General features: G+C 38.8%; 12 protein-coding genes, 4 non-coding genes and 1 pseudogene across 16 annotated transcripts; 8 read left to right on the top strand and 9 right to left on the bottom strand.

Annotated features, from left to right (window-relative positions):
• The first annotated feature begins 5,808 nt into the window (after window positions 1–5,808).
• On the top strand, window positions 5,809–14,077 carry LOC116286340 (uncharacterized). The gene is made up of 3 exons (XM_031692814.2): window positions 5,809–6,657; window positions 7,490–7,917; window positions 8,396–14,077. The coding sequence occupies exons 1-3, from the start codon at window positions 6,056–6,058 to the stop codon at window positions 11,887–11,889; spliced, it is 4,524 nt and encodes a 1,507-aa protein (XP_031548674.1). The 5' UTR covers window positions 5,809–6,055; the 3' UTR covers window positions 11,890–14,077.
• A 9,460-nt stretch (window positions 14,078–23,537) lies between these two features.
• LOC116306614 (protein downstream neighbor of son homolog) lies at window positions 23,538–26,503 on the bottom strand. The gene is made up of 3 exons (XM_089036050.1): window positions 25,511–26,503; window positions 24,452–24,885; window positions 23,538–23,953 (listed from the first exon to the last, which is right to left on the bottom strand). The coding sequence occupies exons 1-3, from the start codon at window positions 26,454–26,456 to the stop codon at window positions 23,654–23,656; spliced, it is 1,680 nt and encodes a 559-aa protein (XP_088892176.1). The 5' UTR covers window positions 26,457–26,503; the 3' UTR covers window positions 23,538–23,653.
• A 735-nt stretch (window positions 26,504–27,238) lies between these two features.
• LOC116306621 (uncharacterized) lies at window positions 27,239–35,461 on the bottom strand. The gene is made up of 9 exons (XM_089035300.1): window positions 35,330–35,461; window positions 35,155–35,214; window positions 33,366–33,475; window positions 32,555–32,660; window positions 32,034–32,106; window positions 31,298–31,409; window positions 30,100–30,244; window positions 29,245–29,328; window positions 27,239–28,814 (listed from the first exon to the last, which is right to left on the bottom strand). Exons 1-9 carry the CDS (start codon window positions 35,378–35,380, stop codon window positions 28,647–28,649), a joined length of 909 nt encoding a protein of 302 aa, XP_088891426.1. The 5' UTR covers window positions 35,381–35,461; the 3' UTR covers window positions 27,239–28,646.
• Window positions 35,462–36,057: 596 nt separating this feature from the next.
• LOC116306616 (uncharacterized) lies at window positions 36,058–44,577 on the top strand. Its single transcript, XM_031716698.2, has 3 exons — window positions 36,058–37,014; window positions 38,184–38,608; window positions 39,149–44,577. Exons 1-3 carry the CDS (start codon window positions 36,113–36,115, stop codon window positions 42,778–42,780), a joined length of 4,959 nt encoding a protein of 1,652 aa, XP_031572558.2. The 5' UTR covers window positions 36,058–36,112; the 3' UTR covers window positions 42,781–44,577.
• Window positions 44,566–49,008, bottom strand: LOC116306622 (putative ATP-dependent RNA helicase DHX37). The gene is made up of 2 exons (XM_031716705.2): window positions 45,872–49,008; window positions 44,566–45,397 (listed from the first exon to the last, which is right to left on the bottom strand). Exons 1-2 carry the CDS (start codon window positions 48,861–48,863, stop codon window positions 44,916–44,918), a joined length of 3,474 nt encoding a protein of 1,157 aa, XP_031572565.2. The 5' UTR covers window positions 48,864–49,008; the 3' UTR covers window positions 44,566–44,915.
• Window positions 49,009–49,255: 247 nt separating this feature from the next.
• On the top strand, window positions 49,256–68,900 carry LOC116306619 (116 kDa U5 small nuclear ribonucleoprotein component). The gene is made up of 34 exons (XM_031716702.2): window positions 49,256–49,401; window positions 50,443–50,511; window positions 51,020–51,070; window positions 51,346–51,382; window positions 52,013–52,091; window positions 52,213–52,288; window positions 52,378–52,443; window positions 52,654–52,689; window positions 53,386–53,476; window positions 53,970–54,052; window positions 54,512–54,586; window positions 55,235–55,326; window positions 55,531–55,655; window positions 56,016–56,082; window positions 56,652–56,742; window positions 56,874–56,922; window positions 59,896–59,982; window positions 61,024–61,082; window positions 61,382–61,450; window positions 61,825–61,912; window positions 61,998–62,074; window positions 62,561–62,589; window positions 62,869–62,980; window positions 63,555–63,695; window positions 64,037–64,130; window positions 64,482–64,572; window positions 64,928–65,014; window positions 65,319–65,445; window positions 65,622–65,709; window positions 66,141–66,259; window positions 66,716–66,810; window positions 67,425–67,578; window positions 67,682–67,789; window positions 67,920–68,900. The coding sequence occupies exons 1-34, from the start codon at window positions 49,291–49,293 to the stop codon at window positions 68,013–68,015; spliced, it is 2,919 nt and encodes a 972-aa protein (XP_031572562.1). The 5' UTR covers window positions 49,256–49,290; the 3' UTR covers window positions 68,016–68,900.
• On the bottom strand, window positions 57,215–58,912 carry LOC148908678 (uncharacterized). Its single transcript, XM_089036015.1, has one exon. The coding sequence runs from the start codon at window positions 58,665–58,667 to the stop codon at window positions 57,888–57,890; it is 780 nt and encodes a 259-aa protein (XP_088892141.1). The 5' UTR covers window positions 58,668–58,912; the 3' UTR covers window positions 57,215–57,887.
• A 614-nt stretch (window positions 68,901–69,514) lies between the features above and the next one.
• On the top strand, window positions 69,515–82,744 carry LOC116306618 (uncharacterized). Its single transcript, XM_089035937.1, has 15 exons — window positions 69,515–69,735; window positions 70,679–70,873; window positions 71,080–71,202; window positions 71,732–72,098; window positions 72,677–72,907; window positions 73,119–73,681; window positions 74,220–74,358; window positions 76,279–76,400; window positions 77,763–77,951; window positions 78,634–78,756; window positions 79,236–79,447; window positions 80,375–80,644; window positions 81,152–81,267; window positions 81,590–81,984; window positions 82,157–82,744. The coding sequence occupies exons 1-15, from the start codon at window positions 69,624–69,626 to the stop codon at window positions 82,303–82,305; spliced, it is 3,306 nt and encodes a 1,101-aa protein (XP_088892063.1). The 5' UTR covers window positions 69,515–69,623; the 3' UTR covers window positions 82,306–82,744.
• A 415-nt stretch (window positions 82,745–83,159) lies between these two features.
• On the top strand, window positions 83,160–83,231 carry Trnah-gug (transfer RNA histidin (anticodon GUG)). The gene has a single exon. It is a non-coding gene; the product is annotated as a tRNA-His (tRNA).
• Window positions 83,232–84,551: 1,320 nt separating this feature from the next.
• Window positions 84,552–90,680, bottom strand: LOC148908679 (uncharacterized). Its single transcript, XM_089035938.1, has one exon. The coding sequence runs from the start codon at window positions 90,678–90,680 to the stop codon at window positions 84,552–84,554; it is 6,129 nt and encodes a 2,042-aa protein (XP_088892064.1).
• A 6,927-nt stretch (window positions 90,681–97,607) lies between these two features.
• Window positions 97,608–97,678, bottom strand: Trnaw-cca (transfer RNA tryptophan (anticodon CCA)). The gene has a single exon. It is a non-coding gene; the product is annotated as a tRNA-Trp (tRNA).
• Window positions 97,679–97,790: 112 nt separating this feature from the next.
• Trnad-guc (transfer RNA aspartic acid (anticodon GUC)) lies at window positions 97,791–97,862 on the bottom strand. Its single transcript has one exon. It is a non-coding gene; the product is annotated as a tRNA-Asp (tRNA).
• A 36-nt stretch (window positions 97,863–97,898) lies between these two features.
• Window positions 97,899–97,986, bottom strand: Trnay-gua (transfer RNA tyrosine (anticodon GUA)). Its single transcript is given in 2 exon segments — window positions 97,899–97,934; window positions 97,950–97,986. It is a non-coding gene; the product is annotated as a tRNA-Tyr (tRNA).
• A 587-nt stretch (window positions 97,987–98,573) lies between these two features.
• On the bottom strand, window positions 98,574–99,107 carry LOC148908680 (uncharacterized). Its single transcript, XM_089035939.1, has one exon. It carries the CDS (start codon window positions 99,105–99,107, stop codon window positions 98,574–98,576), a length of 534 nt encoding a protein of 177 aa, XP_088892065.1.
• A 2,725-nt stretch (window positions 99,108–101,832) lies between these two features.
• LOC148908681 (uncharacterized) lies at window positions 101,833–102,366 on the top strand. The gene has a single exon (XM_089035941.1). It carries the CDS (start codon window positions 101,833–101,835, stop codon window positions 102,364–102,366), a length of 534 nt encoding a protein of 177 aa, XP_088892067.1.
• Window positions 102,367–104,855: 2,489 nt separating this feature from the next.
• On the top strand, window positions 104,856–106,608 carry LOC148908682 (uncharacterized). The gene is made up of 2 exons (XM_089036101.1): window positions 104,856–105,845; window positions 106,014–106,608. Exons 1-2 carry the CDS (start codon window positions 105,085–105,087, stop codon window positions 106,258–106,260), a joined length of 1,008 nt encoding a protein of 335 aa, XP_088892227.1. The 5' UTR covers window positions 104,856–105,084; the 3' UTR covers window positions 106,261–106,608.
• A 10,032-nt stretch (window positions 106,609–116,640) lies between these two features.
• Window positions 116,641–118,741, top strand: LOC148908683 (uncharacterized; annotated as a pseudogene).
• Window positions 118,742–119,905: the final 1,164 nt, after the last annotated feature.

Genomic DNA, 119,905 nt, shown 5'->3' on the forward strand with positions numbered 1-119,905 from the left:
TTTCTGTCTCGTGTCTTTGTAAGTGGTGTTATGGACGGTTTATCGTCATGGTTTAGCCATAAAACGCTACTTATAGGTCACGTGACCTGTGACGTCACACTGCCAGGGGGGTTGGTTACCATCAGCGTTGGCATACAGAGAATTTGGTAGTGCAATAACGTCAAACAAAGGTTTATTTCAAAAACTGGCGATAATGTTATCTTAGCAAGTCACGTGATATGTGACGTCATACACCCAAAATCGTTGGGGTGACTGACAGGGCACGTGACTACATCCTTGCCAAGTTTCGTAATCACAGGTTGTATTGCCGCGGAGACCTGGGACAGGCGGGGCCACCAGAGGTGTGGGGCCACCAGACGTTGGTGGAACGTGCCAAGCTTACTTGCGATATTAGACCATAAAGGCCGTCTCGGTCAACAACTCAAAGATTTGCCGTCTAAAAAACAACCAGTGATATACAAACCCGAATAAAGACAAGCTGAATGATATTTCTAAGGAAATTCGTAGAAAAAGTTGGTTTATTTGAGTGAGCAAATGAGTGTTTTATGAGTGAAATACTGACATAACTTCTTCTATCGGAATCATTTACCGCGGACAAGTTCGGGCAATTTCACGTTGTCGGGAGGAGGCAAGCTAGGTAAATTAACTAATGTGACATGCATAACGCAACACTGTTTATTTGCGTTCCACGGTCTTCCACGGCTTGATTGATATCAAACTCGGTCAAACCAGAATCTAAACTCGGAGCTTTGACGTCCAGAATGTTATATAAGTAAAGGAATTTGTAGAAAAGTTTGTCTTATTTCGGCAAGTATAAATAAACTTTTTCTGAGTGAAATACACTCACTAAGTGCTGAGTCAATATTGTCTTGTTTTGATTTGATTCCATAGTCAGATTTTAAAAAATTTTTCTCTAAAGTTAGGTATTACGAAGTATTTTCAAAATATGAAATAAAAAAGGGGGTGGCCGACTTCGTTTATACATACGCGGAGATTACAGACGTTAATTTTTATGAGATTTTGCTTATCAAAACACTGGAATGACGTCATAACAAGGCAACCCAGTATACGCTCTTAGAGCGTCTTGTTTACATAATTCGAAAACGTTTTCGGAAAGCAATTTTAAAGCATTGACCATGATTGACCAGCTCATACAGAACACTGAAATTTACGCGAATGTGATAAAAGGGGACAATAGCGATGAGAAATAAAATAAACATAGGCAAAAGAGAATCGCCGTCCCGTACAGTTCTCGATGCGGATTAAAGTTTGAAAGCTTTAATGATTCAATGAAAATGAAATTTTGACATCTCGTTGCCCATATATTGCAGTCAATGTTGACTAGATTTTTAAAAAATTCATCGAGTAGATTTGAATTTATGAGCATGTTAATTAACATAACACAATAGTCCAAAAATATGGCTCAAAGCCAATTTAAGTCGACCTAATATTTTGAAATATCAAGTGGTACGAGCATGTTAAGGTAGTTCCGGACCCTTGCTACTGCGCATCCATTTCGCGCATCTCTTGTTTTACCCTTTATTTGCGCTGTTTTGAAAATTGATTAAAATAATGTCAGAAGTTGAATCCTTTTCTATAACTTAACAAAGCATTTCGCTAATTCATGCAACTTTTGAGACAAAAATTTTAGATTTCCATTGCCTGAGTTGATCACTCTTTTGATTCAAAATAACAAATTCATAACTTTATAAAATGGAGCAACAAAAAATGAATTTGACATGTTATTCTCAAAATCAATTCGAAATTCGTCTTAGATTCTCTGGAGATTACAAAGACGATTTGACATGTTTCAGACGGAGGTAAATGTACTAGAACCCAGTCTCGCGCGGACAGGGTTTGTGTTTTTTTGACCAAAAACTTGGATTTAGTCGCTCGTAGCTCGTCTTATTTGTACGGTGACCCCCATTTTTTTCTTTTCATTCGAAGCTAGATATCATATTCTTTGGATTTAGTGCGGAAAAGAAAAAATTCATAGTTAAAATTGTCATTAGTTTTCAACATTTTTACAAATACACACGCATATATCCAAGGGAGCACGGCAGAATTTTGATTAATTGTCGTCCGCCATCTTGTTTTTTCCCGCCATTTTGCTCTTTGCTTTGTCTTTGCGCTGACCATTTATTACGTAGGCGCAGGCGAGCCTCGAAGGGGCGAGTTGATGAATTTACGAGCGAGCCCCGAAGAGGCGAGAAGTGGCGGGGAGTGCAACCCTTGGAGGTTTTGCACCTCTAAACCAATGAAAAAGAAGATTTGGGAGGTGTGTCTTCTCATGATGCTCGTAGCACTCTCCATGGAAACCAAAATGTTGAGCTGAACATATTTGACGTCCATGGAAAAGGTTTTTGATACAATGACATTTCAAGGAATTTTTCACATATAAAGACTTTCTGTTGACCATGACGTGCATGTAGGTGCATTCATGTATTTCTGGCAATTTATATCATTATTCAGATCTCATTAACTAGAATGTGATACACAGAAACCAATATCTGAAGTTATCAAACTCATTAATAATTCATGAGGGAAACACAACAGAAACCACAACCGTGAAGAGTGTTGTAAAACTGATACAAAACTGTGTTCATTTGCATAAACGTTAAGTTGGATTTTCTTGGCCAAATTCGCTTTAATTTTGAAAATTTTAGTGAAACACAAAGGAACTAACCTAGACGTTTGATAAGTCATATACAGTATGAGTGTCCGTATTGTATCATATATACAATCACTCGGCTACGCCTCGTGGTTGTATATCTAGATCTGATACAACACGGCCACTCATACTGTATATATTACTTAAATTTTCTTTATCTGCGTCCGAGTAAAGCCAATGTTTACACAATAAACAGGTATTGATATTGTTAAGGAATGTACCGGTATTCGAAACTTTTTTAACTAACTGCTTAAGGGCTTACATTAAACGAAAACGAAAACGAAAACGAAACGAAACGAAACGAAACGACACTATAAATGCGAAACGAGGATTTCTCATTTTACGGATCTTTAAAATGAGAAACCGTCATTTCGCATTTTACAGATGTGTAAAATGTGAAACGACAGACTGTAACCTGAGGCTTTGCGATCCCATGTTTAACTGTAAGCTTACTCACGAAATTGGATGAAAACTTTGTAGCTCCATGTCTTAGAAAATTAGAGATTACTTTGAATCTCAGTGGGAAGAACAGTGCAAACTTTCCATGTACCAAAAGCCATAAATTTATAAACTATATTGAAATACTTCAACTCCTGTTGTTGTGGCGCCATTTTGAATGCACAGGGACCCCAATCGAATCGTGGTTTAATGTAAGCCCCGCTTAAGTCCGTTTTTAAACTTCATACCAGCTGATTTTTTAAAGTTGTAGTAAAGAAAAAGTAGAGGATACTGAAGCTTACCAGAAATCCTTCATATTCTTTCTTTCACAACCAGGAACTGTTTTCTGAAGCAAGCAACCGGAAGTCGCTCGGTTTATAAACAGTTGTTGCTCAAGTTTGCATTCTTCAACAAATTCATGGAATATGCTCTCAACAGTGACGACATTGTCAGGTATAAAAAGAAATCTCTCTTGAATTTCTGTAGATACGAAATAATTTTTAGTATAAAACATTTTTCGATCAAAAGAACACATCCAAATTTTATCCAAATTTTATCGACCGTTAACTTTTTGACATTCAAACTGAATAAATTTAAATACTTACACTTTGTTGGCTTACCATAAACCACGAAACGAAACGAAACGAAACGAAACGAAACGAAACGACACAATAAAATGCGAAACGAGGATTTCGCATTTTACAGATCTGTAAAATGCGAAACGACAGACTGAAACGACAAACTTAACGATTGTGTTACCTGAGGCTTTGCGATCCCATGTTTAACTGTCCCATGTTTTACTTTGAATGTCTGTGGGAAGAACAATGTAAACTTTCGTTTACAGTTTAACTCAGTTCAACTCGTGTTGTTGTGGCGACATTTTGAATGCACAGGGACCCCAATCGAATCATAATATATGACACCAGAGAAAAAAATTTAGCGCCAAAGGTTTTACTTTTGAACTTATTTCAATGAGGCAAGAGAAGTATGGCGTTTAAAATTCTTTGAAGCGTTTTCCTTATGTTTTGCCGTCGAGTTATAACAGTCTGGTGCGTCTGGTGCTGAATAACAGCTGTACTAGAAAAATGTCATTAGCAAGAATATCACTTTGAGTATCAATTTTGACTTAACCACATGTTTATGTTAGTTATGCATAGTTTGTGCTGCATGCTTTTCTGAGAAAAAAAACTAGAAATAAATTGAATCCTTTTCTCGCTTTTCTCTTTGTGGGCCTCCTTTGTGGTGTCATATATTATGATTCGATTGGGGTCCCTGTGCATTCAAAATGGCGCCACAACAACACGAGTTGAACTGAGTTAAACTGTAAACGAAAGTTTACATTGTTCTTCCCACAGACATTCAAAGTAAAACATGGGACAGTTAAACATGGGATCGCAAAGCCTCAGGTAACACAATCGTTAAGTTTATATCCAGTTTCACTTTCATCTATTTATATATTTTAAACTGAATATACATTTCGCATTTTACAGTCTGTCGTTTCGCATTTTACAGATTTGTAAAATGCGAAATCCTCGTTTCGCATTTTATTGTGTCGTTTCGTTTCGTTTCGTGGTTTATGGTAAGCCCACTTTGTTATGGTAGTCAAGACCAGCCGAGCGAGTATCCTTTCTTCGAGCTTGTTGAATATTCATGTTCGGTGATTTTCAAGTTTATCGGTCATTCTAGCTCATTTATTTACGCCATTCCTCAAAGTTCCTAGCAACGGTGCTGTTCCTAGCAATTTACTACGAGCTTCTAGCGATCATATTCCAACGGTTGCACTCCCCGCCACTTCTCCCCCCTTCGGGGCTCGCTCGTAAATTCATCGACTCGCCTGCGTAATAAATCTCTCCTTTTTGAAGCCTTATATCTCGATAACCAATACGGCGACCCCCGTCTCTTTTTTCATTAATTGAATACTCTAACAATGAACTTCAAATGACAGAATTTTTTTAAAAAATCATAGAAGAATTTTGAAGATCCGGTACTACCTAAATTAACATAACACAGTAGTCCAAAAATACGGCTCATAGCCAATTTAATTAACCTAGTATTTAAGAAATATCAAGTGGTACGATTTCTATACAATTTCTACCCAATACTCCAAAGTGATTTACCAACTTCTTTAGATAAGATTAGGAACTCAAAACTGAGAAAATAAACTACTTTTCCACAAAGTTACTAACATGTTTTGTTTTTCAAATTTTTTATACTTCAAAACTTCAATATGAAATGCTCATACAGATTTTTTTCAAATTTTCTGTACCTTGAGCAAATTACTTATCCTCCAATATCTCAAAAGCAATTTAAAAACCCTAGGTTAAAAAATGGAGAAAATAGGCAATGAAGTAAACGCACTAACGCTTAACAGCAATCTTATATTAATTCCGTAATTCAGTAAAAACATGCTCATTCGAAAATTTCATCATTCCTTTGAAACCTCTAAAAATATTTTTATTATTGGATTGTTTGCGTCCGCGTATTTGCGATTTGAAGTTGCATGGTATCGAGCGGATAAAACCGAGTGGAGCCACCTTAAACACCATGTAAAAAAGTTTCAAACGTTAGTCCTTCGTCGGATTAAAAACATGTAAAAAAGAAAGTTGTTTTGAGTTGGAAAATACGAGAAGAATTAATTATAACAGCGGGATGTGCGTCACACGACGTTTACGTTACAGTGCCATGGACATTTCCATAATATTAGAATTTTAGACGTATCTCAGTATTATTTACATTGAATAGTCTAGCCTATCGTGTGTATATGTAACGTAACATAAAATATGATGGTCCATCAGCAATGTACTACTAGACACAGGAATCATGGGAAGGGGGATAATCCCTCATTGCCTGGTAATTATTCCACAAAACTGTATCAAGCGTCGAAAATCAGTCATTAGCATCGTTTTCTTAGAAACGGCTGAAGAAGAAATGTAGTTCTTGGGCGAAATGACAACGTTTTCTGGCGGACGATATGATGTCCTGAGAGATCAGTCTGATAACGAAAGCCCCGAAGAAGAGGAGGATTTACATGAAGTCCCAAAGTCAAACGAAAAAAAAAAGAAGAAGAAAAAGAAAAAGAAGAAGCAAGGAGATGAATCCGGCAACGGAGCTTTGAAACCTGATCGAACAGAAGCGGAAAAAGTGGTTGTATCTGCGACACAACATTTAACGAAGAACAACAACAAGAAGAAAAGTGCCAACCAAGGCATTCTCTCATCTGAATTTAATTTCACGCTTCCAAAAGGCACCAATAAAAAAGGAAAGGAAACACATAACGACGAAGAAGGAGAAGAAGAAGCTAGCACAGGTATTCTTTCATCTGAATCAACTGCATCGCTTCCAAAACCCATTGGTGAAGAAGGAATAGAAACAAACGATAACAAAGAAGGCGGAGAAGGAGCTACTAGCACAAGCATTCATTCATTTGAATCAAATGCATCGCTTCCAAAACCCATCGATGAAGAAGAAATGGAAACAAACGATAACAGAGAAGGCGAAGGAGGAGCTACTAGCACAAGCATTCATTCACCTGAATCTACAAAAGAAAGGTAGCTGCTTTATAAATATGTTTAGAGATTAGTTATCTAAATAATCAAGGCTTCTATAATTTGTCAACTATTGGTGAGAGCTTCTCGTATCAACTAATTGAGGTGATCATGATTTTCTAAATTTTGAAATTATTTTTTCGAATTTTGAAACTATTTATGAATTTTGGACTTATTTTCCTAGTATAAAATTTGAAATTATTTTCTGAATTCGGAAATTATTTCTGTTAATAAATTTGAAAATTATTTATGTAATGTTTAATAAACGAGCAGGAGTGTTTTATCGGGTATGAAACACGAGGCGTAGCCGAGTGGTTTTATACCCGATAAAACACGATCTGCGAGTTTATTAAACGGCTTAAAAAACTCCTGATGTATGTTCTCATACTGTACCGAATTCTTTACGAAATGAACCAAGTTTGATAGAGAAAATCCAAGTTAAAGTTTATGCAAATGAAGATGAATCTATATCAGATATAAAACCTCCTTCATGGTCATGATTTCTATTGTGTTTCCTTCATGAATTATTAATGAGTTTTTTAAGGTGTTATTTATATACGGAGTTGCAGTCTAATGCTAATTTGTATATTTGATGTCATATTATTTTACCAGTAAGTTTGTTTGAGATACCTGTATATTCGAGGTTAAAGAAAGTTAATATATGTAAGGGAAGATCAGTGACAAACTTGTTTTAAATTCTATCGATTAAGTTGATTTTATTATGAAAATGCATGTGTTCATTGTCAGAAACCCACAATAAATTTTTTAAACATATTCGTAAAGTTTTAATTTCCATTGTTTATTTTTAATTTTAAATTTTTCTAATGTTCGATAGGCAAAATCGTTTTCAAGTCATGTGGCTCGTGAATGGCGTTGGCTTGACTGCACTAAGGAAACTTTTTATGGATATTCACCCCACTTGGTCAAACAATTCTGCAGATGCAAAATCTCTTGATAAGGGACGCATGATACTCAGTGAAGAGCATGAATTGGTTGCTTTCAATAATGGTGACATCAACAAATGGGATGTTTCACTCATTACAAAGGTACTCCTATATTCAAAGAAATGCAAAGAGGTAATCTCCAAGAGACTGGGATTTAAACGTGCTATTTGCTGCATTAAACGTTATAAGGACAAGCTGGTTAGCCATGCATGTGATGAGAAAATGTCTGATGCTGATTACCAAGTCCATTGGCCTGCAATATCTGGACATCTAGAAACTATTGGAGCAAGCAAGGAAGAAATTGATACAATTCTCAAAGGTACGTGCGTTTGTATTTTATTGGCACATTTTGGTGTTCTCTTAGCTTTTGATCATTTGGCTATAACAAGTAAGTCTACCGGGCAAGTAGAAAACTTGACCGCATAGTGGTGCGATAGACTATTTTCGAAATGCGCTAGCGATTTCGCAAACATCGCAGGCATGAAAACGAGGCATTTTCCGGCAGAGTTAATAAAAAACACCAAGAGAGCATAAAAATAAGAGAGGGAAACTTCTTATTGTGGCGCGCGTCATGTAAATTCCCGGTTGGGCAATTTTTAGTAACCGGTTGCAGTTTAAATTATTTAGCCTTACTCTACTCCTGTGCGCTCTTTCTGTTTGTTATTTTGACCTCGTTTTTAGTGACCTAGAAATCATCAGGTTGTCTTGGTTGTCATGATGGCCTGAGTTCTAATTTTTTCCTAATTGAATAAGTATTAACTGAGTGTATCCTGTTCAATTCTCAAAAAACGCTTTAGAAAATGGCAAGGTTTACCATGACCAGCTGAGTTCCCGACATGACTATCCTAATTGGGATGAATGGATGAAGTTCCGTAATAATGTACGCAATTTTGACCATTCCCAGAACAACTATATTCTTGTGACTGACGCAATATCACCAGAATTGACGGAGTGCTACTCCGTTTTTCGAAGTGTCCCATGGAAAATGGTCCTGGATTTTGACCCATCTTCCGAAGAGGCGGGAATGTACCAAGACTTCACTTCAAAGGATGGAACAAGCAGCCTCATTAACATGATCACACCCGGAGAAATACGTCGTCTACCTTTCTCCAGTCTTTCTCGGCACATTGATGCGAAAAAAACTCAATGGATGTTTGTCAATGGAAGAAAGAGTGACGGATCTGATGGTGGGCCTCAACACTTTGAGGACTGGGAAGATGTTTCACTCAAAGAAATAACAAAGTTTTTTGGATGCTTTTCTGAACCAGACAAATTCGATAAGAATATGCCAGTAATTTGCCTTGTTTTGCCTTTTAAAAAAGAATCAGTTCCTTTCATTGAAGTAACGCTGAGAAGACTGGTGGAAAATTTCAATGAATTTAACTTGCAATTTGTTGGAATCAAGCAAGACCAGTGTGGTGCCCTTTCAGATAGATTGCTGAAGAAGATAAACTTGCAAGCTACAGATCTTGGACCACAACTTTTGCGTCTAGCAATGGAAGACCTATTCCATATTTCATCAGAACAAAGTTACTGCATGCCAACTTCTCAAGCAAATGTGCCCGCAAAGCTAACACAAAAGGAATATCTCTATCTCAAAGAGTATTTAGATGTGCTGTACGAAGGCTGCGAAGATCCTGCAGACCTGATCGATGACGATGATGATTTCGTTGAAGAACGTAAAAAGTCATTTATGTCCGGGAATTGTATCTCTTTCGTAAGCCTCTCTTACAACCATGATGCAAAAAGAGAAATCAGCAACGTCATTCGCACCCATATCCAACGTATCCTAGATCAGGGTCCTAGTACACACCCATCTATTGTTGAAATTTCTCACTCTCCGGGCTCAGGGGGATCAACAATAGCGAGGCGTGTGATGTGGGATTTACACAAGTCTTATCCATGTGTATTTGCAAAGCTTGAGGACCATAAAAATGATCTCGAAGATGATAGTACATTTTTAGATCATCTTGCAGACCGCATAATTTTTGTGCAAGATAAGTGCTACACAACGCCTGTGGTCCTCCTAGATGGAAAGCATACGAGTATTGAAGCTCTAAGCAGTAGGTTGGCTCGTAACCTAAATAGCAAAGGTAGGAAAGCTGTATTGCTGAGATGTAATCATACTTCAGGAGAGGGCAAAAGTCAAAGTATCCCTGAATCTTCAGAGGTCCATGCTAGGTTTTGCGTTAATGTAAAGCTTGAAAAATCAAAGGCGGACCTCAAAGAATTTAAAGACAAATATAAAGATTATATCGAAGATTTTAAGAAGATCAAATCAGTGTCAGGCCTGTCTAGAGTATTTCATTTTCCTCTTTTAGCTATGTTGGGGGAATTTAGACCCAAGCTACAGCAGATAGTTTATGAAAGTTTCGATGAGATGGAACCTCTGGAAAAGGAAATAGTGCTTGTTGTCGCCTTCCTACAGAAGTATGCTGCACGAGCAACACCAGCTCCACTCTTATACGCTGCATTTAAGAACTCTTTCCAGCAGAGTAGTAAGCAAGCTATTACATACGAGGACATTAGCAAAATCATCACAGAGCCGTTATCGAATTTAATGGTGCCTGCAGACCCTACTAAATTCCTTTATCAAGGACGATACAAAAGGCTCAACTATTTTCAAGAAAGATATACCCTTCAGCATCCTGATGTTGCTGAATTAGTCCTCAAGAAAGCAAAGATGACTTTAAAGCAGGACACAATGGCTATAACCCGTGATTTCCTGGGTTTTCCTATTTATGATGACATCCGCTTTATCCCTCTAATGAAGGATTTGTTTGTGCTTAACGGGAGTCTACGAGGGGGCGGATTCTCTTCATTGTTCAAGGAGCTAAATGCGATGAATTCCAAAGAGGCTGGAGAACTGTTCTGTGAAGCTGCAGATAAGACCAAGGATGTTGCTGTCGTTACAGGTGCAGCTCGGTTTTTTGCTAACCTGCAGTCGCCAAGTTTCGAAAAAGCTAAAGAATTGACCGATAAGGCGTTTGAATGTAGGAATGCAAAAGACAAACGCAATAAAATATATGACGTAAAGGGAGTAGTTCTGTCAAAAGAAATACGGTTCCTGTCAAACAACGAGCAAATAAACTCTTTACAAGAATTGCAAGGTTTGGCAGAGAAAGCTATAAGTTCATTTAGGAAAGCAAAATCCAATTTCCCTTCCTTTCCTAATCCTCTTATTGGAGAGGTTAAGACGTGGTTGACTTGCATAGATTGGATAACGAAAACCCGCTTCAATGGGGATTCCAATAAGACCTTGGAGTTCATCACGTCACGTGAAGCGCCTTCGTTTTTCCAAACTTGCATAAACCACTCCTTTAATCTTCTAGATACTGTCGATGAAATAGTTCAGTCAGCTAACAACTTGCCAGATCCAGACAAGACACAGAGGGAGGCAAACAGATTAAGACTGGGACTAATAAAAACAATCAGAAAATCAAATGAAGGACGATCGGCAGAGGAAACGGAAGTCGTTGAAGTATGTAAGGCTCTGTGTTCCGCTGAGTTTCCGGCTTCATCAGAACTTGAGCTAAAACGTCTTCAAGTACAATACCTCTTAAGCTCTGTGAAGCAGATGGAAAGCTTAAGCACAGAGGCTCTCCAGTACCTAATGGAACTACTAACAGAATTGGTCGAGGTCGAGAAAGACGCAGTTTTTGCTAAACACCTAATGAAAGTTTGCATTCTTATTGATGGTTTTTCTTTGGATAGAGGTCTCGAAGCTTGCGAAATCTGGAGCAGAATATCCAATTATGATCCTTTTCCTTATTTTTACGAAATGATGATCTGTTTCCTCGAGATACTGGATGGACGTACATTCGAGTATAGATCGAAATATCATGAGTCTCTGGATAACTGTAAAGCCAAATCCCAACACAACTATAAGAAAATGATGTCCACGCATTTTTTGGGTAAGGAAGGGGAAGGAATGTCTCGTCTCATGACCAAAGCTGCTTTCTTCAGTGGCGAAACAGAATATAAGTCTTCTATCAGTGAAGTAGCTGAAACCTATTGGAAAACGAAAAGCCGCAAAAAGCTTTTGGAGTGTTGTGGTCGAATAAAAAGTCGTACGTCCTCTAGTGGAAAGGATGACCATCTTATCATTGAGCTTCTTCAAGGCAACGTCGAGCTTCACGTTGCCAGAAAGGCTAGCATTGGAGCACCGGATCGCGATTTTGTCCCTGGAAGTAAGGTTTACTTCGTTGTTAGCTTTAACCTTTTGGGACCAGTTGCCAACGGCATAACTTTCAAGCCATCAAATGAGCGAAGTGACACAGAAGAGAAGTAAAATCCTAACCACTATATGTACAAGGCATTGAAACTGAACCCTGCTGTCAGTGTACCATATGCAAACAATAATAGATAATTATTATCTATATCATATTGAAACAGTCCAGCATGTTTCGTAAAACCACTTTGTCAAGGTTCAGGAAAATTGAATTTCAAGAACTGAAGTCTCGTACAATAACGAACATATAGACAGTAGAGAAAGGCACAGACTCCATCGGAACAAAAAAATTAAACTTGAATGTGTACTGATGCCAAAGATTTTATTATCAAGCATGCTTAGTGAGATGCAGTTAGACAATCTGACCAGGATGAAGCAACCAGTTGAAAAACGGCGAGGTCCACGCCATAAGTAAAAATGGATTAGGCTTCATTTGATAGTAGGTAGCTAGCTAGATATAGTCATTTAATAATATTACCACAACAAAGGTCTTGGACCTTTCATAATGGCAAACGAGGTGCATTGATGTCGCGCTTCACCGTATAGAAAAAAGTGATCGAAGTTTTCTCAATTCGCTTTTGCCTTCAAATTTGAAATTTTTTTTTTTTATAAATTCAACAAATTTCCTCTATTTCTGATTTACTTAGCCAGATTGTACGTTTTTATTCAAAAGGACAATGGGAAGAATGATATAAAACGCCATTTTTTAGCCATATATTCATAGAAATAACCAGACCAAATAGGGGAAAAAAACTTTATTCTCGACTTTCACATCCCCATAATGCCTTGCGTTTTTGGGGGGTAACCAATCAAAAAACTGTCCCAAATTGAAAGGTTTCTTAATTGAAATTATACTATACCTGCTTTTATCTGTACAATACTGATTATCAGTTTATTCCAAGTTATTTTTGAGTGTACAGATCATGTGAGTTTTGGTCTTACAGAAAATGTATTGACTTACGAAAAAATGCTTAAAATTTACCTTAAACATCTTCAAGCTTCTACCTTTTTCTGTTTTTTACTTCTTCATTTTATCTTTGGATACCAAACAAGGTATTTTCAACATTGTCTGATCAGCCTTCAGCAAAATAAGTAGGTTTTTACCTTCTGGTTACCCCCCAAAGACGCAAAGGATTATGGGAATGTGAAAGTCAAGAATATAGATGTCCAGAATTGAATGGATGTAAATTTTAATGGGATATTTTAGGGTTGTAGCACGCGCATATTCATCGTCGCGACGAAGTTGTTAATCAAGGCGTCGTGCTTCTCCTAACACTTACTCTCGAGTTCTACCAGCCCCCGCGTGCTTTATAACTGCACACAGCACGCGCTCACGTTTTCTACTTCTTCAGTAGCACGTGCAGATTCATTGTAGCAACGAAGGTGCTTTTGGTAGACGTTAATCAAGGCGTTTCAATGACATTCCATAGGCATGTCCCGTGCCGTGGAAACTTGCTTTCCGGCAATGTCTAATGCGAACGCTTTTAATTGATTGACGACCATTATAAGCTTATTTTGCAATATTGCTTATTTTGTTGTAACAGCAAACTGTAGGATTTCGCGCATGCCCATAAAAACAACTGTAGATTTCTAGGTTCAGATGTTGTAGTAGATTTCCCGAGTCAGACAATGAATTTTGTCACAATATTGCATGTAACCGAGGTAATCATAAATCAGGGAATATCTAATTTAGAATTGCACAGCGAATAAAATGTAATAGCGCAGCGCACTGATTCTAAGAATAGCTTAAAGATTCGGACAAACATTGCATTCTGTTTAACCGCTACGAGGATTATACGAACCGATTTTATTATTTTTACTTAAAGTTACAATAATAACCCATGTAAACTAAGATCAACTGCGATCGGCTGTGAAAATTATCTGCTGAAAGTAAACTTTTAAGTTTGTTTGTCCGAATTTCGCCTTTGTCTTCGTTTTTATGACGTCACGTTTGCGCTGCGCTATCAAAGCCCGGACATGCTGAGTTGCGCATACCGTTGCTGGCAACACTTGTACGGGAATTTTACAAACTTACAATTTTACAGCAAATCAATAAACCAATTAAAAAACCTCAATCGTTAGCTGTATGATAGTGTCAACTAATTGAACAGCAAAAAAATTATGGGGTTATGCATGTCTAATTAGCAATTAGACCTACAGCCTGAATGGTCTACAAGTCAATAGTCGAGAGGTCTGATTGTTTTAGTATATTACTAATCAGTTAAATAAAATGAATACAATTTTGAAATTAGATTGTGATAATTTATTGTGTTGGCTTTCAAAACTGGCACTTTTTGCTACCAGTCATCTATGACTAATAGACCACTAGTAGCTAAGCCAAACATAGTGAGGGGATTGTGATAGATCATTAGCAAGTTTATACTAAACTAAATTATCTCATACAAATAACCAATAAAATGGCAAAGTTATAGATTTGAAGATATGGCCATGTAGAAAATAATATTTCACAAGCTAAGATACACAGGCATATGTATTTGTATATATGTAACCGGCGGCAAGGCGCTCAGCTATGAATCAGATTGCAAGTGGTTTTGACAAAAGAATTTATTGAAAAATTCACACAACTTTACAATACATGAAAAAAAAAACGGGAACGAGATTACAGGATATCTCTAATGAAAACAAGAAAAATATTTACAATGAGATAAAATAAATTTGTAGCTTATCTAAATAGCTAAAAAGTTATGAATAAAATACAGTTTTGCTGGATATAAATAGAAACGGAAATACGTAAATTACGTCACAGGTAATTTGAATATTGCATACTGATTAGCAGTGTTTACAATACGCGAGTGAAAATTACTAGGTTGCAAAGTTTAATGTACAAGTCGGTAAACCGTTTAAAATGAACTAAACCAATGGAAAAAGCAATAGGAAAAATTGACTAGAGGTTAACTATGGCTTTAGGTAAGTATTTTAACCTTTGTTTATGACAAACTAAGAATTACACGGTTTACTGAACACGCGGTCGCGACAATGACCTTGAGTGTAGAGTTTAAGTAGCGAACAAATTAAAGGTTGGAAAGAAAAGGTCTTTTATCCCGCAGTTAAGGCTATTTATCGTAGTAAAAAGGTTAAACAAGCGAGTAAGGCGGTAGCGATCCTATAGTAAACGTTTTAAAGAGTTTAAAAGACAAGATACACTCAGCGTGATTACTAAATTACTACTGCGTGAATAACCTTGTACTAAATTACGCGCTAATGCGACTAGAATTACTACAACATGAAACGAATGCTTAACAAATATGTAGAAAATCTAAGCTATAAAATATAACGACTAGTTAACGATATGAACATAGATTTGTCCTAAATCTATCCTAGGTATAAGTGTAAAAGGCTTCAAAGATTCATACCTTTACATCGTAGAGAATTCCTTGTCTTGATATGTGCAACGTCTTCAAGAACTTTTACTACACTGATTTAAGCTTAGTTTGGGCCTATTTTTATGGAAAAACCTGCATTCTTAAGACCTTACACATCCTATACAATGTTGCACGCCCTAGGCGCAAACAGGATGTCCCAAACACGAACTTACGTAAACAAGCGCCAAACCTAGGCATGACTCACTGTAATGTAATTACGTACGGAAATTATTTCTTGCTTACGCATTTTCCACGCAAACAGTTAACTAAAGAATTACATTCCTATGTGTACACGAGGCATTCCTAATTAAAAATATAGATTTATGACTAAATAATTACTGTCCGAAATAGTGTCTTTTGACTCTGTCACACTTGCCCCTCCTTTTTGTTTGCTTCGTCCTCGAGCAAATTCAGGAACAATGATGCGCAGGTGGACTCGTCAGTGCTGAAGTGCGGATCTTGGAAGATTATAGAGGTTGCTGTGTTGGCCTGCCGTTGTCCTTGTGGAACGTCGGAGTACAGGTGCAGCCAGTTCTTCCTCAGACGCATCGTCACTATCATCATCATCATCAGGTTCAGCTGGTTCTGTCATTGGTTGAAAGGCGATTGTCATTCCTCCAATGTCATCTTCTTCATCTGATGATTCTGGCGATGCAGTACATGTTTGTCTAGACCTGTCAGCTTGCCTGTGTCGTCCTCGTATCTCCAGCATTGGTCTTGGACACACTTGCATTTCTCCTTGACTAACAACTTTATCTCCTCCATGTCCATCAGCTCTTTCAACGACATATGTATTGTTGTCTCTTCGTTCGACGATTTTGTACACTTGGTTGTCCCATTTATCTTGAATCTTGTTTCTTCCTCTGACTTTACGGTTGCGAAGGAGTACTCGCTCTCCAACTTGTAGTGGTTCGGCCAGTGCTCTGCTCTTCTGGTCATGGATCTTCTTTCTGATGGTAGCAGCTTCCTTCAAGTTTTGTGTCACAGTGGTATAAGCTTCTCGTAGACGAGTCTGGTGCTTGGTAATCCATTGCTGGTTGTCTACTGTCACTTGTCTGTCATCATCAGGAAGTAGAATGTCCAAAGATAGCTTTGCATCTCTACCAAACATCAGGTAGAAGGGTGAGTATCTAGTCGTTGCATGAGGCGTAGCATTATAGGCGTAACATAACTCTTTCAGGTGTTCAGGCCACCTTCTTTTCTTTTCTGCTGGTAGAGTTCTTAGAAGCTCATGTAGTGTACGGTTGAATCTTTCGCACTGCCCATTTCCTTGAGGATGATAGGGGGTTGTCCTTGACTTCTTAATTCCATACACTGCACACAACTCCTTGACTAGTTCTGCCTCAAATGACTTGCCTTGGTCAGAGTGTATTCTTTGGGGGATTCCATACACAAGGAACCATTCTTTAATCAGGGTCTTGACTACGGTTGTAGCTTTCTGATCACGGGTAGGTACAGCAATTGTAAACTTTGTGAACACATCTGTTAACACGAGGACATTTTCTCTTCCATCTGTTGCAGGCTCAAGCAAGGTAAAATCCATCGCTAGCACTTCCAATGGCCTAGTAGCTAGTAGGCTGCCCATCGGCGTCTTGACTGGAAGGTAGGATCCTTTGGCAATGACACATCTTTCACAATTTGAGATCCATTGCTTCACATCTCCTTGCATACCGGGCCACCAACATCTTTTTCTCAAGAGCTGTTCTGTCCTGTCTTGTCCTTGATGTCCACATTGATCGTGCGCACCCTTCAGTACTTGTGATTTCATTGATGTGGGGAGTAGCAGTAACCGCAGCTCTCTTCCTTGTCCGACTCCTGTACGGCGGTAGAGAACTCCATGGCTTTCCTCGATCCTGTTCCAGTGACTAAGCAACTTCCTTGTATCCCTTGTCTCTTGTTGGCTTTGCCTTTTACTTGGCCGACGTCCAAGGTTTCGGTAGTGGAGGAGACGACTGATACATGGGTCCTCCTGCTGTAGTCGTTGGATCTCTGTGAGAGGTATGGTTGGGAATGAGGTTGCTTGCTCCTCCAGTGCACTTGTCTCTGTGTTGCTTATGAACGCTGCTGATACCATCAAGTGTTGACGTACTTCTTCTGGTAGGTCTGTAGTATTGGTAGAGTAGGCTAGTGTACTTCTTACTTCAACTGTGGTTGGTTCCTCATCTCGGTTGATGCGACTTAGAGCATCTGCATTCTGGTTGTGACGTCCAGGGCGGTACTTGATCGTGAAGTTGAAGTTTGCTAATTCTGCAGCCCACCTCTGCTCCACAGCTTTCAGCTTACTCTTTGACTGTAGGTATGTCAGCGGGTTGTTGTCTGTGTAGACGACAAACTTCGATCCCAGCAGGTACTCCCTGAACTTCTCACATACAGCCCACTTCAAGGCTAGTAGTTCCAGCTTCCTCGATGAGTAGTTCTCCATGTTTCGCTCTCCACCTCTCAGGCCTCGGCTGGCATAAGCGATCACTTTGACTCTTCCGTCCTGTTCTTGGGACAGCACGGCTCCCAATCCTTCGTTGGACGCATCCGTCTCTAGGATGAAGGGCTTGGTGTAGTCCGGGTAGGCCAGCACTGGTGCTGAGGTTAGTAGATTCTTTAACTTGTTGAAGCTCTTTTGGCACTCTTCTGTCCACAGTACGCCAATCTGCTTCCGGGTGGTCTTGTTACTTCCTCCGCTCCCGAGCTCAGCAACTAACTTGTGCAGCGGGCCTGCCATTTGAGCGAACTTGGGGACAAATCTTCTGTAGTATGACGCGAAACCAAGGAATGATCGCAGATCGCGCACTGTCTGGGGGACTGGCCACTCGTTAACTGTCTTTGTCTTTTCAGGGTCTGTCTCGACACCGTCAGCAGAGACCACGTGCCCCAGGTAGGACACCCGATCTCTGAAGAGTTGACACTTGGCTGGTTCAACCTTTAATCCATGATGCTTCAGCTTACTGAATACCGTTTCCAACCGCTCAAGATGTTCTTCAATGGTGGATGAGAAGACTATGATGTCGTCCAGATAGACCATCAGGGTGCGAAGTATGTCCTCTCGGAAGACTCCTTGCATCAACCTTTGGAAGGTCGCTGGGGCATTCTGTAGTCCAAACGGCATCCGAGTGTACTGAAACAAACCCATGGGCGTTGTGAACGCAGTCTTGTGCTGATCATCAGGATGGACTTCAACTTGATTGTAGGCTGATGCCAGATCTATGGTGGAAAAGTACTTTGCGCCACGCAGTGCCTCCAGTGATTCCTCTATCCTTGGTAGGGGGTACTGATCACGCTTGGTTTTCTGGTTCAGCTTCCGGTAGTCGACGCACATCCTCAAGGCTCCAGACTTCTTTCGTACAAGCACTATTGGGGAGGCATAGTTACTCTCACTTGAACATATCACTCCTTTTTCTAGCAAGTCTTGTAGATGCTGTTGCACCTCCTGGTATTGGTTTGGAGGAATCCTTCTGTAACGCTCTGTGACAGGCACATCATCGTCTGTGTAGATGCGATGATATGTTGTCTTTGTACAGCCAAGGTCCTCCTTACATGAAGCAAACACCTCTTCATTTCTTTCGAACATCTGGAGAGCTTTCTCCCTCTGAAGTTCCGTCCCGGGGAAATGTTCCAGGGTAATCCCGTGAGGGGGTGTCTGTATCCTTTGCCAACGTACTTTGCCCACAGCTTCCCGTTGGGGTGGCATCTGAGGGTCAGCACTAAGGTTACAGCACACTGTCACCATGTTATTCTCGTGTAGGAACTCCAACTGCTCTCCTCTCTTGACCATCTCTCCCTCTCGCACAATTCCAATCCGCGTCCTCGGCTTTAGCCATATGTCCTTTGCCGTCTGGTTGGCAACTCTGACATAGTAACACGTCTTGGTAGTATCCACGAGAGTACTGGCCACGGTGAGGTTTCCTTCTACTGGTACACCAAGGGGTTCGATCACAGCATCAGTGCCCCATGATGGGCCTGTGACCAAGATATCAGATTCTGTGAAAGCAGGGACCCAGACTTTGTCTGAGCCGGCTACTTTCACGAACCCAGTTTTACGTTTACTCTTCTTCTCTTCATCTTGCAGGATCTGTTGGTATTGGGGCACCTGCCCAAGAACGTTGGTTCCCAGTAGGCCAGGTACCCTCCTCTGCATTACTGTAGTGGCTGCTGTGTCCTTCGTGATGAAGATGCCGCACCCAGGGACCACCACTCCTCCGATCTCTACTGTAGCGACGATATATCCAATGTAAGGGATGTCCAAACCGTTAGCTCCTCGCAGCTGCAGTAATCTTGTTTCAGGGTGTAGGTCTCCTAGGGTTGGCTGTAGCTTTTCCCTGTAGAACGACTCGGTGATGAGGGTAACCATGGAGCCCGTATCCACTAAGCTTTTCACAGGTACTCCGCCAATCCTCGCCACCACTGTGGGACTTGTCCCGACAACCTTTTCGTTCTGAAAAAGAGAGTTAGAGCCACTACAGTTCCTCTCCACGGCGTGGCTCACTGCCGTGGAGAGCTGGAGTTTGACTCCTTCTGTGGTGCTGCTGGTGCCTTGTCTTTCAGGGGCTTTGGGCAGTTCGGCCGAAGATGTCCAAGCTCGTGGCAGTTGTAACATCTCCTCGGACCACGTGGGGGACTTCGTGGTGGTGATGGGCTTGCTAACTTCATGGTAAGTTGGGTTAGCAGCTTCTGCTGCTCATCCAGCAATTTTTGTTGCTGCATGAGCCTCTCCACCAGGGCCTTCTGTCCTGCTGTAAGCTCTTGGATGGCATTTACTTGGTTGCTCTCCACCAACACCTCCTTGGCCGCTGCATGGCGATGTGCTCCTCTATCTGTGTCTTCCGAGCTACAATAGGCCTCTTGCCTCACCTCGTTGAAGGTCTTCTCGGGATGTTCTCTGATATAGCGCTTGAGATCCCTGCGCAACAGGTTGTCACGCAAGTTCTCAACGAATGTGTCTCTGAGGTTCTGGTCCTTGTTTTCCAGGGCTCCTACGTGTACTCTGGTTATGTGCTCCGCCATTGACATCAGGGCATGGGCAAAGTCCTGGATGGGCTCCCTGTCACCTTGTTTTCTGGCGAAAAACCTCTGGAGAAGCTGGGTCTTGGTGAGCTTCTCTCCGAAGACGTCTCTCAGAATCCTGAAGAAACCCTCCGGGTCTGTCCAGTCATCCACAGGCCTTAGTCGAACTTCATCTCGAGCCGCACCTTCTAAGCTATGGTACAGGAAATCCACCGCCTCTTGACCAGTTAACTTCTGGGCAGCCACAGACCTCTGTGCATCCGCTATCCAGTCTTCAAGCACCTTGTCGTCTCTGCCACCAGCATACTTTCTCAGCTTCTTCTCCCTTGGCACTGTCACTTTCACCACTGGTGCAGGAACAGGTTGGGCAGGGGGTCCTCCTTCAGCCTGCATGCCATCCAGCTGTGCCTTGAGTGCAGCCAATTGCTCTGTGAGTGCAGCCACAGCTTCTTCTGCCATGATTTCAATCTCGTTCCCGTTGGTAAATAATCAGTAACTACTAATGTCAACTTTCTTGCAATCCCACTTCTGACACCAAAAATGTAACCGGCGGCAAGGCGCTCAGCTATGAATCAGATTGCAAGTGGTTTTGACAAAAGAATTTATTGAAAAATTCACACAACTTTACAATACATGAAAAAAAAAAACGGGAACGAGATTACAGGATATCTCTAATGAAAACAAGAAAAATATTTACAATGAGATAAAATAAATTTGTAGCTTATCTAAATAGCTAAAAAGTTATGAATAAAATACAGTTTTGCTGGATATAAATAGAAACGGAAATACGTAAATTACGTCACAGGTAATTTGAATATTGCATACTGATTAGCAGTGTTTACAATACGCGAGTGAAAATTACTAGGTTGCAAAGTTTAATGTACAAGTCGGTAAACCGTTTAAAATGAACTAAACCAATGGAAAAAGCAATAGGAAAAATTGACTAGAGGTTAACTATGGCTTTAGGTAAGTATTTTAACCTTTGTTTATGACAAACTAAGAATTACACGGTTTACTGAACACGCGGTCGCGACAATGACCTTGAGTGTAGAGTTTAAGTAGCGAACAAATTAAAGGTTGGAAAGAAAAGGTCTTTTATCCCGCAGTTAAGGCTATTTATCGTAGTAAAAAGGTTAAACAAGCGAGTAAGGCGGTAGCGATCCTATAGTAAACGTTTTAAAGAGTTTAAAAGACAAGATACACTCAGCGTGATTACTAAATTACTACTGCGTGAATAACCTTGTACTAAATTACGCGCTAATGCGACTAGAATTACTACAACATGAAACGAATGCTTAACAAATATGTAGAAAATCTAAGCTATAAAATATAACGACTAGTTAACGATATGAACATAGATTTGTCCTAAATCTATCCTAGGTATAAGTGTAAAAGGCTTCAAAGATTCATACCTTTACATCGTAGAGAATTCCTTGTCTTGATATGTGCAACGTCTTCAAGAACTTTTACTACACTGATTTAAGCTTAGTTTGGGCCTATTTTTATGGAAAAACCTGCATTCTTAAGACCTTACACATCCTATACAATGTTGCACGCCCTAGGCGCAAACAGGATGTCCCAAACACGAACTTACGTAAACAAGCGCCAAACCTAGGCATGACTCACTGTAATGTAATTACGTACGGAAATTATTTCTTGCTTACGCATTTTCCACGCAAACAGTTAACTAAAGAATTACATTCCTATGTGTACACGAGGCATTCCTAATTAAAAATATAGATTTATGACTAAATAATTACTGTCCGAAATAGTGTCTTTTGACTCTGTCACATATATCATGTATACAACTCATTAATGATTTATGAAGAAAACATGATAGAAATCATAATTTTGAAGAGTTTTGTATATCTGATATAAATCCTGTTCATTTGCATAAACTTTAACTTGGATTTTCTCAGCAAAACCTAACTAAATCTTTAAAATTTCAATGCAAAAAATATACAACTACTTGCAAAAACGTTGTCATATGAAAATAGAACATTAGTGATTTAGTGGGATAGGAATTATATTAAAAAACAAAAGAAGATCACTGAACCTGAACTTTTTCTTTTGTCTTTTAATATAATTCCTTTCTCACTAAATCACTAATGTTCTAATATCGTATGACAACGTTCTTGCAAGTAGGCGTATATGTAATTGCATTTGGCTAATTCATTCTCCAAGATGAGTAGATTCAAGGAACCTAAAAGTAGAAACCAAGAGGCCTCATGCCCTGATGCAGCAGTACCAGCAAAAACCAGCTACGCTACAAAGTAGGCTACAAAACAGTTTGGCAGATAAGAATGGCAGAGTTCACGTAAAAAATATCATTGCTCCTAAAGAAGAATCAAATTTGAAATTCCAGGGTAAAGAGTTCTTTCAAGATCTAGGTAAAAGTCTAGAGGAAATGATTGCGGAATCCTTAAACTTTTGGTTAGTTATAGTTCCATTTATTTTGTGTTAAATTTGTTTTTTTTTTAATGTGTTTTTTTTTCCAGGAAAAATTGGATCTGATAAAAACTCTAATGAATAAAAGATTAGTGTTTTATGAGATTTAAAACTATTAATGTTTAATTCATCAATAGTTTTAAATCCCTTCAAAACCTCATGAATAATTCATAAGCCTTTGGTCCAATTGGAGCCACCATACACATCACATGCATGGACCTTTATAGTCCTCTTCATTAGTATTCTTTATATAAAGAATACTAAGGACGACTTTATCAGAGATAAAGGTATATCCAAATTTAGATGAAGACTTAGAGCCTCATCAAGGTCTGTCTCACATACAATCACCGATGACCCACAAAATCTAAGTGACTAGCAATCCTGTCTTGAGACTAGCATGCTGTCTTTAAAATGTGGGAGCCTTTATTGGGAATGACTGCACATGATAGTGACATATAAACCTCAACTGCACATGACAGGTACATACAAACTGCTATTGCGATGTATAAAAGTCCATGCTTGTGATGTGTATAATGGTTCCAGTTGAACCAAAATCTTATCTAAAATTGTTCATGAGTTTTTGAAGCAATTTAAAAAACTCGTAGATCGTGTTTTATCAGGTCTAAAACCAATCGGCTACGCCTCGTTGTTTTATACCTGATAAAACACTCCTACTCGTTTTTTAAACACTACATAAAAATACTAATCTTTGATTCATAGAGTTTTTTGACAGTCTTGATCTCCCCTCCATCTCTCTCTTCTTGGTTTATTATTGCTACATAAAAACAATGTCACATGTTCTTATCCATTGCCATGATTGGCTTGCTACACTAATGAATATTTATGCATTTTCTTATGACTAATAATGATGTCTACAGAGGAATATTTAAGTCTGTATTGCTTAATTACCTTCAATCAATGCAGGCTAAGAATATAATGGAAAGTACTTTTTAAAATATTCACCAGATTAAGAAAGTATTAATTTTGATCAAATTTAGTTAAATTATTTTCCAGGTATATAAACCATCTTTGCACAACAGCTCTTTTAGACAGTTCTTTTGTAATTCCTTTTGAGAGTGTGATAAGTGCTCAGCTTGTGATTGTGACAGTCCATATTTGCTGTGAGCCACAACAGGAAGACACTCCTCATTACTAACCGATGGTATGTTGAAGGCAACAGTAGGTTGGTACTGCACCATGGTAGCAGTAAACTCTCCTTTTTGTGTAGTATTTAATAACTTACAGATGTTGTGTAAACATCCTGGTAATATAGGACCAGTTACTTCAAGGCTGAATAGCTAAAACAAAAAAATACATTCAACAATGTAAGGATTTCGGATGAAACGTGTAGATTTGATAAAACATGACGCTACAGCTATAACTATTGATATGATTATTAAAGTGAAAAAACGTCATGTATCGAATCTATGCATTTTATGTGAAATTTTTACATTCAATATCATGTCAAAATGCGAAAGCCTCAAAGATGCTATACAGTGCTGCGAAAAAGGATGAAGGATCATTACTTCTCAACTTTCAACACACAGGTAAACCATACATAGAAAACTATAGCTGAGTGTCAGGAATATTTTAGATGGAACTACATATGTATAATGCCTCATTGTCTTTAAACACAAGATAACCCACAATGAAAAACCCAATGATGTTCCAAAATAAGCCTTTTGCAATAACGTCACATGATCCACCCCATTTTGAAATGAGAAGTTGTGTCAAAATGGACATCAGAAATGGAAAGAGCACCTCAATATTACTAAGAGCTTTCATGTTATACTAACCTGTTTCATTTCTTTTGTTCTCTGGTGCCTCACAATTCCTTGATGAACTTTATGAGATCTTAGGGTAGCACCTTCAAAGGCAACAGGTGAGATAAGTGTTGGAGGGACACCAGCAAGCTGACCATTCTTAGGGGTAATACTTCTCCAGTTTAAGATAAAATTATACAAAGCTTGTGTGTCACTGCCTTGAACAACAACAGTAGAGTTTGGATGTTGATCAGTGTTTCTGGTTTTTGCCATTTGGATATTGTTCTTGTGTGATTCTAAAGTGGCAAACTGTTCTTTGTTTAGACCCATGCTCTGTAGCCAGTCTTCTTCATCCTCCCACTCCTGTGCATCAACTTTTTCATCATGGTCATTATCTTCAGCTTCTGAATCAGAGTCAGACATGTTGGACTCTTCATTCTGACCATGAGGCAGAGTGTATTCAATCCCTGGAAATAAAGTACAATAAGTACATGCCACATATATTTCTACATTGTACCCTTTTCCAGAAAACTATTGTAAGAAAAAGTCTAATACAACGTATCACCAAACTGGGTTTTCACACCTGAAAAACATACCTCAGTCATGTCTCCAAATGTCTATGGCTTTGCCAACAAACATAAAGACTAAAAGCTTGAGTTGTTGGCAGGGTTGTAGACATTTGGAGGCATGACTGAAGCATGTTTTTCTGGCATGAAAACGTTATAGTTTGGTGATCTCCATAATAGTTCAATGGTTCATATTACTTTGAAAAGCCACAACGCCAAGGTATGACAAATTTAGTTCAGAATAGACCAATGTTTTGACATTACAAAGCTAAAAATAACAATAATTGTATTAATATTGTTGTATTAGACTTTTTCATTTGATTGATAATGCCCAGCTTGTACATTGCTTTTTTACTTGGGCAATAACCTGTTATGCCAGTTCTCTTGACCATTCACATTGAATGGTGACATGTTTAGCAGTCTAATGTAGCCAGTCAGCATGCCACTATGCTTCCCCCCCTTGATTGTCATTACAAGAAAACTAAAACTCTAGCCATTATAAATACGTTTTCCTGCACAAACATACCTTCTTTAGTCAGTGCATCCCTAAATCCTTTAGTAGTGGGAGAAACCAAAACCTTAATTTCTGGATTATTAGCAACTTCAGCAGCTATGAACAACATTGAACAGTGATTTGCAGAAAGATAAAAATAAGGGCATCGACCACAGCGGAGAAGATTAAAGACGGAATGAAAGCTGGAAACCCAGTCTTGGTGAAGGGAACCTGAGAGCTCAGGGTCAAGAAAAATATTAGAAAAATTCCCTTTTTCTTGGAATTTTTTCGGGTTATTTCTTGGATATGATTGAAGCCAAGGCAAGAAAGGATGTATCCAGCTCTTACAGTCTTTGTGAAGCAGAGTACGATAAAAATCTGCACTTGAATCTTCGGTACTTTTTACATTTTCTTCAAGGATGTTTTCTGACTCACAACGTACAAAACCAGAGATTCCTTCCGCTAGTTCAAAACTTTTTAGCGAATTTGACCAACTAAAAGACGTCGAAGAAGTAAACCTAACTTTAGTTTTTAAGCTCCAGTCAATAGGAAACCTTTTTTGGCCTTGTTTTGAGGTTTTTCCTTCGTCTTTCTCTACTTCTCTGTCTGTTGTTTTCTCTTCTTTAGGTTCAAAAGTATCCTCGTTGTTTCGTAATTCAACATCTGAAATATCAAAATACTTATTCTCCTTCTCTTTAGGCTCTTCTCTTTGACCATCTAAGGCCCTAAAAAGCTGGTTCTCTTGTTCTTTCTGATCACAGTTCGTTTCTAAAGTTCTTTTTTTCCGAGGTGAACATCCAAACGGGTTCTTTCTCTTCGAAGCGAGTCGGCCATTTTGTTGAACATTTGGACTCAATGGCTTTAAAACGTTAAGATTCTTCACTGTTGAAAGACCAACAGAACCGTTTTTCTTCTTTATCTTAAGTTTTATCTTTCCTGGAGGTCTTTTCCATGTTTTTGAAGCAGGAGAAGTTGACATTTTGGAAAGTTTTTTTAGAGAAACAAAAAACTAAAAATTTATTGAAAATAAAAATCCCGCCAAAATGGACTATCCCCAGTCTTACTTACCGATAAAACACAGGAAGCCCGCAATCTTCAAAAGCCTGACAGCCACGATTTTAAGAGGAAGAAAAGGGGACCGGGTTGAAAGGGCTCCAAAAATGCCCTTTGTCTGAAGTCTAGGACAAACCATGATTTAACTAGAAAATTTTCATTCTACACACCTCTCACCAATGTGACCCAGGTTTGAATCCCGCCGGGCTTGGTGTTGTAAGAGTACAGTTGATTCTTTGTTCTCTTCTGTGCTTCATTTTTTCCCCCAGGTTCCCAGTTTTCCTCCCTTCAAAAAAAAATCAACTTCTAAATTCCAATTGGAATTTTATTGGAGCCACTCTGAGGAATCCACTGTTAAATCCCTTTTATCAATTCCCTTTATTTTACTGAGTGCAAAGAACATAATGAATGGCTTCACAAAGGGAATTCCATGGAACCTAGCTCCCAGTGGATAGTCTATTGCCTGATTCCCATGCCATGACTTTTGTCAAGATCAGTGCCTAGCAATGAAAAAAGTGATATGAATCTAAAAGAATGAAAATCCCTTGTTGGGAGAATTATAATCAATTTTCCATTGATTCCCTGATTTTACCATATATACTCTTTAATAATATGTAATACAATAACGACCATTTATCAATATGCTATGTTCTGAAAGTAACAAATTTTTATTTTAATTTGTTTAATTAGTTCAGACTTTTTATGATATTGATCTTTAGAGAATGACCTTTACATTTAAAATATACATTTTTTTTGAAAATGACTTTTAATGCCTCACATTTTGGAGGTCTACCTACTAATGGTCATGCAATTTAGAGACAGGTTGCATTAGCCTTGTACACTAACCTTAGGATTGTCATGCAATGTATATTTCTCTGGAGAAAATTGTTGCAAGACAACATGAAGACCTTAGGAATGTCTGGTTAGGAGGCTTCTGTTGCCTGTTTGTTGTGGTTCACTTAAGGCCCATAATACATGTTGAAACTTTCAGTTGAAACGTGTGTGCAACAGCATCGGGGTACAAGATTCATAGGGATGTTAGAGGGTGCAATTTAGACTTGGTGAAACTTTTGTCAGGAGAACGTTTCTCAAAAAGTAGAACTGCTTCCTACTCATGCAACCAAAATTTGTATCACCAACATTGAAGTTTCAGGAAGAGATTGCGCCGTATAACACCCTTGTGAAACTTGTATTGCAATGCAGTTGCACATGAGCTTCAACTAAAACTTTCAACGTGTAACAGGGCCTTTATGTTTTGCATGGATCTTGCATTTATCAACCTGCTAGCCTCTCTGTTTTTGCATCAAACTGTAACACTATGATTTGGCAATGGTAACATTATAACAATCTATATATCATCATCAACATATATTTATATCATATTATATATATAGCTAAATAATATTTATATCTGTTTTATAAATTCTTACACCAACTTGAATATAGTTTTTCTTATAAATAGCTGTTATTACAGTTGAGCCTGGAATGCGATATTCTTTTGTTATAAGAATCATACAAGTGAAGCTATCAGTCCAACGCAATGCTTGTTGTGTCATTTGCATGCATCCATAATGTCTGCTATTTTTAAATAACTATTGCTTTCTGTAACTCAACATTAGAAAAAATCTAGTATGCTGTTTTAGAAATGTGAATAATAATAGAAACATTATTACTGCCACTTTCTGTTTGTTCTCTTATTATGCCAGAGATGGTGGAGCCCTTTTTAAAGTGTGTGTGTCTGGGGGAAGTAGGGGGGCAAGGGGGAGGAGGAAGTAATCTCTGTGTGTAATTTCTCTAAGGGGTGAGGTCAAAACAATCGTCCAAAATAGGGACCCGATTTTATGAATTAAGGTGGTGGGTACTGGTACATACCCCCATCCCTAGCATACATGCAGACAGACAGTCCATCCATTTCTGTGATTTGGCTTTTAGTTTTGGAGATATTTGGGGACAAAATCTAAGATTTTACTTCCCGAGGTGGTGGGTACCGGGTAACACCATCCCTCCCCCTTAAATCGGGTACCATGAGATGACAATTGTTTTGCCCTCATCCCTAAGTGAAAAGGTTTCATTTTCATATAAAACCCCTCCTCCTCTTCCCCACAGCTTCAGTAAATTAAATAACTCTGTCGGTATCTTTAAGATCAAACACAATGGGAGAAAGTTTTGCTTTTTTGATGGGTTGTTGGTTGGTTGGTGTTTTGTCTTTGGGTCCAGTACTTTGTTCTTTTATAGTCTCATCTAGGGAGTCATCAATTCTTTTTCGCTTTCTTTCATTTAGAACCTGCAAAGAATTTATCATAGAAACCAATTAATAAAAATTTAAATTTAATGAAATTTATGATAAACTCAAAAAATCCCATCAATCCATCCCTTCGTCTGTATTCTCATCTGTCCATCTATCCTTAATCCATCAGTTCGTTCATCCATCCATCCTCCCATTTGCCTATCCATCCACCCATCTGTCTATCCATTCATCCACCTGTTCATCCATCTGGCCCTCCCTTCTCAGTCTATTCCTCCATCCATCTGTCTATCCACCCACCTATCTGTCCACCATCCACCCATGCTCTATCCATTCATCTGCCTGTTCATCTATCTGACCATCTCTCCATCCTCAGTCCATCAGTCCATTTCTCCATGCATACACACACACAAAAGCATGCCCATGAAATCAAAAAAATCAAATCCAAATAAACTTCAACAAGACTTACTTCTTTAATATTCTGCAAGACCAGTTCTTTAATCTTTACTGGCGACAATGGTCCCTCTACACTTCCTTCTCTTCTCACATACACCTGGAGATTGATTTAAGCATATAATTTTACAAATAAAATTATCAGAAGTTAAAACAAAATTGTACAAGAAATTAAAACACACTTTGTACAAAAGATTAATAAAATAAATAAATATATATATATATAAATAAAATCAACCAATCGATTTTGTTTATAGAGGATAACACTGGACAGTAATGCAAATGAAAAATTTGTGGTCCTCTTTTAAGGTTACTGGAGACCTTCAGGGATGTCTCATTTAAGACTCTCTCTACGCAACACTTTAAATAAAACCCCATAAAACTTTATATTGTTTTAAAGGTCATATAATAAAGATTCAGAAAATAATATTATTTTAAAGAGAATTTTTAATTTGAAACAATGCCGGAGCCTTAATGTGTGTTGGTATGGCCAAGGCTTGAACCATGCACTTCTGCACACAACAGACAGACACTCTTACCAACTAAGCTAACCTGCAGGTGATGGTATAATGTATTAATATTTTGATCAGAAACTGTTTGTCATTTAATATCTACATACAGTTTTTCCAAAAAATATATTTTACACATACAATTATTCTATTGATCACTTTATTATGATGATGAGTGGATACTGATCAAATTAATATTGCTAAATTTTGTATGTCATTTTCTTTTGACCTATATTGGTGGCTTTGTAATTGGGTCCTAGACCTGCAAAGCTTTCCATCCATCTCAAAGTGGTAAAGTTGGATAAATAAATAATTTTACTTGACAAAGCATAAACATATTACTATCACACACATAATTTAACCTTATGATGGCCATCTTCATACAGTTCTCCTGGATCTCCTTGTCTGACTGCAACTTCTATGATATATGTGTCAGCTACAAAACGTCTGCGTTTCATTGACCAATCATGATAGGTCTCGGGAAAGCAGACTGGAACAAAGTTCACACTGAAACATTTCAAAAAAAACATTATGAAAATTAATGAAGTGTCCATTTATAGTAAATGTTTTACTGGCCCTAACTAAAGAAATTGAAAGTCTGTTAATTGAAATCACCATCACCATCATTGTAATCATCATCATGATCATAATAAACCATATCCTAATAAACCATCATTATCATCATCAACACCATCATCATCATCATCTTATCATCATCATCATCTTATCAGTTTCATATTAACACAAAACACAGATTATTACTATCATCATCAAGATGAACATCATCAGCATCATTTATCATTTAATTAGTATCATCATCATCACCACCACCATCATCATCATTAGCACCATTATCATCACATTATCACCCTCATTACCATGATCACCATCGACCCATCATTATCATTATCACCATCAGCAGCATGATCACCATCATCATTAGCAAGACCATCATCATCACATTATCACCTTCAACACCATGATTATCATCATATTATTAATACCACAACCACCACCACCACCATCATCATCCTCTCATTGTCAACATCATCATCATCACCATCAACATTATCATCATCATTAACACCATATCACATTATCATCATCATACCATGATCACACCATTGACCCATCATTATCAATATCATTATTATCCCCATCAGCAGCATGAACACCATCATCATCAACAAGACCATCATCATCATATCATCATATACCACCACCATCAACATCATCGTCTCATTGTCAACATCATTGTCTCATTGTCACCAACATCATCATCATCAACACCATCATCATCATGCATCATCATCATCATCATAAATACCTTTAACACCAATATCATCATCATCACCATCATTATCATCATTATTAATACCACCACCATCAACATCATCGTCTCATTGTCGACATCATCATCATCTACACCATCATCATCATCATGCATCATCATCCTCATCATGTATCATCATCAATGCCATTAACACCAATATCATCATCATATACATGAATACCAAGTATAAGATTGCCATGGATCTAAAATGCTCTAGCTGCAGTTACCTGTATTTCCTGTGATCAACAGGTGGCCTGAAATTATCAAACTCTCTTTTTATTGCAGTAAGAATCAATCTCTTGTACGAGTGAGAACAATAACTGACACCTTGAACCACACCTTAAGCATAAATAAAGAAAATATACTCCAAGTGAGAAAAAATTACTTGTTAAAATTATTAATCTTCCTTTTTTACTGTATGCAAAACTTGCACAGTAGGCAATGTTCAAGAAAAAAGTAATTAACATTTCATTAACATCTTTCATATGGTAAAAGTAAAACAATCAATTAATTTACTTGCAAATTAACTGAGCAAAAACAACTGAACTGGATTCTCGGGGGGAGGGGGTACTCCCATATATGGACTATACGGGGATGATCCGCTGAGCAGGGTATGGTTTTTCGAGCTTTTTGTCATAAACAGGGTAATGCAATTTCACTCAAGTTCCAAGTTCTTCCTGAGTTTCCTGTCATATTCAGGGTTTCTACATTTGTATTGACCAAAACTGGTTAAAAACGATACGTGAGCTGACATGATAATTGAAACAGGAACTCAGTGCTATTATTTATATCTTTTTTCATTAACAGGGTCCACAAATTTGAGTTTTTTTGTCATAAACAGGGTACCCCTTTCAGAATCCCAGCGGAACACCCCTACCCAAATCCTGGCGGAGTACCCCCAGGCCTCTATCTATTATCTGAATAAAATGTAATGTAAATATGTTTCATAATTATCATGCATACCATTATCCAAAATGCCAGCAAGTAGAACACCACCACTGGAGTTTAAAAATGCACTGCCATATTTTCTTACATGCTAGAGAAAATAAAAATATTCAGCATAAGATTATGAATCATGTATTTTAATATTAATTAAACAACTATATAGTCTGCAATAGACCTTTTTGAAATAGACCTTTGTTGTTTGTTGTGCACATTTCATGCATATGTGATGCTACTTTTGGGAGTTGATTCTTTCAGTGTAAATATAAATTTAACATATTCGCCATAAAAGAACAATTCTTGAAGGAAACTCATGTGATCTGAAATGGGCAATTTGCATATGACAAGGTCTATAAGAATTAGGTTCCAAATATACATGACACCCAAATAAATACTAGATAACGGATTTATTTATTGGGGTTATACGTAAATAGAGAGTTGCTTGTTGTTTTTTTCAACTTGTGCCATAAGGGTTTTTCTCTGGATTTCCTGGTTTAGCAACTCACTTCAATTATGTACATTATGAAAGAGTGAAGACATACCTCTGGCAGGACTTGAGTGGGGTATCTACCACCAGCAGCCTTAAATTCAAAATTTTTGCATTCAGTGATACCTAAAACAGAATTCAGCTCATAAAAAGTTTGACTCCTGAAAGAAAAATTTTACTAAACATTAGTAAACTTGTATGGTACTTTGTGTCCTACTGAATTATCACCAGCAGAATTATCAGAGAATTTAGAAATATTAAAGTATAGGCCTTGGATTCTTTTAATTTAGGGTAAAAGTTATTTACTATTTACTTCTTGTCCACCACCTTAGATTGGGATAACATCAGACACTGAGGATGTAACTTGTCACTTCAAGCAAAGAACAGCTTAGACTGTGGGCAGTCTTACTTTTCCTCTCCCTACTCCTGACTACTTGGCTCTAATCACCATGCAATTGCATCCACAGGAATTATGAAAACTTGTCTTATCTCAGTCTGGAGGGAAAAGTGGGACTGCTTGCCATCTTATAAAAACCAAACAATTCTAATGCACTTCCCACTTCACTCTCCCAGGGATATTGATTTAATAACCAAATTTTCACCTGGCCGAATTGACTGGTCAAATCAAACACCAAACCGTGACATTTTGATGGTCAATAACCTGTCTGTTTGAAGAAGGCATTCTAACGCACATCTATGTAGCCTGAGTAGTGGCCCTGTATTAGAGGGATTGTAGCAAGGGGAGTTGGGGATTAAGGGCGGTTCAAACAGACTAGCATTCTTGACACCTATTGTAGTTTAAATTTCAAAATTGTCTGGGCTTGCATATACAGCCAACTCCTGATGGGATACCTTGATGTAATTACCTTAATTCAGAAGCCACAGCACTGGGGCTAAATGCCTCCTGCGGAGTCATTACATATCTGACAGTCCTCCGATTTGCTGGAGTCTGCTGCTCTCGACTACTCTTTTTGAACTTAAAAAAAGATTTTAAATCAAGGTTGGATCCAGGATTCTGGGTGAGTGGGAATGGGCTTTATTTTACAGAGTACATAAAATAATTATTTTATAAACATCAATAAACATTTTATGAAAATTAGGCATTATTAGCCATTTTGAGTTTGAGGAAAAAACTGGATCGAGTTGGCATTGCAGTGTATTGTGGGGCTGTTTTATGGGAAAAATTTCCAAGATGGACATTTAGCTCATTCAGTTTTATTAGTAGAGTGTGTATATATAGCTATTCATATTAGGTGAAGAGTCATATTTGTTGAAACTCTCATATTAAACCATTATTATTATTATTATTATCATTATCATTATCATTATCTGTTAAAAAAATATGCCAGTTATCAATCCCCACTGGTCAAGCAGCGTGCATAGCGGCGCTTTGGGCGTGTGGGTGAAGAAAGTGAAGGGGATTGCTACTGGTCCACCCATTCACCAATTAGTATATGTAATAGGACTCCATGCTGTCCAATTAAGAAATAATTGGACGAGAAAAATTCCGAGGACTGCCAAAATTGGATGAGGCCGTAGGCCGAGTCCAATTTGGCAGTCAGAGGAATTTTTCGAGTCTAATCATTTCTTAATTGGACAGCATGAAATCCCATTACCTATTAATTATATAGCTGCCTAATTAATCCCATATCAACAAGACCTGTCCAAATAAGAAAATAATTGGACAGTTACCTATATGGGATTAATGAGAAGCTGTATAATTAGGTGTGTTATAGGGATGTTTCCAGAAATTTGCAACAGAGTGTCTGAAATGAAAGAGGTGATGATATAGTGACATCATAAGGGATGATCCTGATCTGACTTATTGAATTTGTTCTTAGATTTATTTTTAGATTTGATCTTAGACAATTTAATCTTGAGGCAGACTAAAGATCAAGATGTATGTAGTAATGAAATCTAAGCCAGCTTGGGAGGCGTCTGGTGCACCTAGTGTAGGGACACCCCCAATCTCGTACCCAGAGCCTGTGTTTCTTCTGGCCTGTGGCGAAGAATGAGGGCTCTGGCATAATCCATTTTTTGGCGCATGCGCAATTTTCCGGAAGTGAAATAAAATTAATAAAAATCATGCTTTCAAACAAAGTTCTGTGTTTACTTCCAAACAAAATAAAAATTAGAGATCGGGAACATTAAAAAATAATTTTGGCAAGTCTTTGAACACAACATGTGCTCTTATACCACAGGTCCAAGAAATCCTGGTCTCAAAAAATGGATTATGCCAGAGCCCTCTGGGTACAAGATTGGGACACCCCCCTGGATCCCACCCCTGAGTTATAATTTTCTCTTCTTGTACTTTATCCCTCCTCTGGCATGACACCCCTTGATTACTGTCCTTAATATTCTCTTGGTATTATTGGTCAGCATTGATGGTTTGCATGTGCTCCCAAGAGAGTCAAAAGACAAAAACATGGCAGCCATCTCGGTGCGGTTCAATTGAATCTAATGGGAAATCTTTTGTTAAATACCATACCACCAACATGCACGTTTCGCAGATGAATTCCTAAAAACTGTTTATGTCTTCTGTTTTCTAGCTACCACAACCTCTACTTGAGTAGAGAGAGGTACAAACAAATGACCACAATACACTGCACATAGTCACAGATTGAAATAAAAATTGAACAATAAATACTAATCTACCTTGTCCCTTATCCAGGAGAGCAGTCGATTGGTCCTCGTTGCCTTCTTTGCTGGTGGTTGCTGTAAACGAACAGGATCAGTTCACGTGTGAGGAAGAACGAAAAGAAAAGAAGAAGGACGATCAGTAAAAAAAATTACTTGGCTATCATTAAAGATTGGCTCCCTAATGACTTACCTCTGATGTTTCCCCTTCATCGAAATGCTTTCTTTTTCTAAAGAAATTCATTTTAGGAGTGAAAAGCCAGCGATCAAATACCGTGATTCAAGGCCTAGTAGGGACTGAACGACAAGATGACGGATGATCGAAATGCCCGCTAACAAAATACTCGTATTTGATTGGTGGAGCCATACAAAACATAGGGAACCCAAAACAAAATCAGGACCAAAATCTGGGTTACGAGGTGTAGATTATAAACTCATTCATTAATCTGTCAGTCATTCTGCACAGTCAGTCAGACACCAAGCGATTTAGTAAGTTTAATTAAAGATAGTAAAATAATCCGTTTTATTTCGTGCTTTCTTTTTTCGTTCTTTCTTCCATTCATTTCCTTCCTTCCTTCCTTCCTTCCTTCCTTCCTTTCTTTCTTTCTTTCTTTCTTTCTTTCTTTCTTTCTTTCTTTCTTTCTTTCTTTCTTTCTTTCTTTCTTTCTTTCTTTCTTTCTTTCTTTCTTTCTTTCATTTCCTTTCGTGCGCTTAAATCCTTCATTTGTTCGTCAGTAAATTTCTAAACAAGCCAGTTAATCGATGCAGCTTATTATTTATTGAAGAAAAAACGGATAAAATTAAAACAAAATCTTCGTCGTAGTACATAAGTTTTGCCTTTATATTTAATTAAACTTAGAGTACAAGGCCGGACTTGGTTGTCTTTGGGTTTCCTGTGTTGAATCTAGATGATATCTCATTTCCAAGAAATGGCAGTCTTCAAGCGAAATAAGAGAAGCGTTTGACTCGCTTTAAAATGGATAACTCCGAATTGCAGGCCACTGCAAAGGAGTCCAAAAGTAACGAAAGTCCAATTAGAAACACGAAGAAAAAGAAGAAGAAGAAGAAAAAGGGATTTCGAAATAAAGACACGGATGATTCTTCCATCCCTGCTGAAGAACAGCCAGCAGATGGAGGAAGTGATACTTGTGTCACCGAGTCTTTATTCAAGGCATCGACTTCTACGTTGGAAGAAGTGGAGGCTTTAAAGGTAACCAAAGTATCAGATGAGACAGAAAAAAGTTCTAGATCTGAAGATGTAGAACGGAAAATAAACCAGCAAGCGGAGACGGGTTTCAAGGATTCCGAAAATAGTCAGACCGACAAGCAAAAGACCGGAGGCGAAGATGACAGGTCAAGTCTTTCGACATTTCTAGATCAGCCAGAAGAAAAACCAAATGCAAACGGCTTAAGAAAGAAGAAGAAAAAGAAGAAATCAAAAGGAAAGAAAGGAGTTTTGGTATCTCATGTCTTATCGGAACCTCAAGATGATCCAGGCAAAGACAAAGACCTCGAAGAGGATAATGATGGCGAAGACTCGAAAGGCGGAAGTCCGAGCGAAGAGGAAGCTGCTGAAGATCAGCCAGAAGAAAAACCACCAAGTCCAAACAGCTCAAGAAAGAAAAAGAAAAAAAAAAAATCAAAAGAAAAGAAAGGATTTCTGGTATCTCATGTCTTATCAGAACCTCAAGACGACTCAGACAAAGACAAAGACCACGAAGAGAATAATGGCGAAGACTCAAAAGGAAGTCCGAGCGAAGAGGAAGCTTCTGAAGAGGAGAAATTTAAAGCGTTCATTCACGACAAAGAAAAGGAACCAAATGACCTTCAAAAGTTTACTAAAGAAGCTTTTCTACTTTCAACACCTGAAAAGGAAAGGTACGTAAAGTTTCCCTAAATCTTAAAACAGATTTGTAGTTGGTTTATATGGGTTTATAAGTTTGCCGGGGGCTCAGATAGTCATCTCGATAAACCGGAAGAAACAAGAAATACTGCTTCCAGTTTCCACGCAGTTTTCACGCAGTTTCCACGCAGCACGATATGATCACTTCATTTGATAGTGCACTATACCCGCAGAGTACGTACCCTTCGTGCTTTTGTAAAGTGGGAAAGTGATTTTGAACGGGCATGGAAGGGGAGGGGAGGGACGGGGTAAGGGATAAAATGCTACTTTTTCAAAGCCCACACACCATAGAAATTTATACCTGCTTCCCTAGTGCGTGTTGCTGATACTAAACCACAGGGAGCCCAAAAGTGCTAGATAAAAAAATATGAAAAGACCAGGAGTGTCTTGAAAAAATATATATATATTACACTGTGTTATATATATATATATTACACTGTGTTTTTGCTTTATTTTACTTTTCAACAGTCCCTTCCACGTTTTTGTTTTGTTTTGTTTTTGTCAAGTTTTGATATGAGCAAGTTAGCAAAAATCGATCAACACCATTGGACAGTAGAGGAGTACCTCAAATTTAGCATATTTGCCAAGTTAGAGGGTGATAGGCTGGAAATGGCGAAAATATAGGTCCGTAAAGTTGCGACATTTGCAGACGTTTGTACGGGTGGGGGTAAAGTTTGTGCCCCCACCACACAAACGTCTGCAAAATTTCGTGACTTTGCATAGCTATATCTTCGCCTGTTTCCAATACAACACTATCAAATTTGTTGGTGAATTTATTAATTTATAGGTGGTTTTTCCCGCATTATCAATGTTTTTTTGCTAACTCGTCCATGTAAAAAAGTTGGTTAATTGTATTATTTAGCACACTTTTATAACCTCGACCCTTTTTTTCAATCAATGGTATTTTGTCGAATTTATTTCATTTTCGTCTAGGACTTTCATCTTAAAATTGAGCTCCCTGTGGCCTATGTAGAAAGCAGAAGTAAAACAAACGGCTCTGGTTTACTAGGATGTTACTTTCTTCATACCAAAGACTCTTACAGCGAAATCGTGTAGTACATCTACATTTATTTAAGTCCATCAAAAGGGGTACCCATCACAGACAGACTGTAACTAAAACCCTTACTTTTTTGTAATCGTTTAGAAACAATTTTCTTCAAATTGTCACTCTTATTTATGGCGTGGGTCTCCAAGCTCTTCGAACGATTTTCATGGATGTTCATCCCACGTGGTCAAACAAGCCTGCTGATGCAAAATCTCTTGTTAAGGGGTCCATGAAACTTAAAGGACATGAATTGGCTTCCTTCAATAAAGGTGACATCGACAAATGGGATGTTTCACTCATCACAACCGTACTCCTGTATTCCAAGAAATGCAAAGATGAAATCTCCAAGAGACCAGGGTTTGAAGATGCTATTCGCAGCATTAAAGACCACAAAAATCGTTTGATAAGCCATATTAGCTCGGAAAAAATGCCAGATGCAGAGTTCCAAACTTACTGGCCAGTAATTTCCAACGACATTGTAACTATCGGAGGCAAGTCGGAAGATATTGAAGACATAAGTAAAGGTAAACATTCGGCAGTTTAAAGTCAAATTACTTATTAGTAGATGATTCTATATAAGTACGTTTTATAAGTGTCATTCGACATTTATAGGCTTTTGAATTTTCAAATTGTACGGAAAAAAAATCTTAGAAGTCAGTAGAGCTTGCGCCCCATTTCGGTTAAGTAGGTGTTGAACTTGGTGCTAGGTAGTGCTAATGTGTTGCTGGCTTTCCCAAAAGGAAACGCCCAAGTGTTAGCTCTCCACTTGCGTCACCCTACCTTTATAAAATTCCATAAGTTATTCCTGTCGTTCTATAGATCAGTCTTCTCTTTTATAGTTGACAATACTGGTAGGCGTTTACTGTATATTTGTTTTCCTAGTTCTTAGTTCATTACTCTCAACTTGTCGTGAAATTATTTGTTTTTCTGAAAAGTATTTGCAGCAATATTGGTGTCAACTACCTTTTTAAAAGTGACCAGGTTAAAATGTTATCATATTAATTGATAGAAATTTAATGTTCATTTTATTCTATTAATTTTTGCTCGTTATTCGTTTGGTATAGGCGATGTTTTGGAAACTGGCAAGTTTTATCGTGATCTATTTCTAGAAGAGATTAGTAGCCGAGATGCTCTTCATAGCAAGATGTCAGACATGGACAAAAAACTAGACATTCTGATTGCAGACAAATACCTCGGTTCATCCAAGGCTGACTCTTCTCCGAGTCTTAAAGATTTGAGTGGCCCTAAATGGGATGAATGGCTCAGGTTTTGTGATAGAGTGTCTAATTTTGATTACCATCAAAACAATTACATTCTGATCACTGATGCCATGTCTCGTGAAAACGTACAGCATTTTTCTCCCCTTCGAAGTGTGCCATGGAAAGTTGTCCTGGATTTTGACCCATGTTCCGAGGAAAAGGGCTTATACCATGATTTTATCAACAAAGAAGGAAAGATCAGCCTTATCAACATGATAACCCCTGATGAAATACGCCGCCAACATACCACCAACCTTGTCAGGCACCTGGACACACATAAGACGCAATGGGTATTTGTAAATGGCCGAGAGAAAGATAGCGTTGGAGGTCCTCAGGAGTTGCAAGAGTGGAAAAATTCGTCTGTGAAACAAATAACTAGGTTTTTCAGTTGCTGTTCAGATCCTGATAAACTTGACAGGCACAAACCTATTATTTGTCTTATTTTGCTATGTCGAGAGGAAACTGTTCCATTTTTAACTGTAACCCTTGACAGACTGAAAGAAAGTTTTGACGATTTTAGCATCAATTTTGTTGGTGTTAAACAAGCACGCTGTTACGACCTCGGGACGGATATTAGCATCACAGAACTTAGCCCAGACCTTTTAAATTTAGGATTGGAAAACTTCTTTCAAGCGTCTTCTGTAAAGGAATACCGGTTGCCAACATCTCAAGCAGGGTTACCAGTCAAATTGACACAAAATCAGTACCTCTTTCTACAAGAATACTTAGATGTCTTGTATGACGGATGTGAAGACCTCCCAAACTTGAGAGGAGAGCCGGATGGAGAAGAAATCTTGCAGAAGTTAATCAATGAACATAGAGAGTCTTTCATGTCTGGCAACTGGATTTCATTCATAAGTCTTTTCGACAACCATGACGCTCGGCGAGAGATAGGGAATGCAGTTCGAACTCATATTCAGCGGCTTTTAGACCTAGGACCGACTCATTCAACTATTGTAGAATTATGCCACTCACCAGGAACAGGTGGCTCTACGATTGCTCGTCGGGTTCTATGGGATCTGCATAAGTTCTTTCCCTGTGCCATTGCCAATATGGAAGGTCTCAACAGTGACTTTGACGATGATTTAGTTTGGATTAATGGACTTGCAGATCGTATCAATGATTTGCACGATTTATGTCGCACGATTCCCTTGGTACTCCTGGATGGAAAACATGCAAGAATGGAAGCCATAAGTAATAAGCTTGTAAGAATATTAAACAACCGGGGACTGAGAGTAGTACTTCTGAGATGTTTACACCGATCAAAAGGAAGCGACATTGAATCCACGTCCGAAGCTTCAAACGTCCATGCCAGATTTTCTGTTAACGTGAAGCTAGAGGAGTCAAGGGCTGATCTCAACGAGTTTGAGGCAAAGTACAAAGACTTCATCGAGGACTTCACGAAGAACAAGACCACATCAAGTCTTTGTAGAGTGTTTCATTTTCCACTTATTGCAATGCTTCAAGGATTAGAAGGGTTTGGTAAAAAGCTAGAGCATATAGTTTACGACACCTTTGACGAAATGACCAGCTTCGAGAAGGAAATTGCAGTTTTGGTTGCTTTCATTCAGAAGTACGCAGCTCAGGCAACGCCAGCTTCGCTTTTATATAAAGCATTTAAACCGCATTTTGGTCATGAATGTGATACCAACAAAGGAACAACATATGACGATATTAACCAGCCCATTACAGAACAGTTGCTCAACTTGATGGTACCTACAAAGCCAGCATCGGTTCGTCGTGGAGGAAGCCGCTCTAATGTTAGCTCTTTCCATGAGAGCTATACACTTCAACATCCCCTTGTCGCAGACTTGGTGCTCAAGAAAGTCTATATGGACCAAAAGCGTAATATTATTGCTTTAACGCGCGAGTTTCTTGAATTCCCAATATTCCAAGATGAGCGTTTCTTTTCTCTCATTAATGATATATTCATTAGAAATCGAAGTTCAGCAGCGAACGCAAGGTTTTCAATTTTGTTTGAAGAGCTTAAGTCAGTGAGCTCTAGTATTGCTGCACAGATCTTTTGCGAGGTCGCAGAGAAAGCCAAAGATGCCACTCTTTACGGACACGCGGCTCGATTTCATACGAAGAAAAACCCGCAATCATTTTCAACCGCTAAAGAATTGATTGCCAAGGCATTTCAGTGCAAAAATGCAAAACACAAAATCAGGTCTATCTATGACATGAAGGGAGGAATTCTTCAAAATGAGTTGAAGTTCTTGGCGAACACCCACAAAATTGACTCATTGCCCTCTTTACAGAAATTGGCTGATGAAGCTTTGCAGTCGTACAAGAAAGCAAGAAACTTTCCGCCGAGTTTTCCTAATCCTTTATTAGGGGAAGTAAAGGTATGGATTGCGTGCATCGAATGGATTACAAAGTACCAGTGTAATGGCGACTCTGATGAGACAATAAAGTTTCTCAACTCAGCTAATGCACCTCCGTTTTTTAGTACATGTGTTAGCGATTCATTCTATCTTTTGGATATCGTTGATGGTATAGTCCAGTCGGCAGTTACCCTACCAGATCCAGAAGAAACACAGAGGCAAGCAAATACCCTAAGGGTTTCTTTGATGCGCACATTTAATAAAGGAAGACGAGCACCTGTTGGCAGAAAAGATAAGGATGATGTTATTCAGGCGTGCATTGCACTATGTTCTACAGAAAATTTCCCAAAGTCCTCCCATACAGAGCTAAAGCGCTTACAGGCACACTATATCATCAGCTGCGTGGACGGCCAAATCGAGAACATTAAAAAGGAACATTTAGAGTTCTTAGTAAAGCTGTTGGAAAGTTTGGTGCTAGTGGAAAATGAAGGCAGTTCAATGGCATACCATCTGATGAAGGTTTGTTTGCTGATCACAGAACCCAGGCATTATTCTTTGGAAAAAGGTCTACGAGTAGCAGAAAAATGGATTCAGGAATCAAGCTACAACCCTCTTCCCTACTTTTACCAAATGATGATTTACTTCCTTAAAATACTAGATGGGAATCATCTTTTGTACAGGGACAGCTATCACAAAGCTATCAACAAATGCCAAGAGAATTCACAGCATCACTGCAGAGGTGCGATGTCTACTCACTTCTTGAAAAGAAAGGGAAAGGGGATGAATCGTTTAATGACCAAGAGTGCCTTATTAAGTGGAGAAGCCGAATATCCTCGAAATGTCAAAGATTTCTGGACGATCCACAGCCGCAAGAAACTTCTGGAGTGTAGAGGAAGAATCAGAATTCGACAAAAGTCTGGTCGAAGAAAGCAAGTTTACATTGAGCTCGCCCAAGGCAACATCGAACTATATGTTGGCAAAAATGCTGACATTGGACAGGTTGAACGAGATTTTTCCCAAGGAAGCATAGTTTACTTTGTCGTTAGTTTTAACTTACAAGGTCCAGTTGCAAATGGCATTACTTTTACGCCTTCAACTGAAGGTGATTAGGTCAAGAACTTTTAACGCCAACCCGTTAAACTGGATCACAAGTGTGGATTCTAATTCAGACTTGGTAAGAGTAAAAAACTTCGCAAATAGAGTTTTAGGAACTGTTCGAACTCATCTATTGATAGTGTCACTGATGCAAAGGATTTCTGGAAAATACTTTAAAAAGTTGTGGACCTGGTCTCTAGATCTAGAATACACTTCAATAGGATATCCATACACAAGACATTAAACACTTTGCAATAGTGGTGAAATGCCAAACTAAAGAACTCTGTATAGTGTTAGAATTTAAATCATATGGCTTCCGTGCTTTCTCAGTCTGTGCACCAAGACTATGGAACGCTATACCTATTCATATTAGACAGTCAGTGACAATCACTATCTTTAAGAAACAACTAAAGACTTTTTTATATAAAGAAGCTTTCTGCTGATTCCTTTGAATCTTCGCACAAATTTTTATATCATTAAATTATTGCTATATCGTTGATTAACAGTAATTTATGAGCCCTTCCTGGATTCGCTTGGATAACTGCGGCATGGAGGTTTCTGAGTCGAGTAAACTCGATTCGCGTTGTCCAGGCTAGTTAGGGAAGGGTCTATGTATCTATTATCTGATATTATAACTAGACAATATATTTTTAGTCTTGATTCTTTATGATAGTATTATGTCTATAAGCTAAAAGAAAAATTGAATAAATAATTAAGTTTAGATTAAGATACGGTTGTACGCCATAGTTACTCATGTTGGATAGTCAGAGATAATTGCTATCTCTAATATAAGAAATAAGGGCATCTAATATTTAATGACGTTTTTTCTTCCGATTTTTAGATTTTATGACTGAGTCTTAACATTACTAGGTTATCTTTTTTATTATTATTAGTAATAGTACTAGTCTAAATGTAAAGCGCTTTTGAGCTATGAGTAAAAAGACTAGAAATCAACTTTTTTACTGCTTGCATAGCAAAATAAAGTAAAGCGAGACGTTTCGTGGCGTTTCCTCATGTTAAGCATCACTCTGCTCAGTGAATTGATCGTGTCGAAAGCTTGATCAATCTATCTTTGATCGACTAGTTGGATTTGACTAAAACAATTAGTCCTCTCGCCCTCCTGCATGGCCTATGAGTCAATAGCCCATCATTTACCTGGCCTGCTATTGACTCAAAGCCCATTCGGGCTGGAGGCGCCTAGTTAGAGCTGAGACTGGTAAAAGGATGCTAGCTGATGCTGAAAGTTTTGTTACAATGTTTTGTACTAAGCCCAAAATGCATTATGGGCGATGTTAGTGCGATCAGCGAAAGCTCACATCAATATGGAATTTCCACAAACCTTTTCTGCACGTTTTTCAGGCTTATTTTTTTGTTTTGACATTATTTACATATGAGTTGTTTTACAAATGCTTATATAAACTCTCCACTTGGTTAACTACTTTCTCAGAATGTTCTCTCTATGTTGTCACGTTTTTCATTTTTAAGTTATTTAGGCCCCATCCCTACTTGTTTCTCTCAAAAGCTATTCTTCTCTTTTTTTTCCGTGCTTCCATATTCTAGTTTTTTTAACAAGTAGTTTTGAATAATGTCTTATATTTTTACCTAAGAGAGAAACGATAAGTTACGCAATAACACAAGCCTACAACCATATAAGGTCAACAGATCTGCTATCGTACCAGCTTCGCGACTCGGGCAATTTCAGAACTTTAAAAACACTCGTGAAATTAACCCTTCATTTTACTCAGCCCCATACGATTACCTATACTAAATATTGTATATTCATAGTGTTACTAATAAAACTTATGCAAGCAACATCTTCGTTTTTATTGCAATATCTTCTCTTTTCAAGTACAGTACTTGTTGGTTGGTGGAAACAAAGAAATGACGCGGCGCAATATAACATCGGACATGTCTGCCGACTTCCAAATTTAAGTAAAACGTAGTGTCCACACAAGGAAGTAGTTCGAGCGCTATATCAAAGGACTATATTCACGATTGCCTGGATAAGTGTTTCCAGGCTTCACCTAACCCGTTCCAGTGTAAAAATGCAAGGTAAAATGAAGTGCGCACAGCGTCTAGGGAGGTTCATCGTCGGCTACCATGGTAGAACAGTCATTGCGCTCTAACGCTGAATACTTTACATGACTACACTAAAAAGTGCTCCACAAGCTTTCAAGTTCTTTGTGCTTGATCTTCGGTATCCATTGCTTGTAAGCATTAAGTAAAAACTTCCCATCAGCCTTTAAAGCTTCCCGAAGTCTTTCTTTACTATCAACATTACCACTCGCTAGCTCACTCAGAAGGACTTCTGTCCGAGGTTGTAGCTTGGCCCAAGATTTAACCATTGACGAAGGACTGCCAATGAGAACGGGGACATACTTCTGAAGAGAGGTAAGAACTTTGCCTTCCAATAAAAATCTCCCAAACCATTTGAATTTCTCGAGACCTGATGGATATTCTAATTCTTGAGCGGGTATCTGCCATGCCCTGGGACCAAAGGTACAAGCCATGTGACACATGACCGTTCCTGACTCGTCATCATAACGAGGCGGAGGGTCATCTTGTGGTTTAGCGAATGTGCATTGGTTTGGAACAAGTACTGGTAGCCATCCTGGTTCGATAGCGGTGACCCCTGCGAGCCAATACAGATTTGAATAAAATTTTGTTATCTATACCATCCTGGGATATCAAAAATATCCCATATATTTTTTGAAGGCAATCCCGACTCTAATACGGGCTGGTAGAGCAGGGGCGGATCCAAGAATTTGTTTGGGGGGGGGGGGGGGGGTGTCTCAAATGTTTCTTTTGCTACAAAAAAGTATAAGAGTAATAACGGCGTTAGTGGGTATCCGCTGGAATGCAGGACACCCAGGGCACCCCCCACCCCCCGGATCTGCCACGGTAGAGTAAAGGGTAGTAGTATTTGGCGGTGATTGCAAGTAATAGACTGGAGCTTCCGAACTTCAAATTTTCAGTAGTTTCAATATTTTATTGAATGAATGGTCGTAAAAACTGGCACGCTATGTCTTACGCCATCATCAACCTTATTTTGAAATAGTTGTATACATCATTCTCTTTTGATACGCAAAACTATAAAACTACCTACCTTTCATAAACATCTTGGTAGTCTCCATAATCTCCTGATAAACGACGTACGCCGGTAGAACACTGAACAACGCAGACTTTGGATGAATAAAAACTGGTTCTTCCAGAGTCGTACAGACATACGCGTTCTTAAGTTTGGGATCATTCAACTCCTCTGAAGGGATCCTCCGTGCAACGCGATCTCCAAGACCGGCAAGACAAATCTGACGCAAAGCAATACACTGCTCAACACTCGGTGGCTTCATCTGTGGATCCAGTTTCACCTGCGAATCCGGCTTAACCAGGTTGACTACATTTGTCAACTGGGAACGCAACTTGCGTATTTCTATCATTCCTTTATGGCGAAGTCCATTCTCGTAGCAGAACTTCTCTGTGCTACCAGCGTATTCACTTGCCCCGACTGCACGTAGAAGTACCATCAAATCCCCTAGCTTCTGCGCTTCACCATACCCTGCCCAACTGCGCCTGAGCTGCGTTATTTTAGCAACCTTCTTCCTGAGTTCCTCTTTATCGCCCGTGAACCCTGCACTTTTTATGTCGTCAATAAAAATGTCATTAACAGTTAGTGCAGAAACGATAGCAATGACATACTCCAGGCAGTCTTTCTGGTTTCCAAGACAAAGCATCTTTCCATAACGAGGCGAGACTGGGAAGTTGGACATGGAGCGTCCTAGTGGAGTGATCACAGCGTTAATGTTACCCTTGACGGTTTTCTTGTTTTCTAGTGCTCCAAGATCCAGCAGGAGCGTCTCGGCGGCTTGTAAAGCTGTTGCACTAGGAGGGGTAGGGAAGGGAAAGTTGACCACCTTATTAATATTAATGCTTTTCATTTGAAGCATCAAGTCATCAACAGGCCTGCGAGAAATCTCAGCTTCAGCGAATTCCTCAAACTCATTCGTGAATACTGCGGAAGAATAAAGCCTGTAGCAGTGACCAGGCTCTACTCGACCAGCTCTTCCTGCTCTCTGATTGGCTGATGCCTTGGACGTCCAGGTTACTTTAAACGAAGACACCCCAGTGATCTTGTCATAAAATCTTCTTTTTACCATACCGGTGTCAACAACATATTTGATGTGTGGGATTGTCAAAGACGTCTCAGCTACGTTGGTCGCCACAACACATGGTCTAGTCCCCTCCGGAGCTGGCTGGAAAACTTTGGCCTGTTCTTTGCTGGCGAGCAGCGAATAAAGGGGGAGTACGTACAAAGGCAAATTGTGGTCCACCCCAGTGGTGTACGCTGAATCATCCATGTCATCAAAATCGTCGTCTTGGTCACTTACAGTGTCTTGTACTTCATCCTCGGCTTCACATTCATCAGTCAAAGGAACAATGGGATACTTGTTCAAGTCAAACTCATTCTCCGATTCCTTATTACTGCCTTTCCCATATTTCTTAGTGCTATCTTTGTCATAGGGAAAAGTTCTGCGAAGTTTCCTACATAAACTATGAACCTCACTCTGTCCTGTGACAAAGACAAGAATTCCTCCGGGTGGAAGAGTCCGGTGGATTTTACAGATTTTCCGGTAAGCTTCCTCGACGTAATCATCCGGGGTTCTTTTATTGAAATGAACAGTGACAGGAAATTGACGCGAGTCGACCTTGACGCTGATTGGCGGGCTCGGAAACAGCTTGGTATTCTCAGTAAAATCTTCCACACGAAGCGTAGCAGACATTATTACAAGCTTAAGCTCGTTTCCTTGTTTGTTGCGCAAAGGAACAATCCTTGAGAGAAGGCCGATGAGGATATCCGTAAAGACACTCCTTTCATGAGCCTCGTCGATGACAATAACAGAATACTTCGATAACAAAAAGTCGCCCTCGACTTCCTTCAGCAAAACGCCATCAGTCATGAACTTCATGACAGTATTATCAGTACAGTTGCCTTGGTAACGGATCTGGTAAGATATCTTATCAGTCCCCATGTTCATTTCCTTAGCAACGCGCTCCGACATGCTGACAGCTGCTACTCGACGTGGTTCGGTGATTCCGATTTTCCCACGAGTAGCGTAGCCTGCTTCGTACAGAAACTGAGGCACCTGTGTTGTCTTTCCACTTCCGGTTTCCCCGCAGATTATGACTACTTCATTTTCATTTATAGCTTCCATTACTGCTTGTTCTTCTGAGAGAATAGGGAGTTGAAGCCTAGCTGCTTGAATGGAAGCGTCTCTTTTTACTTCTACAAATACTGCTGGTTTGGCAAAAACCTTTTCTGTTTTAGCTTGAAAGCTGTAATCTTTCTTCTCGGTAGGATTTTGCTTGCCTTCATGGGGGTCCTTAGGCTTGTCCTCTTTTTCTTTTATCTTTGCACTAGTTTCCTTCAAATTGGTTCTTTCTTGAGTCTCGTCTTGATCTAAATTTGTCTCCTCTGAACTCTCATCACATGAATCTTTATCTGGAACTTCCTCGTCTTCATCTTCGCTACTTTCAGATTCCGACTCTGTCTCGTCTTCTTCTACCGTCTCGGGCTTTGATAATGGTTGGATAGCCTTTTTTAGCAGACGAACCTTTTTTGCCTTTTTTCTTCCCTTTGAAACACTGGACATAATATCCTGCTGCATCGTTTCTTTAGAAATTTCAGAAGCTGTTTCTGAAAGCTTCCTTTTGCGATTCAATTGTCCTAGTCTAGTTGCTGAACTCATAAGTTCAAGCTCGCTTTCACTGACAGCATGTTTTTCTAATTCTTTCAACAAGTCTGCTCTCTTTGCTTTCTTTTGCTTTCTCTCTACAATCTTCTCTAGACGCTTTCGTTGCGTCTTCGATAGCTTTTTCTTCCTCTCTGCCTTAAGAATCTTCGTACTTTTATTCTTGTTCTTATTTTCTATAACCAACGGGTTAGTACCTTCCGCAGAAGTCCCATAATCGTTTTGTTTTAAACTTGCATTATCTAAAATGCCCTCCCCAGGACGAGCAGTGTCCTTCGCAGAGTCAGAAGACTCTGTTTCTTGATTACCTTGTCTTGCTTTCCAGTTGTATCCCTTCTTTGAACGACCCATAATCGTTGTGCACAGTGTATAAACTAATTAAAAAGTCCCAAACCAGGAATTTTCTTAATAATATGAAAACACGTGCAAATACAGTTCGTCCACCATCTTGGATTTTGGAGAACTCGGTAACTCCGCTGGTCAAAGCTTTGACTCATTCGCCACTACCGACTAGGGGAGGGGTGAGTAGGTAAATTATCTTTATAGAAAAAACTTCTAATATAAAATAGAAATCATATTATAGATGTCCCATCTAATTTTTCATATTAGATATGAATCTAAATTTTATAGTTTTATGAAATAATGTTTTTAATGTGTCGAATAAAAAAGTTTTGTTTTTTCACAATTTTCTCCCTCCCATAGAAAAAAAGGTTTTTGTAGCGGAGAAGGAGCTATCCCGAGTCTCTCTCGTCAGTGTTCTTCCTGCACGTTTTTCAAGATGGACGCCGATCTTTACGATGAGTTCGGAAACTATATCGGCCCAGAACTGGACAGCGATGAAGAAAGCGAGTCCGAAGAAGAAGAACCCGAGGATGATATTGAAGCTATCGTAAGTATTTCCATAAAGTTTCTAAAATTAAGGAGCACAAAGAATCAGAATTGCACATGGTTTTGAACGTCATTTGTACGTTAGTTGACAGTGAAAAAGACTTGCTAAAAGTAAGCTTATTTTCTAGTATAGATACATACAGATACAGAACAATACAGCAAGCCTTGTTTCATGAAGTTTAGAAATATAATAAAACTTGTCTTCACATTTCACTTTAGCATCGAGGGTGTCCATAAATTTTTGGGCATGGAGGCTATGTAAAAGCTTAAAATAAAAAAAAAAATTCAGATATATATAAGCTAAAGCTTCATATTTCTTCTTTAATGTAAGATTTCTTTGCAATATGGTCCAGTTTTATTCTACATTCAGTGAATTTGATATTAATTTGGAAAATAATTGTATTAAAAATTATATTCCAAAAAAAGTTCTAAAACTAAATTTGATATAACTACATAATGCCTAGATTTATGCCTGTGCTTCGAAGAATTTTGGAAACTGAATGGTTATTCCCAACATGATGCTATTGAATAAAGATATATCATATGTTCCATATCAATGTTGATCAATGTGCTGTTCATTGGCCCTTTCTGCAAAGTGCTGTGCATGCTAACAAAGATATATCAGATGTTCCATATCCATGTTGATCAATATGTTCTGCATGGACCTTTCTGCGATGCTGAGAGTGTTGGGCATACATTGTGGCCTATCTTTGGTGCAATATTTAATCGTATATCTTACCCTGAAGTTATGGTGTTGTTAGGCTGTAGCAAAAATGCTCCTTAGATGTTACCCTTCTAGGCACCCTTCTCGCATTTGTACATAATTTGCACTTGGTTTTCAGACATCAAAGAAGCTGCGTTTGGTATTAATGATATTTATGATTAAGGAAAGACTATTGCCAGCTTAGAAGTCTAGACTTGTGTCTGGTGACAACATATACAATGTTGTAATGAAGTTGGTGGTAAATTTATAAACCTATGAATCAGAGTAAGTGGCACCCACATGGATCTAGTGCTTACCAAGTATTTTTTAATCATGTAGGCTGATAGAGATGAAGAAGAACAAATGGACCAAGATGAAGAACCACGCATGCAAATTGTCTTACATGAGGTACGTTTATTACTAGACAATCAAGAAATGGTTAACACTTGTAGTACATCTACTGAGTTATGAATGCATGTAGGAGACTGCTAAGTCAGGCAGAGGCCAATGTGACTTTAGCTTCTTGACTGTTTAGAAGCCAACCATGTGCATCCATAACTCAATAGATAATGAAGCTTGAGTGTTATGTTGACCATTTCTTCAATAATATAGAAGAGTCAAAAAAACATTTTTGTTAGTTAGAAAACTTTCTACCATATTTTCTCACGTCTATAGGCATGTATAAGGCACACCCCCACTTTAGCCTAATGTTTTATAACTACTGTAGCTCATTGAAAAAAGTTTTAACCAAAAACTCACTTATAAGGTGCACTATGATTTTACTTAATAAACGTTGAACAACTAAATAAACAATTTCTATTCTGTTTTTACTATAAAACAAGCATATTAAGATTTTAAAATCTCTATTAACTTGAAAATCTCTGAAAAGTTACAGTTGATTTTCTTTTTATCTTAGGATAAGAAATATTATCCAACAGCTGAAGAAGTTTATGGACCAGAAGTAGAGGTGAGGAAAATAGAAGCATCAACTCAGAAAACCTATAGCTGCTGCACAATAGTATTATGTACTTCATTCAGCACCAACCTTGTAATTCACTGCCAATATTAGAGTTAGATTGGTTGAAGAAACTTAAGGAACTTGTGAAAAGCTATGGTGAAAATGGTTGCCATATCTTCAAGAATTATCAAATCTTGGCATCAGTACTATATGGAAGAACTTTGTTACTTGTCTACTTTTTCATATTTGTTTAAATAAAAATATTTGTTCTTTGTCCTTGTCAGGCAATTGTACAAGAAGAAGATACACAACCATTAACAGGTACATGTAATACTCCAGTTTAGAGTTCTCTTATGCTAAGGGTCAGTCTCAAATTTGTGTAGAATATTCATGTGTTCTAGTGAAGTTCCTTGGAATTTCAAAGATTTTGTTTGGCCGAAGTTGTGCACTCTTTACTTTACCATGAGTATTTGTGGGTTTTTTAACTCACAGTGGAACATATTCATTGGCTTTCTACAATAAATTGAAAGTGTTCTTATGATATTTTTGAATACAAATATTGGAATTATATTTCCACGATAGTATATTAAAGGAACTGAACAATGTTTTCCTTTTAGTTTGAAAACATTTTCATTGATAAATCACGCAAAGTCATTTATTCAAACATGGCCACTTAAACCCTGGCAGAAACAGAAACTTAGTCATTTGATATTCTTATCAAGGCTTTACAGTCAACTCTCGTTACAGCGGACACCCTCGGGGCCGTCACTTAGTGTCAGTAATTGTGAGCGTTGGCAATAGGGAGAGTTCATTTTCGTCATTTCTTTGTCAGTATTTTTGGCCGGAGATTTTTCTCCTGTCCGCAATAGCAAGGTGTCCGTAATATCGGGATGTCCGCAAGGTGAGAGTTGGCTACATACTAACTTATTTTATCCTGCTTTGTTTTCTCAGAACCAATCATTAAACCAGTGGTAAAAAAGAAATTCTCCCTCATTGAGCAAGAACTGCCTCTGACAAATTATGACATTGAGTAAGGAAAAAAAAGAGAATTGTTTGTTTTATTTTCAGTCTTTCATTGTTTGGCTGTATTACATTTGTAACCAATTTTCTGTGAGAATCTAAAAGTTTTTTTTCATTTTTTACATTTCTAGGTATCTTGCAGACTTGATGGACAACCCAGACCTTATCAGAAATGTAACTTTGGCAGGACATTTACACTCTGGAAAGGTGAATACACTTTATTCATCAAAACTTGCTTAGCTGTGTGTACAATTGTTTTTACAGACAGTTTACAATACCTTTTTGTTTTTCTCTAGACTACTTTCCTTGACCGCTTGTTTGAGCAAACACATCCAGAACTTGAATCAAAAGAAGGCAAAGATGTAAGTAAATTAATAAGTAATTAACTGATAAGCCCTTTTCCATACAATAGCGAGAAATGATTACTGTCATTTCGTTGACAGTAATTTCCGTAGGGGATTTTGCTCCTTTTTGCAGCAGTGAGGTGTTCATGATATCGGGGTGTCCACAAGGAGAGAGTTGACAGCATGCCATAACGTAGGTTAACTGTTAACTTTTTTATTTATTTTCAGCTTAATTATTCAGATTTTCTGTTCACGGAACAAGAGGTAATTTTATATTAGTTTTTAACAATTATTTCTGATTAAATCTGTGATTCATCTGTTAGTGGGGTCAGTACCGGGGGGTCTGGTATATCTGTAACTGGTCATTTCGGTACATGTCTGTTTCGGTACACATTATTTAGGTTGTTTCGGTACATGTCTATATTCAAATGAAAATGTATAATATTGCAATAAAATAATATGAGATAGCATGTTGCAAAGTAGTTTTATTATAATATGAATCAGAATTACGGCATCACAAACGCTTTGTATGAAGTTGATTGAGAAGTGAAACATGACTCACAAAGCGTTCGTGACGCTGTTATTCTGATTCATATAATCGTAAAACTATTTTGCAACATGTTATCTCATGTTATTGGTTCGTAATTTTAAATATTATGACTTGAATATAGACATGTACCAAAACTACCTATACACATGTAACGAACTGACCCTACACCTACCGAAACAACCTGTACTGAAACGGACATGTACCCAAATGACTGGTATTTGGTATATCACATTAATTATTGCTATTATTATTAACTGTTATCTTAGTGATCATCATCACCTACCACTACTGTATCACCATCATCAGTCATTATCACCATCATTATCTTTTCACCATCATCACATCTTTCTCGTCCCATTATGGTCAGTATCACAATGAATTAAATAAAAGTGCTATTTTTCTTGTTCCAGAGAGGCGTCAGCATAAAAAGTACTCCAGTTTCCTTGGTCCTCCCAGATACCAAAGGCAAATCCTTCCTGGTCAATATTTTTGATACTCCAGGTCAGTATGTAAATATGATACATGTAGATCAGTTACACAGTTTAATCATCACCATTGATTATCATTCATCACCATATTGCATCATCATTCATTCAAATGTTTTGATTATTTGGCTCCAATAACCAGTAATAAAACTGACAAGTGACATAGATTCAAGACCTAAACACTAACCCAAATTATGCATGGAGTGTTTCAGATAAAATCCTTTTAATGCATTTACCACTCCTGGGTATCCCAGTCGATAAGGCAGCCGATAGATTGAATTAGAATTTAGAAGTTGATTTTTGTGGAGGGAGGAAAAACTGGAGAACCTGGAGGAAAAAACCCTTTAAGCACAGGAGAAAACCAACAAACAACTCAACTCACATTCCCCCCCTTAGACTGGCAGGACTTGAACCGGGGTCCCATTGTTGAGAGGTGACACATTAGCAGTGCACACCACCCATGCTTCCCTTCATTAGTTATGGCTAATTTCTGGTTTGTTCATTTCTAGGTCATGTAAATTTTTCAGATGAGGTGACAGCAGCATATCGGCTCTGTGATGGTGTTATGATCTTCATAGATGCATCAGAAGGGGTCTGTCCAAATCATTGTCACATCACACTACTTTATCTGAGGCTAGCTAGTGTTTATCAGCCAATCACATTTGAAGTCTTAACAAGTTTGTCATTACATTAGACAAATCAAATTTTGCTTCATGTATTCCCATGGCTTCACATGGAAACTTGGTCTTTCTTGTCATATATGCATGATGCGACAGGCATCTAATTTTTTAGTACAGCTTTGGAAATAGTGGAATCTGATTGGTGTGAATTATGATTAAAATGGCAGGGGAGTAGCTGTGGTGTTGTTCGTACCAAAGCTAGACTGCAATGCATCCTGTTTGTCAAATTCAGAAAAGGCATATTGGCTGAAAAACAATAGATAGCAATAGTTGAAGTCATTTATTGTATATATATAACTGTCTTGTTCAATCTCTGGTCAAGTACACAGGAGAGTCAATATGTTAGTAACTCTTAACACTATTTTTTACAGGTCATGTTAAACACAGAGCGACTACTAAAGCATGCCGTACAAGAACAGCTGGCTATAACTATTTGTATAAATAAGGTAAAATAAAGATGTTCGTACACAGAATTGAAATATGCCATGCACTAACTAGCGACTGCCTATTCTCATGTTTACATAGAAAAATTAAAAGCGTTTTCAAATATATGAGAGGCTAGTTGGTCGTTAGTCAGTGCAAAACTATAGTTATTTAAATTAGTCGCCATATATAAATTTGGCATATGAAATGTCCTATTTTGGATTGGACACATGTATAGCCTAATGATCAAACAGAAAAGGCAAAGCTAAATGAGCTCTTTAAGCATAGCACATGTGGGTGACAGGTTTACGTTTTTTTGGATAAGCCATGAAAAAATCTGATCAAACCTTGAAACAGGGCTTTCAGAATGTTTTGGAGTAGGTGGTCATAATTCTGAAGTAGCTGGCTGTGATCCAATACAAGGAACAGAAGGTGTTCTTTAGAAAAGAAAAATTTTAACCATCGGTTAACTTCAAAGCAATCGTTGGAGCTCTGGCACTCAGAGCTGCCAGCTTATTCTGGAAGCCCTGCTAAAACAAACTCTGGGCAGATGAAATTCATCAGGAATTGAACAGGAGACCACAGTGGTGATAGGTGATTGCACTACTGTTGCTCCACCCTTGATTTTCATAATATGAACAAAGTATAATAAAGAGATTACTTTTTTACAGATTGATCGTCTATTGCTGGAACTTAAACTTCCCCCTGCAGATGCATATTACAAGTTAAAACACATTGTCGATGAAGTAAACAGCTTATTAAGGTATCCATTACTAGTCATTGTTCTCTCCCTTGCCATGATGTGTTTTCTCTGGGTACCATAGATTCTCTGGATTTGTTGTGTCTTGTTAATACAGTGAATGTAATGCATGTGAAGTGAACCTCACGTAAGAGCCCATTACTGTGAGTGATGGCTTTAAAATTCAAGTTGGAAAATATTATGGATTGTAATTTCTGATTTTTCTAGCACGTTTGCTGAGGATGAAGATATTGTGGTTTCCCCTTTGCTTGGGAATGTCTGTTTTGCCAGCTCGGCATATGGTTTTTGTTTTACGCTGCTTTCCTTTGCCAAGCTCTACACAGATAGTTTTGGTAAGACTTTAGTTCTACTCACTAGCTATTTTTTTTGAATAGGTGTTTAGAGGGCCAAACTTGCAGTACGAATGCTCAAGGCGATATTGGACATCACTATAATTAACATGTTGCTTGAACATTTAATAGCATAGGTCCATCTTCAATTTACCAACGAACCAGTCCTCTAAATAGACCCCTTGCAGTACATCAGAATGCAGCTTAATCTGGGGGGCATAACAATAGGTTCCCAATTCTCCAGAAATTGAAATTCTTTTGTTTTGTTCTCCAAATTAAGCTGCTTTGATGTCACATGCAAGGGCTCTATAAGAAGAGAATGTCTAATCATACAATATTGTTTGGAATGTTTTCTTTTTCTAGGGGGTGGAATGAATCCAAAAGATTTTGCCAATCGACTGTGGGGTGACATGTACTTCAATTCAAAAACGTAAGTCAGTTTTAATTCAAACTTTTCAAATGACCTAAACGCCTTTAATTAATCTACTTCCTCAATGGAATTAAACCTGCCCATAAACCATAATAAAGTATGGAAGAGAGCCTACTTCCAGGTTGGCTAAGTTTTAAAAAGGTAGCTGGGTGGCCATAAGCATTTCATGAGTTCGATAAACATGATGCATTGTGGTCTAAATTCAGTACAAACAACACCATATAAGGCTTGATGGACAAAAGATGTTGGTACCCAAGCTAGACCACAATGCATCATGTTTATCGAACTATCAGAAAAGGTGCACCATACTGCATCAACCTTTGTCATTACAATATTGAGAGTTACTTGTGTGGATTGTCTATAACATCACTTTGCACAAGGAGGAATGCAAGCTGACATGTGCATAACATATCAATGTAAATAAATCTTTTGTCTTGCAAATTGCAGTCAGCATTTCAGTCTGATTAGTCAACCAGCGGCGGTTTCCAGATAACCTTCAATCATATTCTTAGGCATGGTGTTCGGCTCTCTATGTTTTGACTATTAGCACTTTTCACTTTTGGTTACAGGAGGAAATTTACACGTAAAGCTCCGTTAAGTACTTCTCACAGAAGTTTTGTTGAGTTCATCCTGGAACCACTTTACAAAATCTTTGGACAGGTATGATATTGTTATTATATAAAAAACAAGACTTTAAAGAGCTTTAATTAGTGTTTTCTACCTTTATTGGATGATTGGTCTGTATGGTAAAATAATCTGTCTTACATCCATTATTTATTTGTATCTTAAAGGTTGTTGGAGACGTAGACACCACTCTACCTGATGTTCTGGATGAACTAGGTACTGCCTGTATTTAAGACATACTTGTAGAGTGTTAGATAAAATGAAAAAAATTAAATCAGTCATTCTTGTTTACTCTTCTTTATTGCATTCCAAAAAGGGCAGGGATCCTTCAAGGGACCAAAAATAAAATAATGATTGCACCCATTCTGACTTTGTAAAAGAAAGTTGTCCCACTTTTCTCACAAATGCAAATTGTGGTAATATCCATTTGGAGATTTTTTTATACCCTTAATGCTTTAGAGTGAAGTCATTAAACCTGTGAAATAGATATTAGACTAATACACTTTAACTTGTCGTTACGATGGAGAGTAGGTGCCTGGCAAAGCGGTAGGCGATGGCAACTAGCTGGCAAGAGGTAACCATGGCAACCAAGCCACGGGTCAACCTCGGCACCTGTCACACTGCTTACACAGTGGAAGTAAACTACTTACCTTGTCCAACCAGAGGAGGGTGGGCGGGGCAAAACCGCGATATGAAGGCAATGGCTAACAGCAACTCAGCTACAGCAACCACGAGGCCTTAGGCAGCAACTGCGCATGCGCAAGTCTCACACCGCTGGCCAGCACTCCACTCCCAGTTAACTTTGCTTAAATTTAACCACATTTAACTTGTCGTTACGATGGAGAGTAGGTGCCTGGCAAAGCGGTAGGCGATGGCAACTAGCTGGCAAGAGGTAACCATGGCAACCAAGCCACGGGTCAACCTCCATTACTCCTCTCCAAGCATTTAGTGTGGTGCTTGGAGTTGGTCGACCCGTGGCAGGAGCCATGGGACCGACCAACACCCAAAACTGCATCTCCAAGCACCAGCAGTCGCTGCCTCTCCAGTTGTCACGCATGCAGACACAACATCCATAGGTAGTGTGGTGTACGCGACTCAACCCAGGTGGCAATGGCTAGCATGAGGGCAAAATTGACAATGTACAAATGGTGGTCAAGCTAAAAGGATTCCACTTACCAAAACTAAGCAAGTTTACCAGAGGCATTAATGATTACTTGCTGAGGAGTTCTAATATACTGTTTATAGGCATCACTTTTCCAACGGCCCAAGACTTGGATTAAATGATCTGGTATACCCACTTGAGCCGCTGTAGTTGCGGCCCCAATACGGAAGCTATGGCTTGAAAAGTTACCAGCTACACCTGCTGATTGTAGAATAGCCCTGAGTCTGTCAGTGACCAGCTGCCTAGTCAGTGGCTGACCATCAGCCAGCAGGAAGAGTGGGCCTGGAAGATTACCACGATATGCTAAATAGTTCAGCACTGCTCTCACAGCACACAGGGATGATGATCCGCGACCAACATACACATGACAACCCTGACGAAACGGATCCGTTTTTGAGGCTTTAATGAACAGTCTTAAGCAAGAAGGAGACCCTGTAGAGTCCACGGTTATGTCCTGCACAGTCAGGTGTACATCTGGATCAAATTTTTTAAGCGAGGGGCAAGAAAATTCGGCTGAGCGAAGGAAACCAAAATAAGCCAATGAGCAAGCAGCCCAAAACATGCCGTCATTGAACGAAGATAGAACCAAGCCAGAGTGTACTACTCTCAGGACCTCTGGAGTAACAGGAAGTCTAGACGAAGAAGAGGCGACGCCTTGGGTTCGCTTAATGCCTTTTGTCACTCTTTGGAGCCGCAAGCAGTTCTGAAGTGGATCATCGAAACCTTGTTCAATATGGAGGGAACGGACAGCTGACAGATAAACTTTTATAGAGGAATGACGCATCGACTCGGCCAGCATTGTCACAAATAAGCAGAGGGTCCATTCATCTGTGGGACATGGTGAGCCTGATGGGGATAAGCGGCCACTTTGGTAGCAAAAGTTGACAAACTTCTCTTGGGCGGTAGAATAACAGCGACGGGTGGAATGCGCTAAACCCTCAGATAAATAGACCAAACACTGATTATTTAGAGAACCGATGTCAGAGAAGACAGAAGCTGAGCTGGGACCTCTGCTGGGTATAGGTTGGCATTCGGGGCCAGAGAACGGAAGACCTGCATATTAAAACGAGAAAGCGCATCAGCTATCCCATTACGAATACCTGCCACATGTTCAGCTGAAAAGGAAAAGCCATGACGGGCTGCTGCAAACAGAAGGCTTCGGAGTAAAACCATGATCGAAGAGTCTCTGGAAGTCCTGCTATTTAGGATTGCTACCACAGCTTCGTTGTCCACCTTAAACAGAACACGCTGCTTTCTCCAACCGTGACCCCAGATATGCGCTGCCAGTACGACTGGAAATAACTCCTTGTAAGCAATGGAGAGGGAAGCTTGCCGAGGTAACCACCTGCCATTGAACCAATCAGAATCGAGGAAGGCACCATAACCCCGTGTTCCTGAGGCGTCTGACCCTACGCAAACCGTAGGTGGAGGCTGTAGTGAGGGGAGTAGGAAAAAACTTATCCCATTCCATTGATTGAAAAAATCCAGCCACCACTTCAGGTCTTTCTTGAATTCTGTATTCAGGCGGATGGGGTGATCGTCTTTTTGGAAGCAACAGAGTAGATCAATCATTATATCAAAACCGCAATATGAAGGCAATGGCTAACAGCAACTCAGCTACAGCAACCACGAGGCCTTAGGCAGCAACTGCGCATGCGCAAGTCTCACACCGCTGGCCAGCACTCCACTCCCAGTTAACTTTGCTTAAATTTAACCACATTTAGTAGACCAGAATTCCATAGTTTTCTATTATGTCCATTTCACTATTACCCGTTGACTAAAATTTTTTATTTCCAAGTTTAAATGTCTTCACTCTATGTTCCACTGACCCTTATTTTCTAAATTTCCCTTAACTCCTCCCCCCCCTCTTTCCCCAAAAAAGTCAATCATTCAAATGAATCCATCCATTTTACCCATTCCCTGATAGAACAATAAGCTTCAAGGCAAAAATTTAGAATTCAAAAGATTTTTCAATGAAAAGCAAATGCTGTATATCCCAGTCAATAAATGCTTTTCTCTATTACCAGGTATTCATTTGACCAAGAAGGAGATGCAGTACAACATTAGACCTCTACTGAGACTAGTCTGTAAGAGATTCTTTGGAGACTTCACAGGTAGGCAGGCACCTTAACTGTTGATCTTCATCTGCACCCTACTGGCTTGTGCATTCCTTGTATACATTATCATAATTATATTATAGGAATACAAAGCATATTACAGGGTTCGTACGGGTTTTGGAAAGTCTTGGAAAGTCTTGGAAATCAATAATGCATTTTTCCAGGACCTGGAAAGTTTTGAAAAATTTCTTTTTCAACCACTGGGCTATGGAAAAGTTATGATTTTTTTCTGTTGGTTGCCCAGGTTCTACCTTGCAAAGACGATAAAGACAATCTGCACTGATTTATAGTATGAATGTTCAACAGAACTCTTAAGTTGTAGTTGTCGAGATTTTTTGTGAAGTAAACAGAGAAATAAATGTTAATATGGTGCCATATTTTGTATTTGTTTGTATGTTGAATGTTTTTCATCCATGAATTTCACTTTATTTTTTTGCTTATGTGGTTTTGGAAATTTTAGTTGATGGGCTTTGAGAAACTTTTGGAAAAGTTTTGGAAATTTTCACTGAGGAATCTGTACGAACCCTGATATTATAATACCCATAAGACATTTACTTGTAAAATCCAGTTTAACTTAAATTCCTGCTTTTCTTAATTCTCATCAAGAATGATTTATTGTTTAATGTTCTATCTTCAATTTGTCTGTTGCTCAGGGTGCTTATGCATACTGCATTGTTTTCTCATGTTGTCCTAGCAATGGACCTATTTTCCCATTACAGACCACATGTCATTCCCTAGAAATAAGATTATTTGTTTAAGTTGCATCCACATTCATGTGTCTTCTCATGTGCAACCATTAAACAAAGAAATAATACTCTAGGGAATGACACGTGGTCTGTAATGGGAAAACATTGCATCACCACAAATGAGGTTGAAATGAATTGTGCTGGAGTAAAAAAAAAATCAGAATATATTACGTCCATTGGTCTGTTTTCAAAGACAGAAGTTTATAAACATTTGGATCTAATGTTTTTGATGTTCTAAGACTGTGTTGTTGAGCTGCCAATAGTTTATTTAATTTTAATTTGTTCTTTTTAGGATTTGTTGATGTGTGTGTTCATCATATTGCTTCACCAAAGGCCATGGCAAGGACAAAGGTCTGTAAAGCAAGACTGGGATTTTTGATTATTTTATTTTTTGTACTTGGTATTTTTTTGCTGCAGTTTTAAATATTCTGCAAACTCTGATTTTTTTTCCTTTGCTGCTGTCACTCAAAAATAATCCTTCATTACCATTTAATATGTTCTTGACTGGCAGCAGTGAAAAATAAATTTCACAACAAGCCGTTGAAATGTCTGAGTTCACAGAATATCCAAAACTGCAGTAATTGAAGATGAATACTCGTCTCCTCTCCTCTATCCCGCTTTCCTTGACTTATCTTGTTTGTGTTTGTCAGGTCAACCATACTTATACAGGACCTTTGGACTCAGATATTGTAGATTCTATGTATGATTGTAATGCTGAGGTAGGTTTTACACAAGTTTAATAACTGTGTTATAGAGCACTGTAGAGTTTCACTTACCATTGATTGTGATTGGCTAAGCATCATCATCATCATCATAATGTATCATTGTCATTATGTATCATCATGTATTATCATCATAATAATTTATCAGCATCTATATACAGCGTCATCTATTTTATCATCATCATCAACTTCATCATGTGTCATCATCATCATGTATCTGTATCATCTTCATCATCATGTAATCAGTATCACGTACAACAACTTGTACAGCATCATCTATCTTCATCATGATCATCATCAGCCTAAGCATCGTCTATTATGACCATCATCATCATGAGTTATGATCCTAATCATTGTTCTTATTCGTTCAGGGTACTCTGATGGTGCACACAACCAAACAGTACCCATCCAATGATGCTACAGCCTTTCATGTGTTTGGTCGTGTTATGAGTGGCACACGTAAGTATTAGATTCAAAATACCTTGTTTAAAAGCAAATCAATTAACCATAAAAGGTCTGTAATGTTATTTTTTTCTCTTGGTAGTATATGCTGGTCAACAAGTGCGTGTCCTTGGAGAAAACTACACAGTGGAAGATGAAGAAGACTCAAGAGTTGGATTGGTAAGTTTAGATTTCCATTCCTCCAGCAGCAGGATGCAGAGCAATTTCTCATGGAAAATGCACACAAAAAGGGCAATATTTTAAGCCTTTTTTTCTAGTTGGATGTTCAAAAATCTCATGCACTTTGATTGACAGCTGCCGGGGAGACACTATGAAACTAATGAGAGTTTTTATATGACTGGGACAAAGTGCCATTATTATCCAGACATTCAAATAAATAGATTCAGTGGATGTTGTCCATCCAGTACCATGACCGTGCTGGATGCCCAGACAATGGAGTAGATGAATATTTAATGGATGTTGTCCATCCAGTACCATGACCGTGCTGGATGCCCAGACAATGGAGTGGATGAATATCCTGAACTTGAGCGTTTTCATAGTCACTGATTTGGGCCTTTTCTTCTTCATCAAGTAGTTTTTAATGTTGTAGTTTATAATATCCCATTATTTTTTTTATTTTTATTTTTTTCATTTTACCCCCTTCAGGTTGGAAGGCTTTGGATCTCTGAAGCAAGGTAATGTCTTTCTTTTCCATACTAAATTCCAATTAGATCAGTCAGAGGTTGTCTTGGGGTTTGATCTTTGAGTTAGCCATATCTGACTTCAATCAGCCCAGAGGTTGTTTTAGGGTTCCATCTTTGAGTTAGCCATATCTGACTTCAATCAGCCCAGAGGTTGTTTTAGGGTTCCATCTTTGAGTTAGCCATATCTGACTTCAATCAGCCCAGAGGTTGTTTCATGCAGGATTCAGTAAAATTTTATTCAAATTGAAAAAATAACATTCTTCAATACAGGTATAAGATTGAAGTCAACAGAATCCCAGCAGGCAACTGGGTCTTGATTGAAGGAATCGACCAGTCGATTGTCAAGACTTCAACCATAACAGAAGTGACAGGAACTGAAGAGGTTAGTTACTTGACTATACTGTCTGTAGAAACTGTGTATCTTAAAGGGCAAGTGTTCTTAGAGAATTTGTTTTATCGAAGGGAGGAGCTCAGAAATTTAGCAATTATTTTTAAACACTGTGTACCAAAGGACGTGTTTCACTAGATCCTGGCATGTTTCACTACAGTAGATTCCTCCATAATCTCGTGAAGTCTTAGCCTATTCTAGTAGAATGGCACCTAAATGCTATTCCAAGAATAGAGAGGAATAAATTAATCGATTGATTGGCTTAAGTCACCTGTTTTGAGGGATGGAGAGCCAGATTACCAGCATTGGCACCCCTTGTGAGGGGTGGTAGCGTGTTATGTTTTTACTGAGGGGATGATAAATGGAGAATCAAGGGAGAGTAACAAAATCTACTCACATGTGATGCTGAGTCCAGGAGTCAGACCCCAGATCCCAGGAGTGAGAGGGGAGTGTACTACTCTAACTGCTACTATTTCGTAGTTATGCCAACCTCTTAACCACCAATACATCTTTACTGTCTTATTTACTGTTTATTTTTTACATCTCTTTAATCCACTTTCTATTGCAGGTCTACATCTTCCGCCCTCTAAAGTTCAACACTTGTTCAACTATCAAGATAGCCGTTGAACCACACAACCCCTCAGAACTACCTAAGATGTTGGATGGGTTGCGTAAAGTCAACAAGAGTTACCCCATACTTACTACCAAGGTAACGTGATAAAAATACCAATATAACAGGTGGTCAAACAACAAAAACAATAAAAACAATATCAAAAGCAGCAGCAACTGCAACATCAGTAGCAACAGCACCAGCTACGACAATAGCAGCAGCAGCAATAATGGCAGCAATGGCAACAACAACAGCAGCAACAACTGCAACAGCGACACGCCATTACCACCACCAACAAAATAACAACAACACTACCACCATCAACAACAGCAGCACTAACAACAGCAACAAATTTCTAAAATTCTTTCAAATGTTGTTGAAGTCCACGCGAATTTAATTTCCAATATAATAAAATAATAAATATCGTTTTTTTGCTACAGGTGGAAGAATCAGGGGAGCATGTTATTCTAGGCACAGGTGAACTCTACCTGGATAGTATCATGCACGATCTACGAAAATTATACTCTGAAATAGGTAAGATATCTGTTTATATAATATTCCTTTTTACAGTTCCGTTTAGTGACCACAACTAATAGTTCCAAGTCGAGGTTGGAGTTGCCATGCGTAATAAGCTTTGCTATGCGAGGCAACTCCAACATCAACTTTGGAACTGTTATTCGTGGTCATTAAACAGAACTGTAATTAAGGAGAATTAGGAAAAATGCCATAAGGGCGTGGAGAAAAAACTTCGGCCTTTATTGCTGTGGACGTTTGAAAGGCGCATACTCACACTGCGATGCTGCTTGCAAGTTAGATCTGTCGCACTGTGTGTTTACCATGCCCAGTTGTGTGACATTTCTTAAACCTTGGTTTCCATTCCTTCAGACATCAAGGTAGCAGACCCTGTAGTTGCCTTCTGTGAGACAGTAGTAGAAACCTCTTCTCTCAAGTGTTTTGCAGAGACACCGAACAAAAAGTAAGTCAAGTTCGTGTGTTGCCTTCAGCTCAACCACCAATTGCCCTAATTCACTATGACGTCACATCAAAACAATCTTCAACAATCTATTGTTTAAACGCAAAGGATCATGGTCGTCGGACGTCTTCAATCCACGAAGAGAAATAAAATAGCCAGCAAACGCTCAGAATATTATTTAGTGCATATTAACACATATTATACCTGGAAACCAGGCCATTTTAGATTAAACTGTTTCGCTAGGAGCAAATTTTGTTGAATTTTCGATTGGATTTGGCGATTCTATCCCCCACATAAACAAGCAGTGACGTCATAGTGAATTAGTGCAATTCACCATATAACCTTTCCTTTTATGTAGGAATAAAGTCACTATGATCGCTGAACCACTCGAGAAAGGTTTAGCTGAAGACATCGAGAATGAAAAAGTCCTCATCACGTGGAACAAGTAAGATATTTTTACGGAATTAATTTGAAATAGTCCTTGCTAATTACTCAAGCTTCCTGTGAATGCCTGAGGTGATATTTTTGTCACAAATTTTCCTTTGGGGCCAAATGGTAAAAAGACAGGAAACTTTGACTTTCGAAAAATGGTACACGCATGCGCTCTGCCGCTGAGCTGAAAACGATGGCTCATTCTTTAGCTATTTGTGAGAATATTGTGTACATCGTTTGCTTTGCTTTTCTTCTAGCGATTAGTAATCCCTTGGGACACTCGAATTATAAATATTTCTCTGTTTTATTTTTCCTAGGAAAAAGCTTGGTGAATTTTTCCAGACCAAGTATGACTGGGATTTGTTAGCTGCTCGATCTATCTGGGCCTTTGGACCCGAGAATACTGGACCAAACATCTTGGTCGATGATACTCTTCCTTCTGAGGTACGAAAACTAATACATAGATCCCTGGGTTGTCTTGATCACCAATACTGGTATGTTTCCCAGAACCCCTATACCATACACCCCTAGGTCTTACATTGTACGTTGTATATGTAATGAATCATGGGTAGTGTGAGCAGTTGATGTGGTGCCTGATGATGTATCTGCTATCTTCACAGGTGGATAAGAGTCTGTTAAACACTGTTAAAGACTCCATTATACAGGGTTTTCAGTGGGCAACAAGAGAAGGACCTTTGTGTGATGAACGTAAGTAGAAGCGTGATCCATTCATGCCGTCTCATCACATCCATTCATCTCATTCATCCTATCCCTTCACTCCAATCCCATCACTACCATTTCATCTATCCAAGCTATTCCATTCCATTCATCTTGTCCTGTCACTCCAATCCCATTACTCACATTTCATCTATCCCAGCTATTCCATCACATCTATTGATGACATTCATTCACTCATTATGCGATCTAATTCTATCCAACCATCCATCCATACCCTCCCGTCCCGTCCCGTCCATCTTATACAACCTTTCCACTCAACCGTCCTGCTTCATCCTTTCAACTTTGTTTCATTTCATTCCTATTCATTCCCTTCCTTTTTTCTGTTCTTGAAATAATATTTTCTTGATCCTTGTGTGAGACTTTTCATTGTTTATATCTACTTTTCTTCAAAATTCTTTCAGCTATTCGTAACGTCAAGTTCAAGATTCTCGATGCAGTCATTGCTGGTGAACCCATCCATCGAGGTGGTGGTCAGATCATCCCTACATCCCGTAGGGTCGCATATTCAGCGTTTCTCATGGTAAGAAGCCAGTAGAATCGTTTGATAGTGATAGTGACCTTAAGATCTACGACGGCGACGTCAACTGGAAGTGTAAATAATTTCTCTTTGGGGTGCTGTTCATTGGAGATTTCATTCAAAACATTGTCAGTAAAATCAACTCATCCACACACAAAAAACAGACACTCCAAAGTGAAGCTATTTACTCTTACGGTTGACGTCGCTGTCGTAGATTTTGAAAAAATTAAGCGCTCTCTAAATACAGCGAGGCGCTACTAAGGCTACCGTAATCTACATTTGCCGAGAAAGGCTCGAGTGACCTCATTTTCCCTGCAAAAACTCCAATGACGATTTTGCGGCAATGATGTTACTCATGTTCAAAGTCCCTTTATAAAAGCTGCCCCATAAATAATGTTATGCCCCCTCGTATGTGGTCTTCCTGTGGTTTTCTAAACGCCGTTTTTCTGGTTTCAACAGGCCACACCACGCTTGATGGAGCCGTACTTTTTTGTCGAAGTTCAAGCTCCTGCTGACTGTGTATCTTCGGTGTATACGGTGCTCGCACACAGAAGGTTAGTCTAGGCCTGAAAACCCACCTTCGAGACGTCTGGGGGTTTGGCTTCTGTCAATCAGTTTTCCATTTTTCTGAATTGGTCAAGTAATGATAATGGGTGTAGTAGCATTTCGGTGTGAGTACGTTGTTGTTGTGATACATCTACCAACTTTAAGAAACTGAGAATTCACTAGGCAGTTTACATGATGGCATCATTTTACTACCACTTGGCGAATTTTCTTTCTTATTTAAATTGGTATTTCCTCATGAGAATAGTGAGACAATTGGTGCTAATTAACTGAACAAAAGAAAGTGTGCAAGGGATTGATTCTCTATACTGGTAGTAAAAAAAAGGACAAAATAACTTTGTTTCAAACGACCCTTTTTTTAAAATTAATGTTAATATGTGAGGGACTACTGTAATTGGCACACACGCTGTAGTGGTTTCCCAGCCATTATGTATGTATGTAATTATTCTCGTGCGTGTTAGTGTGTGTGTGTGTATGTGTGAGTGGGTTCATGTGTGAGTGTTTGAATGGCGAAGCTAAATAAATAAATAAAATAAATAAATGATGCCATAATGCAAGTGTCCTATTTTTATCAATCTTATGATATTTGTATCGTAATCCACAGAGGTCACGTGACTCAAGACGCACCAGTGCCAGGCTCCCCACTGTACACCATCAAAGCGTTTATTCCAGCCATCGATTCGTTTGGATTCGAGACAGATTTGAGAACACACACCCAAGGACAAGCCTTCTGTATGTCTGTGTTCCATCACTGGCAGGTAGGTCATTTTCAGCTAACACAGGGAGCCCACATTGAATAACTTTTCAACTAACAAACGTTTCAACAACAGTATTGAATATTTGACATTTACCTTCTTATAGATCGTCCCCGGTGATCCTCTGGATAAAAGCATCACTATTCGCCCTCTTGAACCACAGCCAGCTACTCACCTAGCCAGGGAATTCATGATCAAAACGCGTAGACGAAAGGTACAAAGATAAACGATAACGGGCACAAAGTGACCATCTTGCCGCTCAAAATGAGTGGCTAATCTAAAGGATGGGTCCCATTGCAATCAGTACTTTTCTTTGTTCATGTTTTTTATTCTGTCTTCATCAGGGTCTCAGTGAAGACGTCAGCATTAATAAGTTCTTCGATGACCCTATGTTGCTGGAGTTGGCACGCCAAGATGTCATGTTTAACTACCCCATGTAACACCCAAGCAAATCAAATCAACTATGTATACTCCTGGTTCTCGTAGCCGAATCGTAGTGGTTGACTTTTGCTATGTAAACCAACATACGGCTTTTCTCATTTCATTCTCTTGGGAATGATTACGAACCATCTATAGATTATTTATAGCCCCACCAATGAGATATTCTGTCTTCTACATCTATTAGTAAAGTCTGTTCAAAGCTACATTTAAAGTTAAATTTTGCCTTAGACTTAGTGAGGGCTTCGTGTGAGTGGGAAACGATGCGGGAAATTTGTATTCGTACTTGAGTCATGCCGTATCTTACCGTGGCCGTAACTACGCGTCGTGATTGGATGAATTGCTTGAAAGACAATGGGAAGCCATTTGGATGTTACGGCATGTCGTACCCAGTACGGGCTGCAAGTCAGTACCGTACGTTTGCCATTCATACGATAACCATTCTTATGGGAAGCCATTTCAATGTAACGGAATGTCGTACCGCGTACGTACCCTTCGTTTCCCACACATACGAAAATCGCTTCATTAAAAGGAAAAAATAAAAAATTTTCAATGTAATATTTTAAAACTATACTAAGTTACTTATATAAAACTTGTGAATTTCGATTTCAATTGAAGTTTGGCTACTTGATGGCTAAAACAAGTTTTGATTTACTTTCGTATATTCTTTTGATAGAAGCGACAATATCTCTGCAGTCGAAGCAGTTTTACTGTGCAAACATCATCTAAATCTTGCTGGATATTCTCTTGAACCATATCACTCGCCAAGCCAGTGTGTGTATCTCTCCAAGTAGATCAAATGTAATAGTACAAGACATAACTCTTTCCTAATGTGCCTATCGCATGTTATTTTACATCTACTTTTATAAAATTGTACAAAACGTGAAGTATTGTTCATTGTAATTCATCAGATGATCTTTTTTCCTTTCTTCCCCTCTCTCTCTTTGCTATCGAATATTGCTTAAAGTGGGCCAAAAAAAGGTACGGTGATTTAGGAAGAAAAATGAATGATTGATTCGAGATATGGCAGAAAAAGGCTCTTGAACCATGCCACAATTTTCATATGACAATGGTTAATGCACTTCGATGAGATCAGTACTCGTAGCCATCGGATTACAATTCTTACGAGTAAATTAACACAGAACTTAATCAACATAACTATAACAAAGAAATTGATAATGCGACCATATTGAATTTGCCTCGAACTTTAAAAGACGACCAATTTTTTTACGAATAAATTGAAATGGAACAACATTCTAGTCTGCAACGACTACATACATAAGTGTTGTGTTTGGATTTTTTTCCAGTTTTCTGAGAGGTGACATTGTTTTTGGTATAGTGTCGTGGTTACAGTGGAATTCCTTTGCAATTTGGCGCTCATATTATATTGACTTTAAACGATTTGAAGAGATCAAAGTTGTTTGCTTACTATTGAAGCCTTGATGTCATGGAATGCCGTCTGTACCGTGGGTGGATGTGTAATTGTCATGGTAATTGTCATCTCAGAGTTCCCTGCATTTTGATCTTACAGAGCAAACTTGTATAAAATACTCTCTTTGAACTGAGCTGAGACGCGGGAAAAAGGGTTACTCGTTTTCTCAGCTCTGAAAATGAATTTTTTACTAGTTATTCTTGTGGTACTTGCGTGTTCTGCAAGTGGTAAAGTTCAAAAAAGAGAATCGCAGAGCGACGAAGAACAAGGTGATGGATATCAAGAACAAGGTGAGTAGCAAACAACTTTATGTCCAACTATTTTTCTCTTGCAGATGAGTAGATTTGTACCTTCTCGATCGAATCTGCACCTAAATTTTATTCGTATGTTAGGGATAAGTAGTAGCATGTATGTTACTTGCTTTTAAGAAAATTGTCCAAAGGGTAAGATAGGGTAAGGTTTAAAAATATATTTATTTTCAAAAGCAAAAATATTTTTAAAAAGCAAAACAATTTCTAACATGGTTTTCTTTATTTTCAAACAGATTTCTTGTCGAAGTTTTTATACTATTTTGGTAAAAGTTTATATCTTAATGAAAACGCACCCCTATTGTCGCTGGGAACGTTTCCACGGAGCTTAGAAATTTGAGGCCTGGTCGATGGACTTTAATCTTGCCATACAAATCCGCGCGCATCGCGCCATCATTAAACCCAACCACTACGTGTAAACATTTTAACTGAGTGCTTCTTAATTGATTTTCGTACAAAAGCTATCCACATAAGTGTCCTAGGCATTGCAATAATTATAGCTACTAACTATTAATGATTGCTAATAAATATCACGAAACATTTGGTGCAAAAGTTTAGCACTGCATGGGTAAAAAGTTGGGAATGTTCAAAATTAAACTAACCAATTGCATTTGAGGAAATATCAGTGATTCGGTATAAGATTCAAGTGTTAATACTTGAAAAACAAATGCTTTACTATCATCTAAAATAATTTTTCACAAAATGATATGCTTGCGTTTTGATTTTAAAAAACTCTGCAGTTTGAATCGCATATTTTGAACTTTCTTGCCCGAAGTAGACAAAGGGATTGGTTATTTTATATTTAATTTAAAGTTGTAATATTGCATGATAACATCATTTCACCCACAGGTGGGCAAGGTAATGCATATTGTAATGCCTAGCTAGAGTCTTCCTTCTGAGTCTATGTGTTGTTTCCTTTCAACAGTTAAAAGCTGTCCAGCTCTTCATTTTGGAGCAGGAGTGACCGTAGATCCCCCATCATGTGCAGATGGTCCAAGACCTAGTGGAACACTATGCCACTTCTCCTGTAGTCGAGGCTACAGGGTGCAGGGCCCTCCCATGTCAGTATGCCACGATGATGGCTCCTGGCTTTATGGACACAGGCAGATCAACTGTTTGGGTAAAAAACTGATTTCACTCTTGTCTTTCTCTCCGTCCTTCCTTTCCTCTCCAATTATTCCTCGATGTCTCCCTCATTCCCTTGCTGGCTGGCTGGCTGGCTGCTGGCTGGCATTGAACATGCAAGGTTTAGCTATCTTTAGTCCCTCCCGCCCCTTTTTGTATATTCACTGACAGCTATCTAGCGGTTATTGATTTTTTCCCCAGATATAAATGAGTGTAAATTCAGAAAAGGAGGCTGCAGTCACACTTGTGTCAACACAGATGGAGGGTTCTATTGCAAGTGTCCTCATCCACTGGTGCTGGACAAAGACGGCAAGAACTGCAGAGGTAATGATGATGATGATGATAATGATGATGACGATGACGATGACGATGACGATGATGATGATGATGGTGATGACGATTAGGATGATGATGGACTCATGATTACAAATGAGTAGAGCTCTCCAGTGTTTCGAGGGTGATTTCTCGCTTTTCCCCAGTTTTCCTCTTTCTAAATTCCTTACGCTCATAAAACAGGGCGGGCCACATACTTTCAAGCCGTATCAAGTGCAACACTGTATTTTTTACACAAAATTAATCCGACTACTTTCTTGTAATGATGAAAGGGTAAATATTACACCGTGAAAAGATGAAAAAAACTTACTGACGTTTCGGACACTAGTCCTTCGTCGGAGTAAAAGAGATTTGTCCGAAACGTCAGTAAGTTTTTTCATCTTTTCACGGCGCATAATTTACCCTTTTATCATTACTGTTTCATTAGAAACACCGACACAGCTCACACTAGTTTTTAGCTAGTTATCTCTAGCTTCTTTCGACTACTTTCTTAGCTTTTCTTCGTTGTGTTTTTAAACAGCTGTCGGGCTGGTCCTGAACTGCACTGCACAGAACATTGAGATCATCATTCCTAAATACGCCTTGAGTGACCTCCAAGGTGACTACCTTCAACTTCGTGACCCGTCCTGCCAACCACGTGAAAATAGAACACATTACATCTTCAACACCGAGCTGAATGGCTGTGGAACTACTCGACGTCACACCAAAAACTTTATCGTGTACAGCAATAGAGTCACGGAGAAAGCTGTCGCACGACATGGTCTCATTACTCGTGTGGGAGAAGGGGAGTTCAATATTCCATTCTGTTGCTATTTCCTGGATAATGGAATCGTCTCTTCTGTTGGTTACAAGCCTTTGGTGAAAGAGCTTGTCCTGAAAGAGAAAGGGTATGTTAAGGGTGAAAAATTTCCTCCGATACTTTATGGTTTCTGAATACGTTATTTCCTTGAGTATTATTTCTTTATTTTCTTGTTTGCTACTTACAATATTTATAGTGACTGAGTGCGCGCAATTTCCCATTTCAGAGCACGTGTTAATAACTCCCTTGAGAATTATTTCTTTCTTAAGCTGTGCATTTACTTTGAAAATTTACTTCTGTTAAAGAAGCTGCTACATTTATTTCCAAATAAGTCGTAATTAAAATGCATTAGCATCATACTACAACAAACTTTACATTCAATAAAATCATAATCTTGTAAATCCGTGACATTTTTATAAAGTTAAAAATATGTTATTATTGCGGGTCGTATCTACGACTCTTTTGAATAAATGGACAACGATACTTTCTGGAACTGCTATATATTTCCCTTTCAAGACTGAGCTCTATATATATAATGCTCGACTATTAAAGTATGTATCTTTTCTCTGTATATAGTTACAAAATGATTGAATTTCACTCTTGTGTCACAATCTAGTTTCGTATCTCACATTATTTTACAAATGAAATGTTCCATCATTCCTCTAGGTATGGCAAGTTTAAGCTACGTATGGACTTTTTCCGTACCAAGAACTACCAAACCGAATACACCTGGGATGATTTCCCTGTTTCTGTGTATCTGAGAGAGAGGCTTTACTTTGAAGTTTCCATCGATTCTATCGATGACAGTCTTGTGGTGTTTGCTGGGAACTGTTGCGCAACACCAACACGTGACCACAACAAGGCGGGACGATTCCGACACGAACTCATCCATGAAGGGTAAGATTGTTCACGATATAAGCCATTTATCTTGCTTTGGTTCTCCCTAGCTGGGGATATAAACCATAGCTTAGTTTGGAGAACAAAGCAATTGAACCAATAGAAATTTACTATCATGTGACTAATTAAAGCTCATAGTTCTCAGCACCAAAGGACATACTTACAACATTTGAAACACACTGATAGTTTTTCTATCTTTTTCTACTTTAAGGTGTATTGTGGACTCTACTACACAAAGAGAACCCTCGCCCTCCCCCCACAAGCAGCGTTTCTCCGTTGAAGCCTTCAAATTCGTTGGCAAATTCCCATTTGTCTATATGCATTGTAGTGTAATTGTCTGTAAGGCTGGTGACCCGAACTCACGGTGCTCCAAGGGATGTATTCCTGGGATTCACCGCGGGAAACCAATGAACGGACCTTACGCAAAGCGAAATGACATTCCTAAATCACATGACACACCTAACACATCCAATAAGAAATCCCCAATCCCAGAATCACGTGACGCGCCTGAGATACCCAATAAGGATGTACAAAAGAAAGCACCAATCAGACACAACCGATCTATCGAGAAGCATGGTCACGTGTTGGTCAAGAAAGAGAAGGATCATAAGTATCTCTTGTCTAAGGGTCCTGTCTCATTATTGGAAGAAGAACCTGAGGTAGAGCGAGCAGCAGACGATGAAAAAATACCTGAAACCAAGCTGTCAGAAGATGTGGAAGAAGCTGATGAAAACCTTGGAAACAAAAAGAGTAAGAGCGGCGAAGAGCAGAAAGGTAGACACAAATAGGTGTAGCCCTGGTTACGTCACTTTCTTAGTTACCGTTGCTAGGGATCGAAAACCATTGTTTTCCTGAAAAACAGGTTTTGCTGGGATCAAATTTTTAAACCAACTAGTTTGTCTGAGATGACACTTTGTATATGGACCATTTGAGAGACGTGTCATTCCCTTGAATAATATTCCTTTGTTTAGTAATAACTCTTGAACAGATGAGTTCCCCGAATAGACCCCTATCATGTGACGTCAAAGCAGCTCAAGTTGGAGGACAAGCGCAAAGAATTTCAATCTCCTGAGAATTGGAAACCTATTGTTATGTCCTCCTATTAAGCTGCATTCCGACGTGCAACAAGGGGTCTATACTCTTAGTTGTCACGTAGCCCAACCGTTACTTTTCCTTTTCTTGCATTGCCTCCATGTTGGTGGAATTTTAGAGATTTGTCTGTTGGTACCACCAACATGGCCGCCATGCCTTTGTCTTAGAAACTGCGTTTTCCTGGTAATGGTTGCGAACTATTGTTTGCTTTTTCTTTCAGCTGCAAGTACGACCACTATTTTGCTGATTGCACTGACAGCCTTCACCGTTCTAGCATTACTAGGGGTACTGTATATTGGACGTAAAGTCAAGCAAGCTTCAAATAGAGGTCTTTACGATTACAAGCCAATGAAGTCCTGAAACGACCAGCTTTTCATTACCCAATAATCTTTATTAAATAGGGTGAAATTTCTTTTTATTTTTGGTTTCTTCTATCATAATTTGTAATGCCAATCGATTTACTCATGTTAATGTTGTTCCATATTTAAGACCACATGATCATTCCCTTGTATAAGCATTAGCTGGTTTTCAATCATTCCCAAGAGAATGAAATAACACAAGACACGGCGGCCATGTTGGATGATACAACAAAAGAGACTGATGACGAATCTTGTGTTAATTCCTCCAACATGGCGGCTGTGAAACCATCAATATCTTTCTTAAGGAATCTGAAGTAATCTTGTATTCCATTCCCAAACAAACATATTAGACATAGGTTATTACCATTCTCGGCTGAACATTCTTGTGTGTATCTAGCTTATACCTATGTCAATTGTTGAGTAAACTATAACTGTTTTTAGAAAAAGAAATAAACTCGTCCCTGGAATGTGTTTTCCATGCGTACGATAGACGCATTTTGCTATCGATTCTGAAAGAAATTAAAGCCACTTACTTTTACTATGGCGAGCACTAATCTAACCTAATTAAAACAGATGACGAGGTGTTAGAAAACTCCCTGCCTTATAATATGAAAAGTTTTTGGACCAAATCTTTCATAGTCAGGGGATCCACCCATACAAATGTCTTTTTTTTTCCTTTTTCTTTCATGATTTTTCTACATTGCTTTGAGAGGGACTTTAGGCACCCAATCTATCTATCATCGCGATGGAAGGTGTTTGCTTTAATTTATAAAGGCTTTTAAAAATCGGTAAATTTGAATTCTCGATCCCACAAATTAATCTTGACATGGCTTATGATCGAGTGGGAGTGCTCTAATATGAACGAAAACTGCTTATGATTCGGGCAAATAAAAACGTAATCCATTAGATATATCTTAGGAAAATCAATTAAGACTTGAACCTCCAAGGACGTGAAGTAAACCCTCTTAGGAAAAACATAAAAAATTGTGTAATAAGGGCGACAAAACTCATGTATTTTACCGCACATCAACAGCGAATGTTGCTCTAAAAACAGCTCCGGGAGCTAGAGTCTTTTGCAGATATCTTTGTCGTGTCATACGAAAATCTAACTTGTTGCGCGCAGAGTTCTACGAATTATACGACCAACATTCGCTCTGCAATGCAACAATGGCGCCTTTCTTGTGTATAAAATTCATCTTATACAAATGCATGATTCATTCTTTTCATTTTATGTTAAATCAATATACTTTTATGCTTTCGGTGTCTTTACTTTAACCCTTGTGTATATTTGTTTCGGCATCTGTATATTTGTTTCGGCATCGGCATTTGAATTTTGAGAAATTTTATTGCGACAATTAATGATGGTATGCATATAATATAGCATCTTTGCAACACGAAAATCTCTCAGAATGCTTGCTTCAAATTATACTTAACGAAACCGATCCTAATCATTGACTTTTAGTCAAATAAATAATTAAATAAGAATTTACGGTTTGATTTAATGAAGCTAATGAAGACATAGAACAGAAAAAAGCCTTCAAATTCCTGTGCATTGTGAAGATATATTTACAGTATTTTCTGGCTTGTTTTGAAGCCATTGGCAAGTGAAAAGAAGTTGCTCTTGTCATCAAAGCCACAAAAAGTGTAATTTTACTTAACTCAAAAGTTATGTTGATTTTAACTTCTATGGAATTTCATGTGTGAAGTTAAACTCCTTGCAAAGGTGTTTGTATATCTAGACATTGAATGGCTTTAATGTACGTTTTGCTTACTTTGGAATAAAGACTTTATGCACTAGGACTTTTAATATTCCTCTCTTATTACGTGGGTGCTGCATTGTCATGGAAATAAAAAAATGTCTAGCTAAAATATGCAAAGTTTACTTTTAAAAACTTGAGTTTTATTGACAGGCTTGTAAAGTTTACCAAGAGAAAGTAAGCTTGCTTTCTCTGGCGGAATTTCCTTCAAAATGATGTTGTTTTGGATTCTAGCGTTGGTTATTCCATCCTTAAATGCACAAGATATAGATTATATAGATAAAGGTATGTCATATCTTCTCAAAAATGATGTTTTTACAAATTCCACAGTGCGGACATCAGTAAATTTGTATACGAAACTTGTTTTTTTAATATCAACGTTTTCGCTCGAATAATTTTTTTCTTTCTTTCTCTCTTCAGTTGATCGTAACTTTTTTATAAATTCCATTATATGTATTTTTTCCGAAATCATCACCCAACCCTTAATAGTCTAATGCCGCAATAATTCACAACTAATAAGCTTCAATACTAAGGTATTTTAAAGTTCTTAGATGCTGCACGGATTTTTCATTTTTAACTTTCAACTACTATGTTCTAGGCTATTGTTTCTTGTAAACGAAAAGAAGACAAACTGCATATCCGAAGCAACCAGGCGAAGTTTATACCGCCGGCGCTAGCTGTTTTAACTTTCCCGCGGGACAGGGACTGTTACTAAATTCCGGTTGAGCTCTCCATACAAATAGTCTTTTTTCCTCTTTCTCTTAGTTTTAAGCTGAAATAACGGATTTTTCGATATTTTGGTTGCTCTCTCAACAGCCTTCAAGCATTAAAACAATGAGAAAAAATATTTCAAAATTTTTCATGGCCTAATATCGCCATTTTTCAAATTAATATTTGTAATCTTTGAAAAGTTTACCAAGCGACTGAGCTATGTTGTATGAATTATTATATGTGATAAAAACTAAATCCTTACAGCCTTAATTAGAGTAAAGATAAGTTCCTTATTTTGCTAACAAAATGCTCAACAGCACCTTTTCAAGATGGTAGATTCACATATTTAAAAAAAAAAAAAAAAAACAGTTTTGCATGTCTGCTACTCTGTGCATGTTTGACTGAACAGCGACGACTCGTCAAATAGTTTTCCTGCCACGATGCAAATGATTACTTATCTGCTAGGAGATTCTCAATATTCTTTATTTTGAGAAATATCAATTTTATATTTATAAAACAAAATCCCTATTCTAGCTCTATTTAATTTGTTTCAGCGAGAAAAATTAAATATTTAGAATAAAGTAACCTGGAACAAATAGCGTGTCATTTCTAAGCTTCGAAGGTTTTTGATAACTTCGTTCCTGTTTCTCTTGGATCTTAAGTAGAATTCTGTGACTTGGTTCACTGAAGCAATGAAAATTTTAGCTGTTTGCAAATGACTGAGAAGTTTATAAATTATAAATTTATGATGGTCGTACAAGACCTTGACTCTTGATGCACGTGATATGGTTAAATACTAACCGTGGGGTTGGGGATGGGGAAGATTTGTTGCTGTCCCTACGTTCGTGCTGTTCTGCTATGATGTTTTCCCTACTTTTTTGAGGTAATATATAACTTTTGTTTTATTATATTTTTATTTGATTTTTGTCAACCCAGTTTGTCCACCTCTCCGCGTGGCATCAGGAGTATCTGTCGTCCCACCAACGTGCACACATGACAAGATGCGCGCAGGTATAGTCTGCTCCTTCTCCTGTAACAATGGTTACCGTGTCCATGGACCACCAGTCAAGGAGTGTACTGACGGAGGTACCTGGACAGACGACCATATGAATATTTCTTGCACAGGTCAGTTCAATGATTATCAAGGAACATACACCTTGATGTTTTTCAGACGCATCCCACATGGAAGAGAGTGACTATGGGTGCTAAGCCCTCAGCGACACAAGCAAAATAGCGGGTCTGCTGGTCATAGCAAGGGGTTAATCATCTACGGTCTAGGGGCCGACTAACCTCTCCCTTAGGCTTCGGCTGAGCTTCCTGATCAGTCTGTAAATCCAGGGATAGCGGTGTCGGGGCCGAAATTTCCGGCGTAGCCGTAAATGCTTCGCGCTGCTATACGACGGTTCAGCACTAGATGTCTGGAAGTATGGTCCTTACAAATAAATCAAGTTAAAAAACACAATCTTTCTAGCAGCTGAAGAGTTTTCTATGAATAAGTTTGAAAACGACATAAGAAATCTCAGATGTGCATGATAGCTTTTTCGAGTTGCCTTTGCTCAGTCTTAGCCTCGTACAAATGTTTTCTTTTATTAAGGTACATTGTATAGTAAGTAATGTACGTACTACGGAAGAATACGAGTTGATTAAAATGCTACGGATTTTAATGGAATAGCTGAATATTATAAGGCACAACCGAGACTAATTCTCCCGGGCTAATTCTGAACAAAGAGAACTCGAAACTGGATGATTCAATTGAATGGATACCAGAAAGATCCATGATATGTTTTTTTCTTTTTCTGCTTTGTAGACATGAATGAATGTAGGATCAGGAACGGAGGATGTAGTCACACATGCATCAATACAGTTGGCAGTTACAGGTGCGAGTGTCCTTCACATCTCAAGCTACACGAGGATGGGAAAAGCTGTAAAGGTATGAATATTATAAATAGGATGGTGCGCGTAATCTCGTACCCAGAGCCTGCGTTTCTTCTGGCCTGCGGTGAAGAACGAGTGCTCTGGCATAATCCATTCATTGAGACCAGGATTTCTTGGACTTCCGGTACAAAAGCGCATGCGTTCAAAGACTTGCCAAAAATAAAAAAGTATGTTCCCGATTTCTAATTTTTATTTTGATCGGAAGTAAACACAAACTCTGTCTTCAAAATGGATTATAATTATGCCAGAGCCCTCGTTCTTCGCCGCAGACCAGAATAAACGTAGGCTTCGCCGCAAACCAGAATAAACGCAGGCTCTGGGTACGAGATTGTGGTATGCGCTACTGATGCGCCGCCTCAACTTCTAAATTCTAATTGGAATCTAGTGGAAGAAGAGCGACCCTGTGGAATCCACTGTTAATCCCATTATTTATTTGTTTACTTATTCATTTGTTTATTATTATTTTTTCCACAGCCGAAGGTTTGAAACTGAACTGCGGAGCCAAAGAGATGAGCATTGTTATCCCGAAGAACATCATTCATAACCTTCACCACGAGCACCTTCGTTTGAATGACCCTTCCTGTGTCGCTACATCCAATGGATCCCACTATATACTGAGCACCAAGCTGACTGGATGTGGAACGACCTCGAGGCAGATCAAAAGCTATATTGTCTACAGCAATAAGGTTAAAAAATTAGATAAGAATAGAAAAACAAACAAACAAAAACCAAACCAAACCAAACCAAACCAAACCAAACCAAACCAAACCAAACCAAACCAAACCAAACCAAACCAAACAAAACCAAACCAAACCAAACCAAACCAAACCAAACCAAACCAAACCAAACCAAACCAAACCAAACCAAACCAAACCAAACCAAACAAAGCAAAACGAAACAAAACAAAACAAAACAAAACAAAACAAAACAAATCAGAAACAGGCAAAGAGCAGAAAGATCAATTTAACATATCAATGATGTTATGATTGTTCGAATGCAAACAATGGATAGAATGAAAAACGATGAAAAAGGAACGAATAAATGGATGGATGGGTGGATGGGTGGATGGGTGGATGGGTGGATGGGTGGATGGGTGGATGGGTGGATGGGTGGATGGGTGGATGGGTGGATGGGTGGATGGGTGGATGGGTGGATGGGTGGATGGGTGGATGGGTGGATGGGTGGATGGGTGGATGGGTGGATGGGTGGATGGGTGGATGGGTGGATGGGTGGATGGGTGGATGGGTGGATGGGTGGATGGGTGGATGGGTGGATGGGTGGATGGGTGGATGGGTGGATGGGTGGATGGGTGGATGGGTGGATGGGTGGATGGGTGGATGGGTGGATGGGTGGATGGGTGGATGGGTGGATGGGTGGATGGGTGGATGGGTGGATGGGTGGATGGGTGGATGGGTGGATGGGTGGATGGGTGGATGGGTGGATGGGTGGATGGGTGGATGGATGGATGGGTGGATGGATGGACGAACAAGCTGAATGAATGATGAGTAACTGTATGGCTGTGAAGTATGAAATGCATGGCTAAGTGTAAGAGTGTATGGCTATTTTTATCGAAGGTTGCAAGTAATACTAACTTCGCTCTGTTCTCTAATTAGGTATCAGAGGAACCCGACAAATCAAGCAACAAGATTGGTCGCGTCCTCAAAGGCGAAGTCCAAGTTCCTTTCTGCTGCTACTTCCATAACCAAGAGATACTCCATGCTGTAGGTATGCGTCCCGGCAACAGGGAACTGTACATCAAGGTCAAAGGTCGAGGAAAGCTGAAGCTGAAGCTGGACTTTTACAAAAGCAAAGGCTATGGTTCTGTTTACACGTGGGATGACTTTCCAGTGTCCGTTCTTCTCAGGCAACGCCTGTATTTTGAGGTAAGGTTAGCTGTATCTGTCAGTCACGCTACAATATGTAGATCAAATTTGAGTGCAAACTAAAAGGGTATTTGCAACAAAACAGAAAAAAAAAACACCAAAAAAAAAAAAAAACTAACCAGGAGTTCAAGTGCAAAACTATGAATTTGTTTGTGCATTTATTAATTTGTTTAGTTATTTCGTACAGCTTTGTTTGTCGATATTTTAATACTTTTAAATAGAACGAAATTGGATTTAGCATGCAGTGGCATTTCTACAGAGTAGCTCTTCATCCACTGAATTCCAGTTTGAATCTAGAAGTTGAATTGATTTTCGCATATGTAGAAAAACCGGAGAACACGAAGAAAAACCCTCGAAGCACAGGACAACCAACAAGCAAGTCTACTCACATACGACACCGATCGAGTCCAGGAATCGAACCCGGTCACCTTGGTGCATGAGAGGCGAGCGCTCTCATCTCTACGCCAACCGTGCTTGGATTTAACTCCCAGAATTCATTTTTTTCAGGTTTCTTTGACAACCAAAGAAAAAGACCTTGAGATATTCGCAGACAATTGTTGCTCCACACCGACACGAGACCATGAGAAGTCAAAGTACCTGAGACACACGTTCATCCACAATGGGTGAGTGACGTCATAATTACTCAGGGGAGGCCCAGGGGAGGGATTGTACTTGAGACAGACGTACATCCCCAATGGGTGACGTAATACTTAATCAGGTAGGGGCACAGGGAGGGATTGTATCTAGAGATCGATATCCATCCACAATGTGTCAAGGTCTAGGATTGTGTCAGGCGACACACACAGTCATCTTCATTAGGCGAGTGTGCTACAGAGGGCTTGCATCTGATATTTATTTATCCACGAGCTCAATAGGGCGGATTTGTTTCAGTAGCTAAGTGTACTAATTCAAATTTGCTAAAAGAATTTCCGTCTTGAATTTTAGATGTCCTACTGACAAGACAGTAAGGTTCCATTCCTCGCGATCTAAAACAACCCAACGCTTCAGCCTGGAAGCCTTCAAGTTCCTGGGTGACCATCCCTTCGTCTTTGTCCACTGTCATGTGCTGGTCTGTGACGCAAAGAATCCCAACTCTCGATGCAAGAAAGGCTGTATTCCAGGCAAACCTAGAGCTAAGTCACGCAAGACTAAGCGTGACGTTAGCGTTTCCAGTTTGAAAAAGATGAGCGCGGTCACGCTGAGCCAGGGACCATTTCTTGTTGATAAAGAGACGCGCAAGGAAACCAAGCGAGGTGAAATTCCAGTACCAAAAATGACACGAGAAAAGATAATGAAGCAAAATAATGAGAAAGAGGAGAAAGAGACCAGCGAAGAAAGAGGTACATATGAAACTGTTGTTCTGGTTGTAAAATTTTTATCCACATAAATCTGTACTCTCCAACTACATACTAAAGAATAAATACTCAAGAGAATGAGACGTGGTCTGAGACGGTAAAACCTTAGCCCCAGCAAAAAGTTTATATTGAACTTAACATTAATGTTTTTTTGCAGGGTTTCCTCATGTTGGGAGTGTTCTTTTGATCGCTCTAACTGTAGCCTCAGCCATGGCGTTAGTAGGAGTCATTTACATCAGTTTTAAATCAAGACAAGTTGTTCCATTTGGATACAACCAACTTACCACAAGGAGTGATCGTCTTTGATTCACCATCAAGTAGCCAATGCATTTTATTTTTGTACCTAACCTGCTCTACTGAGGGTGTCCATTCTTTATCGTCGTTCTCATTGTACAGCGCGTTTTTCCCAGACAAGACCACTGATACAGCGAAAGCTTTTCTCAGGACGTTGATAAATAATTTTGAAAATGATTTTGACCACTTCCAAATATCTTTTATACTTTATCTAGTACTCTAACCAAATAATTTCCAGTTGTATCGCTTTCTACATACCCTACAACCTCTTTTACTTTTTAATCCTTTTAATTCGTAAATCCTTCGCATTCACAAATGTTCAAAAATGAAATGCGCCGCGGGCAATGGTTCGCCCCAGAGGGCGTCTGGATGACAAATCCTACTCACTGAATGTACGCACACTCATCAATGTATACCGACAAATTCAAACAATAAAGTCCTTCAAAATATATTTGTGAGCTTTTTGACTTGGTTTTTATGAGCTAAACTTAGTTACATAATATTCATATTTTTGACTCAGAAGAGTGATGTTGTGGCGATGACTTCATCAAGAGTTGGAAACAGATAGGATTCTGATGAATATTGCAAATCAGTTTTAGTATGAGTGGAGAATAACATATACTTACTGCTCAACGTAGTTCCTGGGGAATGGCAAGGTATACTGAGGAAATTTTTAAAAATTTAAATAATTACTGCGTTGTTGACGCAAAGTCTCCCCAGGGTTCAATTTGCAATGCTTTTCGGACTGCATGCACAAATCTTGTGCGTTATAACATTGTGTATATCTTTTGTTTCTTGTTGTTTTGTTCCCTTAAGACTATTAACACTACAATATTATACTTTATCACCTGTCGCGGTGGTGTTCAGCCGTGATCGTATAGTGGTTAGTACATTGCGTTGTGGCCGCAATAACCTAGGTTCGAATCCTGGTCACGGCATTGAATTTTGGGGAAAATTTTTGATTTAAATATTTTTAGTATTTTCAATTAAATACTTTTGTCAGATTTTTGTTTGAATGAATTGCAAGCTCGTTTCACATCTTATTAAGAAAGAAGCAAAGAACTTCTCGATTGTAGAAAAGGCTTAACGTCTTTTTAATGATCATGAGTGTGAAGTTTCATGAAGTTCAAATCCAGTGAAAGGACCTTAGAAGCCCCAAATCAACTCGAGCTATATACACCCACCGTGATTACGTTTCTTTTGATCTGCTTTAAAGCTCTTAAATTAATTTAGACAATCAATTCGCGTGATGTTTTACGAGCATCAAATGTATCTACCCACATTGCACTTGTACGCCATCACTTACACCTTCCCCTCCCCCAAGGAATGGGGTACTATCGATGGACTTTTGAGGCGGCAAAAATCTAGAATTAACGAGGCGGATTGAAAGCACAGGCTCTGTTATTGAATGAGCGTGTAGAAATAAGAATGCATCTGCAAATCTGGTATTGGATGAACGTATAGGAATAAGAATGTACCTGAAATGGATTGGACGAAAGCATGGTAATGTATTTAAGGTAACAATGAGGAAACGACTTTTCTTTTGTGTTTATTTTTTCGTTTTGTCAGTTGACCAAAACATATAATTTGTTGATTATGATGAAAGGTCCTCTTTCACTGTAGGTGAAAAAGTCGGCTCCATAGCGGTCCGGCTCATCAGTACTTATATGTCACCAAGGATGGATCCAGGGGGAGGGGGGGGGGGGGGGCAAAGAGGGGCTGAGGTTCCCCCTTCAGCAGACAAAAACGATGCTTTTTATATTTTTTTCCTCAATTAGCCCCCCTAAACTCAATTAGCCCCCCCCCCCCCCCCAAATTTAGCTCACATCCAGTGAAAGGACCCTGTAGTGGTTCTAGATTATCTCGAGGACTATAGTCAAGATGCGTGACGTTCAAGTTCTAGATTATCAGTTTATTCAGAGTTCAGTCAGTCAATGATTTCACAATTCCACGTTACAGGATTAATTTCACGAGTTCAGGTTTTCACGAGTTCAGGTTTTCACGATTCGACATATGTGCTGTCCTGAAGATAAAATCATTCGAATTCCGGATTCATTTTTTAAGAACAACAACTTGTCTACTCTTTCCTATATCAACTCTGTCCCATTCCCACGAGCTCCTTCTCTCTCTTCCACAGGGAACCCGCTTCTATCATGCATAAGCTATAACATTCCGCCCCCTATGAACGGTCTATACTAAAACGTTCATACTATAACAGTTTCGACTAAATTATAAACGCAAAGTCTGAGTCTCTTGGTTCAAACGTCATCTTCATCTTCGGCTTCCAGCAAGCATAACTTGTGGATTGGACGTCGGTAGCTGTTTTCCTTAGTCTTCACTTCTACACTTCGAACCAAACCATCACTTCCTGGGAACACCTTAGTAACTCTGCCTAACGGCCATTTGTTCCTTGTAGGGTTTTCGTCAGCTACCAGCACCAAATCATCAATCTGTATGTTTCTCTTTGGTTGTCGCCATTTTTGTCTCTCTTGCAGTGAGGGTATATATTCTTTCAACCATCTCTTCCAGTAATGGTTGGCTAACAACTGTGCTTGTCTCCATCGTTTCTTGCTGTATTTGTCCGATTCGTCTATCATCTCAGAGGGTAGGTTGGTGGTTGGACGGACGTTCAGGAAATGACTCGGAGTTAACGGTTCGTCATCATCAGGATTCGGCGGATTTCGAGTTAGCGGTCTGCCATTGGAAATGCGCTCCGCCTCGGTAAATACGGTATGTAGCACTTCTTCGTTGACTGTCTCTTGTCCCATTATGGCTTTGATGCTTCTCTTGACAGTTTTCACAAGCCGTTCCCATACACCTGACATGTGTGGGGCTCCTGGTGGGTGAAATACCCATTTGCATCCGCGTTCCATCAGCTCCCCTGCAATCTTGCGGGAGTCTATCTCTTTAATGGCTTCCTTGATTTCTCTGCCCGCCCCGACAAAATTTGTTCCATTATCCGATCTTATTTCTTTGACGTGACCTCTTCGGTTCAGGAACCTTACCAAGACCATGATAAAGTCGTCAGTTTCCAGCGATTTTGCGACCTCCAAGTGGACGGCGCGGGAGTTCATGCACACAAAGATGGCTCCCCATCTCTTCTCGGTTACTCGTCCTCTTCCTCTCTTGATATGGAAGGGTCCAAAATAATCTACCCCTGTGTAGGTAAATGGTGGTTCATATGGTGTTAAGCGAACTTTTGGTAGCTCACCCATTTCTTGGTTTGTCGTTTGAGGTCTCTGTTTCTTGCAATCGATACATCTTCCGAGGATTCTTTTTATGGCAACTCGTGCTTGGATTACCCAGAATTGTTCTCTCAGGAGGGCTAGCACTTGCTCTTGACCACAGTGTCCGTTCTTCTCATGCAAGTAACGTATCAAGATTGTCGTAACGTGACTCTTCCGAGGCAAAATTATTGGGTGCATTGCGTCATGGGAAATTGGTGCCTTAGCCAATCTTCCACCAACACGAAGTAGACCATCATCATGTAACTTTGGGCTTAGACTTGCTGTGGGGCTGTGTCCTTGAACTTGTTTCTTCTTCTTGAGGCTCTGCATTTCTTCGGAAAAGGCTTCACGTTGCACAATCCTAGCAACCTTCAATTTAGCGTTCTGCAGGTCTTCAGTAGAAATACGTTTCTCTTTCACGTGTCGGGACTTGATCCATTCGGTGAATTTGACTAGCCAGGCAACTCGGCGCAGGAGTACTATCCAGTTGGAATACCTCCTTGTAAGTTCCTCCACAGATGATCTGCGTTCAGGTACGGTCAGATAAGCTTCTTTCTTAACTTCCAGATCTTGTACGCTAACTTCTTCAAACTTGTTCTCGGGCCAGTTCTCTTTCGTCTTCCACAGAAACTCTGGTCCTTTAAGCCAGCGTTGGTTCTTGAGATATTCTTCAGTGTCAAGACCACGGCTTGCATCATCTGCAGGATTGTCCTTGCCTGGACAATGTCTCCACTGTTCGGGCAGTGTTTCCTCTCTGATTTCGGTCACTCTGTTTGCGACGTATGTTTGGAAACGTCGAGTTTCGTTTCTGATATAGTTTAGAACTATCATGGAGTCGGTCCAAAATGTTACTTGTTGGACATCAAGCTCTAGCTCTTTCCTCACTGTCTTGTCAAGACGCGTTGCAAGTACCGCTGACTGCAATTCAAGACGAGGGATGGTGAGGGTCTTGATAGGGGTGTTTCTGGACTTAGCCATCACAAATGAGCATTCGATTCTTCCATCATGATACTCGGCTCTCAAGTACGATACTGCTCCATACCCGACCTCGGACGCATCACAGAAGTGGTGAAGCTCAAGAGAAATTCTTTGTTCACTTGTTCGCGTAAAATAACATCTCGGTACACATACTCGCTCCAGCAGTGGAAGATTCTCTTTCCAGCTGGACCATTTTTGTAGGATCTCACCTTCAAGTGGTTGGTCCCACTTATACTTCTTCTTCCACAGTTCTTGCATGATTCTTTTTGCAGGCAATATCACTGGTGCTGCAAAGTTTAGAGGGTCGAAAACCGCACTAATAGTTGAAAGAGCTCCTCTCATTGTATTCGGTTTCTGCAATTCTGACACTTTAAACCCAAAGGTGTCTGACTCGACATCCCAGCGTACACCGAGGGCTCTTTCTGTTGGTAGTTCTTGGAGTTTCAGATCGAGGAAGGACGTGGCTTTCTTTTCTTCTGGTATTTCAGCTAGGACCTCGCGGTCGTTGCTGATGAACTTCGTTAACTTGAAGCCTCCTTTCATACACAGCTGTGTCAGTTGGTCAGCCATGCGCGTTGCAGCGTCCGCATTAGGTAACGACTTTAGGACGTCATCGACATAAAAGTTGTTCTTTACAGTGTGAACTGTCGCAGTATCGAAGTCGTCGCTGTTGTCATCCGCTGTTTTCTTCAGGGTTGAGTTTGCTGCACACGGCGAGTCTCTTGCACCAAATATATGAACTGTCATCACATACTCTTCAGGAGGATCATCAGCATCTCCACTCCACCATAAGAATCTTAGAGAGTCTTGATCTTCTTCACGTACTCCGACTTGATGGAACATGCTTTCGATGTCCGCTACAAGTGCAACTTTGTCTTCATGGAATCGCAGTAATACGCCAAGCAGACTGTTCGTGCAGTCGGGTCCCTGAAGCAGATTCTTGTTCAATGACGTACCTTCATGTTCAGCAGCGGCGTCGAAAACAATACGCACTTTTCCTGGCTTATTAACGTTCGTAACTCCGAAGTGAGGTAAGTACCATGTTCGCGGTCCAATCTGCGAAGTTTCTTCAGCGGAGAGTTTGCGCGCGTATCCTTTCTCGATGTAGCCATTCATGGTGTCACGATACACTTCTTCGAACGCTCGATCCTTTTGAAACCTTTTCTTGAGGCTCAACAGTCTCTTTTCAGCTTGCTCGCGATTGTTTGGCAATTTCACATCATCTTTCTTCCACAGCAGTCCGGTCTCGTAATGTCCTTCTTTAAACACTGTTGTCTCTTCAAGCTTCGCTACTGCTCTCAGATCTTCTCTTGAAAGCACCTCTTTTTCTTTGACATCCTGTCTTGTTCCGTAGTCATCTATCTTCCAGAATCTTTCTATCTGTTCACGTAACTTCAGGTTTTCTATGTCAGTAAAGTGCAAGTCAAGTTTCGTTCGTTGTGTTTTTCCTTCAATAGTACCCGTAATGACCCACCCAAGGGGCCCTCTCTGAGCCTGGAGCTTACAGGTAGGTTCATCAGATTTCCGTACTTCAATTATCTCGTGTGCTTCGTCAACATCCTTGCCAATCAACACAGATACCCGCGGGACTTCTACTTCCGGTACTTCAATGTCTATCAGATGAGGGTACGCATTTCTGTTGATATTGGAAGGCAAGAGGTCTTCAAAAATGCTGAATTTTTGTGATATCAACCCTTCCTCTACTGTGATTGGTTGTCCTTCGCCATCGGCAGACTGTATCTGGAACTCAGCCAGTTGGAACTCTTCTTCTTCTTTATTCATCAGCGTATTGACCGATATTCTTTTCTTTCTTCCTTTGAGTCCTATCATCTCTGCCACTTCGGCGTCAACTACGGTGGCGCGGGACCCGTTGTCCAGGAGTCCATACGTCGTTATCGCACTTCCATCCGGCGCGGAGATCTTTATCGGTACCACGTGCAGAAGAATACTTTTGTCTGTATTTCGTACGTTGGTTGCGTACTGGTCGGTTTTCCTCTGTTCAGGAGCAGGCCTCTGGTCGTTACTCGGTGGATCCTTTCTTTGTTCCCTTTCTTCAGCTTTCTTGTCGACGGGGGCTGCTTTCGGTCTGGGAAAGTTGTGTAGCAGCTTGTGGTGGCGTCGCTCACTTCCGCATCCACAGTTCTCGTTCGATTTGCATTGTGTTCTTAAGTGTCCCGCTTTCAAGCAAACATGACACAGTTTATTATTCTTCACGACGTTCCATCTGTCCGTGATGTCTTTCCTTGCGAATTGTGTACAATGTAGAAGGTCGTGGCTTCCAGAGCAGCAGACACAGCGACCCGGCGTACTTGCGTTTTCTGTTTTACTACCGGCTTGATACGCTTCCTTAGGTCTGACGTCGGTCGTGAAGGTGGCGGTTTTCAGCGGAGGTTGAGCTTTCATTACCTTGTGAGTGAATCTCATTGGTCTAGCAGTGTTCGTTTTCGATTCACTGTTCCGTGATGAAGTTGTAGTGACAAAGGCGGGATCGTTCTTGATTGCTGCTTGTCTTTTCACGAATGCGGCAAGGTCCTTCAACTTCGGTGACCTGCCTTTCTCTCGGATGCAGTACAGGGTATCTCCCCACCTTGCTGATAGGTAGTTTGGCAACCTACTTACGATCAGCTTCAGGTTCGACGTCGTGCTTGCTTCAACTTCGTATTCTCCTTCCAGCTTCTTCGATGCTGATTCAAGTTGTTCTGCAAAGTTACGTAGGCCTTTGTTGTCATCATGGGCTAACTTTGGACCAATGGTCAGTTTTTCGTTACATGCGGCTGCAACCGCGGATGGGTGTCCGTATCGTTCCTCTAGCAGCTTCACAATATCGTCGTACTTGCATCCAGACGCTCGTTGAACTACTTCATACGCTTCTCCGCAGACAAATTTCGGTAAGAACTCCAGTTTTTGTCCGTCGGTCAATAATCCGTCCTCTAAATTGTCTTTCAGGCGGCTTCTAAGACTGGGGAAGTCGTCAGCATCTCCGGAGAACTTTACAGGCTGCATGGCTTGCAACATGTTCAACTTCAGCATAATTGCATTGTGGGTTGTAGTTTCTTGTAAGATGGATTCTTCTCTTCGAGGTCTCTCAGAATGGTATCTTTCGTCGGCCATAACGTTTTGGGCGTGGCTCTTGTCAGCGCTTTCTCCTTGCATGTCGTACCTCTTAGGAACGTGGGAGTTTCTCCAATATTCATCGTACTTCTCGGGGCATTGGGAGCTTCTCTGGTATTCATATTCGTATTCTCGTTTTATTCTTTCATCGCGGTCATCCGGTACATGGATGCGTGTGGTTTCGTTCACGACCCAATCAGTGGTCTGGTCTTCCTTTGTCAAGGGGGTGCTTGTGTAAAGGCATGGTCCACGTGGTAATTCTAGATCGGACTCTTCATCCTCTGACATAAATTCGGCTTCCTTTTCTGTTATCTTGGCTTCAAATCTCAGTTTTCTTACTGTTTTTTGCTTCTCTAGTTCAATGTCTATCTTGCGCTTTTCCATTTCCGCTTCCAATTTTGCTATTCCTTCAGCTTGTTCTGCCATCATTTTCTTCAATTCCGCGTTTTTCTGTAGTTCTCGTTTCTTCGAAGAGCTCAGCGATCTAGTTTTCGACTTAGTAGACCCCCCTGCGTAGGAATATCGGCTTATTGTCTCATTATCTCTTTGTCGGCGAACTGGCGCCTGCTCGTCTTCTCGACATTGTTGTGCCTGTCTCAAACGCTCGCATGCGGCATAGGCACACTTGTGATAATTATCTTTGGCATGTTCGTGTTGTTGTTTTACTCGTAAAAGTTCTGTTTCACTTACATCTTCCTCGATGTAAACACTGTATTCATTTCTGTACAAATCCCATGCAAGTTCTAATTTCTTTAAATAATCAACAATTTTTTCGGCTTCGAAGCATCGTTCCACGTCTCCAACTTGGTTGACAAGTCTTGACAGGTGGGATAAATATCCCGCCAAGGAATGTCGTCTTTGTGTAATCCGTTCGGCTTTACGGCCTTCGAAATCTTTCATATTTTCTTGAATAATTCTTTTACCTCTTCGGGATCCAAGATCCAACTCTCGCTCAAGTTGTCTCCCATATTCAGACGGTCCTTTTATCATGTTTTCAAGTTGTTTTTCTAATTCGAGGATTCTTTCATGTTGTTGCTCGATGGTCAAGTTCGGGTTTCCTTCGGCATTCATCTTGTGTTTTCTTTCTCAATCAGTTCGTTCAGATTTGACACATATGTCGAATTTTGTAGTGGTTCTAGATTATCTCGAGGACTATAGTCAAGATGCGTGACGTTCAAGTTCTAGATTATCAGTTTATTCAGAGTTCAGTCAGTCAATGATTTCACAATTCCACGTTACAGGATTAATTTCACGAGTTCAGGTTTTCACGATTTCAGGTTTTCACGAGTTCAGGTTTTCACGATTCGACATATGTGCTGTCCTGAAGATAAAATCATTCGAATTCCGGATTCATTTTTTAAGAACAACAACTTGTCTACTCTTTCCTATATCAACTCTGTCCCATTCCCACGAGCTCCTTCTCTCTCTTCCACAGGGAACCCGCTTCTATCATGCATAAGCTATAACATTCCGCCCCCTATGAACGGTCTATACTAAAACGTTCATACTATAACAGTTTCGACTAAATTATAAACGCAAAGTCTGAGTCTCTTGGTTCAAACGTCATCTTCATCTTCGGCTTCCAGCAAGCATAACTTGTGGATTGGACGTCGGTAGCTGTTTTCCTTAGTCTTCACTTCTACACTTCGAACCAAACCATCACTTCCTGGGAACACCTTAGTAACTCTGCCTAACGGCCATTTGTTCCTTGTAGGGTTTTCGTCAGCTACCAGCACCAAATCATCAATCTGTATGTTTCTCTTTGGTTGTCGCCATTTTTGTCTCTCTTCCACAGGGAACCCGCTTCTATCATGCATAAGCTATAACAGACCCTTTAGTTCACATCTAGGGAAAGGACCCTTTAGTTCACATCTAGTGAAAGGACCCTTTAGTTCACATCCAGTGAAAGGACCTTTTAGTTCACATCCAGTGAAAGGACCTTTTAGTTCACATCCAGTGAAAGGACCTTTTAGTTCACATCCAGTGAAAGGACCTTTTAGTTCACATCCAGTGAAAGGACCTCTTAGTTCACATCCAGCGAGAGGACCCTTATAGTTGACATCCAGCGAGAGGACCTTTTAGTTCACATCCAGTGAAAGGGCTTTTTAGTTAACATCCAGTGAAAGGACCTTTTAGTTCACATCCAGTGAAAGGACCTTTTAGTTCACATCCAGTGAAAGGACCTTTTAGTTCACATCCAATGAAAGGACCTTTTAGCTCACATCCAGTGAAAGGACCCTTTAGTTCGCATCCAGTGAAAGGACCTTTTAGTTCACATCCAGTGAAAGGACCTTTTAGTTCACATCCAGTGAAAGGACCCTTTAGTTCACATCCAGTGAAAGGACCCTTTAGTTCGCATCCAGCGAGAGGACCCTTTAGTTCACATCTAGGGAAAGGACCTTTTAGTTCACATCCAGTGAAAGGACCTTTTAGTTCACATCCAGTGAAAGGACCTTTTAGTTCCTTTTTATATATTTAATATAATCATTTTTTTGCGTGAAAAACATCTAACTTTTCGATCATAAAGAATTCAAAGGTCCTTTCTTGAATTTGAACTGTCATGATTAGTTCACATCTAGTGAAAGGACCTTTGAAGGTCCGAATCAATCACCATATTCGTCCATTAAGAAGGGTATGAAGATTAGTAATATACATTGGGCGTAATGTTTTCCCATTATTCCCGGGTAGATATGCATGAAGGCGAGGTCAATAAAGGTTATGCAAATCACATGGGAACGAGTCTTTTCAAAATGGCGGTCGTGAAAGTGTGTATTAGATGGTTGTTGTTCTGCACAAAACTTTATAAACATCACCCCCAGAACAAAATAAACAGCAAGAACAATGCACTGAAAATGCTTGCAAGTGAGCAGAGCAGCATGTTAAGGTAAAAAAATGTAAATAAAAAAGGTATAAAATAGTTGAATTTTATTTTATCTATTCTACTCAGTTTAAGGTTGAAGGCAAGTGACTTGCTTCATGAATATTTACGACTCTTGTTCAATTATATCAGTTTGGCAACTTGTTTTTACTGTTGTAAACTGTCGCATTTAAGCTGTGAAGAAAGCTTTAAGATGATAGTTATCAAAACTAACCAGAAATATTTCGCATTTTTCACGTTGAGTACTTTTCTAATTTATACACAAAAGGGTCTGTGAATTGAACTTGAATGTACCGAGTGTTAAATTGTGACTAAGAATGCTATGAGAAATTATTTTAAAATCCAGAGTGAATCCAATCTTGTTATTTAACTCTTGCATAGATTAAATATTTAATGAATGAGTGAATGGCAAAAGAATGAACAAAAGAATGAATAAAGAAATTATAGTTAAATGAATTAATGAAAAGATTGCCAGAGTAAAAGTATGAGTGAATGAGTGAACAAATGAATGACTAAGTTGGTGGGTGAGTGAACTACTTAGATTAGGAGAGGGCGGGAGGACGAGAAGAAGGAAGATGATGATGAATGAGCGACCGAGTATTAGGGGGAGGGGAGTCAGTGGGTGAGTTAATTGGTGGGCAGTCAACTTAGTGAATGAATCAATAATATGCCCATCTCAAATTATCTTAAAAGCAAGGCTATCATAGAAATATCAAAGATATGCCACAAATTCTATTGAGAAAAAGGTGATTTCTTTTGTGTTTTCATATTAGCCTGGCATTGAAGATAATTTTGAGATGGATCGGTCCATTCAATATCGATGACATTTTAAAACTCAAGTGTATGCGGGCTTAGACTAGAATCCAGGAGTTGCTTTTTTCGTTATTCTAATTTCTGCTTTTGTTTACCCACCTCAGAATAAGCCCGTATACATTGGAGTTTTAAGAGTCGTCAATGGAAGTGAATGAATGATTGAATGAATGTATGCATGATCTTAAAAGATTTCCCTATATATCTTTACATACTTGCATACGTGTTTAGATTATAACAACAATTTAAGTATTTTTTTCTTTCCAGTGTTCAGTATTGTTAATTTAATTTATATTAATGATAGGGGTAGCAATATGATCTTTTTTATCTACCGAAGACAAGGAGAGGGTAACTCATTTTGACAGGGTAAGTGTATTCAATTAAAAAAAGAATTCTACCTTTAAATAATATAATATGCAGGGGCGGATCCAGGAATTTTAGAAGAGGGGTGACTATTACAAAGGTTTTACCAGGAATTCGAGAAAAAGGGGGTGACTGTTACTAACAATATACTGAGATATTTGAGCAAAAGGGGGGGTGACTAGTGACCCATTTTACCACCCCTGGATCTGCCCCTGATATGTTAGGTTTAGAAAAATAGCTAATTCTATAAGAGTTATGTATTGTGGTTTGAAGGCGTTGAAATTTCTAAGGTAGAAAATTTTCAACAGGTAGGTGACTAAGATCACATTTATCATGTTTTCAGAATCGCAAAACAAATTCTTTCCCAATGAACTAAAATAAGCAGAATTTTGAAATTCAACCAAAATAAAATTTTATTGAAAAAGAGGTAAATTTTTTTTAAAGAATGTTAAAAATATGAGAATGCGCGGTTTGGTTGAACTACTTGGTCCAAATTTTCCTTGATTTTGTAGTATTTAGTAAATCATAATGTTGAAAATATGTGAACAAAAACTTTTTTACGAAAACTGGTATACTCATCCCAGACCCCACAGTCTGAGCGCTGGCAATTTGTAACACAGGTATCCCATCAAATATTGTCAACGTAAATCAACGAGTGATTACTACTTTTATTAAGACGATTGTCGTCAGTGTTTCGTAACACGTACCAAGAAAAAGCCGATATCATTAAAACGATGCGATAGTAACTATATCTCTCACTATAGCAACGATAGTTATGAAAAGGATATTTGGTATTCTAAGTAAAATGACTGTATTTGTAATCCTTTATGACAGGTGTACGGTCGAGGGTCAGGTGTCGTATTCAACTTTTGATTAAAAGACTTATCGGTTGTTTCTCTGCTTATCAGCCGAGTTTAATAGGATCCGGTAAGATTTGCTGGACTTTTGTGAACCTTAAATCACCTCTATATCGCTGCTGTTTGAATTTTTACTTGTTTTGTCTAATTTTTTTCACTAAATATTCGCTTTAAATTTGACATCAAATATATTCATTTTATCAGTGTTCATTAAAAATATTATAATTCGCAAATTTCATTAGATCTTATGTTCCATATTTTTCGTGGGGTGTGGGGTAGGGAAGTCGAAAGGAAGTGGTAATTGATATACGCTTTTTTTTCATTTTTCGATGATTAAACTGAAACGCGTGCTTTCGAAGGAATGTTATGAGATACGAATTACTTTGTACCGTATTAGCTGCTTCCACACAGTTTTTCTGACTCTTATCGGAGATGAAAGTTTAGTATTGATTGCACAACGGTCGGTTACATCCTCAGTGAGAATTATTTGTTAGGAGTTTAGAAAGACGGGAACGTTATCAAGCGGATGTCCAAATCACTCGAAAGTGCAACCATACTATTCTAGATACAAAGGTCCTTTCGATACAAGATCTTCACTTAAAAAACAACTAAAATGTCAAAATTATATTTTGAACAGCTTAATCATTCAAACGTCTGCCGAGTAGCGCACTTGCCTTTTATTTTAATACAGCGTCGCATGTGAGAAGAGTCTGTTGGGTCTCACTGTGTGATTTCACATGGTTTTTCTGACTCTTATCAGAGATGATAGTTTAGTATTGATTGCAGAACGTTCAGTGTGTCTTTACATCCTCAGTGAGAATTATTTGTTAGGAGTTTAGAAAGACGGGAACGCTACCAAGCGGATGTCTCATTCGGTCTGTGAGCTAGCCGTGTCTTAATTTACCTTTTTATCATTACCGTGTCTTAATCGTTAAGCCAATAGGTTTCAACATTCAATATTTTTTTCTTTTTTAAATGTAATCCAAGATACCGCCTCTTTCCATCTATCTCTTTCCTGAAATAAAATATATCTCTCAAGTGGATAAAAATAAATAAAAAAAAAAAAAAAAAAATCGCCAAAAAGCTCAGTAGACAAGATTTCGTCTTATCCGACCAACTACACGATTAAATATGTAGCTTTTAGTCTAAAGAAGAAGATATAACTAGCTAATAACTAGTGTGAGCTGCGTCGGTGTTTCTAATTAAACAGTAATGATGAAAAGGTAAATTATTCACCGTGAAAAGATGAAAAAACTTACTAACGTTTCGGACGCTAGTCCTTCGTCAGACCTCTTTCTCTTTCACTCCGACGAAGGACTAGCGTCCGAAACGTCAGTAAGTTTTTTCATATTTTCACGTTGTATAATTTACCTTTTTATCATTACTGTTAACTTTTAGGTATATATAACTACAAAGGCGGCAACTTCTTTAAGTATATTTTCAGATATCTTTCTAAATACCCCGACCAAAACTTAATAACCTAGCCACATTATAAAGGCCATGACACGATTGCTTCGACTTTGTTGTTCGGAAGGCCAAAGGTTTACGACCCTAAATATAAACATGATGATGCTTTGTCGTTTAACCTGGTGTTTTGCCCGGTGTTAACGTTCTGTTTTCACTGTGAATCCTTTGAAGACAGCGGCGCGAACGACAGGTTTTCTAACCTCGTGGCTATCAAATAATTTCTTGCAGGTTTCGCATTGTGGAAAAAAACAAAAAACAAAAACAAAAAACCACTTCTACACGGTTGCGTAAATAATAAATATAGGTCATATCAATAACCTCTGCTCGTCTTCCTGGACATTAGTTGGTTATGTATTTCTTTATGTAAAGCGTGGGTTTTGTGAGACTCGTGTGCTTGACTATTCATCTTCAATAGTCTGGGCGTGTTTTAGTGTAAGATTAGCAATATTCTTTATTGGACTTTATATGAGGGGGTGTTCTTAATGCCTTATCTTATGACCTCATCAGTCAGTTATATTTCATAGCAACTGATTAATACTTTTGTTCTGGAAAATATCTGGCCAATTTAGCAACACATCGGACAAACAAAGGTCTTTAAAAACACGATTTGAATGTCAGCTTTTTGTAGGATTATTATCTAAGCTTATAATCGCAAGATTGTGATTTGGTATTTTGGTCCAATTTATTTTTTTAGTTTATTTTTTATTTTAACCCCAACCTCTCCTTTTCCTTAAATTTTCTTTTCCACACTTTTCGTTAGTTTTACGGTATCCAAAAAAATTAAATACAAAATTATAACGTTTTTTTAAGATTTTATTATTATCATTCATTTCAGATTTAAATTTAAAAGTAGTGATCAAAAAAAGGTTTAAAGACTTTTCTCGTGGTTTTCGCGATTCTATTTTTGGCTTTCTTTCAAAGCATAATACCTGCAAAATAAGCACCGAAATAATAATTATTTGTTTGCATAAACCTCAAATTTCGTTAATATTTTAAAACGTTGTATCATCTTATATACACTGGTTTTCTTCAAAAAAAAAAAAAAAAAAAAAAAAAAATTACCCGTTCACCCATGTACCTTCTAAAGTTTGCTGAAAAGTTATCAGTCAGGTAATCACCGTTCAGCTTTCTCGAAATAACTTCATAAAAACAAGGCCAGGATCACATCAAAATGCTACCTTGAAAAACGTTAACTGACAATGAGCTTAGAATACGTAATTTACCACGTATAATCGTGTATCATATAGAAAAAGCCGTTATCTAAATAAAACCAGCTGGATAAACAAGATTGTACAATGTATACATACATCGTATACGGCCACCTACAGTTTAAATAATGATTTAACGGGCCTTTCGTTTCGTTCGCTGTAAGTAGTAGATATGAAATGGCGGTTCTGCGCCCGGTGCCACCGGTGCGAACCGGTGCTCTCCCCCAGACCCTACTTTCCGGGCCGGTAACAACGGTGACGTATTCTATAGTGAGGTTTCCGTTACGTCATCGCGGCCATGTTGGTGCCATTTAACAAAAGATTTCTCATTAGCATCCATTGTTAACGGCACCACAATGGCCGCCATGCTTTTGTCTTTAAACTCTCTTGGGAATGCTTGCAACCCATCAATAGAGGACCTCAATGGGAATCGAACCCATGACTTCTGATCTGGAGTCAGATGTGATACCATTACACCATAAGGTCTTTTATGAATTCCTACGATTAAAATTTTAATTTATTTTCAACGCATCATCTTTCTTAAGCAATCGATGCTCTTCTAACAAAGATACCTATTTGTACGCCCCAAAAGTGTTATCTCCATGACAGGGAATCGAACCCTGGTCTCTTGCTCGACAGGCGAGTATATTAACCACTATACTATCATGGATTTGATGTTTTTTCTTTCTATCAAAAAATAGTTTTATCTCACGAGTCGGGATTGAACCGACGACCTACAGATAACTGTTATTACATACTACAGTCTGTTGCTCTACCGACTGAGCTATCGCGAGTTCTATGCTATTTACTCTTCAAGAAAACTTTATTTACCCATTTCCGAATCAGTTAATCTAAACGAGTATTTTACGTCAAAGTTTAATCCTAAGAGGGTTTTACGATTTAGTGACCTTTTCGTCGATTTGGCAATATCTTTATTGCCATGCATTGTCTTTTTTTCTAAGTATTTCATAACAATAGAATTCGGAAAGAATAGAGGCGAGAAAAATTAACTTTCAATGGTCAACTTCCAAATGCACTCTGATTCAGCACGTGTTATAATTTGCTTAATTCGTACTTTTCTCGTACCGGTGCTTTGTTTTATTTCCTATATCAAATTATTTGAGTGGTTTTGCTTAACCTGTGAAATAGTTCAACAGTCTATTACATATTAGTAATAGAACACTATTTCCATTGTTTTTCTTAGTGTCTATTCGTCTGTTATACCCTAACTATAAGTTTCTGTTTTACAGGTTCAGTAAAATCCCTCCATCGCTAGATTGAATCGAAACAACAAGATCATTTTATATTATAGCTACCTTAACCCATCCCAAGCCTTACAGTATTGATTATACTACAGTGTATTATTACATGTAACCTGCAATTAGAGTGCCCTAGCCCGTCGAATCAAGAGTTTCCTTCGATTACTTAAAAACCCACAAGTACTAACTACTATCGGTAGAAACGACCGTTTTTGTCTAAAAATCTGTCCAATGGACTTATAGATCTTTAAGTACCCTATGGCATGTTCAATTTTCACACGTAAACGTCGTAAATGACGGTTTGCCCTTTGTTGGCGGGGGGTTCTTGCGATTCTGTGAGGAGTCACGAGAGGAGCTCTCAATGGATAGCCACCGTCGGCAAGAATTCGGGCATGTCTTGGTAATCCTAACTGACCTCCAAATCCAATGTTTGGGAGGTACCGGTAGGTGCTACTGTCATTTAGATGTCCAGGAAAGCCTGAAACAAGAAGAGTGATCATACCATCGGCATCAATGACCAACTGGGTTGACATGAAATGGACTTTTTTGTCCCCTCCATAAAACTCAGCCTGAAGTCTCCCCGATGGGCGTCGTATGCGATGTATAGTAGCATCTATCGAACCCACTGCATTTGGAAAATGATTCCAATACCCCATAAATGAGGACCATTTCCTTAAGTTGTGCCATGTGATGAAGGATCGAAATTTTAAAAATAAGATGGGCACAACATGATATATCTCCTCGGAAACAGTACTTTTACTGATATCAAATATGTGAGCAAGATAATGGTATGTTGGATAGCTCTTCTCAACCAAATGACAGCAAGCAGTACTCTGTTGCGTACATCTAAAATACAGCGTCGTTGTCTATCAGTAATAGGAGTCCTTGGTAGCATACGAGGCTTTACCACTTCATGAGAAACTACCTGCGCAACCCTATCCAGAGACCAAGGGGTGTCGCCTGTTAGGTACCAGAATTTACGTGGATCTGTTTCCAGTATACTCCATACGTTTCTTCCGGTGTTCTTTCTGAGCACTAGCTCGGGAAACAATACTTGTATTATAGGATAATGAAGTGGCACAATTTCCAAAATCGCGATGGGTAAAGAAATAACGTTTATCAGAGGCGGAAACGGTGGAGGGAAAGGTTGATTGTTGTCATGTAGAAAAAGAACATCCAGTACAGATAATATTGATGTCAACGTACAGAACAGAAAACACGGAAATGGAGGAGGTGGATTTCTGTTCGGCATCTTTTGAGCGAAATGAATAAATGAAAGCTTCATAGATCAATACACTGATCATTTCGCATACTAAAACATGATTGTGTTACACTCGCATGAATACTGATTTGAGAAGAAAAAGAACGCGTGTTTGTTCGTACCTTTCTATTTGATCCTTGCAATCCCTTGTTAATAAACTAATCAATGCCTTTAGAATTCTAAACACGTTGCTCGAGCTCAGTACGCATTATCAAGGGTTAGATTGTCTGGTCGATTTAGCTGTCTGTTTTCCCCTGTTGAATACAAAGTAAAAAAAAAAAAAAGCAGGAAAGTTATAGTCAATTATGTGACATTCGCTACCAGCATCAAGAAACACGACTTTAGCGTACCTTTGGCTTTTCTTCCTCTTCGATTTTGCATCAGCTTGGTCTTTTGCATCATCACCATTCTTGACAGCACTCAAAATTTCCTCTCTGGATTGAGATGCTTGGATGTTTGTATATTGCGTATCTTTTTTAAATATATCGTTCTCGGTGACTTTCCAATCGCTGTCACTATCGATATCAAACTCACTTTCGCTACTATTAAATTCTTGCTCGGCGCTAGTCTTAACTGCTTTACTGGTGGATGCAACAGTCGAAGCTTCTTGTACATGCCGAGAATCACTAAAGAGAAAATAGATAAACGTTAAAATTTTATTTTTTAGAAGAACCTGAATTTCAAAATTTTTTTCAACATCACCTTGCTTTGTATAAAGACTTCTTAGCAATTTTTCGAACTCTTGCCATAGCTTTTCTTGTGCTTGGCCCTTCTGGTGTTCCAATATTCTGGTAGTAATCTCGTAGCTGGTCCCCGAGTACCTATGAATGTTTCTGCATGAAACTAACCACGGCTTTTAAATCTCTTCCGTACTTTTTCATTCCTTTCCCAATTAGCATCAACTCTACTGGTGTACTTCTCTTTTTTTGCTTTGGCTTTGGCTTGGGTCGTTGCTGCAAAGACATGGTACTCGCAGTAGGGAAAGTGCTTGAACTCGGGCATGGAACTTCTTGAAGTTCTTTGGTGAGAGCAGCTCGTAGAAAAATATTGTCTTCTTCCATCTAGAGTACTTTTATGCGGATTGAAGTCAATGTGGCCATTCTCAAACTTTGGGCATATTTATATACTCATAGCGTGAATACTTCACAGGTTCTTTTCAAAAAAGGGTTGGTCATGACGAGTTCGAGAAAACTGTGTCTATAATTCTAAAGGCATTGATTAATTAATTAAGGGATTGTTAGATCAGACAGAAAGGCAAAAACAAAAACACCTTTTTCTTCTCAAATTTCACCTTTCACCCTTGATAATGCGTACTGAGCTCGAGCAACGTGTTTAGAATTCTAAAGGCATTGATTAGTTTATTAACAAGGGATTGCAAGGATCAAATAGAAAGGTACGAACAAACACGCGTTCTTTTTCTTCTCAAATCAGTATTCATGCGAGTGTAACACAATCATGTTTTAGTATGCGAAATGATCAGTGTATTGATCTATGAAGCTTTCATTTATTCATTTCGCTCAAAAGATGCCGAACAGAAATCCACCTCCTCCATTTCCGTGTTTTCTGTTCTGTACGTTGACATCAATATTATCTGTACTGGATGTTCTTTTTCTACATGACAACAATCAACCTTTCCCTCCACCGTTTCCGCCTCTGATAAACGTTATTTCTTTACCCATCGCGATTTTGGAAATTGTGCCACTTCATTATCCTATAATACAAGTATTGTTTCCCGAGCTAGTGCTCAGAAAGAACACCGGAAGAAACGTATGGAGTATACTGGAAACAGATCCACGTAAATTCTGGTACCTAACAGGCGACACCCCTTGGTCTCTGGATAGGGTTGCGCAGGTAGTTTCTCATGAAGTGGTAAAGCCTCGTATGCTACCAAGGACTCCTATTACTGATAGACAACGACGCTGTATTTTAGATGTACGCAACAGAGTACTGCTTGCTGTCATTTGGTTGAGAAGAGCTATCCAACATACCATTATCTTGCTCACATATTTGATATCAGTAAAAGTACTGTTTCCGAGGAGATATATCATGTTGTGCCCATCTTATTTTTAAAATTTCGATCCTTCATCACATGGCACAACTTAAGGAAATGGTCCTCATTTATGGGGTATTGGAATCATTTTCCAAATGCAGTGGGTTCGATAGATGCTACTATACATCGCATACGACGCCCATCGGGGAGACTTCAGGCTGAGTTTTATGGAGGGGACAAAAAAGTCCATTTCATGTCAACCCAGTTGGTCATTGATGCCGATGGTATGATCACTCTTCTTGTTTCAGGCTTTCCTGGACATCTAAATGACAGTAGCACCTACCGGTACCTCCCAAACATTGGATTTGGAGGTCAGTTAGGATTACCAAGACATGCCCGAATTCTTGCCGACGGTGGCTATCCATTGAGAGCTCCTCTCGTGACTCCTCACAGAATCGCAAGAACCCCCCGCCAACAAAGGGCAAACCGTCATTTACGACGTTTACGTGTGAAAATTGAACATGCCATAGGGTACTTAAAGATCTATAAGTCCATTGGACAGATTTTTAGACAAAAACGGTCGTTTCTACCGATAGTAGTTAGTACTTGTGGGTTTTTAAGTAATCGAAGGAAACTCTTGATTCGACGGGCTAGGGCACTCTAATTGCAGGTTACATGTAATAATACACTGTAGTATAATCAATACTGTAAGGCTTGGGATGGGTTAAGGTAGCTATAATATAAAATGATCTTGTTGTTTCGATTCAATCTAGCGATGGAGGGATTTTACTGAACCTGTAAAACAGAAACTTATAGTTAGGGTATAACAGACGAATAGACACTAAGAAAAACAATGGAAATAGTGTTCTATTACTAATATGTAATAGACTGTTGAACTATTTCACAGGTTAAGCAAAACCACTCAAATAATTTGATATAGGAAATAAAACAAAGCACCGGTACGAGAAAAGTACGAATTAAGCAAATTATAACACGTGCTGAATCAGAGTGCATTTGGAAGTTGACCATTGAAAGTTAATTTTCCTCGCCTCTATTCTTTCCGAATTCTATTGTTATGAAATACTTAGAAAAAAAGACAATGCATGGCAATAAAGATATTGCCAAATCGACGAAAAGGTCACTAAATCGGAAAACCCTAATAGACCTTTTATGTATAGGACATTTGTCTCATGTCTGGTTTTGACCCACTTAAGTCATCTATTGTTATGCATACACGCGCCGCAGTAGAACGATTTTACTGAATTCCCTGAACATTCATGCACAGAAAGTGAAAAGACAAACAAGCACGAAAGAAAACTATGGAATTAGTGTCTTCTGAAGGTTTATTTTCCCAAGCGACGAAAAATACCAATAATAAAAAATATTATGGTTTTCTTGTGCACTTTCACGATTTTGTTGTTTAGCTGTTCGTAGTTATTGCATTCTAATACATGTCATGATCAATTGCATTATGCTAAAGTTTCTCAGTTTAAAGTTCCAAGGGATCAAGGCAGCTCCCGTTGGCGGATAAACGCTCCAGTTAGCAAATTATATCATGGATAATAAAATTATCATCGATTATAGTGTGCACGCACTAAACCCGTGAACAGTAAATAGTGCTAATTAGTACTAATTCATACCGAATATTTTGTTTTCTTTTGTTTAATCATAGTTTTATATTGTTTAAAGTTAGTATTTGTTTCACGGGTTTAGTGCGTGAACTCTAATGTTAGAAATAAATGGCGAGGAAAATATGAACCCTTAAAATGACATTACACCAGGCAAACAAAGAGAACAGAAAAACTTTATTGTGAACAATAACACGTCAATATATTCTTGGTTTTCACCTACGTCATCATGAATTTCAAAAGCGTAAATTCGCATTATAATGAAATAAAAGTTTTATATTCTTGCAAAGCGGTCCAAACTACATATACTGGCCAAATTTTAAGGCTGTAAAGCATTTCGTTGCGGAACTATAGGCAAGTAAACATGACGCAATTTTTGGTTAAAATGTATGGAGCGGCCATCTTGGTGTTCCAAGTTGGTACACCATCATGGCGGACGAAATTCCAAAGGCTTAAAATGATGGAATATTTCATATGTTTGGCTATATTTCAATTAAATATACTTTATATAGATCTTTACAACGTGTCTAAGTGAAAATCTTTCAACTAGAGTAAATTATTTTAATATTTTCATCGCTATTTAGATAGACGTGACGGTAATGCGTGACACAAAGTCAACCTTCATAACTCGGGAACCAAACATCGAAATGACTCGAGATTTTTTCTTGTGACTTATAGCACTGATTTCTAAAACATATTTGAGAAATGCCTTTATACGATCTATAGTTTAGATTTTGATGTTTTGATGACGTCAGAGATCAGAATTGGTATATCAAGAAATTACCCCGAGACTTGCCATTCTTTTATTTTTCTTCCTATTCGCCTAAGTGCCGTCTGTTTAGTTGGCCCTGTTCCCTTGCCAATGGATGTATAGTAGGCCTTTTCGACAGGACCGAGCTGGTCGGCCATAAGCTCAACGTAACTAAGTACTCGTTTGGGAAGACATCCAACTTTGCTCACTGCTTCCCTTACCAGCTGTAGCTCGAGGTTTCTGTTTTTGGATTTTATTTCAGATTTGCTAGACTTGCCTTTATCGCGGTCTGCTTTTCGCTTTTGCCTGGTCTTTGGCGTAAAGAAAATCCTTTCCAGCCTTTCCAACTCTTTGTCTCCTTGGTCTTCTAGATTCACTACAGGCTCTCCCGCAAAAGCAGCTTCGAGAAATATGTTTCTTCCCTCCATGGAGCCAAGAAACTTCAACCACACACATGCAGAACTCCAGGCGGTATTTATACAGAATTAAGTGTGAACATAACTTTGAGCCTCTCAGACTTACACTTGAAAAAAAATGTGTAGTTTCTTTCACATATTGCACAAAACAGAGAAATGCAAAGACAAATCTGCTCAATTATATCCTAAAAGCTGTGTAAACAATTACACCCCCTATTATGGTGTCATTACAAAATATGAACCTCCTTTGACAAAGTCTTACCTGCGTCAGCATCAGATCTTTTTCGCACTATTTCGTCCCTTTTTGTGTCATGCATTGAAGCGAGCTTCATGCACGAGGTGACAACTTGTTCAAAAACTACATTATAACCTTTGAACAATATAATGTGCTAATTATTTTTTGCCAAGGTTAAATATCCGAAGCCGAGAAATTACTCGATTGTAGATTCACGCTATTGTCATCAAGCACGATACAATGCTCTTACCTATGCATTTTTGGCACACACGATAGCAGAATTGCATATAATCTCGTGAATACTACGCTGTATCTTCTGAAAAGCTAATTCTCAACAACCGCTTTAAACAAGATGCCGCCTCCGGTTTTGCCAACGTTCTTCATTCTGGCTTACTTTGTTCTCCTCCAATTTTTGAAGCTTCGAGATGCCGGGAATGACTTCCCAGCTTTCCCGTTTCATCTTTTCAGTCAAATCTTCTTCGTCTTGATATGTATTATTCGCGTTTTGGACATGTGTAAAACAAATGATGTCATTGATCGACTTGGCCTTACAGGAATCGCAGAACCTAATGGAGGCTGTGACTATTACCATTACATTGCTAGCTTTCCCATTAAATTCTGGTATCTAACTGGCGAGACACTTCAGACATTTGGTGAGGTCGTTGTGGACATGCGAATGTCAATAATATTGCACGACAGGACATACCGTCGCAACAGAGTCCGTCGCAGGATACGAGTTCAAAGATTGAATATTACAAACAGACTCCTCCTAGTGTTTATTTGGCTGAGAAGATATCTTAGAATGCAAACCCTGGCCATGATGTTTAAAGTGGACATTACATATGTAAGCAAAACAATACAAGAAATAGTTTCTCTTCTACTTGAGAAATATTCGCGACAAGTCGTTTGGCCAACTTTAGCAGAGTGGAGAGGTTGGCTGGGGCACTGGAAAAAATTTCCGTCCTGTGTTGGGATAATTGATGCAACGACTCATCCAATATGGCGACCATCTCAACGACAGGCAATGTTTTATAGAGGCGACAAAAAGAAACACTTCATGTCAAGCCACATCATCGTTACTCCAGATGGGATGATAGTTCATTGTTCGGCTGCGTAAGTACTTACTACTGTTTTATTTTGGTAAACTTGGAAATGATGTTTATTGCTGAAATATCATAAAAGTGAACGATTAAAAATTCGTCCGGTGGGTGTGAAGCCAGCCTATGCGTCCAGGTTTTGCTTTAGATTTATTACTGAGTTTTATATTCCCTACATTTTTAGATTCCCCGGACATCTCAACGACACTAATGGATTTAACATGATGCCAAGGATTGGTCCGCAGTGTGCTCTAGATCTACCTGCTGGCTGCCATATTATTTCTGACAACGGTTATCCTCCCCATCCTGCTCTGATTAAACCTAAAAGAAGAGCCCAAGTCAATGGAAACCCAAGACTACAGGAGATAAACAGGGAGCTCACTAGCTGTCAGATTAAAGTGGAACACGCCATAGGATTCTTTAAAACGTAACGCTGCATTTCTGAACGTTGGAGGCACCCTCGTGCCTTTCTCCCTATCGTTATACATTGCTGCGCTTCTTTGAGTAATCGGAGATTGCGTTTCTTACAAAATACGTATTAAACAACAGCTTCAATATATTGAAATACCGGTTTCAGTCATAAGTTGTAGTGGGTGAATTTTTGGTTTTGTTTCTCTGATTCTCTCACACTGAAACCCTCATTCACAAAGGGAACAATGTTTTTGAGTCTGCCACGATAAAAAAGTCAGTTCTGTTTTGCAAATGACCTTCATCATTAATACGCACTAAATATTTTGTAGTTTACGCTGTCTTGTTCTTGAAATAAAGGTTAAAAAATCCATTAGTCGTCTCCTTTATTTGACATAGAGAATATTACATGGGCGCGCGGAGATACGAATTTTATCTTCGAGTGTTGATGGTCACATGTGAAGATATCATATCCGTCACATGTGAAGATATCATATCCGTCACATGTGAAGATATCATATCCGTCACATGAGAAGATATCATATCCGTCACATGTGAAGATATCATATCCGTCACGTGAGAAGATATCATATCCGTCACATGTGAAGATATCATATCCGTCACATGTGAAGATATCATATCCGTCACATGTGAAGATGTCATATCCGTCACATGTGAAGATATCATATCCGTCACATGTGAATATGTCATATCCGTCACATGTGAAGATATCATATCCGTCACATGTGAAGATATCATATCCGTCACATGTGAAGATATCATATCCGTCACATGTGAAGATATCATATCCGTCACATGTGAAGATATCATGTCCGTCACATGTGAAGGTATCATATCCGTCACATGTGAAGATATCATGTCCGTCACATGTGAAGGTATCATATCCGTCACATGTGAAGATATCATGTCCGTCACATGTGAAGGTATCATATCCGTCACATGTGAAGATATCATATCCGTCACATGTGAAGATATCATATCCGTCACATGTGAAGATATCATATCCGTCACATGTGAAGATATCATATCCGTCACATGTGAAGATATCATATCCGTCACATGTGAAGATATCATATCCGTCACATGAGAAAGATATCATATCCGTCACATGTGAAGATATCATATCCGTCACATGAGAAGATATCATATCCGTCACATGTGAAGATATCATATCCGTCACATGAGAAGATATCATATCCGTACATGTGAAATAATCATATCCGTCACATGTGAAGATATCATATCCGTCCTGAGAAGATATCATATCCGTCACATGTGAAGATATCATATCCGTCACATGTGAAGATATCATATCCGTCACATGTGAAGATATCATATCCGTCACATGTGAAGATATCATATCCGTCACTGTGAAGATATCCATATCCGTCCACATGTGAAATAATCATGATCCGTCACATGTGAAGATATCATATCCGTCACATGTGAAGATATCATATCCGTCACTGTGAAGATATCATATCCTCACATGTGAAGATATCATATCCGTCACATGTGAAGATATCATATCCGTCACATGTTGAAGATATCATATCCGTCACATGTGAAGATATCATATCCGTCACATGTGAAGTATCATATCCCGTCACATGTGAAAGATATCATATCCGTCACATGGAAGGATCATATCCGTCACATGTGAAGATTCATATCCGTCACATGTGAAGATATCATATCCGTCACATGTGAAGATATCATATCCGTCACATGTGAAGAGTATCATATCCGTCACATTGAAGATATCATAGCCGTCACATGTGAAGATATCATATCCGTCACATGTGAAGATATCATATCCGTCACATTTGAAGATATCATATCCGTCACATGTGAAGATATCATATCCGTCCATGATGAAGCATATCAGATCCGTCACAGTGTGAGATATTCTAGCCGTCACAGATGAGAGATATCCTATCCGTCACATGTGAGAGATATTCATATCCGTCACATGTGGAAGATAGATAGCATATCCGTCACATGAGAGATATCATTATCCGTCACATGAGAAGATATCATATCCCATCACATGTGAAGATTCATATCCGTCACATGTGAAGATATCATAGTCCGTCACATGTGAAGATTCATATCCGTCACATGTGAGATATCATATCCGTCACATGTGAAGATGTCATATCCGTCACATGTGAAGATATCATATCCGTCACATGTGAAGATATCATATCCGTCATGTGAAGATAATCATTCCGTCACATGTGAAGATATCATATCCGTCACATGTTGAAGATATCATATCCGTCACATGTGAAGATATCATATCCGTCACATGTGAAGATATCATATCCGTCCACATGAGAAGATATCATATCCGTCACATGTGAAGATATCATATCCGTCACATGAGAAGATGCATATCCGTCACATGTGAAGAGTAGCATATCCGTCACATTGAAGATATCATATCCGTCACATGTGAAGATATCATATCCGTCACATGTGAAGATATCATATCCGTCACTGTGAAGATTCATATCCGTCACATGTGAAGAGTATCATATCCGTCACATGTGAAGATATCATATCCGTCACATTGTGAAGATATCATATCCGTCACATGTGAAGATATCATATCCGTCACATGTGAAGATATCATATCCGTCACATGTGAAGGATATCAATATCCGTCACATGTGAAGATATCATATCCGTCACATGTGAAGATATCATATCCGGCACGTAGATATCGTACATGTGAAGAGTAATCATAGTCCGTCACATGTGAAGAGTATCATATCCGTCACATGTGAAGATATCAATAGCCGTCACATGTGAAGATTATCATATCCGTCACATGTGAAGATATCAGATCCGTCACAGGTGAGATATCATATCCGTCACATGTGAAGATATCATATCCGTCACATGTGAAGATATCATATCCGTCACATGTGAAGATATCATATCCGTCACATGTGAAGATATCATATCCGTCACATGTGAAGATTCATATCCGTCACATGAGGAAGATATCATATCCGTCCACTGTGAAGATATCATATCCGTCACATGTGAAGATATCATATCCGTCACATGTGAAGATATCATATCCGTCACATGTGAAGATATCATATCCGTCACATGGGAAGATAGCAATATCGCGTCACATGTGAATGATATCATATCCGTCACATGTGAGAATAGTCATGATCCGTCATCATGTGAAAGAATTCATATTCCGTCACATGTGAAGAGTCATATCCGTCCACAGGTGAAGGAATATCATATCCGTCACATGTGAGATATCATATCCGTCACAGTGAAGATATCATAATCCGTCACATGTGAAGATATCATATCCGTCACATGATGAAGATATCATATCTCGTCACATGTGAAGATATATATCCGTCACATGATGAAGATATCATTATCCTGATCACATGATGAAGATATCATAATCCGTCACATGAGAAAGATATCATATCCGTCACTGTGCAAGATATCATATCCGTCACATGAGAAGAGATCATTACCGTCATCAAATGTGAAGATAGTCATATTCCGGCACATGTGAAGATATTCATATCAGTCACATGTGAAGATGTCATATCCGTCACATGAGAAGATATCATATCCGTAATCACAGTGAACGATCATCAATCGGCAATCCCATGTGAAGATATCATATCCGCGTCCAATGTGAAGAGATCAATCCCAGCACATGTGAAGATATTCATATATATCATGTGAAAGATATCATATCGTCACTATGTGAAGAGATTATTCATATCACCTGGAAGATACCGTCATATCCGTCACATGTCCGAAGAATTATATCCGTCACATGTGAAGATATTCATGTCAATCCGTAAATGTGAAAAGATATATATCCGGCAATGTGAAGATACCGTCTATCAGTCAAATGTGAAAGATATCATATCCGTCACGTGAAGATATCCCTGTATCAGCGTCACATGTGAAAAGATCATATCCGTCACATGTGACGATATAATATCCGTCACATGTGAAGATATATCTCGTCACATGTGAAGATATCAGATCCGTCACATGAGGAAGGATGAAGATATCATATCAGCACAGGTGAAGTGATCATCCGTCACATGAGATCGGATAAAAATCATATCCGTCACATGTGAAGATATTCCTATTTCAGTTCACATGAGAAGATATCATATCCGGCGACTTTGTGAAGAGATATATCCGTCACATGGAAGAATCATATCGTAACATGTGAAGATTGTCATATCCGTTCACATGTGAAGAATATAATATCCGTCACATGTGAAGACGTCAGATCCGGTCACATGTGAAAGATATCATATTCTCACATGTGAAGCTATCAATCCGTCACATGTGAAGGAAAATCATATCCCGTCAACTGTGAAAGATATCATATCCGTCACATGTTCATATCCGTCAAATGTCGAAGTATCCGTCACATGCTGAAGATATCATATCCGTCACATGTGAAGATATCATATCCGTCACATGTGAAGATTTAGCATCCTCACAGTGAAGAATCATATCCGTCACATGTGAATGATATCATATCCGTCACATGTGAAGTATCTATCTCCGTCACATGTGAAGATCTCATATCCCGTCACATGTGGAAGATATCATATCCGTCCACATGTGAAGATATATATCCGTCACATGTGTTATCAAGATGAAGCTATCATATCCGTACCAGGTGAAACGATATCAATATTCGTTCCACATGTGAAGACATTCATATCGCACAGTGAAGGTATCATATCAGTCAAATGTGAAGATAGCCAATTCACAGTGAAGAGATCCGTCACGTGTGAAGATATATTATCACTGGATATATATTCCGTCAAATGTGAATGAAGATAGCATAATCGGTCACATGTGAGATTATCATATCCGTCACATGTTGAAGATTATATCCGTCACAGAGAAGATATAATAGCCGTCACATGTTGAAGAAGAATCATATCCTCACATGGAGAAGAGTCCGATGAGAAGCATATCCGTTGAGATTCATACCCGTCACATGTGAAGATATCATATCCGTAGTCACATGTGAAGATATCATATCCGTCACAGGTGAAGATATTTCATTCCGTCACATGGAAGATTAATATCAGTCACATGTGAAGATATCATATTCCGTCACATGAGGAAGAGCTTAATATCCCGTCACATGTGGAAGAATCATATCCGTACATAGGGAAGATATCAGTCCGTCAACATGGAAAGATATAATATCCGTCACATGTGAGATGTCATATCAGTCACATGTGGGAAGATATGTAATACATCTCCGTCACATGGGGAAATGAAGATATAAGATCCAGGTAACATGGTGGAAGATGACATCAATCCGTCCAGTGAAGATATAAGTCCGCACAGTGAGGCGGGAGATACATATCCGCACAGGAGAAGATTATCATATCCGTCCCATGTGAAATATCATCCGTCACAGAGAAGATATCATATCCGTAACATGTTGAGAAGCATATCCGCATTGAAGATATCGTATCCGTCACATGTGCGAATATCTATCCGTAACATGTGAAAGATATCAATCCGTCACATGTGAAGATATCATATCCGTCACATGGATGAAAGATATCGTCATATCGTCACATGTGAAGATATCATACCGTCACATGTGGAAGATATCAATCCGTCCACATGTGAAGATATCATATCCGTCACATGTGAAGATATCATATCGTCACAGGTGAAGATATCATATCCGTCCACATGTGAAGATATCATCTCCGTCCAGGTGAAGATATCATATCCGTCACATGTGAAGATATCATATCCGTCACATGTGAAGATATATCCGTCACACATGGGAAGATATCATCCGTCACATGTGAAAGTATATCATATCCGTTCACATGTGAAGATATCATATCCGTCACATGTGAAGATATTCATATCCGTCACATGTGGAAGATATATCCGTCCAGGTGAAGATATCATATCCGTCACATGTAGAAGATATCATAATCCCATGTGAAGCACATGTGAAGATAATCATATCCGTCACATGTGAAGATATCATATCCGTCACATTTGAAGATATCATATCCGTCACTTGTGAAGATATCATATCCGTCACATGTGAAGATATCATAATCCGTCACATGTGAAGATATCATAAATCCGTCACATGTGAAGATATCATATCGCGGTCACATGTGAAGATATCATATCCGTCACATGTGAAGATATCATATCCGTCACATGTTAAGAGTATCATATCCGTCACATGTGAAGATATCATATCCGTCACATGTGAAGATAATCAATATCCGTCACATGTGAGATATCATATCCGTCACATGAGAAGATATCATATCCGTCACATGTGAAGATATCATATCCGTCACATGTGAAGATATCATATCCGTCACATGTGAAGATATCATATCCGTCACATGTGAAGATATCATATCCGTCACATGTGAAGATATCATATCCGTCACATGTGAAGATATCATATCCGTCAAATGTGAAGATATCATATCCGTCCACATGTGAAGATATCATATCCGTCACATGTGAAGATATCATATCCGTCACATGTAGAAGATATCATATCCGTCACATGTGAAGATATCATATCCGTCACATGGGAAGATATCATATCCGTCACATGTGAAGATATCATATCCGTCACATGAGAAGATATCATATCCGTCACATGTGAAGATATCATATCCGTCACATGTGAAGATATCATATCCGTCACATGTGAAGATATCATATCCGTCACATGTGAAGATATCATATCCGTCACATGTGAAGATATCATATCCGTCACATGTGAAGATATCATATCCGTCACATGTGAAGATATCATATCCGTCACATGTGAAGATATCATATCCGTCACATGTGAAGTTATCATATCCGTCACATGTGAAGGATATCATATCCGTACACATGTGAAGATATCATATCCGTCACATGTGAAGATATCATATCCCGTCAAATGGAAGATAATCATATCCGTCCATGTGAAGATATCATATCCGTCACATGTGAAGATATCATATCCGTCCACATGTGAAGATATCATATCCGTCACATGTGAAGATATCATATCCGTCACATGTGAAGATATCATATCCGTCACATGATGAAGATATCATATCCGTCACATGTGAAGTATCATATCCGTCACATGTGAAGATATCATATCCGTCACATGTGAAGATATCATATCCGTCACATGTGAAGATATCATATCCGTCACATGTGAAGATATCATATCCGTCACATGTGAAGATATCATATCCGTCACATGTGAAGATATCATATCCGTCACATGTGAAGATATCATATCCGTCACATGTGAAGATATCATATCCGTCACATGTGAAGATCATATCCGTCACATGTGAAGATATCATATCCGTCACATGTGAAGATATCATATCCGTCACATGTGAAGATATCATATCCGTCACATGTGAAGATATCATATCCGTCACATGTGAAGATATCATATCCGTCACATGTGAAGATATCATATCCGTCACATGTGAAGATATCATATCCGTCACATGTGAAGATATCATATCCGTCACATTGTGAAGATATCATATCCGTCACATGTGAAGATATCATATCCGTCACATGTGAAGATATCATATCCGTCACATGTGAAGATATCATATCTCGTCACATGTGAAGGATATCATATCCGTCACATGTGAAGATATCATATCCGTCACATGTGAAGATATCATATCCGTCACATGTGAAGATATCATATCCGTCACATGTGAAGATATCCATATCCGTCACATGTGAAGATATCATATCCGTCACATGTGAAGATATCATATCCGTCATACTGTGAAGATATCATATCCGTCACATGTGAAGATATCATATCCGTCACATGTGAAGATATCATATCCTGTCAATGTGAAGGTATCATATCCGTCACATGTGAAGATATCATATCCGTCACATGTGAAGATATCATATCCGTCACATGTGAAGATATCATATCCGTCACATGTGAAGATATCATACCTTCACATGTTGAAGATATCATATCCTGTCACATTTGAAGATATCATATCCGTCACATGTGAAGATATCATATCCGTCACATGTGAAGATATCATATCCGTCACATATGAAGATATCATATCCGTCACATGTGAAGATATCATATCCGTCACATGTGAAGATATCATATCCGTCACATGTGAAGATATCATATCCGTCACATGTGAAGATATCATATCCGTCACATGTGAAGATATCATATCCGTCACATGTGAAGATATCATATCCGTCACATGTGAAGATATCATATCCTTCACATGTGAAGATATCATATCCGTCACATTTGAAGATATCATATCCGTCACATGTGAAGATATCATATCCGTCACATGTGAAGATATCATATCGTCACATATGAAGATATCATATCAGTCACATGTGAAGGATATCATATCCGTCACGTGAAGATATCATATCCCGTCACCATGTGAAGATATCATATCCGTCACAGTGAAGATATCATATCCGTCACATGTGAAGATATCATATCCGTCACATGTGAATGAATATCATATCCCGTCACTGTTGAAGATATCATATCCGTCTCACCTGGTGAAGATATCCATATCCGTCACATGTGAAGATATCATATCCGTCATATGTGAAGATATCATATCCGTCACATGTGAAGATATCATAATCCGTCACATGTGAAGATATCATATCCGTCACATGTGAAGATATCATATCGTCACATGTGAAGATATCATATCCGTCACATGTGAAGATATCATATCGTCACATGTGAAGTATCCTATCCGTCACATGTGAAGATATCATATCCGTCACATGTGAAGATATCATCTCGTCACATGTGAAGATATCATATCCGTCACATGTGAAGATATCATACTCCGTCACATGTGAAGATATCATATCCGTCAATGTGAAGATATCATATCCGTCACATGTGAAGATATCATATCCGTCACATGTGAAGATATCATATCCGTCACATGTGAAGATATCATATCCGTCATATGTGAAGATATCATATCCGTCACATGAGAAGATATCATATCCGTCACATGTGAAGATATCATATCCGTCACATCTGAAGGTATCACATCCGTCACATGTGAAGATATCACATCCGTCACATGTGAAGATATCATATCCGTCACATGTGAAGATATCATATCCGTCACATGTGAAGATATCATATCCGTCACATGTGAAGATATCATATCCGTCACTATGTGAAGATATCATATCCGTCACATGTGAAGATATCATATCCGTCATATGTGAAGATATCATATCCGTCACATGTGAAGATATCATATCCGTCACATGTGAAGATATCATATCCGTCACATGTGAAGATATCATATCCGTCACATGTGAAGATATCATATCCGTCACATGTGAAGGTATCATATCCGTCACATGTGAAGGTATCATATCCGTCACATGTGAAGGTATCATATCCGTCATAGGTGAAGATATCACTGTTGTCATGACTACCTTCATATTTCATCGATATCTATATAATATATTCTTTGTCTCACTCGGGTAGGCGATAAGAGATAAAGACGTTGATATACCATTATTTAATTTACTCGCCAAACAATGGCTTTTGTTTCCTGAGCTCATTAAATTCTATCACGAACTTCACAAAGTGGGTCAAAACCAGACATGAGACATATGTCTTATACATAAAAGGTCTAATAAGCCTTTTCATAGTTTAAGAATCGATTCCACTGCGCATGCGATTTTATCCCGAATTTCTCACCTTCTATTTTCTAAGCCTTCTTTTGTTCTTAATTAAACAAAAGTAGGTGAGAAATTCGGGATAAAATCGCATGCGCAGTGGAATCGATTCTTAAACTATGAAAAGGCTTATTTAAGTAAATTGTAAAGATGTTTTTACTTTCTAATTCTCGATTTCATTAGGAACAATTTTCTACGTTCGTTAGAGCCGCAGTTTTCATAATCGTTATATCGATTTATTAAGCACTGCCGTTACGAGAAAGACATGAAACTTAGTAGAGTATAATGCAGTTTTTTAATATTTCTTTATAAATCTAAAATACCTTCTCTATCTCTTTTAAAAAATTCTCTTATGTATGACAAAAATATCGAATACAAAATGTCCTTATCAAAAAATACTCTCAGAAAGCATAATAACAAATGAAGTGAAATATCCCAGGCATTAGCATAAAAGTATCTGAATTGTATAATAATAATAATAATAATAATAATAATAATAATAATAATAATGATAATAACAACTTTATTTCAAGAGGGTAAAACACATAACAGATACGCAAGGTACTGATAAACTAGTGGCCCTCAAAAAGAAAAAAAGAAAATGAAATTATAAATTAATAGATATCATCAAAGGATGACGTCATCGAGACCAGTGGCTCTCTCCAATTGTGTGCAGGCCAGAGATCAGGGAATGAAGCTGCAGTTCACGCAATGAATACTATCTTTGCTGCAGATAACACAGATGCCGTACTTCTTATTGATGCATCAAATGCTTTCAACTCACTAAACAGAGCTGCTGCTTTGCACAACATCAGAATCCTTTGCCCTATTATTGCAGTTTATGCCATCAACTCGTACAGACAGTCAGCAAGATTATTCATCACAGGCGGGAAAGAACTCGTGTCAGCTGAGGGAACAACACAAGGTGACCCACTGGCTATGGGTATGTACGCGTTGAGTATGCAGCCTCTTATTACAACATTGCAGGCTTTTTCTGACGCCAAGCAATGCTGGTTCGCTGATGACGCTAGTGGTGTAGGAAAAGCAGCGGATCTTAAAAAATGGTGGGACACTCTTAACCAGTACGGACCAGATCTTGGGTACTTCCCCAACGCAAAGAAGTGCTGGGTTATAGTAAAGCCACCAAAAGAAGAAATCGTCAGAGAAACTTTTAAGGATACACCCATTAATGTAACAGTGGAGGGGCACAAACATCTTGGTGCAGTTCTTGGTTCCAGATCGTTTCTAAACGAGTACGTCACGGAAAAGATTGACAACTGGGTGAACGAGATCACCAAATTAGCAGAATTTGCTCTATCACAGCCACAGGCCTGTTACGCTGCCTACACGTTTGGCTTAAAACATCGCTGGACGTACTTTCTTCGCACACTTCCAGATATCTCAGACCTACTGAAACCTTTAGAAGCTGCCATCTCCGACGTGTTTATACCCGCCATGACACAAAAAGATTGTGATGAAGATGATCGCAAGATTTTATCGCTACCGACACGATATGGAGGTATCGGTATTACTAACCCGTGTATTGACGCAAAGTATGAATTCTCATCGTCAGTCAAAGTAAGTGCCCCACTTGTGGAGAAGATTATCTCCCAGTCCTCACGAGTTGCCAGATGAAATTGAAGTGAAAACAGCAAAGCAGAAATGTCACACTGAGAAAGAAAAAGCATCCAAAGATGCGTTTGAAAGCCTGAAGGAAAGTCTACCAAAGATTACAGCCAGATCCTTGGACTTAGCCGCAGAGAAAGGAGCATCAACCTGGTTAACTGTAATTCCTCTTAAGGAAATGGGATTCGACTTGAACAAGAGAGAATTTAGAGACGCTTTACGTCTCCGTTATAATTGGTCTTTCAGAGACATTCCATCAAAGTGTGTATGTGGTGAAGATTTCTCGGTCGATCACGCAATGATATGTAAACGTGGTGGATTCGTAATTCAACGTCACAACGAATTACGCAATCTGGAGGCTGAGCTTCTTAGCACAGTATGCAACGACGTAGAGATTGAGCCCTTGTTACAATCAATCTCAGATGAGAAACTAAGCAAAGGAGCAAACAAAGCTGCAGACGCAAGACTTGACATCCATGCACGAGGTTTCTGGGAGAAGCAACGTTCTGCCTTTTTTGACGTAAGGGTTTGTCACCCAAATGCAGATACGTACAAAGATCTAGATCTACCCAAAATCTACAAGCTACATGAAAATGACAAGAAGCGGAAATACACCGAAAGAGTAAACGAAATCGAACATGGAACATTTACTCCCCTTGTCTTTTGTACAACAGGAGGTATGAGTAAAGAATGCAAAACATATCACAGCAGGCTTGCTGAACTGATAGCCCGAAAGAAAGGTGAAGAGTACCACAAAACAATGGCATGGATTAGGGCCAAGACTTGTTTCTCTCTGTTAAGATCTGCACTTGTATGTCTACGAGGCTCAAGGACTATAAAAAGAACTTATAATGATATAAACAACATAGACTTAGACATTCAGGTTGCTGAAAGCGCCATTTTATAAATTTAGATTTTTAGCTTATTAACGTAGATTTTTAGATAAAGATACATAGTTATATATTTAATATATATTTCAATTTTCCTTATTAGTCAGTTTTTCATCTTATAATTCCTTCTTCTTTGTAAGTATTATATATTAACATATTCATATTTAAATAATGGACAAATTCTATTCGTTTTTTACAATCTTGAAAAAATGTATAAATATTTAAAATTTATTAATTATTGATTAGAGATTATTGTTATTATTAATTATTGATTAAAGACTATATATCCAAAAAATATAAATAAATAAATCTCTATATATATATAAATATAATATAAAAAAAAAAAAAAGAAAAAAAAAAAAGATAAGTGAATATATAAGAAATATAATAATAATAATAATAATAATAATAATAATAATAATAATAATAATAAAGTTTATTTATATAGCGCTCATATCCATGAGCATGTCCAAGGCGCTTTACAACAGAAATATATGCATAAATTATATTTAGATCTCTTTTGTTTGATTCATTTCCAGCTTTTATGCATATTGCCTTTAGGCTTTTAAGATAAGTTTTTCCTTTTATAATTAGATTTACTTATTAATATTTTAAATACGTAGCATTGTAAATATTGTAAATACATATATATATTTCCTATTATTAAGGAATAAAGTAAATAAATAAGTTTTAATCTTACTTTTAAAGGAAGCAACAGTAGTACAAGAGCGAATCTCAAACGGGAGCCTATTCCATAATCTGGGAGCAGCAAAGGAAAATGACCTGAAACCATACGTAGTACGCCTAGCTTTAGGTTCAACCAGAAGTTTGTTGGAGATAGATCGGAGAGCATAAGAAGAAGAACGATAGCACAGAAGATCAGACAGATATGTTGGGGCAAGGCCATGTAAGGCCTTGTAGGTCAGCAACAGCATCTTGAAAATTACTCTGTAGTATACTGGCAACCAGTGCAGGTCAACCAACACAGGAGTGATGTGGTCAAATTTCCTAGTGAAGGTGACAACACGAGCAGCAGAGTTCTGAATGCGTTGCAGCCTCTCCACGACATATTTAGGAAGTCCATAAAGTAGAGCATTACAGTAGTAATAGTACAGTAGTAAATATAACATGTACATAAAAAATTCATTATTCAATAATGTAATAAAACTTAATTAATTGAATTTAAAGGTAAATTCGTAATCTGATTATCAAGCTCGATCTTAGATAGAGTTCTTTTTAAGACTTTTCTTGACGAAGATTCCTTGATACTTTTATTTAATTTGTTCCACTCTTTCGCGCAGCGGACACTTATGGTGCGCCCTCCCTCTGTTTCGTTCTTGTA

This window comes from Actinia tenebrosa, unplaced genomic scaffold (genome assembly GCF_029948245.1).
Source record: "Actinia tenebrosa isolate PJP-AT-01 unplaced genomic scaffold, QUT_ActTen_1.0 PGA_scaffold3__52_contigs__length_22856419, whole genome shotgun sequence".
NCBI classification, from domain to species: domain Eukaryota; kingdom Metazoa; phylum Cnidaria; class Anthozoa; order Actiniaria; family Actiniidae; genus Actinia; species Actinia tenebrosa.

What these genes read in the sequence shown, in the direction of transcription:
- LOC116286340 (XM_031692814.2), top strand. Translation starts at nt 6,056, where the DNA reads ATGACAACGTTTTCTGGCGGACGATATGATGTCCTGAGAGATCAGTCT. An exon ending in CCTGAATCTACAAAAGAAAG is followed by an intron (nt 6,658 to 7,489) that starts GTAGCTGCTTTA and finishes AATGTTCGATAG; the next exon opens with GCAAAATCGTTTTCAAGTCA. An exon ending in AATTGATACAATTCTCAAAG is followed by an intron (nt 7,918 to 8,395) that starts GTACGTGCGTTT and finishes AAAACGCTTTAG; the next exon opens with AAAATGGCAAGGTTTACCAT.
- LOC116306614 (XM_089036050.1), bottom strand. Translation starts at nt 26,456, where the DNA reads ATGTCAACTTCTCCTGCTTCAAAAACATGGAAAAGACCTCCAGGAAAG. An exon ending in GGATGCACTGACTAAAGAAG is followed by an intron (nt 24,886 to 25,510) that starts GTATGTTTGTGC and finishes CTTTATTTCCAG; the next exon opens with GGATTGAATACACTCTGCCT. An exon ending in GAACAAAAGAAATGAAACAG is followed by an intron (nt 23,954 to 24,451) that starts GTTAGTATAACA and finishes TTTTTGTTTTAG; the next exon opens with CTATTCAGCCTTGAAGTAAC.
- LOC116306621 (XM_089035300.1), bottom strand. Translation starts at nt 35,380, where the DNA reads ATGAATTTCTTTAGAAAAAGAAAGCATTTCGATGAAGGGGAAACATCA. An exon ending in TCTCCTGGATAAGGGACAAG is followed by an intron (nt 33,476 to 35,154) that starts GTAGATTAGTAT and finishes TCTTTTTTTAAG; the next exon opens with TTCAAAAAGAGTAGTCGAGA. An exon ending in CCACTCAAGTCCTGCCAGAG is followed by an intron (nt 32,107 to 32,554) that starts GTATGTCTTCAC and finishes TATTTTCTCTAG; the next exon opens with CATGTAAGAAAATATGGCAG.
- LOC116306616 (XM_031716698.2), top strand. Translation starts at nt 36,113, where the DNA reads ATGGATAACTCCGAATTGCAGGCCACTGCAAAGGAGTCCAAAAGTAAC. An exon ending in TCAACACCTGAAAAGGAAAG is followed by an intron (nt 37,015 to 38,183) that starts GTACGTAAAGTT and finishes GTAATCGTTTAG; the next exon opens with AAACAATTTTCTTCAAATTG. An exon ending in TATTGAAGACATAAGTAAAG is followed by an intron (nt 38,609 to 39,148) that starts GTAAACATTCGG and finishes CGTTTGGTATAG; the next exon opens with GCGATGTTTTGGAAACTGGC.
- LOC116306622 (XM_031716705.2), bottom strand. Translation starts at nt 48,863, where the DNA reads ATGGGTCGTTCAAAGAAGGGATACAACTGGAAAGCAAGACAAGGTAAT. An exon ending in TACCAAGATGTTTATGAAAG is followed by an intron (nt 45,398 to 45,871) that starts GTAGGTAGTTTT and finishes ATTGGCTCGCAG; the next exon opens with GGGTCACCGCTATCGAACCA.
- LOC116306619 (XM_031716702.2), top strand. Translation starts at nt 49,291, where the DNA reads ATGGACGCCGATCTTTACGATGAGTTCGGAAACTATATCGGCCCAGAA. An exon ending in TCGTGTTATGAGTGGCACAC is followed by an intron (nt 61,913 to 61,997) that starts GTAAGTATTAGA and finishes TTCTCTTGGTAG; the next exon opens with TATATGCTGGTCAACAAGTG. An exon ending in CTTTGGATCTCTGAAGCAAG is followed by an intron (nt 62,590 to 62,868) that starts GTAATGTCTTTC and finishes TCTTCAATACAG; the next exon opens with GTATAAGATTGAAGTCAACA.
- LOC148908678 (XM_089036015.1), bottom strand. Translation starts at nt 58,667, where the DNA reads ATGCTGGCCGAGTCGATGCGTCATTCCTCTATAAAAGTTTATCTGTCA.
- LOC116306618 (XM_089035937.1), top strand. Translation starts at nt 69,624, where the DNA reads ATGAATTTTTTACTAGTTATTCTTGTGGTACTTGCGTGTTCTGCAAGT. An exon ending in TGATGGATATCAAGAACAAG is followed by an intron (nt 69,736 to 70,678) that starts GTGAGTAGCAAA and finishes TCCTTTCAACAG; the next exon opens with TTAAAAGCTGTCCAGCTCTT. An exon ending in CACACGTTCATCCACAATGG is followed by an intron (nt 81,268 to 81,589) that starts GTGAGTGACGTC and finishes CTTGAATTTTAG; the next exon opens with ATGTCCTACTGACAAGACAG.
- LOC148908679 (XM_089035938.1), bottom strand. Translation starts at nt 90,680, where the DNA reads ATGAATGCCGAAGGAAACCCGAACTTGACCATCGAGCAACAACATGAA.
- LOC148908680 (XM_089035939.1), bottom strand. Translation starts at nt 99,107, where the DNA reads ATGGGGTATTGGAATCATTTTCCAAATGCAGTGGGTTCGATAGATGCT.
- LOC148908681 (XM_089035941.1), top strand. Translation starts at nt 101,833, where the DNA reads ATGGGGTATTGGAATCATTTTCCAAATGCAGTGGGTTCGATAGATGCT.
- LOC148908682 (XM_089036101.1), top strand. Translation starts at nt 105,085, where the DNA reads ATGCCGCCTCCGGTTTTGCCAACGTTCTTCATTCTGGCTTACTTTGTT. An exon ending in ATAGTTCATTGTTCGGCTGC is followed by an intron (nt 105,846 to 106,013) that starts GTAAGTACTTAC and finishes CTACATTTTTAG; the next exon opens with ATTCCCCGGACATCTCAACG.